Below are 144179 nucleotides of genomic sequence, written 5' to 3' on the forward strand. Positions count from 1 at the left end.
AATGACTATTGAATGCATACTTAAACTATAAGCTATTATAGGGTAAATATGTTCTGTTATTAAATACAAAGCCTTGGTATTTTACACTAAATAAAAGATTTAAAAAAAGTATATAACATAATATTTACAAAAAGGCAAGAACCTTGGTTCAAAGTTAAAAACAACTAGTCTATTGACATTTGTGAGATTAGAGTTCTACGAAAGCAAGGCACTGATGCTTTCTCCCGTACAGATAGGGGTAGATCATTCCAATAGCGTGTGCCTCTGAATGACATGGACAATTTACCCTGCGTTTTCCTTACTTTAGGCACACTCAACTTCTTACTTTATATTTTTCTAGTGATTAGTTTTCTTCACAATAATCCCATTCATTATATTCCATGTTGATTATATATTCCATACCGATTAGTGGATGTAATACATGGAAAGATAATAACTCAATCAGAGTTGCATTAGCGTCGGTTTTTAGGGAAGGTATTGTGTATTGCACCGATAATCATGTTTTTGCACTTTATAATTGTTTTCAATTTCACTGAAAGTTGATTTGATTCCTTCAATGTAAACATCGACTCTTGGTTTAAAATTGAACTCATCATTAATGTATAAAGCAGCCCACCTCCTCTTCCTAATGCACGATCTGCTCGAATCATTGCATAATGTTCTAAATTATTTAAGGGTGGGGAATTTGTATCAAGTCATGTTTCGGAGATAGTAATTACAGAGAAGGGAAGCAAGTTGAGTGTGTATAGGAGAGTCAAAAACAAATTCACTTTTTTATTGAGGCTTCTTGCATTACAGTGCAGGATACTGAGTGAGGTCTTTCTACTGGGATTGTCAATGAATTGCGATACAACATTTTCTGGAGTATGATATTGACAGTCCTGTTAATTACCAGGTAGCAGTATCTTAGTTTGATAAACGCTCGCGACGATAAAGGGAATTTCCTTTCATTTTGGTGAAAAGTATCTCCCTAAGGTTAATAGTATTGCAGAAGGAGATATAGCACTAAGGCACGTGTAGAAGTACATAGATGAAGATGAAGCGAATATGAAAAGTAAAAGACTAAAATTGTAAAGGAATTTTCTGGATGTTAACATATACATTGGTCTCCCCTTAAGTAGCCAAAGAGCAAGATATAAATGTAAATCGCTTTTTAGAAATATGGGACGGCGAGTGGTGTTTCCTGATCTAATAGTAAGCATAAAAAGAAAAGTGCATATTTTGAAGCGAAACGAAGACGGAGGAGGAAAATAACTTGATTAGTCAAGTTCACATCTTATTTACCACTCACACATTCATAGTGTCGAGATAGTTATACAGAAATGGCGAATCTGATTACAAGCGAGTTTTACCAATATGTTCTATATTTAAAAAGCATTTATCACTTATGCAGAGGCGTCGCTCCGCGGGGGGTTTGCTGGGGAAGTTAATTGTAGTGTAATTGTGACACTATAATATGTTGCAATACAAAGGTGTTTCCCCTATTAATCACCGTACAAGTATTGTCAGTATCAGTTTAAAAGTTGAATAAGTATAGTTGTCATGAGAACAAAACAGGAGGTCCTACATCAACACTTCTAATTGTCCTCTTTGCGGAAATTTCTACATACAGGCTTTCTGAATAACTTTGCATCTACCCAGGGGCTAAACAGCCAAATGACAATGTTAGCCATGGTGGGAGCTTTTGACTACATAAATCTGCCTAAACTTAGAAAAGTATTATGCACACATTTGAATATAAATACTGAAGCATTTATATCATATTACTCTTTTAAAAAATATATATATATTAGTAAAAAAATAAAAATAAAAAAAATATGCATGATGGCTAAGGAACGTGCAACAACTCTTCATGGAATGTAAAGGATATGTACGTGACAATAGTGAACATTTAGAAATAGATCAATGGACGCCATCACGCCATGTATAACCAATGTTAAACGATTTTATTTTTGTTTGTAGTTGACTTTTTGTTAAATTAATTTTTAACAGCAGTTCAATTTACTAAGTTATGAGGTGACGTATGAACAAAATGTTAAACTTCCAGCCAGATAATGAATTGTATTCAAAACTTTGAGGGATGATTTCTTTCCAATTTTTTGAGTCAAAATTGTAATTTGTTACCATACATTCAAAAAATTCGATTTTCGCTAAAAATTTGTTTTATCAAAAGGAATGATCACTAATGCAGAGGGGTAGCTCCGCCTGGGAGGGGGGTAGCTGGGCTGGTAGTTGTAGTGTAATTGTTGAACGATATTATGTTGCAATAAAAAGGGATTATTTTTTTCCCTATAAATCACCGCATACAAGTATTGTCATTTTCAGTTTCAAAGTTGAATAAGGATAGTTGTCATGAGAACAAAACACCAGGTACTACTGTACATCAATTTTTCTATTATTTGTATAGAGAAAACAATATGTGGGGGTCGATGGTGTCGAATCTGATTATATGGATGTAAATAATGGAGTTCCGCAAGGATTGGTTATCGGACTACTTTTGTTTATCATATGAATGATATTATTAGCTCATCCAAATTACTTTGGTTTTCATTATTTGCTGATGATACATTTGTTTATTTTCTCATTCCCAGGTAACATGCTTAGTTTCTATTTTTAATGAAGAGTTAATCAAATTGAATGATTGGTTTAAATGTAATTTTTAAAAAATGAATTAATAATCCAAAAACTAAATATGTAGGCCTAATTTTTCACACAAAGAAAAAGAAAGTTCCAAATTTCACCAATCCTGTTTTTTTCTTCTCTCTCTCTCTGTCTTTCTACACTTTCACTGCCATGCATACTAAAAATCATTTTAGATTGAACACCTTATAGATGTTGAGTTATGGATGGTTAAAATATTAGTATCTTACTCATATTTTTATTAAATCAAACTAAATAAATCATTTTGTACATGTTTTAAAGAAAAGTGTTTAAAACTTTATTTGCATGTTATCTCAAGACTTGACAGATGGCACACGGAAGCATTGACATCCATAGTGCGTCAAAACGCTATCCAAATGGTAGATCTTTCTTTCCAATACGGCACGGTCAATAAGCTGCATGCATGGAACTTAGTTTAGATATAGTCCTTATTAGTCATAATCATCTCTAATGACGTCATTGTTGCGAATGTAGAGCGTCGAAATATTAGTTCAATGATTTTTTAAATATATTTCTACAATCAGGCGAAAATTTGACCTTGTTTAGTAAGTTAACAATTATCATAATATTATAACAATCCTCTATCGAATACCTGAAGGGGGCGCTATACCACTTTTAATCATGGTCACCATCAGCATTATCATCAATATCGTCATTATCGTACTCATGCAAGTTATCATTATATCATCATCGACATAGGCACACTTTCATGATCGTAATTTAAGAGCCTAATTATGCTAGAAATAGTGAAGGCATCTCCCCCCCCCCCCCTGTCTCTTGCTCTGTTTTCCTACACCTCGTCCGTTCTGCCCCTCTCCTTCTCTTGGTCTCTCTCTCTCTGCATCTCTCTTTTTCGATCTCTTTTTACATTTTTACCCTCTTCCTCTCTCTGTGTTTCCCTCTCCCTCTCTTGCTCTGTCTCCCTTTGTCTTTCTGTCTCTTTTTCTACTCTTTCCTCTTTCTCACTGCATCATCTCAGCTTGTCTCATTTATTAGTTTACTTCATGTATAACCATTAAATCAAAACAAAGTTGAGGCAATTTCCATCGTTTAGCCATTCACTGCCATGCAAACTAACTATCAGTTATAGATTTAACATCTTATAGATTTTGGGTTATGGATGGGTACAATATTAGTATCTTACTCATATTATATTTTAAATTAGAACTAAATGAATCACTTCGTACATTTTGTAATATTTATTAAAAAGTGTTTTGAGCTTGTTTAGTATAAGTAAACAGTTTAATCCTCGATCGAAAACCTGAAGGGGGCGCTGTGCCACTTTCAATCATGGTCAACATTCTAATATCGTCATCATCGTATTCATGAACATAATCGTTTTTTGATTATCGGCAACAATTTCATGATCAGTATTCAAAACAGCTTATTTGTGCTAGAAATATGGAAGGCATTGTTCTCAATTGCATATCTCTCTCTCCTCTGTCTTGCTCTGTTTCCTTTCTCCTATCATGTTATGCTCCTCTCCTTCTCTTGGTCTGTCTCTGCATCTCTCTCTCTACTCTTTCACCCTCTCCATCTCTCTCTCTCTCTCTTGCCTTGCCTCCCTCTTATTCTCTTGCTCTGTCTCCTTCTGCTCTACACAGTTGAAATTTGACTCATGGATAAACCATAATGGGAGTAGTATTTTATAACATAAGATGAAATCGTGAAAATGCGTTCTTCATTATGTTACACATGAGCATACGTATCACCTAATTTGAATTTTTTTGAATATGAAGGAAGTCCCTTCGTTTATTGACCATTTAAAACAACAAAATATACAAAACAACAATACAATAGAGGATTGATATCAGATAACAACAACAAACAAAAGTAATAATGGTCAGGGTCCCTGAGAAGCAAGACTGCTTGTAGTCGGGACCCTATATACAAGTACATTATAACATTAATATAAATTTAAATGCACACGCACGCATAACAAGCAAGCACACACACACACACACACACACACAAACAAACACACGACAGAATGGAGCAAAGATATAAGAGGAAGGAAAAATACAAGATAAAGAGCTACGAAGAGAGATCGAGATTATTTAAAGAACTGAATAAACGTAACTTACACAATACTTTAAATCTGGATAGTGTTGTGCTATTTGTAATGTTACTACTTAACAAATTCCATTCATACACCCCTGTGAATCTAATTGAATTGCGAACATAATTGAATCTAGAGAAGGGTTTATGTAAATCTTGATGTTGTCTAGTTAAATGAGTGTGGAATTTTGAGTTTGTTTGAAACATGTTAGAAAAAACTTCTGGAAGGGCGCCTTTATTATATTTATACATAAAAATCCAGGTATTAAATCTTATCAGTTCGAAAAGAGGCATAATTTTATATTTAACAAAAAGTGGCGCGCTTGGAGTCATATAATGAGAGTTGGTCAACAGACGAACTGCTTTCTTTTGTAAAATAAACAATTTTGATAAGTTTGATTTGAAAGTATTGCCCCAAATTATAGTACAATAGTTCAGATGAGGAAGTAATATAGCATAATAAATATTAAATAATATTCTGAGGGGTAAAAAATCCTTAAGTCTATAAAATACACCAATACATTTGAGCAATTTATTACAGACACGATCAATATGTTTTTTCCAATTTAAATTTTCTTGGATGGTTACTCCTAAGAAGTCAATGCAATATTTTCTTTCAATAGCAATATCATCAATTTTTACAACTTCAATGTCACTTAATACTTTCCTCTTCCTAGGATGGAAAATTACATATTTAGTTTTTTCAAAATTAAGTTGCAATTTATTACATTTGAACCAATTATTTAAAATACACAATTCTGAATTCACAGTGAAAATCAATTGAGATATATTAGCATGGGGGAACACAACAGCAGTGTCATCCGCAAAGAGAGAAAACTTCAATAATTTTGATGAATTAACAATGTCATTTACATATAAAATAAACAAAAGTGGCCCCAAAACTGAACCCTGAGGGACACCGATATCAATATTCATGAGATTGGATTCGACACCATCGACCACCACATACTGTTTACGACTTAATAAATAACTTTGAAACCATTGAAGCGGTATACCACGAATACCATAGTAATTCCATTTTTTCAAGAGAATGTGGTGATCGATGGTATCAAAAGCCTTGGATAAATCCATAAATACACCACAACAAAAATTACCACTGTTTAATTCTTGTAAAATGTAATCAGTAAGATTCAATATACTAAGTGAAGTACTGAAATCTTTACGAAAACCAAATTGGTCATTAATAAGGATTTTGGATTTATTTAAAAAATCATACAGTCTTCTGTGCATTATTTTTTCTAAAATTTTACAAAATATGGATAACAAAGCTACTGGTCTATAATTTTCAATGTTATTTATGTCATTCTTTTTATATATTGGTATTATCTTTGCAATTTTTAAACTATCTGGCATAATACCACTCATAAAAGATTTATTAAATACATCGCACAATGGCTGTACAAAATAATAGATACACTGTTTAACAACTTTTGGCGAAATACCATCTGGTCCACAGGCTTTATTACTTTTTAAAGTTGATGCTATTTCTATAATTTCATTGACACAAGTTGGTTTAATATAAAATGAGTTGAACGATTTGTCTGGTAAAAATTCCTGAAATGAGTGGGATGAAGAAATTGAACTCGAAAGTTTTTTACCTATATTGACAAAAAATGAATTAAAATATTGAGCAACATCTATCCTCGAACTTATTTTTATATTTTCATGATACATTGTTTTGGGAAATGCATTTTCTTTTTTGTTGCCCAAAATCAAATTTATTTGTCTCCAAGTTTTCTTAAGATCCCCTTTGACATTATCAAATAAATTCTTGTAATAATTTCTTTTTGAAGATCTACTAATGTTTGTTAATTTATTTTTATACAACAAATATTTCCTCTTATGCTGGTCACTTGGTTTTTTTTTAAATGTTTCATATAATCTATGTTTTCGTTTGACTGATTTCAAGATTCCCTTTGTAATCCAGGGCTTTATAGAATTATGTTGATTACTTACACAGTTCAATTGTAAAGGAGAGCAATTATCATAAACTTTGTAAAATTTTCCAAAAAATATATTATAACTGTCATTAACATTGTCACATTTGACTCCATCTGACCAATTAACAGATACCAACTTTTCTTTAAACATATTCATATGTGAATCGTTTATCAACCGACTCTTTTTACGGTTATTAACAACATGACGATTACAAGAAGATTAAAGGGAAGAGATGCAAAAAATGGGAAAATGATCAGAGAAGTCACTATATAAAATACCAACATTTCTTTCACCATGCACTGTATTAGTAAAGATGTTATCTATCAAAGAAACTGAGCTATGAGTGACCCTTGTGGGTTTAGTAATTAACGGGTACATATTATATGAAAACATAGTGTCCAAAAAATCGTTTGTTGTGTTATGAACATCATAATTAATCAGGTTTATATTATAATCACCCATTACATATATGTCCTTCTTGTCACATTCTAAAATATCAAAAATTGCTTTTATCTTCTCACTAAAGGGTGTAATATTGGTGTCAGGAGGACGATAAATGCATCCTATTACAACAGATTTATTATTTTGAATAGTTTCAATGAACAAAGTGTCATAGTTTGCAGTGGATGAAGATAGGTCTGCAAGAACTGTATATTCTATATTACATTTTACATATAATGCTACACCTCCACCTTTTTGTGATGGTCTACACACTTAAACTAATTTGTAACCATTTATATTGAACATACCAAAATGAGTAGAAGGCTTAAACCATGTTTCTGAGATTGCAATAAAACTGAAGTCATAGTCAATAGATGACAGGAGAACTTGAAATTCATTAAAATTCCTTGGTAGGCTTCTTGCATTTAAATGCAACATGGAAATATTTGATTTCTTATCTTTATATTGTGTATTAAAATTGTCACAAAAAGTATATTTACAGTTATTTACATACAATGTGTTACAATCGTCATCAGATAAGATATTCTCAACATTGAAGTTCTGATTTGGCGAGTTCATGTTAAATGGATTAACTTTTAATTTTAACAGTTTATCTACATTAATATCTTTATCCAAATGAAAGAATGTATACATAGACCAGAGGAATTCACAGTCATGTTCATAATAATTGAATGGAAAAATCTCGGATAAACATTGAATACATAGAGAGGAAGATGAAGCACAAGAACAGTACACACTCACACCCATTCACAACACTCACTCACTTAGCAATAAATTTAAAAGTAAACAGTAAACAAAAGACTAAACAAAAAAGAACAAATAAAAATGTATTTAAAATCGTACATAAAAATGGACATAAAAATGGAATATGTAAAATTAAATGAAATGCCTATATAGGTATGGGAGGAAATGGATTGGTATATTTTAGTAGTCTGCTTTATAAAAAAAGCTGCATAAGTTGTAGGAGTGAGACATTCCAACAAGGTGTTAAACAGTATATCATGAATGTGTTTTAATGTTTTTCAGATCTCCTTCACTTGCAATAAGTTTGGTGATGCTCTTACCTCCGGTTGCGTTGATAAGAGCAATGATTCGACCGTCGGAAGACCATGCAGCTGTGACACCTGACGTCTTACGTGTTACAGACAGAAGTTTCTGATTCTCAACTGTCAAGTCTTCAACAATTACTATCCCTGTTCCTTTCAATTTCTTTCTATTGTAGATGACCTCTCTCCTCTTCCTGTAGGTTGTCAACTTGACAATTATGGGACGTGATCGGGCCTTCCTAGCTGATGAAGCATCAGTCGACGATGTACCTGGTGCTGATGGCTCACTGTTATCATGCAGCCTTCCTGTACGGTGAGTGCGATCTAGGTCTCTCACTGGATCCAAGGTTACACCAAGCTTGCGAGTGATGACGTCAGCTACAAGGGCATCTGTGTTTTCCCCTTTCTTTTCTTGCAGACCAAATATCCGGATATTTGATCGTCTAGAGTACTGTTCCATTGAGTTGATGGCAGATTCCATTCGGTTGATATCATGCTGTTGATGAACAATTGTTTCTTTCAGGTGTTTAACTTCATTCTCTTTCTCCTCAAGGTTCTTCAGGACATCAAACATATCTCCCTGGATTTTCTCAATTGAAGTAAGAAATTCACCCATTTTCTTATCAATAGCTTTACTAACAATGGCATCCAGGAGGTTAGTGAATTCATCATTCTTGACTAAGTCTCTTATTACCTGACTAGTTATAGCAGCTTGTTGTCTTGTATTAAGTGATGCAGCCATTGTGATGATAACGAAGTCCAATGTGCATTCAACTGATACAGGTGTGTAGAATGAAAAGAATTCACCTATTCCTTTGAATAGACCATCGGAATTTCAGTGTACATGTTTCAGTGTAGCTCTAATTCCAATGAGAACTGCACTCTCAGTTAAAAAAAACAACCCTATAAAAACCAGCACATGGGACCAGAAGATAAAAAGGAAGATCAGTTTGAAGATGTCTCACTTTTCAATCCAATATTCTCCAAGCTCAATCAAAGTTCTATACATCCTACATTCCAGCAGATATCTTCTATAAGAAGTTGTAGACAAAGATATGATAAAGAGCAGGATGACAGTCCAACATTTAGCTCTATATTTAGCAATTTTTCACTCCTATTTTCACTCCTAGATTTCCGAGCAGTATACCTCTTCCTTTTGTGAATGAAGTGACGAATTAAAGTCTAGTATTATTATTATCATTATTTTATCAGGCCTCCATCTCACTTCGCATACATAACTCGATTCACCAGTCCTTCTCGGGACTTCTCTCACGAAAGAAGAACTCTCTCATACATTTATCTACCTCTATCCGTACAATACCAATAATTCTCCACATGACAAAACAAAAATAATAACTCACTCTCACTCTCTTTCTTGTCTATCCCTTTTCAAACCCAAACAGTTCTATCAGGACTATCCGTATTGATGATAAATAATTATTCTAACAATACCGGTAAGTTACGAAGCAAAATGGTCGTTTCGTATAACCCTTGACTCTTGGCTGTAATTTATATCTTATGCAACATAATTAATTTCTTCACAGATCTGCTTGATACCAGTATCTGCGGGACACGCCCTGCCTATGCACCCGACCAATCCAGGATTGTTGGTGGTATCAATGCACTCCCAGGGGAATTCCCTTGGATTGGATCTTTGAGGGTCGATGATGGCTCCGATAGGGGTAGATTCTTCTGCGGCACTACTTTGATTACCTCACAATGGGTGCTCACGGCAGCCCATTGCGCGTAAGTATTACACAAGAATGTCCCTCTGTTCTAACACCCATATTTTTCAACATCCCTATATCCTATACCCCTTTAACCTAAAATCCATAAACATTAATACTTCATGAAAGTTCACCTTTATTGGTGATCAGGGGTGGCCGAGCGACTTCCAAAGTGGGGGGGCACCTAGAAAAAAGGGCACTTTCTGGAAAAAAGGGCACCTACAAAGGGAAATCTCAAAGCGAAAATATACAATTTGTTAGACATTGGTAAAAACCCCTACATTGTGATTACAATTATCAGGGATGATTTCAATATTTGTTCACTTTGTACACCAAAAAAGATACGGCTTATGCATCATGTTTTGCAGTTGGGTTTGATTGTCTAAAAATTTGCGAGCGAGGACAAATTTAAAGATGTGTGCTGTCGTAGTGCGAACAATGACACCTTATCAAGAGGAAAAACCCAATCCTATAGGGGTTAAAAGCACATTCTAATAACGGAAGACTGAAAAGACCTTTGATAAGTAACGCAAGTATATCATCTATACAGGCGTGTACGCAGGGGGGGGGTTGGGGTTAACCCCCCCCCCCCTTTTGATTTTTTTTTTGTTGTGTTGGTTATATTTAAACAATTTAAAAAAATGACTTTAAAAAAGATGACCTCTCCACCCCCCCCCCCCCTCCCCCCTCCCCAACGGAACAGAATGTCGATCCGTCAAATTTTTGGGGCCGAAAAGAATAACATTATTTACATAATAAATTACCGTCCGTGTCTTGGAAATACACCTGTATCTTTTTTTTTAATTAACCGTGTCTTAAATACCAGATTGGGTTAAAGTTGAATTTACACGGTAAATCATGAAATTAGAATTAGTACATCAGTAATTTCCTGAATTCACAAATAAATTGAGAAATCGTCACTACAGACTCACCAATCGGAAACTACAACCAAACTAGCCTATGTCCGAATTTCTGTTTGGACTCGGAGGAAACTTTGTCTGTCATCTTTAGTTATAAAAAACGAATTTGTTACTATCATTTGTGACAAGTTTACAAGCAAAAATCGGTGCCTTCAATTTCGCCTCGCCTCGTAGCGAAATAAAAGTTTTCTAACGTACTACCGTGTCTGCTAAAAAGCAAACAAAAGCAAAGCGGAGATTTACGGTATGTCATGTAAATATGTTTGAGTTGTTGCTTTCGTGTTTGATTGAATAAAATAAGTTTGTCATTGAAAGAAAGAAAAAAAATCATTTTAGTAATTGGCGTATGGGCTAAGTGCCTTCACACGTTCAATTACCGCAGGAATGACGCTGTCGAAGTGACGCATCGTGTGCATCGGTTATACCGTTAAAAATTGCTTTTTTATTAGGTTTGATTATAATATAACAACGAGGTGACAATGGCGCCTCGCGTGCAACGCGCATTATGGTTTAATCGCAATTATGCCACATTTTTTATATTTTCCTCCCAGAGGATCCTACATTGATCGGGTGATCTTCGGAGGCCTTCGGCTGTCAAATGAGTCCGAGTACGAAGTGAATGCCGAAGTGGCCGATATCATCATCCATCCCGACTACGACGCCGAGTCCAACGATAAGGACATCGCTCTACTGCGCCTGACTGAACCGGTGTCTTTCAGTGATTACGTCAGGCCAGCAATGTTAGCCTCATCGTCAAATGAATCGAGTGATTATCGTCGATGCCTCGTCGCTGGTTGGGGGGATACCTCTGAAGGGGGAGGTACGGCATTTTAATATTTGATTTTTTTTAACGTTGATGAGCCTATGTTCTAAAAAAGCCTACGTTCCAGCAATATGTATGTGACTGCATGCATTGATAAGTTTTGCGTAGACTGACCCATAGAGGAATTGGTTAATTTAGCAAGTGCTTGCGCGGCCTGTGTTGTACGCAGGGCGACACATGGGGTCGTCGGAACAGATGGATGTCGTGTGCCATATGTAATAGGAGCGCGGTCGGCAGGCGCGGATCCAGGGGGGCCGAGCGGGCCTCGCCCCCCTCCCTCCCCCCCCCCCCCCCCGCACAAAAAAGGAGAGAGAGAAGGAAAAGGAGGGAAAGGGAAAACAAAAGAAGAGGAAGAAGAAAAGAAAAGAGGGAAGAAGGAGATCGGGGGGCAAAAGGACTTGCCTTCCAGGCTCTGCCCCCTGGACCCCAGGCCAAATAGTGTCCTGCCAGTGTTACAAATAATAAGGTATCAAAAATGCTCATCTGACCGTAATTAAACGCCTAAAAGCCCTGAGCTTCCGGGGGCTCTGCCCCCTGGACCCAACCAAGAGCCCTTAGGCGGGCCCCTTGATACTCATCTGACCGTAATTGAGTGCCTAAATCCCTTGAGATTCCGGGGCTCCGCCCCCTGAACCCCAAGCCAATTAGTGACCTGCCACCGTAACAATTAGGTATCAAAATAATGCTCATCTGACCGTAATTAAATGCCTAAAACTCCTGAACTTCCGGGGCTCTGCCCACCTGGACACCGCCTAGGGCCCTAAGGCGGACCCCTGAATGCTAATCTGACCGTAAATTAAAACCTTAAACCCCTGAGCTTCCGGGGCGGACAAGGTATCAACATATGTTCATCTGACCGCAGGCGCGTAGCCAGGGGGGCGGTGGGGTGGTCCCCCCATAAACGCCGGCCCAAAATAGAGAGGAGTGAAAAGGAAGAGAAAATAGGAAGAAAAGGGAATAGACAAAGAACATTTTTGAAATTCAGACAAGGATTAATTTTCGCGAACGGTACAACGAATCGTCTTCTTTCTATAATAATTTAATGAAACGTTGAAGCTTCCGCGCTTCGCGCGGAAGGGGGGTGGGAATTAATTTAGACAAGGATTAAGAGTCGAGAACTGTACAACGAATCGTCTTCTTTCTCTAATGATTTAATGAAAAGTAAAAGCTTCCGCGCTTCGCGCGGTGAGGGGGGGGGGAACTGAATTTAGACGAGGATTAAAAGTCATAACGGTACAACGAATCGTCTTCTTTCTCTAATATTTTAATGAAACGTCGAAGCTTTCGCGTTTCGCGCGGGAGTCGGGGGGAACTGAATTTAGACAAGGATTAAGAGTCGAGAACGGTACAACGAATCGTCTTCTTTCTCTAATGATTAAATGAAACGTAAAAGCCTGGGGAAACTGAATTTAGACAATGATTAAGAGTCGATAACGACACAACGAATCGTCTTCTTTCTCTAATAATTTAATGAAACGTCGAAGCTTCCGCGCGGTAAGGGGGGGGGGGTGGGGAGGGGGAAACTGAATTTAGACAAGGATTAAGAGTCGAGAACGGTACACCGAATCGTCTTTTTTCTCTAATGATTTAATGAAACGTAAAAGCTCTCGCGCTTCTCGCGGGATGGGGGAAACATCATTCAGACGAGGATTATTTTTGGGAATGGTACAACGAATCGTCTTCTTTCTCTAATAATTTATTTAAATGTCAAAGCTTCCGCGCTTCGCGGAGGAGGGAGGGGGAAAACTCGCCCCTCCCTGCACCCACCCACCCCTAATTACGTCACTGCTGGTCACCATTACGTACCAATATTTGGCTCGCATAATTTCAAATTTGGGCCTCCCCCCCCCCCCCCCCTAAGAAATCCTGGATCCGCGCCTGGCGGTCGGAACGTATGGGGTAAAAGAGGACCGCATGGGTAAACCCATACCAGAGGAAGGGGAAGGGGAGTAAACTGAAACATAGGGATGGAAAAACATAGGGATGACGAAGAATAGGGGTATCAAAACGGGGGTTACGTAACTTAGGAATTTCAAACATAGGGTTGTCGAAACGTAGGGATGTCGAAATATAGGGTTGTCGAAACATACACTATGAACATGACTGACAAAGAAGGCGGACAAAATATACAGTTCCTCAGGTAGACAAAGGATCATCCCTTCACTGCTATTATGTACAAATATGTAAAACAGGTGTCACATGCATATTCACCTTTTTACATAATAGCAGTGAAGGGATGTTCCTTTGTCTACCTGAGGAACTGTATATTTTGTCCGCTTTCTTTGTCGTCATGTTCATAGTGATAGGGATGTTGAAACTTAATGTTGTCGAAACATAGCGGTTACGAAACATAGGAATGTCTGAACGTCGGGATTGCGAAAGATAGGGTTGTCGAAAAGTAAGGATGTCGAAACATAGGGATGATGAAACTTGAGGTGTCGAAACATAATGGTGACGAAACTTAGACATGTCGAAACATAGGGGCGTAGAATCATAGTTGTTATTGTAACCGACCTTTTTTTGAGTGGTAATGCAACATAAATACAAACAGTATCGTAATATGGAAACATGGATCATTTTATTTACTCATCAGAATGATCAAGAAGGCTAAGTTTATGAATTTTGTATACAGATATTTCGGAGACTTTACAAAAAGCGGTGGTAAACCTTCTGGACCAAGAATGGTGCAATTCCAACGTTTCTTACAACGGTACACTGACGGATAACATGATATGTGCTGGGTACGAACGAGGAATAATTGATACCTGTCAGGTAAAATAAATCGCAAATTACTATAATTCGTAAAAAAAAAGAGGGATAATTTTTCGCAGTCTCCTATGATATACATGAATAGCCGAGATCTAAGAACGAGGAGGTGACGGGAGATGTTGAAGAATGAAGAGTACGATGAGGAGGGAGTGGAGAGGAGGATAACAGTCAGCAACAACTTACATACACTCCAATTCAGTGAGAGACGAATGCACACATGACAAATTTCTATGTATGTTCAAAGTGACAAGGCGGAAGGAAGAGGATTGGGGAAAGTGAGGGGTAGAGGAGGGAAAGTGAGGGGTAGAGGAGGAAGAGAACGAGGAAGAAGTGGGTGGCAAAGAGAATAAATGTGACGAGGAAGAAGTGGATGAGGAGGGGACGAGGAGGAATGGGAGGAGAAGGAGTAGAGTAGAAAGAGGGGAGGAGGAAAACATTCTTTAATTCCAATAACATTGTTTACCATATGTCGCCAGGGCGACAGCGGTGGACCTTTGACCTGTGAAGGTGATGATGGTCGATGGCATCTGGTCGGAGCAACAAGCTTTGGAGTTGGATGTGCAAGACCACTCTTCCCGGGTGTCTATACCCGAATCTCACAGTTCCAAGATTTTATTACAGCTGTGGTTTTGGATGGTAAGTATATAGTCGGGGCTGTTAAAGGTATTACAAAGTTTTGGGAAATTTTGAAAAATGGGTGAATAGTGATTCTTTACAATTTTGATATATTTGGATGCCCCTGTAGATGTATTAAAATCACCAGAAATTTTAGCCCCTAAAACACTTCTGCTTTCGAGAAAAAATGAATATAAAGATTTACCGGTGCTCCCGGTAAATTTTGATAAATTTCAAATAGCTCCTACGGCCGTACAATAGTAGCTGCGACCATGAAAATCTCAGAGTATGTAGTTGTGGTATAAAATTTCCGAACGAGAATAGCTAATCGGTCGGTTTTAGTCAATAAACATTGTTTTATAGCTTAATTAATATCTTGACCTTGAGAGGGAGCTATTCAACATAAAGTGTTTATTATTTACAATTGCATAACTTTAGAGTCGATTTCGACCGCGAAAACGATCACTGCATATTGTAGGATCGTATTTGCTTCCAATATGTTCGTTTGTACCAAATTCATGACCCAATACCAAAACTTTGTATTACCTTTAAGGTTATATAGGGGATGTTTGGTGCAGATTCTTCTAAAAGCACCAAATTTGGCACAGAGGTAGCTTATCCCATACTATTATGATTTCTGCGGGCGCCAAAAAAGGCGTCCTCTGGGGCCGCCATATTGTGCAAATCCAAAATGGCCGCCATCTGAGTTACAGGTCAAGCGTAGTTCCAAAAGGAAAAAGGCTTGTATGATAATAGTTTATATATTTATGTAGTTTTCGGGGTCAGAGAAACTGATTATGATGTTCTTTTATCGATATGAGGTCTCCTTGGGGCTGCCATACTGGCCATACTGGTCAAATCCAAAATAGCCGCCATCATTATACAGGTCAAGTGTAGTTCCAAAAGGAAAAGAGCTAGAATGATAACAGTTTATATATTTATGGGGTTTTCGAGGTCAGAGAATCTGATTATGATGTGCTTCTATCAATTACAGGTCTCCTTGGGGCTGTCATGCTGATCAATTTGGTCAAATCCAAACTGGCCGCCACCTCTGAGTAAAAGGTCAAGTGTAGTTCCAAAAGGAAAAGGGCTAGTATTATAAAAGTATATATATATTAAGGGGGTTTTCGGGGTCAGAGAATCTGATTATGATGTGCTTCTATCAATTACAGGTCTCCTTGGGGCTGTCATGCTGATCAAATTGGTCAAATCCAAACTGGCCGCCATCCGGGATAAAGGTCAAGCGTAGTTCCAAAAGGAAAAGGGCTAGTATTATAAAAGTTGATAAATTCATGGGGTTTCCGGGGTCGGATAATCTGATTATCATGTTCTTTATCGATTTTATCCCACCAATCCTGCTCTATATAAGGCTACAATGAAGTCCATTTCCTGATTGAAGAAGATGAGGGAAGATGCGCCAAATTCTCACTTGAGTGGGTAAATTGAGCAACATCAGTCATAAATGAGGAAATGACAATGATTTGATCCTAAATTTATTCTTCCATCAGCATACTCACCGGGGATCTACGAAGTCGACCTTGACAACGGCGTTCCCACATCCATCGCGTCGCCGAACTACCCGATGAACTACGACACCAATGACGTCATCGTCTGGAAGATATCGGCCCCGGTCGGCCGCAGCGTAAGACTGGACGTCGTTGAACTTCTCCTAGAGACCAACTACGATTATCTGTACGTGGGCGATGGACTGTTTCCACAAAGTTCTACCGAGTTGGTGAGAATGACGAGTTATGTCGTCAGCAGGTCTGTGACTTCACATGGACGTCACATGTGGATGAGGTTTGTCAGTGATAAAACAATTACTTACGCTGGGTTTGAGGCTCAAGTGAACTCCGTGGATCCAAGAGGTAATTCTGTTACCCCCTGCAGAATATTTTTTTTCTTTACTCTCAAAGCTTGTCGGGAGATTTCATCATCTAACTTTGTATGGTTTTCTTCTAAATCGTAGGTAAAAAGGATGTATACTCATGATGATTTAAAAAGAAATATAACCTCGGTAGTCATAAAAGATATACCATCATAATATTTTTAATCGAAAATGTAAGGCATCATTTGCGTCTGGCTGACAGCTTATTAGGTGATACGTACGAAGTCTACGTATCACCTATTGATTTCGTCAAGATTTGTATTATTAGGTGATACGTACGAAGTATACGTATCACCTATTGATTTCGTCAAGAGTTTTTTATTTTTATTTCGTGATACCTACGAAGTCTACGTATCACGTATTGATTTCGTAAAGATTTTTATTTATTAGGTGATACGTAAGTAGACGTATCATCTTTTGATTTCGTCAAGATTTGTCTTATTATTATTCCTCGAATTTGTTCGCAAGATATCTCAAGACTGAATAGAGCCATTATCATGAAACTTGCCTTGATGATAGATCTTAGTCAAACTCGGCCGTCAGAGTGTAAAACGGTCTAACTCGAAAATTTGACTTTTTGAGGTAAATTCACTCTCCGGGTAATGTGAGGGTGCTCTTTCCAATGGTGCTATCGATAAAATCCAATCATGTCTTCTTTTAGAGATAATTTCAGCTATCTTGGTACTTTTTTTGTATTTTTCCTTAAGATTTGATGATAAAACGGTCTATCTTTGAGTTAGCCCATCGTCGGTAATATCGTTTGGAGGTAAAACGAGATATCTTTTACATAAACCTTTTAACCTTATTAACTGAGATTTTTTAATCATCGCTGTCAGATGGTTAAATGGTCTATCTTCGAGTTAGACCAGTTTACCTAAGTTAGCTCATTGTCGGTAATATCTTTTGGAGGTAAAACTAGCTATCTCTTACCATAGTATGGCAATAGTGTTTATGGATATACCATTTTACCATTTTATGATGTGTAGTGGGAGTGTATTCATGTGCTGTGGTTAAACGGTCTATCTGCACAAAATTCTCATCTATTTTATAATTAAAACCCCAAATAAGCACAAAATTCTTCAGTTATCAGTGTTTAATATGCTTCTTCTTGTCCCATTGCTAAAAATGGATTATACCCATCTCCTAAAAAAGCTCAAACCTCTAAACTTCAAAGTCATTTTTCTCAGAACAGCGATTTTCGAGATAGACCATTTTACCATCTGACGGCCGAACTTAGAACTACGTGACTTTTCATTTAGGCGCCATTTTGTGAAAATCAACTCATGATCATATCTTCATAACGGAAAGGAATTTCTCATTCATAATTAAAATGATTAAGGTCAATATCCGTCCAATCAATTTCAGGTCAATAAATGCGCGCAAACATGCGCGTACGCGTTTTTCCGCGCGTCAATGTGCGCGCAAAATGTTAAATTGCTCCAAATCATCTCAAATTAATTTTGTATACGTTTCATGCCATTATAAGCATTCTATAAAAAATCGCGCAAACGCGCATTTTCTTACCCTTCAATTTTTTAAAAAGGATATTCCTCATATTTTTTCGAACAATTTGATACCATGTTTATCTCTTTATTACTATTAATAACGGAATGAGCGTCTGTTCAATATAACTGTCCGTATGCGCGAGTTTTGTAATACATAGCATATACTCGCAAAAAATGCCTATAAAAAGTCCATTATAGCTCTTTTGGTGGAAAGGAACCCTAATTTTGTTTTCTTCATATTTAGATAGAGTATAAGTCGGAAATATGATTTCATGTCTCATTTCGCCATTAAGTATATTTCGACATTATCATATTGACCTTGGAACTCAAAATACGAATTTGCATATTATGACGTCAGCCTATTTACGGGAAATGATTGTATCTTTGCAAATATTGATAAATTTTCTTCTAAATGTTGATATGTTGTAGCCAAGAAAATTATCTACAAGATCAACGTACATTATTTATCATTTTAATGACATCATCATAGCAAAAATTTAAATTAAAGGCGACATGTCAGAATTTTCTTAGTTTGCGTGTTAGGCGTATTGGGGTGACTTTTTCTGATATCGTAATTTTACAATTCTCTATCGAATACTTGAAGGGGGCGTTATACCACTTTTAATCATGGTCATCGTCATTTAAAACCAAAAAAATCATCATCAATATCTTCATTATCGGCACACTTTCATGATACAAAAATAGCATACGTATCACCTAATTCGTCAAAGTGACGAATTAAAGTCTAGTTCTCCTTAGAACTATAAGCTCAATAAATATTAGCAACAGTCTTTTTCAAGACTACCAACAGTCCTTTTCAGGACTACACGCACACTCAAGAAAGAAGGATTACCGACAGTCCTTTTCAGGACTCCCCAACCCCCCCCCCCCCTCTCCCTCTCTCTTCTACTTGTGTGGATAGGGAATTCATTCTAAGACTGGTTTCTTTACAATATCGAAGTTGTTGACTTCGTGCCACCTCTCCCTCGCTCACCCTTAAACTTGAACGTAATAAATTAATTAATCGATTGATTGATTGGTCCGATCGGTTGGATGGTCGGTAGATTGATTGATTGATTATTTAGTTGATCGGTTCATTAATTGATTGATTGGTTGATTGATTGGGTGATTGATTGATTAAGTGTATGATTGATTGATCGATTGGTTGATTGAGGTTATTTTTTAAAGATACACTGTCGCTCATATAGTTGGATTTTTTTTTTTACCCCAATTTATGGAATTATTTTGACAATGATTTATTCCTAACAGATCTAATAATAGTATACATTCTCAGATTGTATTGAATAATAATTTGCCAGTGTTTATTTTGCGTGACTGCCAAAGGATGTGTATGATACTATGCTTATCAACTAAGGGACCTACGCTCCTAAGCCATAAATGACAGTAATGAGGATTAATGCCCCACAAAAGGGCACTAATATGGCACATCGACATGGTTTTTATCCTAGGGCCTCATAGTTACGAGGCCATTGCTTTGCCACTGAATCATGACTGTAAGCAACGGGGGCTAGGGTAGGGGACAGTTCACACAAACAAAAAATAAAAAATAAAATGCAATAAGTTATCAATAATTCATTGCATTTTACCCCGGTCCCCGACATAAAAAATCCTCTGTAAGTCCATGCATTGTGGCTCAAGGCATGGGCATATTATTTTGTTCTTATATGTGATTATGCACTTACAGTACCAGTGATGCTCTCGAGAAGCTGAAGCGCCTGAAAGGAGATGAAATCATTTACAAACTCCACACACTCTTACAGGAGCTAAAGACTTTTTAAAATGTACAGGCGAGGAGGCAAGCAGATCGGCTATTAAAGTAAATGTGCAAGGGAGCACACACACACACGCATGCACACGCACACACACACACACAAATATTTGGGTATTAAATCTTACTCAAATAGGGAAATAAACTTTGACACGAATGCATTAACTCATTTAATTGAGATTGATAACGCACAGTAATGAGTTTTGTTAATTTGACATTATAGTGACATGAGTATTTTAAATATCGTTTGTAAATATCTTAATTTGTCATTAATTTCTTTTGTAACACAGCATTTGTATTTTGGGGGAAAGTTTGTACATGTTATGATTTGTTTTCTTAATAAACACATAAATAAAAAAAATTAAAAAAATAAAAAAATTAGTATTTTGAAATAGTGAGTCTAATGTTGTGAGTAAATCGCTCCAACTCAACTAGTGTCTAATGCTTCAATTGCTCGGTCAGTCAGGTTATTATGCTCATCACATGTGATTAAATGGCAAATGAGTAATCTAAATTAGTGAGATATTTAACCAAATGTTGTGAGTGAATTGCGATTTGAAATACAAATAAATATAGCCTTGCTTATGGGCCTCGCGATTGCAGGACTTCGCTCGCGCGCTGCCTCGCCATGCACTCCATACACTTCGGTCGTGAACAAGAAGAGCTTCAAAATTTCAGCACTAGATCTAGATTCTTTATCTAATCAGTAGCCTTAACTTGTTTCAGAAAAAGTCTGAATAAAATTTAAGGGATCCACTTCAGTAATATTACTACTAACTGATTCAAAATTTAAAAAAATCAAATATACTTACACTTATTCTGTGGCTCGTCGGCCGCTAAAAGTGTGACGATCGGGTACCTACGTGTGAAAATTGAGTGTATATTCAACAATAATGTGTACTCGTCCATGATCTAACATCGTTTATCCATTAATGAATGAACCTGCATTCAATCAGCAGATGTATGAGATTTATTGTATTATAACCAAAGCTCCTTCTCTCCTCTTTCCTTTTTTTATCTGCAAGTCACTCTTTTTTTCTTTTTCTTTTTATTGTTGTATCTAAGTTGAGGGCTGCGGGCACGTCAGGTTATTTTGCTTATTTCTGTAGCCCTCCTGCATCTAATGTATGTTAATTATGCATTCAATATATTTGTTTTTTTTTCGTTTATTATCTGAATAAAATCATATACACTTCAAATATTGTATCAAACCATATATTATGTTCATGAAAATGTATAATGAAAAAAAGAAAAAAGATGTAGAAACCAATAAATCAAATCAAATCGAATAAAATCACGAACGCGTACGAATATTCATCAGCGAAATATTTAAGCGCATGATACACAAAGAGTAAGATAGCTCCTATGACGAGTACAGCTTCGAAGAGACTTAGGTTGTTGTTGTTGTTTTTTTACTCATCCAACGAAGAACGAGTCTGTGACATATTAGGGAGCAAAAAGCCAATCTACACAATTGTGAATATTTTTACTCATTCGGTCACTAAAGTTGGAGAATACTCATCCAATATTAACTTACATGTACTTTAATGAGTAAAAATACTCATCGAGAAGATAATCGGGTCACATAGTCGTTTTAAATATCATGTGTGTAAAATTTCACTAAGAGAAAAGTGGTGTATTCACCAAATGTGTAAAATAATGCATTTATTAGATATATTCTCTCGACTGAATGAGTGGGCTACGATTTTTACTCACCATACTTAGTTCCGTTTTTGTGTGTGCAGCAATGGAGCGGTAGACCCATGTAGAGTTTCGCATTTTGAAAATTGATAAATGGTTTGATATTAATTTCTTCTTTATGTAATGAAAACAATTAACGAAAACTTGGGAGAAATATGGTAGAGGAATTAAGCGAGGGAACCCAAATATTATATTTCTTTTCCAAAAATCGAAGTATTTTAAATAAGTATGCCCTGATTGGAGAACTTTAGATCAATCATACAAACACTGCCCTCAGCTCATGATACTGTATGTTTACTATGATATAAATTATTATTGTTATTATTATTATTATTATTATTATTATACCTATTATTACTATATACTTCCCCAGATTGTTCAGGTCTGTTTTTTCCGTTTGGATTAAATGAAGGGGACGAATTCCTACCAGCCAACGATGATGGTTCAACAAACGAGCTACCGATTTCCGTCGCCTTCCCGTTCTTCGATCACGACCATACTAGTCTTTTTGTAAGTCCCTCGTTGCTTGAACCAAAATATTTTGTTTAAAAGAAATCTGTCGAACCCGTTACTTGATATCACATTTAGGAACACATATCATAGATAAGATTTACGTCACATTTTGGTACATAATCATCTGGACACAATCGATGTCCCATAAACATGATAAAGATATCGAAGGCTAACAATTCTTAAACTTATTTTAAATTTTAAAAGGAAATACAAGTTTTAAATAATCCCAGCGTATTTTACATCCGGGACTTGCTGCGATTGCTACCGCCTAGTGCAGTCAAAGGACTAAGGCATCGTCAACAACTCCTACGTTCGCCCCCCCCCCTCTCTCTCTCTCTCTCTCTATGTGTGTGTCTGCGTGCGAGTGCGTGTGTGTATATCAGTATGACCGGATTAATCTGTTTTCTTTTTAATTATTATATCACCGTTCGTCTTTTTCAACTTTCCAGATGAATTGGCCAGATTTATACTTACTACCGCCTTCACTATCTGTCTCCCCATTTCTTTGTTTTCGTTTATTTGCTTTCCTTCTCATTCTCTCTATGATATCCCATCGTTGTCACTAAAATTTACTACTAATCACTTTCATATACATGTTGATGCAGGTCAACAATAACGGTGTAATCTCGTTCTTGGAAAGAGTTCCTCAATATACCCCCGATCCGTTTCCACTCGCTGATGGCCGACGGCTTTTGACTCCATTCTGGGCTGATGTCGACACGACTAATGGTGGGACTCTATCCTATCGACAAGTCTTACGATTCGCCCAAAACGACGCCACATTCCTCGAAGCTGATGGAGTGATAAGAGCACAATTTGTTGACATGAGAGATTTTGTGTCGTCATGGATGTACATCGCGACCTGGGACAGAGTAGCTTTCTTCCTTGCTTCTGATACCTCTATCGTAAGTAATAATCTATTGATCGCCGCTGACCCTATTCATATTGATCATCTGTCGCCACTGCATTATAGATTTCTGGTACTGTGTCATGTTATGGCAATGTAATTAAAAAAAATACCCCGACGAATTTCCACGAGAATAAAACAAAATCGGTTTTTTCATGTCACATCTTGCATCAACTAGACGACATTCGCCTTTCGGAAGTCATGTCGGCCAATTTGCAAACACGATAAAAGGATTACAGCAGATATTAGACCCAAGTGCAAACCTCCTGGAAATCAAGCTGATCAAAAATGTGACAATGTGTAAAACACGTCTTTATCTTTCACTAAAATTAATAACAATTGATAGTCATTTTATTCACCATCCTATCGTGCTATCCGTTTTGGTTTAATGAAATATCATTTAATATTCATATCAAGATAATTTTGATATTTAACTTCAGAGGAATTCTTTTCAAGCTGTGATGGTGACAGATGGCCGATATTCCTTCGCCATCTTTAATTACGGTGATATCAACTGGACAACAGGAGCTGCCAGTGGTGGTGATAGTGATACTGGTCTTGGTGGTACCCCGGCTCAGGTAAATCATTAAATCGTTTGGTTTGTAGCTCCCTCTTTTTATAAAATGGATACACGCTTATAAATACGAGCTCATGTATTACAGTTGCCCCTCCCAATTCTATAAAATAACACATCAGTCAAACCGCCAAACCGACTCCAAGTCGAGTCCAGACCGAGTACTCCTCCAACATTTGGTGTAATGTCATTTTTTGGTCAGTTTGATGTTGGTCACGTCGGTTGTGACTTTGGTACTAGGGTCTTAATTTTGAAAGATCCTTTTCACAATTTTGGTTTTAGTTTAGTCAGGAAGGCAAGAGGCTGAAGTGAACTGTGATGACCGTGATGCTCGGGTGCAAGTTATGATGCACTGCTGGAACATAAAACCCGTTCAAATGCTATGCTGCATGTACAGTATCAATACAAGGGAATAGACATACATGTTATAATCGTTACCTTAAAAAAGAGAACAGGAGGAAAATCAAACCTAGTGTAGATCTCAATCGGTACTATTTAAACAAAAATCTGAATCTGTTTGGTGTATTTCCAACCAAAAAAAAGAAAAAACTTTGCAGTGGCTTAGAGTCAGAAGTATGTCAATTCAGTTTATCATCAAATAGAAACAATTAAAGATTTTCACTCTTTCTTTTGTATTTTCTTTTTTTGGTCGGGGGGGGGGGGTAATATGACATGAAATGAGACGAAATCAAACATGAATCGAACCCGTATCAAGTTACATTTGTTTGGAAGTATTGTTTCAAATTTTACATTCTTGACTCTAAGGTTGGATTCAACGCTGGTGACGGAAAGATCTCTTACAGCGTCCCTGGATCTCGGACAGCGGCCGTCGTCGATATCGAAACGACATCGAACATCGGTGTACCTGGAAGATGGGTGTTCAGAACGGACAACTCCAACATCGAAGGATTAGAATGTACAACCTCCGGTGTGTAAACAATCAACAACATTCTTGCTATTGCTGACGTAATAATCATCATCATCATCATAACTTTCCTTTTACTTTTACAAGGGGTTATTTACTTTCGGGTCATGATGACACCCCTTCTCTCCTTTTCTTCTTGTCTCGAGAAACTTCCCCATTTTAACTAACCTTACTGCTTTCTTTCTTCACCATTTCTTTCCAAGAAAATTTCCGTCTTCCTTTGCCCTTTGTGCCATCCACTTCCAGATCCCACGCTCTTTTCACACGTTCATCGTTCTCTTTCCTCAACTCATGATTCATTCATCTCAATCCATTCCTCTTTACCACTTCCACCTCAGTTTATCCCAGATCCAACCATTCCATGTACTCATTTGTGTTCTTGCTATCGGACAGCTTTACACTAAACATCAATAAAGTTAGATTTAGTTCCTTTGTTTCTTTTTTATATCAGCATGTCACATTTCCTTTGAAATACTTTTACGTTTATTCCCTATAAAAAAAAAAATTATCAGGATTTTATAACGTATCATAGATTCGGTCAATTAGAAGATATCTAAAATGATTATGTTTTAGTCATCTCTTGATTTGTAATTCAAAACCTGGTCAAATGACAAGGTTTTGTGTGGAGGTGCGTAGGCAAGTGAGTGTGTTTAGTGCGTGGGTGGGTGTGCGCGTGTGTGTCCTTCTCTCTCTCTCTATCTCTCTCTCTCTCTCTCTATCCGCGTGAACTTAAGTACACATAGGAGCGTACTATCAGTATGCCACGCCCTCGTTCATACCACTTCGTTAACCAGAGGTTGGTTTTCCTCATGACAGGAGACATTTCCTTGTTCCCATTGGTTGGTTCAATGCTTGGCGGAACTCAGGTTCTCATCAACGGACCGTGCTTCAATTCAAACAACCTGATTATCTGTGATTTCGACGGATTTGAGACTTCTGGAAGACTTCTGGAAGACGAGATCGCCCTCTGCGTTTCGCCGACTTTCTACAAGGTTGGACAGATTCCCCTGCGCGTGTCTCTAGATGACGGACGCACGTTCGATTTCACAGGATTGTTCACAATTAGTAAGTTCATATGAATAGCGTCTTGTGTACAAAGCTATAACATGTCCACCTCATGCTGTCATCACTCATCAGGTTAGAATCGCTGGCTTATCCTACAGCTATGCATTACAAGGAATCTTGCCGAAATTCTTAAAAATGATAGTTCATGAAGAAATAAATGATACGTTAATTCATGTTCTAAATCTTATTCCAAACAATAAACAACTGTTCACGGTTATTAATTTTGATTGCTTCTTCATTTGTTGGTATCAGTTCTAGGACACCTACCCCCTGGACATACACCCCCGGATATCCACCCCCAGTAAACTACCACCTAGGACAACTACCCCCTAGGGCAACCACCCTCTAAGACGACTACCCCCGGGAAAACTACCCCGCGGGCAACTACCCCCAGACAACTACCCCCTACGACAACCATCCTGTAGGACAACTAACCCCGGACAACTATCCTAGGGGTAGTTATCCGGGGGTAGTTGTCCGGGGGTAGTTGTCCAGGGGTAGTTGTCCTAAGGAGTAGTTGTCCGGGGTATTTGTCCGGGGATAGTTGTCCTAGGGGGAGTTGTCCTAGTGGGTAGTTTTCTGGGGGTAGTTTTCCCGGGGGTTAGTCCTCCTAGAAGGTGGTTGCCCTAGGGGAAGTTGTCCTAGCGGGTAATCCTAGGGGGTAGTTGACTGGAGGTGATTATCCGGGGATGGATGTCCAGGGGGTAGATGTCCGGATACGGTTGACATCATCTTGCTCGAATAATGCCTAGATATAACTTGAGTGATTTACAGTGCTTCGATTGGAGGTTGGTTCTAGAGAGTGACTTGAGCACAAGTCTGAAAGATTAAACAGATTGCCTCGGTATCATGTTTATGTACCTGGGCATCATTCACGAAATTGTCGTAAACACAACTTCGCCGACATCCCAATGAAACGTGAGTTGATTGTAATATAGACATTTCAATGGGATGTCGACGACTGACTTGTATTTATGACGATTTTGTGAAACGATGCCGAGATTATCTAGACAATTAATTGTTTCCCCTACAGTCAATGTCGAGGACGTTCCTGACAATGTATTTTCCTCGGTAACGGAAAGCAACCAAAGAGAGGCTTACTTCGAGATCACGTGGAACTTAAACCTTGAAGGCGTGGATGAGGTTGACATCGTTGTCTACGGCTACCGAGAGGAGTCAGAAGACAATTTCGTGGAGTTTAGTGGACCTTTGGTCATAGTCGCAGAGGGAGTTGACTATCATCTCGGTCACTACAGTGTTGCAGGGTTACCAGACCTTAACATACATTACGACGTCGGTGTTATTGGGGTCATGGAATCTGAAGGTCAAGGAGGAGAGTAAGAATCAAATCAAATTTGATATCTTTTCCTCAAAATGTAGTAGTATTTGTAATTGTCTTAATGACTCTTTAAAAATACATGTATGCAATTTATATTTTTTAATGTACAAGCATTTTCTTCAACTTCCTCTTTTACTTCTTTTCTTCATGTTTATCCTCTCCGTTTTCCTGACTTCATGTTATATTCTGTTTTCTAAATTTTGCTGCCCAAGCAATCTTATCATATTAACTATATATACTTCAATGTTGACAAATCAATTGTTACTGTATTTTATGTTTGAAATATTCAATGAGTGTTTTAATTGTACACATTACCAATTCAGCCATTAGGCTGCGACACATGTTTGTTTAATACACCTTGATTTGATTGAATGATAAGTTTATCTATCATTTCTTGGTAATTTATATAACGTGCATTGATTATTTGGAGCCTGGTGAACTATTGACCGAGATGTGATCTCGGCGCAGCAATTTTGTAGAGCTGAAGGCGAGGGAAGAATATATAGTATACAAATATACAATGACGCTCGAGGACCTAGGCCGAGGGGAAATAGTACTATTGATGTTCCTGAGTACGAATAGTTTTAGCTTGTTCCGAGTTATTTGTTTCATATCCCTTCCATCGGTGTCATTCCTTAGACACTACTGCGATAACATGTAATGTACTCACATTCACGTCACATTAAAACAAATAAAAGAAAAGAAAATAATAATTGCACTGCTCAAATGAATATTGAATGATGTAGTAGTGTATTGCAGTTACGGCACAGCGTAAATTACACGGCTGAGCGCCGTGACACCGCGGGAATTGCCAGTGCGGAGGCATTTGATATCCTGTATACGCTCGCTAAGTTTTGCCAGATCGGGAGGGGGGCGGGAAAACGAATAGTTCACTTTTTCCCTAGGGAAAGGGTGAACTATTCGTGACGTCAGCAATAAAAATGAACTATTGGGCAGGAAACGTCTTTCCTAGTAAAACTATTCTCTTTCTTGTTGTGTAAACTCCTAATGCAACAATCTTACGATAAGGGATATTATACCTAACATACCTGAGATCACTTAGGCGATGATAGTTTCCACCCGCACGAGAAAAGGGGGTTCATAATTTGTTTGTTTCCCATATAGATATAACGACTGCTTTGATATTTGAGGAATAGTTTCTTATATGCTCTCGGTGACGTTGCATCTCGCTATCACCCCTCGGTACGCCTTGGGTGATAGGAGGATGCAACGTCCCCTTGAGCCTATAAAACAACTATTCCTTTCATAGCAGTCATTCCTCTCATAGCAGTCAATATATTTATACTATCACGCCAAGAAAGAAAATAATAATATCACACCAAGAATAAAGCAATTCACCAGTTTCCATGTGACCTTGAATAGACCAATCGTGTTGCAGGATTCCTGGTAAGTGGGATAGAAATATGTATCTACTTTGTTCCCTTATCGTTATTTTCTCGGGTTCTTCTAGTTCTAACTGGGCTGCCCTCTGGAGCAAGGTCCATGTTCTACAGTGGCACAACGGCAATGACGTCACAAATTGGTGCAATGATTGGATTGAAAAAGAAGTTCTGTCTGATATTTCCTTTCTGTCCGTCACACACTCGTGCCCATGTACACTTGACCAGGCCCAGATCGACATAGGGAGGTTTAGTCCGCATCCGCTGTGCGATGTTGGCATCTCGTCGCCTAGCAACTGTATCCATAAACCTGGGGCGATACACTGCGTACGAGCAGACACACCGAGGTATTTAATTTTAATTATTAATGTGAAAGAGCTAGCTTCTCCATACTATATTGGCATGATTAATAATAACCATTACGAATCCACTTACAACTCTTATAAAGCACTTCACCAGTAACAACTTAGTTGACCGAAGCGCTTAAAGTATTATTAACCTGGAATCAATTACGATTCTACACACACACATGTACATTTCAACGTGCACACTCTCCACTCCACTTGGGTGCATTCCAGCCAAACTTCTTTTTTTAGGACGCCAACATGCTAATCCAAATCACATAATTATGACGTCCACATACTAGCGAGGAGCCATTTAACATCCGGCTGGAGAGTTAAAGTGCCTTTCTCGAGGTTTTAAGTACTCAAGGACGCCTCAACTATATTCGATATTAAACTGATTTCACTTGTTACATACGACAAAAATAGTTTTGTACAATTTTCGTTTTTATACAGTACAGTATGACCTGACCTTTTCAAAGTGTTAGAAATGAACAAGATATGTATATGTTTTAAGATGGATATCCTGCATGAGGGGGAAAGTAAACGTCAACTTCTGCTTTTTCAGCACACTAGGAGGGGGACAGGAGTGTTGCTATGGTGATGAAGGAATGATCATTAATGTAGTTGATAGTCTGGGAGGGGGCTACAGCCATCGTTACCACCATGGGGGCGTTACCCCATATGGAGAACCTAAAAAGGTATGTACCTTTTCGTATGATTATGTATTTGATGTGACTCTTTGTCAAACAATTAGAAGAAGAAAGGAAGAGGATTATACAAAGCGACGAAGAGAACAATTCAACCACACACACCCACCGACGCACACACGCACACACACACACACACACACACATACACACACACAGGCAATATTAGTTCTGCTCGGAGTTTGAGATAATAGGCGAAAATATAACAAATATTGATCTTCCGTGCAAGAAGAAATTGTTTTACAAGTTTTCGCCCTCAAGGAATGATTTTATTTGACTTTAAGGAACGTTATTCGTCAAAACATGTGCATCCTATCCCCATAAAATGTGGCGGTGCGCAAAGAGAGAGAGAGAGAGAGCAGGAGTAATTACGTCATATAGAGATAAGAAGGCAGAAATAAGGAAAAAGGTAATGCTACATTTACACTATGTTCCCGGCGGCCACGGCAACCCCGTTTGACCGAAACGTAGTACGCCGTGGTAATTTGGCCATTTTCCTCTCTGTATTCAAGTTTAGTTACGTCTTGCCAAGTTTTCTCACGGTCTACCACGGTATCCGTGACGGGCCGTTGGGGGAAGGGGATGCTGAGTCCCGGAGGCTCCAAGGCGCACTACTGTTCGGCCCGCGTTCTACCACGGATGACTGAACGTTTCCTCCCGGCCCGTCACGTTTTGATGGGGTCCCTCACGTTCTGTTGGGGTCCCTCACGTTTCTCACGTTCTGATCAAGTTCTGACACGTTTTTTACGTTCTGTCAAGGCTTTCTACGGATGAAACGTGGACGCCGGGCAGCTTTGGAGCACGGTTGTGCCCACGGTATAAAAAGTAGGCCTCCAAAGGCCTCTGTTGGGGTCCCTCACGTTTCTCACGTTCTGATCAAGTTCTGACACGTTTTTCACGTTCTGTCAAGGCTTTCTACGGATGAAACGTGGACGCCGGGCAGCTTTGGAGCACGGTTGTGCCCACGGTATAAAAAGTAGGCCTCCAAAGGCCTCTGTTGGGGTCCCTCACGTTTCTCACGTTCTGATCAAGTTCTGACACGTTTTTCACGTTCTGTCAAGGCTTTCTACGGATGAAACGTGGACGCCGGGCAGCTTTGGAGCACGGTTGTGCCCACGGTATAAAAAGTAGGCCTCCCAAGCACTACTGGTGGTGGTGGTGGTGCAGGACGGAGGGTTTTCGAACGACTTGGCTGTATCGGTGGCATAGCTTGACCTTCTTTCATCGTATTGTAGATGCAGTAATGTGTCGTCGATTGCTCAGACTCGAATGAAGCTCCTGCCGCGTCCGTCTTTTATATACTACCTCCCGACCGCGTGCGACATGTCAGAACGCAACGCGCCGCTTCTGTAAACCGTCAGACGCCGGGATGCGCCGTGATTAACGCAACAAAACGGCTACCATACACCCTGGTCTGCCGTGAGAACCTTGGCAAACCGTGGCAAACCGTGGCAAAACGTGGCAAAACGGGAGAAAATGCGCAGCAACCGTGAAGCAGCCGTGACAAAACGTGCACTAAACGTGGCAGACCGTGACAAAACTTGAACAGACCGTAAGATGCTGGGGAATGTGCGGGCCTCCCTTCCCACTACGGACCACCTCCAAGTTTTGTTACGGCCTATTACGGACTGTCATGTCTTGTTACGTTCACCCCGTTTCGTCCACGGTGGCCTGAAACGTGGTTGCCGTGGCCGCCGGGGACATAGTGTAAACGTAGCATAAGAAGTAATAATACGCCATAAAGAAAGCAAATGAAGAGAGAAAAGGAAAGCACAATACTGAGGACCTGAATTAACAGTTAAGTGAAGTGGAAAGAAAACATACATAGGGAGAGAGAACGAAAAAAAAAGAAGAGAGAGAAAAGGGAAAGACAGAAAAAGCGAAGATATAAGACAAAAGTTAAGAACTGGGAAATTAATGGAAAGTGACATTGAGTCCATCCGGCTGCAAGCAGCCCAGCCGATAATGATTTGTTCTTCCCGGAGCTTGCGATGAACATTTGTACTTAAATAGCATCTGACAACTCCATAAACGTTGATACACATACTTAACATATATTATACATAAGTATAAATAATATATAAATGTGTAGCGACTTGTACATTCGCCCTACTTTTATGGTACATTCATGTCTCCAGTATTTTTCCATCACGCTACTTAATTATATTCATTATTCGGACCACGTGTGTTCATTCCTTCAATCACGCATCGTGTTTCCGCGCATTCCTTCACCCGCGTGTTTTACTCCACTCCCGCTCTCACCTTGGTCGAGTCCACACGTCTCTGTGATCCTCTCTCTATACTCAAGATTTCTTCTGTGCCTTTCGCCTATTCTACGGCACATCTACATTTTCTCTGCCGTGTTCATCGGGCTACAGTCTCCCAGTGGAACGTTATAGTCAGCACCGACATGGCGCCTGACTCTCCGCTGGGAGCTGCCAATTTTCCTCGTTCCGGTAGCTCTTTCCACTCACGAGCTCATCAATTCACCGCAGCTCATCTAAACATTTCTTCATCAAAGTCCTGGTCATTCATCGAGCGACTCACTGCTCTTCTTAACTACCGGCTTTGCTTGTCTACATTTCTATTCTTCACCCCCACACGAGCACGACTCACATAGCTCGTCTGAACAGTTCATCAATGAGTTCGATTCACCGCAGCTCTGATAAACTTCACATCAATCAAAGTTCGGCTCATCCAACTCATCGAGCGACTCACTGCTTCGCATCGGCACCGACGTTGTTTTCATCATTTCTACTCTTCGCCTCCGACATCGAACGACCCACTGTTCCGTCGTCGAGCGCCACATCTCTTCTCTTCTCTTCTCGCCTGAGAGCTTCTTCACTATCTTCATCACGAGCGTCAGCGTCGAGATTCTTCACGGCTCTTCAGCCACGGCTACGAAGCTTCATCTCCACCTTCAAGCCTCCACAGCATTCATCGCGTGAGCCCCTTCCTTCGTTCTCAACTCTCTTCATCTTCATTGGACTTTCGACGTCATTTCATCTATGTCGTAAGCTCTATTCATTCATTATGTACATCGCATTTATTCATGTTCATTCTCATCTTTGATCATTATGTAATCTCCGTGCAATATTCACATTTACCATTTATGCATTTTTATTCTGAGTCATCGACTTCATCGACTTGTGCTTGGCTACGCTTTGCAAGTGTACGACCAGCCTCATCAGTACCCAATAAACATAACGAAAAGGGAATACTTTTATTCTTGTATTTTATTGTCAGTGCAACCTTGCTTCCTCGTAGCTAAAATAAAAATAAGAGTTATGTTGTGTGACGAGTGAACACGCCTTTACAATATTAATTCACAATACCCCCACACACACGTTTTACCACAAATGTAAAAAAAAAAAAAAAAAAAAAAGACCTATGTAACAGCTTTGGCAACTCCCGTGGAAATAAATACAATGCGAAAGGAAACTAGAGAACAATGGTTGCGTAGCTTGAAACATAGTTCGTTATTGTGTGCAAGTTATAAATAATATCATGTGACTCTTTAACTCTTCAGGTACCATATATGTCGCACTACCTCGTCGACATCTTGCCCTGGACCTACTGCTGTACTACTGGTGGACCATATGAGTGCACAAATTTTGGTCGCCAACGGCCTTCTCAAACTTGCAACAACTACGTACCGCCTCCTCCAGGTATTCTTTTTTTGCATCAGTTTTATCGATCTCCGCATAACCCTGATGACATTTTTCTATAATTCGACATATTTGGAAATATATGTGTGTAACCATAAAACCTTGTTCACATCAGACGAGGTAAAAAAAAAACCTGCAAACAAAAGGCTGATGTTATTCTATTTCACATTTTTTTCAAATAACAATATTTTCATGTCGACAAAGGAAAGATAATTAAGCGTTTTTGTAAGAAAAAGATATCTGGATGTCTCTGTGCACTTTACAAAACAGAATACAGAAGGAGTGGAAATGGTGCACTGGGTTCATAATCATTGTGAGATTTTACAAAGTGCTAAATAAATATGTTTTCAAATTACTTCTGAATAGTTTGTACGTTTCTTCATTTCTAAGGTATTCCGGCAAGTTATTTTATACAACAGTGGCTGCATTTGAAAATGACCTTTCCCTGTTAGATTTTGTTATAGTTTGTGGGTCATGAAATAAAGACTTTTTACTGGAACACAACGTTCTTTCTGGTTTATACTGTATTAACAATTCAATGAGATATGATGAAGCAAACTGACGGAAACATTGATAAGTTCATACAAGTACTTCATACCGGATGCGGGACTGGATAGGTAGCCAATGTATGTTTCTTAAGACTGGAATATTGATTGATGTTTTTGGTTTGTGTTACGAGTCTGGAGTGAAAATATATTAGAAGATCATCTCTGACACCCTCCTAAAACCATTTCCCCCTTCAATATCATTTACTAAACTTTTTCTTTTTCCCCTATTTATCCCCCCCCCCCCCCCCCCCCTCCCCCTCCATATATCTCTCCCTCCCTCTCTCTTTGTCACACCATAGCATTGGGCAATGGCGATCCACATATTTCAACTCTTGACTCGACCACGTACACCTTCAACGGTCACGGTGAATTTACTATGCTGAACGCACCGATTGACTCCTTCATCTTACAAGCAAGAACGGCTCCTCTCGTTGGTAAAATACTTTTTTTTCCATTTATTATTTTAGCTCAGTCTTCAGTTAAAATGTACTTGTCACGTCGATGTCAATCCGATTTTACATCCGTTTGCGGGTTTACCCAGATCAAGAAGGTTTAAGAGCTGGAGTCCCACCTGGAAACAAATTATTTCAAGCAGCTGCCATTTTCTAAGGTTGCACAATAAAATCTACGGGTGAGCTGTTACCTTTGATGTCCGAGGTTCGAAGCCGCCAACATCATTGGAAAGCTTGAGTAGTGATTTTTCTCACATTGAAATATCGTTAATATGTCATCGGGAAAAGTGAATAGATGATAAAATATGAATACAAAAGCCTAATTCTGTCGAGAAATTTGCTGACATTGTATAGTAGCAGTTTTAATTTGTGAAAATTAGTAAAATGTTACAATCCTAAAACCTGCAATCTAACAATTTTCCGATTACTTCCGGCTCACGAAAATAAAACGTGAATTTGTTCAAGTACAGTTCTTTATGATGTTATATGTCAGATTAGTGCCCACACATACCCAGTCGATTAATTTTGATTGAAATTCCAGGAGATTTTGCTCCATTTCCTTTCGCTTGCCTCCATTAAAGTTAAGCGCAGTGTACTGCTCGTAGTGTTAGACTAGTGATAGCGATAAGTAATAATTATTACAAAAGCATGTTTCCCTTTGTAGGTGACCCGTTACTTTGCAGCTGGGCAGACATCTTTTGTCTACATATCTGCATAAAGATCCAATTAAACACATGCCTGACATATTGTCGCCTAGCGGCATCGAAGATGGTATAAAGGGAATGAGCTAGATATGACACCATCTCTTAAAACTCCTTGCTCAGATACAATAAAATTTTAATTTCTGATAGACTTTTACGTATTTATTGACAGACATTTTTGTAACTAGCATTAAGTTATTATAATCTTCTTATCGTAAATAGGTTCTAAAAGAGTACTTGAAATTACCTGGAGCTTCTTAAAAGCTATTTTCAAGAAACCTACGTGAAAGGTGCATGTAAAAACCTTGGGACTTAAATGTTTTAACCTTTAGAGATTCTAAAATGAACACCATTCAAGAGATTCCTTAATAATCACGTACACAAGTTCCTCGAAACAACTATTTAGGTTTCTAAATATGGGACAAGATTAGGAACCCAACCGGTGCTATCATCTTTTTTTTGTTAGAAGGGAAACACCTCTGCCTATGCTCAATGATGAAACTAATGCCAGGATATTCATCATATTCATAATGAGTAAAGAAGTCAGAGGTCATCTTTCCGGAATGTCTGTACACTTCCACATCATTCTAAAGGAAAATATGATATTCATGTATTAGTTGAACAAATGTTCATAACAAAATGTATGTCTTACTGTGTCTTCCATTGCAGGAACGTCCGATGCAACGGTGTTTGTTGCCATGGCAGTACGATTTGGTGATAGTGATGTCATTCATGTTCAAACCAATGAACGCAGGGTTCTTGATGCCTATGTCCGACTAGCCGGAGATGGACAACACTTCACAAGGATTGAATTCGATCAAGCTTCTCGATGGTCATATTCAGGTATAAGAAATTATAAGGAATCTTATCGCACGCCGGGCGATATTAATAGTATACATTCATCAGTGACAGCGGGTGACAGCACGCGTGAGGGTGGCGTCTCTCTTGTGATGACCTTTTGCGGCATCTTGAGAGAAAACAACAACATGCCGACGCCCTTTGTGTCAGCACGGTATCTTTCATGTGCGCGTAGCTATAAACGGAAATAGTGCGCGGAATGTTTCGAATCTATATATGGAATTGTATTAGCCGAGATGTATTGGGTTCCCACGGTGCAAGCGTGGGATTCCTCATTCTACTTGCGGTTTTGGTAGACGATGTATGTAGACATTGATCGGTCGCAAATTAATTTACCCTCCACCACCCCAAATTTGTTTTTTCACCTCCTTACGTTTTTCAAGCGTATTCGATAGGGGGTCTATTCGCTATTCGTAAGGACCGCTATTCATAAGGTCCGCTATTCATAAGGACCGCTATTCATAACGTAGAAATTCCTGTACTTCCTGGTCCGCTATTCATAATGGTAAAAGAGGGTCACTTTTCATAAAGAAATAAGGTTCGTTGATCATAAGGACCGCTATTCATAATATGAAATCAGGGTCGCTATTCATAATACGAAGAGAGGGTCGCTATTCATAATACGAAATAAGGTTCATTACTTATAAGGGTCGCTATTCATAACACCGGAAGAGGATCGCTATTCATAATAGGAGAAGAGGGTCGCTATTCATAATAGGAGAAGAGGGTCGCTATTCATAATAGGAGAAGAGGGTCGCTATTCATAATACGAAATGAGGTTCGCTATTCATAATAGGAGAAGAGGGTCGCTATTCATAAAAGGAGAAGGGGGTCGCTATTCATAAAAGGAGAAGAGGGTCGCTATTCATAATAGGATAGTAGAAGACGGTCGCTATTCATAATAGGAGAAGAGGGTCGCTATTCATAATAGGAGAAGAGGGTCGCTATTCATAATACGAAATGAGGTTCGCTATTCATATTAGGACAAGAGGGTCGCTATTCATAATAGGAGAAGAGGGTCGCTATTCATAATAGGAGAAGAGGGTCGCTATTCATAATACGAAATGAGGTTCGCTATTCATAATAGGAGAAGAGGGTCGCTATTCATAAAAGGAGAAGAGGGTCGCTATTCATAAAAGGAGAAGAGGGTCGCTATTCATAATAGTAGAAGAGGGTCGCTATTCATAATAGGAGAAGAGGGTCGCTATTCATAATAGGAGAAGAGGTTCGCTATTTATAATAGGAGAAGAGAGTCGCTATTCATAATAGGAGGAGAGGGTCGCTATTCATAATACGAAATGAGGGTAGCTATTCATAATACGAAATGAGGGTTGCTATTCATAACAGGAGTAGAGAGTTGCCATAATACGAAATGAAGGTCGATATTCATAAAAAGAAATGAGGGTCGCTATTCATAATAGGAATAGAGTGTTGCTATTCATAATACGAAATGAAGGTCGATATTCATAATACGAAATTAGGGTCGCTATTCATAAAAGAAGTAGAGGGTCGCTATTCATAATACGAAGTGAGGTCGCTATTCACAATACGAAGTGAAGGTCGATTTTCATAATAGGAGTAGATGGTCGCTATTCATGATACGAAATGAGGTTCGCTATTCATCATAGGAGAAGAGGGTCGCTATTCATAATACCGAAAAAGTCAAAGTGACATAAGCAATAAACTAAATATTTATGAGAAAGCGACATGCTGGATAGAGGACACCCCATGGCTACAGCGTAGGCCGTGGCTGGGGCGTAGGCCGTGGGTGGGGTAGGCCACATGGTCCAAAACATTTGAAGAAAACATTTATTGAAAACTCACATTTCTGAAGAAAAAAAAGGCGTTCCCCAATATTGAACGTGTCCCATCATTCCGGTGACCAGCCCCCCCCCCCCCACAAGTAAGCCCGACCACGCTGCGCCATTCTGCCCACCCTCCCGGCAGTATTCCCTTGGTACATGTACATATTAGCGACAATTCTCGTCCAAGTAGTTCATAGATGGCGTAGCCTGTGTGTGTTTAAGGGTGTGGGGGGCGGTGGGGTTGTATCAGTGTTGCCTTCGAGCGACAGAGAGAGGGTTGTAGGAACTTAAGTTATATACCATATTCAAGCTTTTTGTAAATATAAAATGTCGCACGACATATTTTCCATATAAGTAAGGAAGTTGGATATTTAGAATCAGATAAAAAAAAATTACCGTAAGACATTATGCGAACGGTTCCATCCCCTGTCTTATGTATTTTGTTAAAATTATTTTACTTTTTAGCTTTGATAATTATAGACATCCCCATAATCTAGCTAATATATTTCCCCCGCTACAGCGGTGAGAACAAGAAGGAAAACACACATAATCCTATCGTCATTTGTCCCGCTTGTTGGAAATCTTGCCCCACCACCCTGCCCCCCCCCCGACTAAGCTTATCGTGGCTACGCCACTGGCACATTAAGTAGAACAAGCATGCTCATTATCATAGCCATTTAAGGACTTAGTTTGCTATTTTAAGAAACTAGTAATTGTTTATACGAAAATAATATTTGTGTAAAAAGTAACTTTTAGTAGGACTTATGGAACTACAAATTATATAGCCTTAGTCAGATCCAGGCACGCAAAAGCTCTTCAATTTCAGCCAATGAAGAGTTTCAAGATTTCAGTTTTCCATGAATTATCATGCCTCAGGATACTAATAATCATATTAATTAACCTAACTTGATTTATCCAAAAACTTGATCTCCTGAAACTTTCCTAACATCGAAAAAAAACGGAGTTTGACCGGACTATTAGCCTATACACTGTGAAAAAGTTGGGCAATATTGTTTAAATTGGCGTGGGGTCCAGGGGCAAAGCCCCGGTGAGGGTCAAGGAAGCTGTGGTGTTTTAAGCATTACAATAAGGTCAGATGAGCTTCCAGGGGCCCGCCTAAGGGCCTTTGGTGGGGTCTGCATGCCCCCGGAAGCTCGGGGGTTTTAGGCATTAAATTACGGTCAGATGAGCATATTTTGATACCTCATTTGTGAAACCGGCAGGTCACCTTTCTTTCTTTCTTTATATTTCCCCATTAACATACTTTTCCAAAAAGGTGTGAGTGTGTGGGGGGGGGGGTTCAAACTATGACACGTAAGCTCCTAAAGTAGCATTTTTTTGCCCGAGTATAAATTTTGGAATTAGTCACTTTTCAACAAACGCATACAAAAGTATGATATTAAAAAAAGTGAAAAAAATCTCGGAAACTTGGAAAATCGTTTTATTTCAGCAACATTTGTAAATCACTGGTATCGAATTAAAAATAAACCACGTTTCAAAATTTCAAGCCCCCCCCCCCCTCTCTCTCTCTCTCTCTCTCTATCTCTCTCTTACTCCCATCCTTCTTCTCTCAGGCTTTTCCCCCTCTCTCTCTCTCCTCTTTTTCATCCCCCCGTTTTTTTCTTTCCTTTTCCTCTTTTTGTCCTTTTCTCCTTTTCTTTATTTTCCTTTCTTTCCTCTCCTTCATCGTTTTCTTTTTTTCTTTTTCTCGGATTTCTCCCTTCTTTCTCTTTCCTTTCTTTCCTATCTTTTCCTTTTCTTGTTTTCTCTCTTTTCCTTTCCCTCTCATTTCCCCTCTCCCCCTTTTCTCATTTTCCCTCGATAGCAGCGCAATTTTACAGACAATATCCCGACAGTCATTTTTCGTACCGTTTACCGTCCGTACATCCAGGCGCGGATCCAGGGGGCGAGGTGGCAAATGCCCCCCCCCCCCCCATAAAAAAAGAGGAGAGAGAAAGTGAGAGAAGGAAAAGAAGGGAAAGGTAAAGAGGAGAGAAAGAAAAGAAAGAAGAGGAAGAAGAAAAGAAATGGGGGAAAAGAAGGTAATCGGGGGGGCCTTGCCTCCACCCCTTCCCCATACAAAAGAGGAGAAAAAGAGGAAAGAAAAAAGAGGAAGAAGAAAAGTAAAGAAACGGGATGTCAGTTGCGATTTTCCCGCCAACAAGGTTTGGATCGAAAGGCCCTTGCCTCCCCCTCCCCTCAGCAAAAAAAGAGAAAGGAAAAGAAAATAAATAGGGGAACATAATTTTTACGCCCCTCTCACCCACCCCCCCCCCCCAACGAGAACAAACGCCAGAAACGCCACTGGACACCACAGGCATACTCAGTGGCGGATCCAGGGGGCCGAAACGGCCGCGGCCCCCCCCCCCCCTCCTATTGGCGGTGCAAAAAAAAAGAGGATAAAAAGAAGAGAAAAAAAGGAGAAGACAAAAGACAGGAGAACAGAAAAGAAAAGAGAAGAGACAAGAAAGAAGAGAAAAGAAACACAGAGAGAGGAGAAAAGGTAAGCCCCCCACCCCTCCCCCCTGCGTACGCGTACCCTAGATAACACTGAGTGGGGGGGGGTCGGGTGAGAAAGGTGAAAAGACAAGGAAATGGCGCTTAGTGACAGTAACTTTTGAGCCACGGAATCAAAGTTAAACGTTAAAACAGCCCCTTGTAATTAACGGTAGGGGGGCCGCTTCACAACTCTTATTTTGCCCTTCATTTGGCTTTAGCTCATATAAACTCGCTTGAGCTTGTTTTTGAGCTCATGTTGGTAGTAATCATGGACAGGGCGGCAATTCTGGCCCGATAGGAGGACACGTCCCCCAGGAAATTTAGAAATATAGCTAGAAAGATATAATTATAGCGGAAAGAACGTACATATTGGGCCTAGGGATTTCCTAGAGTGCATAATGTCAGCATTCAACATTGCAAAATCTCGCTTGGTCGCTACGCTCCCTCGCCCAATAACACAAAACTATGATATGACACTCGGCCCACGCTCCCGGCCGTGATTTGTCCATGGTTGTTGCAATAATTGTTGTTCTTTTTCATTTCTACTAACAATATTGTGTGCTATCACAATCATGATTGATTCATTTTCCCTTTAAAGCCGGCGCGTAGCCAGAGTCGAGAATGGAACAACGAATCGTCTTTTTTCTCTAATAATTTCATTAAACTATGAAAGGTCAAAGCTTACGCGCTTTGCGCAAGAGGGGGGGGGTGGGAGCTGAATAATAATAAGGATTAATAATCGAGAATGGTACAACAAATCCTCTTCTTTCTCTAATAATTTAATGAAACATTAAAGCTTCCACGTTTCGCGCAGGAGGGGGGAAACTGAATTCAGACAAGGATTAATAGTCGAGAATGGTACAACAAATCCTCTTCTTTCTCTAATAATTAAATGAAACATCAAAGCTTCCGCGCTTCGCGCCGGAGGGGGAGGGGGAACCAAATTCAGACAAAATAAAAGGGTCGAGAATGGTACAACGAATCGTCTTCTTTCTCTAATAATTTCATTAAATTATGAAAGGTCAATTATGAATAGCGACCCTCATTTCGTATTATGAATATCGACCTTCGTTTCGTATTATGAATAGCAACCCTCCACTCCTATAATGAATAGCGACCCTCATTTCGTATTATGAATAGCTACCCTCATTTCATATTATGAATAGCGACCCTCTACTTCTATTATGAATAGCGACCCTCTCCTCCTATTATGAATAGCGACCCTCTTCTCCTATCATGAAAAGCGACCCTCATTTCGTATTATGAATAGCGACCCTCATTTCGTATTATGAATAGCGACCCTCATTTCGTATGATGAATAGCAACCATTTACTCCTATTTTGAATAACGACCTTCATTTCGTATTATGAATAGCAACCCTCCACTCCTATAATGAATAGCGAATCTCTTCTCCTATTATGAATAGCTACCCTCATTTCGTATTATGAATAGCGACCTTCTACTTCTATTATGAATAGCGACCCTTTCCTATTATGAATAGCCACCCTCTTCTCCTATTATGAATAGCGACCCTCATTTCGTATTATGAATAGCGACCCTCATTTCGTATTATGAATAGCAACCCTTTACTCCTATTATGAATAGCGACCCTCATTTCTTGTTATGAATAGCGACCCTCATTTCATGTTATGAATAGCGACCCACATTTTATATTATGAATAGCGACCCTCAACTCCTATTATGAATAGCGACCCTATACTCCTATTATGAATAGCGACCCTTTACTCCTATTATGAATAGCGACCCTCATTTCGTATTATGAATAGCGACCCTCATTTCGTATTATGAATAGCGACCCTCATTTCGTATTATGAAAAGCGACCCTCTCCTCCTATTATGAATAGCGACCCTCTTTTTCTATTATGAATAGCGACCCTCTACTCCTATTATGAATAGCGACCCTCTTCTCATATTATGAATAGCGACCCTCATTTCGTATAATGAATAGCGACCGTCATTTCCTGTTATGAATAGCGACCCTCATTTCGTGTTATGAATGGCGACCCTCCACTCGTATTATGAATAGCGACCCTTATTTCGTATTATGAATAGCGACCCCTTTTCTGTGTTACGAATACCGACCCTTTTGTCATAATATGAATAGGGACCCTTATGAATAACGAACCCGATTTCGTATTATGAATAGCGACCCTCTTTTAATATTATGAATACCGACCCTCTTCTTTGATTATAAATAGCGGTCCTTACGAACAATGACCCTCATGAATAATGACCCTTTCCTCCAAATTATAAAAAGCTGATCTTATGAATAGCGGTCCTTACGAATAGTAGACCTTATGAATAGCGAACCTTATGAATAGCGGTCCTTATGAATAGCGATATTGACCTTTCGATAGTATGTTTTACTAATTTTAAGTGGTCAGGAAAATTAATAGTGTGTTAAGTGATTAACATAACGGATTAATAATGATCGTTTATCCACCTCAGTCAAGTACATCTTGATGTCGAAGCAATGCTTGGCAGGTTGGGGCTTTTCTGCGAGATTTTTTCCATATATATATTTTATTATAAACATATAAAGGGTATTATATGTATTACACACTGCTGCAAGATACCTCATGAGAAGGTTGTGTTTTTGAGAATATGAATTGCATTATTTTAATTGGCCATTGTATCGTGCAGAGCTCAATGTATTGGTGGGGCCCCGATGAGTCCAGGCATTCCGTCCTGTCGTTTGTTTATAACTTGTACCCGCCTGTAAATTAGGCATCTGTTAGCCTGTCAAATGCAGGGACCTGTTTGCCTTCTTGTATGCAGAGGGGTGTTATACGTATATCCTGTACTCACAGTTCCAAATGAGAAGGTAAACTTTGTTCGTCAATTTAATGCAGGAAACAGTATCGACATTTTACGGGCTGTGGGGAGGTGTACACAATTTTTCGTCTTTTGGTGGCCTCGATGCAGTACTTTGTATTGGACATGGTAGCTCCATGCTCCAGTGTGTTCAGGTGCAGATACTTGTATAAATTGATCAAAAGATTCGAAAGTAATACCCGGGTCTTTTCCTGGGGCGGATTGGAGCAGTGTTACATTTAAAGTAAAAGTATTCTATATTCAGTTGGGAAAGCTTGTATCGTAGTTGTTGCTATTGTTTGTTACTGTGAATGTAAACAATTTTTTGTCCATATCGCTCCCGTTCTTGGAAAATATCACGTCTATCAAATTAACCTCGTTTGGGGGGTTTTCACGTCATGCGGTAAGATTTATATTAATTCAGTTATGTATCCTAGAAATGTTTTCCCTCTTCTTCCTATCAAGAAGAAGCTGGGAAAGCAGTTAATTTTCTTTAACAGTTGCAAGACTTTAATGTTTTGACAAAGTTGGTTTAGAGGAATATCGCATCACTCGAAAATATGATGTTACTTCGAGCCAAGAATGTCTAAGCTTTAGGAATACTGTTTTTTCACAAGCTACTGAGCTCTCTCAAAATGAGCAGAACCATAATGTTCTAGATCCTTTAATTATTTTTTTTCTCTCATATTTTGCTATTAATACCAATTGTTGTACGATAAGCTAGTCAATACCATGCATAGTTGAGTTCTTTAGTATCCATCTTTTTGCTTCTATTCGCTTTCTTAGGGGTCTCGGTAACCGGTCGCAACATTACCTCAGATGGAATTATTGTATCTTTCGACGGAGGGGTAGGACTGACGTTGAAGGCCTCAGAGGGGGCCATGAGCATTCTTCTTGTAGCTCCAGATTCCTTCCTAGGTCAGACGCAAGGCCTGATGGGAACGTGGAATGGTGATGCCAGTGACGATTTTCTTACTCCTCAGGGATCTTTTCTTTCCGCTGATCTGACTACTGAGGAGTTGCACTACCAGTTTGGACTATTATGTAAAATCAGATTTCTTGCTTTCAATCATGTTTCCTCTCACTGTATGTTAATATTGTTTATAATTGTCAAAACATTCTATAATCTTCTTTGCCTTTACTTATTTTCATTAATATTTTGCCCGTCATAGATAGGATTGTAAAAGAATGCAAGCAATGTGAGGGTATTTAGTTTATAGTTGAGTTCTGGTCTTGTAATTAAATTTTGAAGGAAATCATCTAGAAGTTACTTTAAGGTTTTCGATTATCAAAACTACATTGGATTGAATCACCTTGGCGACATCACATGCACTGCACCCCGAAATGGGCATTTGGGACTATATCTACATGTCAAATTTATGTTTGCTCGAAACTTCTCAGCCATTGCTCGTAATTTTTCCAGCGAGGACATTTGATAAGCAATGTACGAATTTACTTGTAAGAAATTCTTCCAAATTTAATTTTACCATTAAAACAAAGGCTAAGAAAGCTCACAAATTATTTCATCACCAAAACTTTGCCTTCTCCTTAAAGTGACTTGGTAACATTGTTGAAGGTTGATGAAAAAATTGCTTAATTTTTGTATAAAATGTTACTTACTATATTCCTTCTACTGTATTAACCCTCTGACATCCACACAATCCTGAACAAATTGTTAAACCACGAAGATATCTATGATTTTCTTTGAAGGCGTCGATGTATGACACCCTCTAAAAGTGATTAACAGTAAGTTCTCCCAACCATTTTTGAATTTTCCCGACCGTTTTTCCATGAAAAAAAAAACATAAAACAGGCTATAAAAAATCCGTCAACACTGAAATGTCTGGAATGGAATGCCATTTTATTGCTTGTGAAATTGTGATAATATAGTTGGGAGAATTAAGGAATCGATCAGATCAGTTTTTCCCAATTTGTACCATGAGCAATGGTCCATTTTCACTCAAATTTTCAGATTATCTTTAATTGTACATCTAGCATTGAAGTCACTACCTTAGCACCACTATCTCTATCCTGAACAATGTTACCAAGTCCCTTTAACCTCGGGGATGCAAGACCATCCCCTCCAAAATTGTATCATGATTCTTTGAATACCCTCCATAGCGTCTGTGTCTAAGGGTACGTTTTTGCTCAATTTTGAAGGCAGAATGAGCGATTTGAAACGCTCATCGTAAACGCTCATCGTAATCGCAGTTCCACGATGTACTGTTAATGCACACTTATCTGGCTCATCCAGGTATGATTCTGGCTCAGAGCCAGAATCATGCCTGGAGGAGCCAGAGAAGTGCAGTGCAGAGTCTGCAGCTCGATTCGCAAATGTTGACCCCATTTAAACGCGTTTACAAATGATTGTGCGTTTATGCTTCCCCAGAATCGCTGATTTTGCAGAATCGCCGATCCAAAATGCACCTTTTTGTGAGTTTACGATCGGCGATTACGATCGCCGTTTTTCTGTGATTCTACAAAAATGAGAAAGGACGCAACCGTATTTTAAACTAAACGCGTAACAAATGCCTCATTCTGGCCAGAAAAAGAGTAACCCTTAGAGTAATGATTGTCTGCATTCTTGGTCACTTCTTTTTACTTCAACACAGGGGAAATCGAAGCAGCAAAATCGTTGTTCTATTACGAACCGGGCAAGGACCACGAATTTCATACCGACCGTACTTACACCCCTGTCTTTGAGCCTGTCGCCAACCCTTTTGTAGACCAGAGCCTTGTGGTAGAAGTCTGCGGTACAAACCGGTTCTGTATCTTCGACTACCAGACAACGGGGTCGCAGAGTTTTGCCCGGAATTCCGTGGAGGCACTTGTGCAGTATCAACAGGCAGTCGACAACAGAGCATCGTTCGGTATATTTTAAAATGTCATACCGGTTACTCACAAAACCTCATTTTATTGCGCCAATATCATTCATCCATTTAATATAATATCAAAAGAACACGACAGAGCCTCTAGGTTCAGACGCATCTTCTTGACGCAAGGTAATGACAACCTAGCGCAAGATTTCGTCTTGTTATGCCCGCGTTGCGCTTGAGACAACGTTTCGTTTTCGTTATTACCTGCGCTAAAACCAAGTCTAACCAAGAAAGTAAACAGCCATTTACCGAAAATTAAAGGCAGTGTTTGAACTATTCATTTCGTATTAGTTCTGGTTATGATTTCACTCTCACAAGGCATGTCAAAGACAGCGCGAGTCAATGTTGCTGTCTTCCGTCAGCAATATAACATCTCGTGTGCAACGGGCTTTAAAAATATACCATTATTCCATACACTCTCGCTATAAAGCAAACCACTTGATACGGGTTTGATTCCTTATGTGCATCTCGTGTTATCTGTATTGCTCGTTGTATCTTTGTCAAAGATTATTCTGTTTGAAGGAATCTATTGGCGCACATGAATAACGCCTTGTATTGCTTGCTACACACGAAGTGTTAATTCCCTTGGGTCAATACAAGATAAATGCACAGGACAGACACGGACGCGGTTTGTTGGCACAGAGTTGGCACTCAGGGTTTGACTCGTTGTTGACGGAGCCCTACTTTTAAGGATATCATTGACTGTAAAACTTCATCTTCATCATATGCTGATTTCGCCGATATGCTTTTTTGAACCTGTATTTCCTTTGTTTATATTTTGTTCTAATCATCATTTCTTAAGTGAGTTGCCCAACTCTTCCCGCCCCTGCTAACGGAAGTGCCAACGCGACGACCAACATGACAGGGGGCGTGGCAAGATTCGTGTGCGATGCCGGCTTCGAACTGAGTCACCTGGTTAACTTAACCTGCCAATCAAATGGTAGATGGAGTGCTGGCGATATCCCGACATGCATCAGTGAGACTACGACGCCAGGTAAGCAATTTAGTCAGGTCAATGTTGAATGAGCCCTTACCTTTTTGTTTTAATCTGTTGTTGTTTTCGTCATAGAAACTAACCAATCAAAAGAAAATAACAAAAAGTTATAAAATATATAAACATAAACAGAATATAAATTTTACATAAGCAAGGAGAAAAAATCTTATGGCATAAGATTTGTTTTAAATATCAAGAACGAAATAAGGCACAATAAAATAAATAAAAAGAGAAAACGGAGAGCTGAATAGCCCATGGGTACCAGAAAGAAATAGAAGAAGGATAAGATGGAGAAAGAAAAAAAACAAGATGAACAATAGTATTTGAATAAATTATGTTAACGTCTGACGGTATTAATTAAATTAGTTGTAAAAGAGATCGTTTGAATAAAGGGAGAGATATACAATTGCTAACATAAATGGAAATGATATTTCGTATATCCTAGCCCCCACGTAGAGAAAAAGGACGTTTGCAGTTGTTTGTTCGGGATCTGGGAAGGGAAAGATTATTGTACCATAGCTGATAAGGTATTGGGGTATAAAATTTGTTTACAGTTAAATAATATGGTGCCATACTATTGAGGACTTTAAACACCAGTGCACTGATATAGAATTTTTGTGAGACTTCAAAGTCTCCCACCGCATTATTTCATGCATTGAAGTAACAGAAAAATGTAATTGAGGCTTTATTTTTCAGAATAGTCCTTCCTAATCTATTTTGTAGCTTTTGTAATTGATTTATATATTTTTCATAAGGAGATTGTCATATTATGTCCGCAAAATTTAAATAAGGTAGAATAACATTTTGATGTATGAGTTTTAACTTTTCTTTTTCTTCTGTTAAGATAATTAACAACATTTGTATAGCGCTTATCACAAAATATGTCTCTAAGCGCTTAAGAAAAATAGAAAGAGAAGGAATTACAGCCAAATATTAAGTTATACATAATAGATAGTGGACAATCGAGGGGGCTGCATATGCAAATAAAAAAGGCTATTTAACAAAAAAGTAGGTTTTTAACATGGATTTGAATTTGTCTGTTGAATCTGCTTGTTTTATACATTGAGGTAAATTGTTCCAGAGTTGAGGGGATGCTGCATAAAAAGTTCGGGAACCATAAGACTGGGTATTGGTGGCAGGAACTATTAAGAGTGATTTCTTGTTTGAGCGCAGGTTGCGGGAGGGTAAGTATTCTGATATCAGCCTTTGAAGGTAGACTGGAGCTGTTTTTGTCAAACATTGGAAAGTCAGCAAGAGGATCTTAAAATCAATTCGTTCCCGGACTCTTAGCATGTGAAGCTCCCTCAACAGTGGAGTGATGGACTCACGTGAACGACGCTTTGCAATAAGTCTAGCAGCTGAATTTTGTACTCTCTGCAATTTGTTAATTTGTGCATCAGGAAGACCATACAGAAGACTGTTGCAAAAGTCAATACGAGACATGACCAGTGACTGAACAAGTCTCTGGGTGGTCTTTTTAGTAAGAAACTGACGGATGCTACCGATTTTATGCAACGCAAATGAGGCAAATGAGGTATTCGATTCTGGATCCTGTATGAAATAACGTTTGTTTTTTTCCTTACCCCTTTTTGTATAAAACTAAATACCTAAAAACTGCAAAGTTATCCGAACAGATAAAATACAAATATCAGTAAATATATGAAGTTTTTAAGTCAAGAATAAAGTAAATCATTTCCTCTTTCCCTACAGTTCTGTCGACGCCCGCTATCATCGGAATATCTGTGGGATCGGTCATTCTGATCGTTTTGATCATGATTGTCATCATTTTGATCTGCCTACCAAAACAACGTCCACCGTCGAGCAGGTATGCTACATTTGTTTGTTGGCGCCAAAGAAATAAAAAAGCACTGTCATCATAATAGCAATGACCTTAACAAAAGCAACTGCCGACAATTTCTATACCCTATTGTACATCCAATATAAACCATGTTGGGATCACGTACTGTATTACGTGTAGTGTTCGCACGTGTTAATATTTCATTGACAGGGCTATTGACGTTGCCTTGACTTTCAAGAAGTCATTGCCATCATGGGATTTCAGGTAGACCTACATTTATGTGTCCTTGTACAGGGCCTTTTAAAGAGGGTGCTCCGATTTGTGGAGGTGTCATAGTATAGTGGTTCTGTCATTAACTTGTCATGTCTCTCAATCCAAGAGTTGAGGGCTCAAATCATTGTCAGGCACTAACGTCCTTTACAGCAAGAAATTAATCCACATTGTCTGTGTATTAAGCTCTTTATTAAACCATATATTAATTTTCCTTAAATTAGAGGGTAAGGGTTAGTGTTACAATTGGCTTGTAGGTTAGGTTTTGAATTAGCATTAAGTTTGGGTTATTGGAATGTAGGGTACCGTGTTAAGCCTAAAAATTCGTAGGAATTTACCGCAAAGGATACACATGGTCGACTAGAAAAGTGTCTAACAACTATCACGAGCTTCACCTAACACCATTACATAATTATTTAGCATTATCCCGTTTAATAATGCTAAATATATTACTTATTGCGGATGTAGCATCGAAAATAATATCTCTAGTGATATTCGTTTGTCTCGCAATGTCAACAAGGGATCTAAAAGATTACGACGTTTCGTGCGCCGCTGCAACACTTCGTCAGGTAATAACATATATTGTAAGCAAGTGTTTTTTATACTCTACGGGCGATCACCTGACAAAGTGTTGCAGCGGCGCACGAAACGTCGTGATATTTTAGATCCCTTGTTGACCAAGATTGCGAGACAAACGACGCCCACTAGCGATGTATTTTCGATATTATCCCGTTTGTTTGTATACTTCATTTTCATTATTATGATGACCTTTTCTTTCATCCTCAAACTTCTTATCGCTCTTTCCATTTTCATTGATTTGTTTATTTTATTAGGAGGGTCAACCCTTCAACATACCAGGCTGAAGTTCATGGAACCCCTACCTACGTCCAGTAAGTTCGTTTAGACATACAGCTGAGTACTGGTGTCAAGCAGTGGCATTGTGAAAGATTAATTATTTTATAATGGTAGTTATAGTTATGATGATAATGATAGTTACAGTAATAATGATAATAATAATAATGATAATAAAAATATAATTATTGTAACGATAATAATATTATTAATAAATACTTATAATGATAACAAAATAAAGATAGTCTTTTAAATTTCAAAATAGACTGGAAAGTCTCTTTATGCGCTTATCCCAGAAACAAAATACAATTTCATGCTAACATATTTATACAGATTAATTAAAAAGATTACTATTAATTCCTATTAATTCCTATTAATGTAGTAAAGAGGAGTAGATTCTGAAGTTTTTAAATGTTAAAAATGAAACGAAACTTGGCTCAATCTTGGCAAAGATCACACGATCTTGGTACAGAAAGGGGTATATGGAACTACACGCACATTCGTCATTGACTGTTGGATGCAAACACTTTAGCTAGTACTAGTCATCTGCCGAATATGTGGGTACTTCAACTCTTCAAAAGCAATCATGTTCATGGGGGCATTTCTACTTCCTTTTAAAATGAAAAACAGAGAGTGAGGAACTCAGCTATCTCATTAACTTCATATGAAAGTCAAAATGAACCGACTCTTCCATAAGATTAACTTTCAATGTTAAATTTTGTTTTGCAATTCAGCACTTGGCCGCTAATAAACAATTGTAAATTAATTTTCTTTTCAAGATTTAAATAATTGAGAAAACCAATGTCATGAAAATATTAATTATTTCATTTCAAATGGAAATGGAATCGTGTAGGATTTTGTCCTTGAGTGTATTAAACGTTACATCGGAGCTAAAGGCCGGGTAGTTATATCTTAAGTCCTTATGACGCACTTAGAAGTGTTATATCATAAGAATATGTGCTATTACATAATAATTTTTGTTATTTCTATTATTAATCGTCGATTTTCTTTGTCTCTCTTTCCCTTTCTTTCTCTGTAGTGCTTAGTCCTGGCAATAAACTTCAATACAACGAGTGGATCGACGTGTGAGGACATAGCTACTATGTTGATATCTCTGCAATGCATGCATGAGCTGATAACTATATAAACGCTTTTTCGTTGGCTCTTTTACTTTTCATAATGTTGTATTAATTTTATTTTTTTTTAATCACAGGAGCGTTTTTTTGCTATTACTCAGACTTAAATGGCTTTGATATATAGAGCATATAAAATGTACAATTATACTATGTGTGTAGCTTCGTCTTTTTTTCTTTTTTTTACATTTTTCGATTAAGATCAAATTTGGTTGTAAATATGAACTATATAGTTGGCACCGTGTTCGTCAACGTTTTCTGAATGATAACTATGATCTATAACTATTATTCATGTCACATCTTTTAATTGTGTAAAAATAACAAAAAATGGTGGTATCCAGATATCAATGTTATACCACTTTGGAAACAAAAATCATTCAAATGTAAAATATAATGGATTATACATGTATCATAGATGCTCACTTTCTCGTAGATTCATTGTTATGATATCTCTGAAATGCATGCATGAGCTGATAACTATATTGACGCTTTTTGTGGGCTCTTTACTTTCAATAAATTGTATCACTTTTTTTTAATCAAAGAAAACGTTTTGTTCCTATTACTCAGACATAAACGGCTTTGGTATAGAGCAAATAAAATGTACTATTATACTATATATGTGTAGCTTCGTCTTCTACATTTTCCGATTAAAATCAAATTCAATTGTCAATAGGAAATATTTAAGATGGCACCGTTTTCGTCAATATATTCTTAATGATAATCATTATCTATAGCCATTATTCATGTCATATCTTAATTGGGTGAAAATTTAAAAATGGTGATATCCAGATATCAATGTGATACCACTTTGGAAACGATAATCATTCAACATGGCAAACCTAATGGATCATATCATAGATGTTCACTTTCTCGTAGATCCATTTTGTAATTCTAGAATGAACGGACATATGTTTCCTGTTTAGCATATCTATCTTTGGCTTATAGATAGCAACTTCATTCAATAGGGGGAAATTCTTTGAATTTACCCATTATAAGAATTACATCGGTATTTTGGGGATAATAGTAATAAGTATGTTTTTAGTTGTTTTCTTTTTGTTGGTTTTGGTTTTACTTTTGCTGTACTGTTTCATCAGTTTGTTTGGGGGAGATTGGTTAAGTTTTGTAAGTTTTTTTGTTTTTAATCCATTTTTGGCAGACATATTTTTGAATAGGTTGATTAATCAGAGCGCGTTTCTATTTCTTTAAGAGCGCCATCTGCGAACAAAGAATGTGTAGTTTTTTCTCTTGCATCGAGAATGACGGAGAGGGAGGTAATCCAGAGTTCGTTAGCTCAAGCTTGATTTAAGATCAGTGTAATAAATTAAATTGGCTTTCATTTATAAATACAACAATACGAACGCTTTTACATGAAATGTTCTTGTCATTGAGCTTTCTTTGTGTAATAATAAACAAACTTAATGATTTACATAAATTATGAGTGCTAATTAATGTGTCTATAGAATTTCGAGGTGTGTTCACAATTTTACTGTTTACCATCTTCATTTTCAAAAAGCATGGTCGTTAATCACCACCATCAACAACAACATCACCAGAAACATCACAATCATATCCATTCTTAATATCATCATCCGTATCATTTCTATCAGTATTATAGTAACCATCATTATCAGCAGCAGCAGCATCCCCATCAACATCACCATTATCATCATCCCCATCACCATCACCATCATCATCACCACTACTACCACCATACTCATTATCATCACCACCATCATCATTATCATCACCACCATCATCATCATCATCACTACGGCCGCTAGTCATCGTTATCATCAACAGCAACATCATCTCCATCATCACTTAAATATCCACCATTACCACTATCCACATCATCATCATCATCATCATCATCATCTTCACCATCATTATCATCGTCATTATCATCATCATTCCTTTCGTATCGCCCGTCTTCGAAGGAATGGAACAAACAGCTGGTGACCTCTAGCGAATTAAGCAGAAGAGAATACGCTCGAACATGTCAAGGTGTTTTTCGCTTTTTATTACAAACGAATACCATGTACAAAGTATGTTGTGAGACATTTCCATGAAATATCACAACCATAATGCTTCACGAGTGAAGATAAGTGAATGATTGTATTCTTTACAAATTCATATAATATACGTTGATTTTTAGTATAAAACTAACCACAAAAGAAAAGAAAAAAGTCAATAAATCAAAACATAGTCAGCATCTGTGGAAGAGGTTATACAATATGTAAAACATCTCCTCTTTTATACAATAAATAATTAAGTAAGAATGTACTCTTTTGCAAGTCAAGTTGGATAATAAAGTCAAGATGAATTTGAAATCGAAATGTGTATATAAAAGACATGAAACTGTTTTAAAGAGGTTAGATAGGATAAAAGCGAGAGAGAGAGAGAGAAAGGGAGGGAGAGAGAGAGAGAGAGAAAGAAAGAAAGAATTACAATAGAAAGATAGAGAGAGATAGATGGGGGATAATGGAATGGGTATGATTTTCTAGGAAAGTAGCACCCTTACACACACAAAAGGACGATTATGACAGTGTCCCAGGGATGTACAATAAGTCTCATTAATTACAAAAACAAAAAAGGAATACCTGTTATCACTCATAATATGGAACAGTGTTGGTCGAAATGGGCTTATATATAAGGCATATCGAAAAATTAATATCAAAACAAGAGATGATCTTTAAATTTCTTCGAACTGTCAAACATAGAATTAGTAAAAAATCAATGCAATTCTACGTTATTGTGTAGAGCATAATCAAGATAACAATTTGTTACACATAGGGATATTTGTGATTTTTAAGTTTCTACAAAGGGTTCTTCATTAAATTTAGCCCCTCCCCCCCCCCCCCCCAAGAAAAAAACAAAAAACAAAACATAATATTAATATTAAAAATAATAATAATCACAATAAATATGATGACGATAATACTAACGATGATAATAAATAAAGGAATAACATTCATAATAATAAATAAAAAACAAATATGATAAAGTTTACACGAATATGGACACGTGTAAGGGATTATTATTCATAACATACTTAAATTTGACATTTCAGTTTTAACTGTAAATCCTTAACGTAATATTAAAGGGAAGAGCAAAAAATACAAGCTTACAAAATATTGAAAAAGTAACAATACACCGGTGCTACAAAACTAGTTTGAAATGTTGTTTATATGACCTGACTACACTTTCGATCAAACCTTGCTTTAATAATTTATCATTATTATCCTGATCAATACTATTATCCTCATTATTGTTTATTATTAATTTGTTCCCTTTTACCACGCTGTTGGTCGTAATCCACTATACATTACTGTTCATATTCAAAGGCATGTCTTTTAATATTTACATATCAAAAACTCTCATATCTTTATCACATATTTCATCGCGACACTATTCTTGAGAATGAAAGGCATTGTGCAAAATGAATAATGATAATTAACAATTCATAGAGAACTATATAGATAGGTTAGAAACTTGTGTATAAATACAATAAAAACATTGTGTGACTCAGTTTATTCTTTTCACCATACAAAATTGTGTTCAATTTGTTCAAAATGAAAATAAATAAGTAATCAAACTCCCAAAGTATTATACTTTGAAGGAAAATATAGGACCCGGTGAGGGAGGTTTGACGTGGTTGAATTTTTTTTTTATTTTCGAAAGAAGATAATGTTTTAACGAAATTACTAACATAAATAAATATGATATATTACAAGATATAAACAGTTATGGTCGATGGTGACAGTATCAAGAATGAAATAAGTTTATATTAAAGCATTCATTTTTGTTTCTTCCAAAGATAATCCAATAATCATAGTTCTTATAACTAAAAATCCAATTAAATCTGAAGATCTTCTTTAGAAAGACCAATCATGTTATGCTTTTTTATTTTTCCAGATAAACAAATGTTGAATTACAGCTTTTAGTCAGAATGCCCGGGATTTTTTCTTTACTATCAAGACAGGAGATGAATTTAATAATAAACTTTTTGTGACACAGAAATCTTAAAATACATGAGAAAAAGATTATCTAATTTGAAAATGTCTTAGAATGTGAATACTACAATCAAATTTGACGGACAAAATAATATGAATACTTGTGCATTCATTCATAACGCAATTATTATCAACATCTTTGCCTATTACATAATTCATTGAATTTCCTGAGGCGAATACCTTTATATAATGTGAATCATCTACTTCCATATCTAACCGTGACAAATACAAAATATCATCATGACCATTAACCATGTGAACGAAAACGACTGAATTCATGTGCATCCTTTTTTTTTATCACAAATTATCGCAAAGTATTTCAAAATGTCTGCTTGCACGATTGCGTAGGTTTCGCACAGAATTATGACAAATATATTAATATTTGTAGTTTGATAATGTAAAAAACAAAAACATCCATGTTTGTGACGATGGATTTAAATCCACTGTCATCCCAAAGTTCTAAGCTACTGCTAATAGATGGAAATCGAACTCACTAACTCTGAGTTAGTTTCCTAAAGAATAATCAAAATATATTTTAAAAATGAATAAAAACGACTAAAGTAATCCTATTGCACCAATACCTGCCCGAATACACTTGGAAATATATTTCAATGTTTTCTTCGCATAGCGTTGAAACGACATGTTCAGAATCGAGAGCAGTAAACAAGGAATGAATAACTTAATTCATCTATTTAGAAAACATCACCTCAACCAATTTCTTAAGAAACATCAAAGGTTCGAAAAACTTCTTTGTAGCCAAGTGAATAAATAAGATAAGATGCAGCAAAAGGCCGTACTGTGCATTTTGTTTGTGCGTTTATTATAGCCAAGAAAATAATATAATAGTACAAAGGGGAAAGGTTTTTAAGTAAACTTCGATCTGTGAACCTTCATGTTCAGCGTTCACGCCATCAAATCAACTATTCTACAAGTATAAAGCATTGCCTTGCCCATCACATAACAGAAGATACGCACGATGTTGGAATCGTCGTCGTATAAGGTATAAATACAAGACACACATTCACCAAAAAATATACACTACAAAAAAAACATGGAATAAATATATACAATATAAAGGAAACATTGAATATTTTTCTAAACATTTCAGAGAAAGGCCCTTTTTTCATAGAAAATAAATCTATTTACAATAAGAACTGTTTGATATACTTTGTACAGGAAAATCGCTACGAACAAAAACGGTGGTTTATAAAAAGGGGATATCCAAAGTTTTGATCCATCATTACGCTCGATTTCGGAGGACTATCCAACTCGAATGATTTGTATCTGGTGGGACATTCAACTTATGGTGGGAAATAGTTGGTTGCATAATTTGCACTTGATCATTCTATGTTTTCATCCTGAAATATAGCTTTTTTTTTCAATATAGTTTGTTCGACAGGCATTATAATGACGGAAAACCAGAAGTGTTTGTTTCAAGACATACATATAATTACGTATTGGAACCAGCATTCAGCATACTCAATGGAAGGGGATCATGAGCTAGTTGAATCGTTGTTATTGATTGTGGTGATGATGGTGGGTAGATTGGGGTTATTAAACGACAGGGGTGCCATTTGTTACCCCTGTACGTAGATCCAGAACGTTTGTACCCCTTGGTTCCCCAGCGGGACCGGTTGAGATGACAACTACACTGGTATCGGGCGACGCCGCCATTGTGGTGGCCGTAAGATCATGAGGACTGTGCCGCATCTGTTGTGGATGATGTTGCTGGGGTTGCGATCCTGGATGATGGTTGATGCTTGGGGTGCTGCTGTTGCCAGCGGGGGAGGTGGTGGTTGTGACGTTTTGTGGCGATACAACTCTGTTATGGGGGTCGCCGACCAACCCAGCTTGCGATGAGGGATGTAGATGTGCGTTGTGGCTTTGAGCTTGCAACAGGTATTGCTGATGCTGCTGGTGCTGTTGCTGATGTTGCTGGTGACTGGCCTGATTGTGGGTTGACATCTGGGCATGCGCCTGGGGGCTGCCTTGTTTGGCTATAGGGTCATAAAAAAGGTTGGGAAGAGTTACATTCATTGGCCCTCATTGGTAGCTATAATCTGCGCACGCGTATACAAGTTTGTGATAATGAATGAATGATTGGTTTGGATGGGATGGGTGGGTAGGTGGTTGGGTGGGTGGAAGGGTGTGTGGGTGAGAAAAGAAACAAAGAGACAAACAGAATACAACAGATTAGAACAAACTTGGGTTACACAAAGGGAGAGGTCATATGAAGGAAGATTTACACAAAAGACGAATGGTTGAAAGGAATACAAGAAAATGATCACATGAATCACAAACTACACATGCAAATTATGATGAATATAGTTATATTAACTTAAATTAATTTAAATGACTGCATGTAGAAATAAAGTATGCATGCTAATACGACGAAATGGCAATATCATGTTGTTCTGTTTACGCCAAATGATATTTTTGATCTTTAATCTTAAATTCATCATCATGAGTAAAGATTAAAGAATTCAATTTGGTAATGGAATCTACAATGCTCGTGGCCTAGTGTAAATTTTCACTTGGTCGGTAAATAATTTTGTGATAATAAGTAGTAAATCTGCATAAGTAATGAAAGTGTGGAAAACCAAAATACTAGATTCACATGAGTAAGCAGCCGTTTTTTCATCGAATTAACATCATTATTCTGGTCGTGGCAACAAAATGGTGAGATGGTTTTATAACTGTCCTGTTTAGTTTTTAACGTGATTCAAAAATACAAATTTTACAATAATATAGATGTTAGTGAATTCAAACATGATAGCTAGTCTCTTCACAAGCCGTATCCCGTCATTTTTGTGATTGATAATACTTACAGGTCTACTTACTTAGCAGGCTCTGGCTACCAGTATAGCGTTGCCAATCGTTGTAATGGCCTGAAACTGAGAATTGGGCGTGGGGATGGTTGTACTGTGAAAACTGGGAGGAATATTCACCTGGGAAAAGAGCGAAAACAATGAGAGGAAAAGGAAGAGTTAAATAACCTACAGTTTCACTATAGCACTGAAGATGCATCATCAAATGGTAATCGATTTCTTAGAAGGACAAGTTTATCATCGTTTTTTTCCATATTTGGGTTAGGTTAATCGGTACTTTTCCCTTCAAATTAAGACTATGCAACTCTAACAGCCATCATGACATGTGGTCCATCAGTTTGATAAAGAAAGAGGTCATGAGAGTGAGGAAGGGAGAGAGCGAGGAGAGAAAGGGAGAAACCAATAGTTAGATAATTTTATCATTTTTGTCTTCAGCAATTCATTTTGGGGTGGGTTAAAACGATTTAGTGATCAACATAAAGTTTGTCCACGTAGAAACAAATTCTTAAAATGACTGTAAGTCCACGCCAGAAAAAGCGTTGGTTGGTAAGCCGCCATTTTGTTAGAACTTAGTCTCCACTACGGTTGTTTTGAGCACTCACCTTCCCGTCCGCTATGGCTGTAAGAGCCACCGCCCGGTGGAAGCACTAGAGGAGGCACGATACTGGCCACCGAGCCGCTGGAATAACCGCCTTGAGATGAGGCTGGGTAGCCGTGAAGTGGGGTCATATCTCGACTCTGGCCTGAAATGTAAAGAAGGATGGATGGATTGAAAATCGAAATATTTTGAAGGTTTGACAACGTCTTGCATCTCAACAAAAATTCTCAATCTTGTCTGGAACAGCTAAATAAAGGCACAGTTGCATAAAAAAAAAGATGTTATTACCTGTTTGATGATAACCTGATGTCACCGCATGATGGCGCTGTGCTTCTAAACTCGCATGGTATTCTGAGGCGCTGGAGATAGGCATACCGACCTGATAACGAGAAATAAAAGTACAACAATCAAGCTTCAAATTTGAAGGGGAAAAAAGATGCATTGATATCTGAAGTGATTCTTAAATCTTTTGACCTGTTTTGAGGAGGACATTAATAACTGTAGTGTATGCACTGATCTGGATCTATGTCAAATCGTAAACTTTTTAGACAACATTTGATGAAATTCCTTTTACATTTGTTTGTGTAAGTGAAGTACATGTACAAACATGCAACGTATGCATGGAGTTCAATGAACATAAGTGAATTAGACTATGCTTGGTTTTTCTTTTGTGAAAAAAATGGACCAATTAGGCATCCAACGTTTAATCCCACTCCTGACACCAATAATGACATAGTAAGATATTTTCGAGTTGGTTGAAAGGCATAAAATAGTACCATCTTCCTGGTAATCACCTGACCACGGGCATCCTGGGCGATTTCCTTGCGGTAGACGTCGGGGTAGAGTGAGGGGTTACAAGCCTTCTCCATCGCTTCGATCTGGTGGGGAGAGAAAGCACCACTGTTCGTCTTCATCATCTTGCGGGCTTCTTCGGCCAAGACAGACTGGCCATCATGATGCCCTGGTGTACCATCTGTAAAGAAAAAGAAGAAAAAGAAAAAGATTCATTATAAATATTTGATCGTGTTTTCTATTATTTTTTTCCTATAATCCATGATGTCACAAAAAGTTTCTGGAACCCAAATTGTCAAACCTATATTAAGGTCGAGGGATATAACAGAAGATAGTGATGCTTATAATTATATGCACATGCATCTTGGTAAGATTCGAACCAACAACTTTCTGATTGGTGGTCAAGAATAATAACCACTTCACAAAAGTTATCGGAAATTCGCTAATTATCTTTTGAATATAGAGTTATTACATTTAACATAAATAACAGTATTATAAATATAATTTGCAGTTGTCACCGCCATGATCATACTCATCACCATTGCCACAATAATCATCATAGTATCAATTGCATTGTCATCATCGTCATCATGATCATCATTATTCCAATCATCACTATCATCACCATTATTGTCATCATAATTCCCACCATCACTATCATCACCATCAACATCATTGTTATCATTCTCATCACCATCACCATCATTGTTATCATTCTCATCATCATCCCCTATAATTCATATACATCTCAGCATCTCAAGACAAACATGTCCCAAACATTTGAAGAGACAGTTTCCATGACAACGACTTCATCGCGTCTCCATCCTTCTCGATCGATTCCAGCCCTTGTTAATATCAACGAAAGTAAAATGAATCGCTTAATCACCTAGCTGAGTGAAAAGCATCAGGACAACTTTATTCTTATCTATGTCGTTTCGTGGAGGATAATTCTTCTTTTTACAATATCCACACATACGGGGGGTACTACGAATACGGATAGCTTACACGTGTTTTGAGTTGTTTCTCTTTGCTTGTCTACTTCTTGTCTTTAACACCTCCCTGTATTTCTAGATGAGTTATGGATACACTAATTCTTTCCATGTATACAATCAGATATCGTAGAAGGTTGAACTACACAAACGAAACTAATGTGAACATAATCAGTATAATGATATCGTCATGCAGTAGACTATATATATTAGGTGAATGTGTAAAATGAATAAAAGTGTAATAGCATGCTTTAATATAAATGAACCTATTTTGGTCTTTGCTTTAAATTCTAGATAATATCAGGATGTCTGGTAACATGTTTATCATTGTTTCCCTTTAATGTTATGCTTATTATTTAAGCTTAATCAATTCACTTTCTACAACGTAAGATATCAACGTAAAGTTTTCAGTCAAGATATTCATATAATTATGTTCATCCTCATCCAGATATCAAATTTTCGTGTCAATCTCGTTTGACAATTCAAACCGCAATGGCATATTGTAGGGTCATAAACAAAATGCGTTTGTTCCTTTTTCACCTACTATAATTGATATATTAGTTTAGAGTTATCAGTCAACCCAAGGATCTCATCACCAACCACCCAGTCTGTCCTCTTTCATCATGTAGGTTTCGACTGGACAAAGCAAGATGTGTAACACAGGAGGGTGTAGAGTTTAATAGCGAGAATACTTCTGTTGGTTTGGTAACCAGAGTTATGATTTGTTTTCTTCGCGATATTTTTGTTATGTCCGTGATAATGTCAAACCGCATCTTTTCTTTCTCCATCTTCGTGTATAAATCCTCGGTCTGGGGTGTATACGAAACAAGGAGTTGAAATGGTCGGGGTGGAGAGCGGTGTAATGTTAGAGGATAAGAACCTTCGGTCGGCGTCGAGCGAACGCCGAGGTCGGGGAGAGCGACGATATCGGATCTAAACTGTCACTGAGTCGCAATCTCTGCTTACAAATTGACGAGTTGGAATATCAATATATCATGCTCCAACAGTAATGAATGGGCCGTCTGTTTGTGCCATGTCGTAATGGACAGTTCTGGCTTTTGTCACCGTGCTGGTGGTTTTGATGAACTTATCAGCAACTTCAAATTAAATTCCTCCAAAGTCAATGCTTCAAATACATGTCGATTTTCAGGGATATATTTTTTTTCTTTTCTGCTGTAAGGGGAAATATACATTCGTACTTAAGCTGACAAGATAGACAGATGAGGAAAACGTATCCAAATCTTCACAAAACATAGTACCTGTGGTCAATAACAATTATCAGAGAGAGGAGCACAAGAAATATGGAAATCAATGGAGCGGTTTAAGAAGGGGATAAGATAAGTTGAATTCAATTCTTATAACAACAAAAGGATGCTGGTGACGAAAGAAACATTTGACAAAGGAGAACACGGTTTATAAAGGAGAGAAAAGCATAGGCTTTGTGACTTCATTCTTTTGTTTGGTCAAATTTAGCTTGTGTCCAGCCATTCCATTCGTACTCAACGATGCACTGGAGGTACAGGTACAAATACCAGAGTCAGGGTCATCGTCTAGTGCCACGATGGCAGTCATCGTCCCGCCAGACGGCCCGGCTAGAGTTACCCCTGGTTGCCGTCTAGAAATCAGGAGGGTGAACCCGACACTAACACAACACTATGAAATGTAAACTTAGAACATGAAGCTTTCCAAACTTAGACCCGAGGTTTGGTCGATTGCTGGATTTTCAGAAAGCCTTTTCGCGGATTTTCAAAATTGAGGTGTATCTTTAAAAAGCAGAGGCACTTCATAGACTCTTTATTCTGTACCATTGCTCTGTGAGAGTTCAATGTACGCTTTCCATATTCCCGACGATTGCTTGAAAAGATCTTGCGAATTTTCTGCCATTCCTTTCATACCCCATATACTATTCTTCAGTCGAAGAAATAGATTTTGAGAGACGAATTTGCAACCTAAACATGAAACGTGATTTTGAAGCAGATCTGGGGACCTGAAACACGTAAAGTAATGCTTCATCAAAATAAGGTCATTTTTATGTCAGGAGTGGGATTTATATAGTGTTCTAATTCTTTGGCATTTTTTCTCAGATAGATACAAACTATTTATTCAGTCACGTGTAATTGTTTAAGTTCAGGAGCCTTAAAAGTAATACGGAGACGCAAAAGCTTTTTAGCAAAACTTTAGCTTCCGTCTTTCCCCTTTTTATTTTAACTTCTGATGGATGAAGGGGATGTTATAGCTATCAGTTTGGCGCGAGTGCACTTCAAGTCTTCAACATCCAAAAATAAAGGGAAAAAAGGTACAAGAAATCCCTTGGGATGACCCTCCGATCTATCAAGCTCCCTACATCTCAACTGACACTGCCCCTTAAAATACTTCTCCTCCAGTCATATTGCTTTTATCCCCTTCCTTTACCCCTCACCCTCTCTTATCCCCCGTTCAACATCTGTCGCGCAGTAGCAGCAGCAGTTCAACCCGGGTCCGTTTATTAAGTACGCGTGTCACCGTAATGCCCCCACCCTGGCGCGCACGCTTTTCTCGTTAGTAAAAGCAGCAGGCGTCGAAGAAATCCGATCCTTGCCGAGCGCCGTTCGGCTCACTTTCGACCGCGCGCGCTCTCGTAAGAAATGTACATCACAAAGTCAACTAGGCCTGACGTAGAACAAGAGAAGCCACTTTCCAGGTTGTCCAACTGTCTTCAAGCTTTAAGTACCGCCTAATTCAGAACCCATTTGTTGGTTTTTAGATTTCCTAATGCCTCGTGGCAGAAGGATCAGGTATTGCTAAAATTGTTTTCGAATCCTCCCCTTGCGTTCGGGGACCTATACCGACTGCTCGTACGTACATGTATATTCTTCAAGTAGCTGATGATATCACACGGTATTTCCAAACCCAAGAGAAACCTTCTATGCCAAAAGCAGATGAAATTTTGTGTCTAATTTTTTTCTCTCATTATTATCAATATCCAACGCATTGTATTTCCTAATTGCACAGTACGATGAAACGGGGGGAAAGAGAACAAATATATAATTTGAAATACAACAAAAATGGCTATTGAATATGAGACCCGACAACACTTAAACTGACGTTCACACACAAAAAAGACACTATGTAATTACCATGCTTATTATAGATAACGTAAACGTAATTAACGAGATTCATTTCAAACTAAACATACTAAAAAAAGGAGGCGTTCTGCAGTAATAATCACAACCCTTTAAAACAAAAATGTTAATTCTTACGATCAAAAGTTTTCAGTGCGGTCTCTCTTTCTGACCATATGTACATCATCTATACAGGGTACTAAATTTACGCCAATATTTGATTTGATGACCTGCAAAAAAGTACATTTCACGACCTCGCCCCATTCTCTTTCACCATGGACAAACAAAGCTGAAGTCCCATCTTCGATCATTTAGGAACACTTTAGATAATCCCATAATGATACCCTTTTTTTCATTTGAAAAGGGTTCAAGAGTCTGCAAGATAATAGGATGGGCAAGTGATACACTTTTGTAATTATGTTCTATATGGATAAGCAAGGAAGTATTACTTTCGTGTCGAAGAGAGGTTTTGACTTGAAAGACACTTAAGAAACGTGAATAGCATAGATAGGATGTCGTATTTATAATTCTAAAAACTTATCGGGTTTGTAAATCAACTGGAAATCTGTTGTTGTTGTTGTTGTTGTTGTGTTTTTGTAATCGTTATCTTTACACACTTGCAAAGGAGAAAACGGATGTCATTATGCAATTACAAGATTTTGGGTTTTCAACTTTGTATTCCAAGATGGCGCCTCCAGTTTCACGTTTATCAGTTAATTGAGATCATCGTGGTTGTGAATGTATCTCTTTCATGAGCTTACTCTCGTTTCAATTATCCAGCACTTGTCTCGTTTTTGGCAAACAAAGATTCAGGTTGACATATGGAGATTGAAATTTAAGGGGAAAAGTTGCACATAAAACTATCACTTTATTCAAATAAAGAATGCATTTCGATTAAGTATTTTACATCAAGAGGCCCTCAGATGAGTGTATTACCTTTAAAAAAAATACTTGACTTAATGTAATGACTTTGAATTTAATTACATAACTTTTTACCATGATCATTATGTAATATCTATATTAAAGAATATTCAGTTTGCATTGAGGGTATGGGACTCAGATTGGATTCAAATTGCATTACCTCCTTTAAAGGTTGCGGACATGTTTTGTCAACCAAACTCATTTATTTTCTGGTATTTAATCAACCCTGTCAAGACCTAAAATTAGCCTGAATAGCTTCTATTTCTGCCCCAATTTCAAACCTTTCTCTACTTGATTCTTTAGTCCTTATCGACAGGTAAGCATAAGCCTTAGATCGCTCGCTTTTGTTCTCTACCCCCTCACTACCCCCATCCATTGTTTAGAGGAAATTCGTCCCCCTCTTCTCCTCTTTATCATCCCCTCTGCCTTTAACTAATAGATCAATCCTGTGAAGAATAGAGCTTGGGTTTTAATCTCTCCTGGGTCCTTCTTGAGGTGGACTATCAATTTCCGTTCTCCGTTAATCCCAGGGCTTGATTCCTTTGAAGGGAAATGTACCCCATAGTCATCCAATTCTTCTCTTAAATCGCTACTTAACCGCGCTCTATTACTTACTTGAGAAGCCATTAAGTCGTAGGCTACGCCAAGAGTTCGCTCCAATTGAAAACATGTCGGTCAATCGAAGGTTTACCCTTATATGTGTATTTAAATCGGTATCTACATCATTAATCATCCCTCTCTTTTCCTTAATGTGTATCTCGTGTAACCTTAGACATCTCCTATAGTTATTTGATTGTCATGTTCTAGGTGTAGAGAAATATCAAGGTTTAGCACACTTAAAAGGCTTTTTTGCGACCTCTTTTTAAATTTGACGTTAAACTGGTCATTATTTCAGATTAAGAATTGAACTTATTTCTTTTTGGTTATTAGCAAAGTAATAACATATTGTCACGAAGAGAATCATACAAAGAATTGATATTTGCAGAAATTGTAGAATTAGCTTAGTTATGTAGCAGTTAAGAAAAATTATATTTAATTTAGTTGTTAATTTATGATACAAGTAAAACTAATGTTACAAGTGGATATGTACAATATTACACTGAATCTAAAATTATGGTAAAAATAAAAATGTTAGGATATCATAAGCAGTGATCATATTGGACGGCTTTACGCTCTCACGGGTAGCCGCATGCATTAATTTTGGACACGGGCTGTACGCTTTGGAGTATGAAATCATGACCAGTGTTATCAAATTTGATCTCCAAGTATAATTTCAATTTATCTTCGCTCAGCTGGACTTACAATCAACGAATGACCTCTAAAATGCACTCCTCCAGAAGCACTATGGATGCACACACGGTCAGTAGGCTTCACTTCCTTCTATACTTTCACTTCTCTGAACCAACGGTGAAGGGGTTCTCATTGGCGCCTTTTTCGCTTTACCGCGCATCGGTCTGTAATGACTACATAACATGCTTTTACATGTCCGTATTAGTACTGTACGTAATCTCTTCCCGAAACCTACCCGAAAGCGAAAATCGTGCACAAATCCATAGTTGTTGCTACTTTAGTTGGCTATGGGAACTTTCCCAGTGGAAATAGGGACTGATGGCGATGGAGGTAGCTGCTAACATGGAGAAGGGCGAGGAACATCTTAATTCGGCGGAAATAATTGGTCTTCAATTATTAACGCATACTATCATTATGTTGCACCCTACATGATGTTATGGCGAAAACGAAGAGGGTAGAATGAAGAGGGTAGAATGAATGGGACACACAGGATGAAAAAATGAGTTTGTGGATAACGTGATTTTACGCTTTATATCGTCTCAAGACTCAATTATCCATTTCTTAATACCCATAGGCAAATTGTTTTGATCAACAACTCTAACTGCCTTGTCAATAATGAGGTACACTGCTTATCATTTTGAAGGACAAAAAATGGCGTATAGCTCAAAGAGAGCATTTACACAAATAATAAATAGCCCTCTCCTTTATAACGATTTTCAGCGAATGCGCCAGTGAATGCGTCAGTGGTGCGTCAGTGAATACGTCAGTGAATGCGTCAGTGAATGCGTCGGTGAATACGTCTGTGAATGCGTCAGTGAAAACACGAAAAAGGGAAACTTGAGGCAAGTAAGAAGACAAGGTGTTTAGATTGAGGGTGGCAGATTTTCAGCACGTTCCTTCTGCAAAACTAAAACTTTAATCATTCCAGACTCTCATGCGCTCCATTACCGAGCGCATAGAACTGAAGATGACACTTACATACGAACATCATCCTCCCCGTCATCATGATATACAACCATCACCCACATCTCATACGCCCTCGAAGCGACAGCGCACCCATCTCTACCTTAAGAAAATACAAAAATCCTCAAGCAGCTGATTTTGTCATTTTCAAGCTGCGTAAGCGCTAAATATCCATGTCTAATTTCATGAAGGTTTTGCCGGCTGGAAAATCATTATTTTGAGGTGAAATTGAAGAATGAAAATGATGATGCGAGGGAAAGTGCTGTACCATATTTCCCCCTATCTCTCTCACTCATATATACGTTGGTTATGACAAGGAAAAAGAAAACCTAGTCCTTTGCGGTTATCGAAAATGGCGGAGTGCTTCAGAGTTGCGGATGCGTAAATATTCCTTTTTAAGTCTTTTTCAATTAACAATAACCTTTAAAAGAATATTCAGAATATTTGAATGATATTTTGAAATCTATTTTATGAGATTCCACGTAAAATTCTAAAAGATATCATTATCTATGTGTTGAAGTAATATTTAATCCCGAAGCTTGCTACCTTTTGTTACATTGGACTTTAAAAAGACATGATAAAGAGGGGAAATGAAAAAGTAAAGAAATACAAATGGGGAAGAGAGAACTAGCTAGAGGAGAATCAAATTGATATTAGCTTGATTTTTTTTTTATAAAGCTCATGGGAGGGGGGATGGGATGGATTACCCGCGATCATCGGTAGAAAAGAGGTCACGGGCAGTATGGAGACGGGACAGCTATAGCGTAGGTTTTAATGAGAACCCTCATAGGGTTACCGTCGATGACATTATTATCCCGTATTAGATGCTCATTGGATGGGAGTGGAGGGGATAGAAGGAGGGTTTGTGATTGTCTGCGGCGTAGCAAGGCATTGAAGGGGCAATGGAATGGGGGAGGGGCGCCAAGGTCTGTGTTAAAGGGTCATCGGATGGAAAGGGAAGAGATGGGCAATGGCGTAGCAAGAGGGCATGAATTGAGGGGCTCTGTATGACGTTGTGGGGTTGGCAAAAGCATCGACCTTATTGGGTGGGTGAAATGTGAAACAATAAGGTAAACGGATATAGGGCGGTGTGGGAGGGGTCCTTAGGTCCTACTCTCACATTGTTTTCACCCTCTCCCGTCCACCCGAAAATCATCCAACGACGATGGAAACGCCATTAATCTCAACCACAAAAACAACCCCGCCTCCCCCTTGCTCTCTCTCTCTCTCTCTCTCTCTCTCTGCTCTCTCCACCCCCCCCCCCCCCCCCCCCCCCTTTGGCATGTACCCATGTAGATGCAAGAAAAAGAAAAAGAAAGAAGCGGAAAGTTTCCTTTTGAAGGTAGGAGCAGATATGCATGAGGAGAGAGACGGGTAGACAATCAGGCAAACTGATAGACAAACTACCAAAAAGAAAAAAACATTCACGGGACACATATAATATAGTAAGGGTCTAGAGAATAAAAAGAAAGGATTTTAAAGCTAGCTAGCAGAGGCAGTATAGAATCAATGAACTGACGGCAACGTTCACGATCCGTGGCGCTCAAAAGCTAAGGGGAGACGAGTGCAGGGGAAGAAGATCATCATCATCAGGAACAGAAAAAAATGGAAGTAAGTCGTTAATTGAGATCGCAGTCTCGCTCCCTTCTCTCTCAGCCAGTCTGTCTTGGGAGGCGGGCTAGAAAGTGAGATGGTTTGAATCTCGATTCGTTGGGACATCCTTCATTCCGTTCTCCCATTTCGACGTCCATATCAAAAGATCGTAAGTCACAAATTTCACCCGAAAGAATCAAATGATCAACATTGCAGATCAAATGTATGTTCATTATGCATTCAGCCGCTAATCAATTAATCAAATCTAATCAAACCAAATGATCCATTTGCAGGCAAAGAATGTCGTCAATAACTTCTTCCGACCTCGCTACATTTAGATTATTCCTAAATTTACGATAGTGACATTTTTTTAAAATTGTTGATAAAATGTTGGCCCTCCCACAAAACTCTTTAGACATTTACAAAATAAAAATTATGGATTTGAACAAAATGAATGTTTACTCTCAACGTATAGGTCTACAAGCACAAAATTATGTCGTGCAAGAAGTGTTCGTAATTGGTGATAACTGCCTTCTTGCACTCGGCCTACTGGTTGATGGAGATGGAAAATAAGAAAACAGGTTTCCATCCTAAAAATAATTGTTCATCATCCGTATCACTGATGTATTTTCAAGACAAACCACCCCAAACGAGGACCCCATTCTTACGGATGCGCACCAGTAAAAAAAAATCTGTGAACCGATTTGCTATATTTTTATTCCTCATAACTCTATCTAAGGATTATACTTCCAAAATTGTAATCAGAATCGATGTGTACCTTTTTTTATGTTGTTCTGACGTTAACACAATTCTGACTTGTTATTGCTTCAATATGAGGCTTCTCATTTTGTTGAGCCTCATACAGATCGATCCCTTTATTGTTTTTTTGCTTGTTTTTTTTGGGGGGGGATAATTCTTCAATGTTCACGTTTATTTCTTTGAATTGCGAAATTGCATTTCTTTAGATAAATGAAAAGCATTGTCAACAAGTATTGATTCACTCTATTTTTGGAAACATTAACATGGTTAATCAAGTCAAATCAAATCGTCAATAATTTCTTCCTGACTGCGTTATATTAGGATTATTCCTAAATTTACGATAGTGATATTCTTGAAAAGTGTGGATAAAAACATGTTGGCCCTCCAACCAAACTCTTCATACATATTTTTTTTTAAAGCACTAACACTCAAATGGTCAATGTTCTCTCTATTGTCTTAAATAAATATAATTGTAATATGATAGTTAATTTCCTGCAGTCGAACTCTTACGCAAGATGTGGTCTTTCAGGCTAGTCCCATGTATACAAATTCCTATTTGGTCTTGGCTAATGCAACAAACTAACTTTTATACAGAGCTATTTTTTTTTTTTTTTTGTATCATGCCTTTATTCAAGAGATGATAAAAATATAATTCTTATCGGTAACTAGACATGATCATGAAGGAGATCTTTGGACCAGTTATACCGGGTCCCCAGTGGTTCCCAAACGAGCCAATAATATCATCAGTTCGCGTACTTTATTGCTAGCATTCGAGTCCCTTAGGGAGGGATTACTGAGCTCCTCGAGCGGAGCGGGCACTGATGCGCGTCGCCCAAGCTCCGGCGGGACGATAGAATGACGCTACGCTACACGATTTGATTTCTCCTGCAAAGAAAATGTGGGGTTACACGACTGTCGTGCAATAAGGATATGATGGTGAATCGGGTAGGATAAGGCCGAGGTAGATTTAGGCTTGGAAAGGTCCTATTTTCGAGAATGAAGGGGATGAAAATAATCGTTTCATACAAAAAGGAAATTAAGACATAAAAACTGTCTACATGCCTTGTGACTAAGGAATTACGATTATTTTCTTCCTAAATGAGGGATAATGCATAAGAATTTTTATTTATAATTAGCACATGCACGGTAGCACTGACTGTGAGAAACAGAGGTGTTTTCCTGACCCCAATTAATGCCAATGTGACTATTTTAGTTAACCGTTTTTTCATCAATATAATAATTCTGACCACTGATAGTGATACACTTTACACCAGACCAAGTCAAACGCTTCAATAACTAATATGGTATTTGAATCTTAACCAATCGAACTCCATAGACGGCCTTATAAACTTAAAGAAAATGCTCTGTCTTTATTAAGACCTGAGCAATTTATTAGCTGGCAACCCGAGGACGACCGAGGACAGACAGTAACTCCAGGCCGACCGTCACCCGATTGACGCTTCGTCATCCTCCGCTAGCTCGCTCATAACGTGCTAGACTCATCAGCGAGGCTGCGAAGCGTGGAAAGAAATTCGTTGCAGTGCGTCCCGAGACACCAATTTACCCAAATTCCCATTTTTAGCATACAGAGATTTTTCTTTCCCCAGAATTTCCCCCAAAGTTACAAAAATTGGAAATATGAATGCGATTCCATTTTTTATTTTCGTGAGGCATTTCTCATTTTCTTAAAATGGAGATCATTATGTTCAGGGTCGAGGAATGAGTTTACAAAATTGAGATATTAGAGGGGACCGGTGAAAAATTTAAACATAGATTGCAAGATAGGTAGAGAGCGATACCTATAAAGAGACGAGACTGATTGAGGTATAAAGGGAGAGAAGAAAAGATAGTGAGGGAGGAAATACATTTTGCATGATTTTCTAATACATAGATAGGAATTGAGCAATTGTCGATTATTGTAGCAAACCAAAATAATACGGTTCGCAAGGTTATATCACAGATCAATTCTCAAAGCTAAGAAAGGGATCCCACAACCCCCCCCCCCAAAAAAAAAAAAAAAACACCCCCCCCCCCCCCCTTCCCTCTCCTACTCCCTCTCCCTCTCTATCCCTCTCTCTCTCTCCCTCTCTCTCTCTATCCATCTATCTATCTATCTCTTCATTCAAGAATAGTTATGCTAATTATATCCTTCCTTATCGGTAAGAGAGCCGAAAACCCGCCCGCCAGGCCGTGATAATGCCCCCGGTTCTGATATAATATTCTTGTCTGATTTAAATTGGAAATATGATTTTCGCGTCGTCGATGATTAAGTGCGCATCGTACGTGACTCACTGTTCGCTTGTATCCAATACATGTGTTCGAATTACAACACGCTGTCGACGATCGCGTGGGACGCATTCGAAATGTCGCAATTACGCTAGCGAAGTCCTCCTCGTGGTTGTTAAGATGCTGTTGATGATGAGTGTCCCTTCGTTTTTTCAGAGGATGACAATGGTCGGTTGATAAATAAGGTCAAATGAGTTCTACGTTGATCGTGCTAAGTAACGAAATTTTTTTAGCATTTCTCACAATGTTTCTCCTTGATAATTTTTAGTAATTACGATTTTAATAGAATATTTTTTATAACTATTTTCAAATTACATCAACGAAGTAGAGGGGAAGGGAAAAAGAGGAGGATACTAAAAAAAAATGAAAGGATTAATAGAATAAGGATAAAAATGAGGGGGAAATAAAAGAATGAAAGAAAAATGAATGAGGAGAAAGAGGACAGAGAGAGACAGAGAGGGGCAAGAAAGTTAAAATATATGCTTGCTAGATTGATTTTTTTGATTTTTTATATCGCCGGTGTGTTTGATTTTTGTTCCCTTATGTTTGACTCTTCTGAAGACCTTGCTTCTCTATAAACATCCAAGATTCGTCTTACTCGACTTTCTTGAGTTAATAAACCGAAAGAGACTTAATTAAATCAATCCTCATGAGAAAGAGGGGTTGCGGGGGAAAAGGCAAGTCATGTAGACTTTAATACCCTTGACGTTAAAACCCAAACGCCAATAGTACCCTCGATAATGTTTCTCAGCCTTGCATAGAGGAATGTAGTGGCAGATGTTAGAGTAAGGAGTAAGCGCGTGTGGGAGACGCTCAAATGAACACGTCTTGGGGTAAGAGAGCGATGGCGGGTCCCTTTTCCTACCCCTTACACCGTTCATATAAGCCCCTCCTGGTATCCGAGAGGCGCCACGCGTTGCCCCTGACGTAAAGTTACCCCCATCCGTCTATACGATGCACCCATTTCGGGCAAGGGGAAGAGAACATGCCGCAAAGGTGCGGCCTCTTGTACGTCGAAAACCCTGGAGGTTTTGACTTTTAATAACATACTTTATCTCGCTTAAATGACAAAATTATAGCTTCGCGCTACTTCCAGAGGCTGATGAAGTGTAAATTACTGCCCAGGGCGACATTATTAGCTCCATCTATTGAGAGAGATGCGGGGAGAGAGAGGGAGATGGATGGAAAGGAGACAGCGAGGGGACAAAACGGAAGGGTTTGCGAGATAAGAATGAGTCTTTAAATACTTTTAAATCAAGCGTGGATAAGGCCCTTTGGTGAGGAATGGGAGTTGTAAAGTGTCAAGTCCGAATGAAATGGATGTAGATAGAGCGTAATAACAACACGGGTTCTGTTGACTTATGGTCTATGATTATGACACGCCATAATGCTTCTCTTATGGAGCCCTCCGCGCGTCTGGTCTATCCATACACCAAGCAATGAACCCTCTCCAGCTCAAGTCAAGTGTTTAAATATAATCTATACTACACATCTCAAGATCACCCTCTCTCCTCCCCCCCCCCCCCCCCCCCCCCCCACCCTCCTCTCAGGATCTTAAGTGGTAGCGCGCCGCGAGTCAAGAGAATTGTTTGCACTGCTATTGTTCTCCCCCACTTCACTCCCATTAAGATCCAACTTGAATCTCGATCACTTCCAGCCATCAATTAAATACGATTTGTTAAGAGAAAACACGTTTATCATTGGTGTTTTTAAAAAGTACCCCCCCCCCCCCCCAAATCTACTTGTTTGAAATGTGCCCAGCGGGTTTTTGTTATAATCCTTTCTGTTTCAAAACCACATTATCGACCAATATCTTTTTTGTTAATATATTTTGTTGTATTCCTATACCTTCTGCTCCTATATTTTGTCCCATTCTTTTTATTGTAAATTACATCCGAATTACTACCATCCAAACAAGGACTAAAGGTATACATACATCATATATTTCAGAGCTTTTCCTTTCAGGATACTAATTAAACCTTTGTTAAGACTTCGTTGTGTTTTTTTTACCAAATCTTGTACATCCCCAAAGACAAATTTGTTATGATTGAAGTCCCGTTATTGATTAAGCAATCGAGCGGCCTATCTCCCGAAGACCGAGAAGCCAAACAAAATAACTATCAGATGTCAGAGAGTATAATATAGGGCCAATCTGCCCCTTTCATAATAAAAAAAGGGACATAAATAAAAGGAAACAAAATTATCATGAAAAATTGGATCTCGCATAGGCTCTGCAAAATTGATGTCATTAAAGCACCGGCATTTTTATGGCCAACGCCGCCGAATGGAACTGGAAAGGGCCATTAGTGAGTCACGCTAATGAGGAATGGGGGCCAGAGACGGGTCAACGGGCATCTATGCAAATGAGCTCGAGATATGCAAATTAATAATGCATGGGAAATGAAGGTGAAGCGTTATCATGGTTATTGCGTGTATTTTGTTACCCAAAAAAGAGGAACTTGCATCGTGGGGAAGATGACATTAAGGAAAAAAGTTATTCATCTTCCCGTTCTTAGAATATCATAACTAGCCTATATCTATGGTTCGTGAATCACTCATAAAACATCAAATATAATGAAATTGAGCCCTATTCACAACCTCATCAGTACAATCATTATCACCAACATTACATTTTATTTTTCAGAAGTATCATGAAATACATCAGTACCACCACAATGACCAGCATCGATAATCCTTGGCAACACAATAAGCATCATCATCATTAGCATCATCATTATCATCATCATCGTCATCGTCATCGTCATCACTAATCCTTAGTAATTTCATCATCACCTAGGAACCATCATAACGACCGGAATATTCTGATTATTCTCATCATTAACACAATATTTTCAACAACACAAATCACGAAATTAGTTATCTAAAGTCTTCATCATCACAAAGCATCATCATCACCATCGCCACCACCACCACCACCACCACCACCACCACCACCACCACCACCACCATCATCATCATCATCATCACCACCATTCCCATCATCGTCATCACCATGGCAATCCAAATCCAACCTACCTGGGTAGAGTTCTCCCTTGATCCTCTTCTCCTGCTTGGGGATGCCCAGGATCCCGTTGATAGAGTAGGAGGAGCCGGTCCTTTCGGGGTCCCCTGGGTGGATGAGGGAGGATGGAGGGGAACCAGAGGTCGGAAGACAACCCGTTTGATGCTCATCGAGCTTCTTGTCTCCTAGCTTGTTCCTTACAATCCTGTCAATCCAAAAGACATGAAGCAAAAAAGAAAATCCAGTATATTATTTTTAATAATCACTCTCTGATTGATAATTTTTGAGCTTCTGTGTGCTGAGCTTGTCTTGTTTGTATAGAAAATTTATATATATATTAATTTAGTATATCGCAAAAGTTCCATGGTCTGTCGCATAATCCTGATATAGTTTCGACAGGCATTACAATCATGAAGATGGGGTACTAGAATTGCCGTTGTTTCTTGAAAGTCTTTGACATACGGCTTCAAATGTATAATCATCAAGTTGCTTAATTGAGGACCACTCTTTACTAAGAAAACGTTACATGAGGATCAATTAACGTATTCTGTGAAAGCAAGAATGTTTTCAACATAATCGAAGGCTTCCAATTGATATCCATTCGTTGTAAATTTACACACAATAACAACAGCCTTCAATTCTTACCTATGAAGTAAACAGATTTAGCATGACAATCATTTATGAACTTTGACCTCACCTGTTAATCGAGCTGACACTGGGAACGTTGTCTTTCTCGCACACGCCCTCGGCCAGCAGCCGATCCCGAATCTCCCAGGCGAACATGGTCGGATTTTGTCGTTTATAATCGGCAATCTTCGACACCACCTTTGGCGTCGCAACCTTGGGTTTGCTTCCTCCGATAACACCGGGTCGTATTGAACCGGTTTCATAATATCTGACAACAAAAATATGTCACGAAAATGTTTTTAATCATTGCCGTGACATGCATACTGTATGTGTTAAAATTACGGAATAGTTATGTTTGTAAACGATTTAATCGCCGTGGAGTTGAGGTTATGTATCTGGTTCATTTTATTTAGGTTTTAACACCTTTTCTGAGAGGTCAATCGGGTTTCACAAATCGGCATTCGGGTTTAAAATAAGATCACTTTTCTTGAATCGTTTTTATTTTAATCGCGCGATTGTCCCTTTTTCTGTGTGTTTTAGTGTGGTATCATCACTTTAGAAATTGTCACGCAGACGAAATTATGCCCCTTTCAGAAACCCATCAACCCACCATCTATTTTTCATTAAGATCTCAAGGTTGGCAAAACGGCAACAGTACAGACTTCATCGAAGCTTCATGACAGTTCATGAATTATTATTGCGCGTGAATCACGGTTGAAGCTAGTCGCCGAACTCGAGCGCGCATGGGAGCGATCACAGCCAATACAACCGTCGGCCTCCTCTCAAGCGGGATTCCATGTATACAGACAGTCGACGGGTGATGGGCGGGACAATTTATGAATGTTATTATTTCATAAACATGGACCGCTCGACGAAGCAGGAAAATTATGTGATTATTGCTTACCTACCAGAAAATGAAATACGATATGGCTTATGCAGGTGCAATTAAACTGATATTAAATCATAGTTGCAGGCTGAAGGGAATGGGGATATTGGGTTCTGCCAATAAAGGAGACGGCATGCTTGCTGTAATCAAAATGACAAATCTTCTTTCTTGCTCAAGTCGTCTGCAGGTCTTTCGTGTTCATAACGTATACACATTTTTCAAGTGACTGGGTATTTTAAGATTTGTTGATAAACTATGTACGAGAGACTGAGCAAATCAAACGTGATGAATAATGGTCAATTATTGAGATGTGATGAGATTGGAATTGTCTAAATTATGTTGAGAAATCAGATTATTTGGAACAATCATAGTATAATAGCTAACATTTTCAAAATATTGAATTTGGTTAGGTTAGCATAATGACTGTAACCAATAAATTCCAAGTCACAACCGCCATATTCAAATAATTTGGCAAATAATGTTTCCTCATTGTTTCGCAAATAACATGTGTCAGAAAAGAATTGTTGTTTGAACTGTTTATTCAAATTGATTATTCAAATAAAAATTGGTTTGTTTCCTCATTGTTCCGCAAATGACATGTGTCAGAAAATAATTAGTGTTAAAATTGTTTATTTAAACTGTTTATTCAAATTAATAGTGGTTTTGACAGCTATTACATGGAAATTTAGTTTTCATTATATCAGTGACCAAAAAGACTTCAATGAAAAACAACAGTCTGATGAGAGACAAAAACAAAAGAACAGAAATGTTGTTATTTTGTTTAGGTAATCATCAGCTAAACAAACATCATGTTTGAACTTAATAAAAAGGAGAATCTAAACTCTTAATGTAAAAAGTGTCCTTTGTAATATTTTCAAGCTGTCCTTTAATTTAGAACACAAAACACACTGCCATACAACCCTCCTTTGTTCATCCTTACTTTCCTTCACTTTCAATAATATTGTTGACGATATGACAGTTCGCGAACCGGACGAAAAAAAAAATATTGATGACACCCTAAAATTGAGCGAGATGGTATAAAAGGTGTACAGATGGTCGCCATGCCAAATTTAGAATGGGCGAATTAAATCGAGATGCGCCAGGGTCTATTATGATGTGATGCCGCGATCATACAGCCAATAGATTAACCCGAAATCCCGGCCACTGAGCTCAGAATAGTAACAACGCAGCTGGGTGGATAACATAATGACTCCATAGTTATTAAATCTTCATCCTTTTTCTTTCTTTTTTTCAACGAAGAATGAACGTTCGTGAAATGAATATTGGCGGATGTTGATGTTTTTCCTTATTGTTTTCTTCTTTGGGTTTTTTTTTAATTTAAAAAGATATTACATGTTCAGATGCAATATGTGTTTATCAATCGTTTTTAATCTACGTTAATGGGTAAGAATTTGAAGTCGTGATCTCATTACATTGACTCTTCTCCATTGGTATTAATGACTTAATTGATGGGCTTTTCTGTTTGTATGATATAAGCTCAATCACTGTTCCATTTAAGAGTAGCTATACAGGTTTCACATGGATATGTCTCAAAAGTTCTTGACAAGTGAGTTGATGTCTGATATAACACACATAGGCTATGATTATTATTAATAGTATTAGTATATTATTATTTGCAAATCGTGTTGAAATCCCTTGAAATCATTATACAAAAGGTGGAGATATCTATCGTGTAATATAACATGTTTCCGATTCACTAGTGAAATCATGTTTAATTCTGAATTATTGTATAAATGAACTATTGTTTATTCTAAATAATTTTGGAAAGTATTATTACCTAGTCCTATTCATTTTCTTAATTCTGACAATTTATAAGAACTATCTCAAGATGGTACAAACTTGTCAACGTTTAAAAATCACACATTGTCCCATAACGAGGCATCTTGTTTACTATTGACGCTCCCTACCCAGGTCTATATATCAGACATCAACTCACCGGCCGAGAATTTTGGAAACGCATCCATGTGAAACCCGTAGTTGTCTTGAGATATCGCACGGCCTGACGCCGCTGTGTGCGAGATCGACGATGCGTTGGCGAACGACATCAGGTAGCGGCCTTCCGTTGACGAACACACCTCCTAGTTGGTTCACGCCACCGTGACCTGAGCAAAGATGGAGGAAAACCGATGAAAATCGTTAAAATCAGGTAAAAACATGAAAAAGGGCGATTTCATAGATACTACACGTGATTCAATGATGGTAAACATACAAACTACACCGCGATTAAAATAAGAAATAAAGATAGGAATATAGTACTTAAGGTATTCTTTCAATAAATCAAAAGATAAAGTAGGGAAAATTATAAAATTAGGCAAAATTGTATCATAGTTAAATATCTATAAGTTAATGTCAGTATAGAAATAACAACAACAAAAGTATGTTCAAGTAAAATACATGCTATCAATCAATCACCCGAGTCACTATACAAAAAGCATTATGTATACACTGGGAGGGATAGCTAAACCACAGAAATATTTGTGTGGGTTTTTGTGTTTACTTGAGCCAATAAATTAATTTCCCCGGGGGCGATGTTAATTGCTTGATTTTTAATTGAGGATGTATGGGTATAGTGTGCGTGTGCGTGTGTATATTTCATTCCATATACATTCCGCTCAATGTTAACCACTTTTGATCAACTATATTGATTTTAACCCTCTCTATGCACCTAATGCACAAAACGGTGATGAATAAAGGCGGAAATAGCAAATATGCAAATATTACTCTTCTTATATCACACTATTCGATTAATTCTAGAGGTATTCAGAAGAGTGTTTGAATAACTCTCAAGATTCAACTTTCTGGATACAAAATTAAAAGTAACCTTAACAGTCAATAGTAAATAATACTCTGAAGTACATACTAATAGGAGTGACAGGAAACATAGAAATGAAGACGAAAAGACAGTACTTCAACGTGCGATTTCAAATGTTCCTCGAAACCAGTTGCAGCCTTGTGGCATTATTGTGAAGCTTTCCTCTTAATCATAATCGTGTTTTGTCCATAAATTGCCTGATATTGACTGTATGATTTTGACTTCATGTTTGGAGTTACTTTGTCTCGGCAACCCCCAATGTATTCCGTCTACAGTCGCAGGAGCAATACCACAAGAACGGAAACAACGTACCCTATCACTCACTCGGACTACGCTCGCCATGTTTGCTTAGGAATCCGATTACACGTTAGATGCCTAAATCCTCATTTTGGCGACATTTCATCCACATTTTGCCTTTTTCCCTCCTCCATACAATGCGAGAACGTGTCTGTCAATGCAAATCGGTGGCAACTTCACCCACAACGGTGCGTGTTGCGACACGAAACCCATAAGCAGAAGGTTGAATATAGTAACCTTTTTTTTTTTGCCTTTCTCTCTCTCTTTCGAGGTACGGCACCGGACAAATCCGGCGAGTAAACACGGCTCAGCCGAATAATTGTTTTTGTTTGCCGATAAATGTCTCAGCAGGAAGTTGTTTTGATACGGCAAAATTATATTGTGACTCTAGGAGCAAAATGTCATTACAAGAGCAACAATGTGTGCTAGAAAAGGGGTGAATTGTGCACTCCTGAACTAGGTTTTTCTCCGTAAGGTCGTCACGATTTAACACAGATCGTTCTTGGGTCAGTTAGAATATGGAGTGAAAATCAGGTAGTTGCCTATATTAGTTAAATATCCAAAGTGTAATAATAACTTGACAGAAAATCAATAAGAAAAACCAAACATTACCAATGTTGTTCACAAACGCGAAAAGGATGACAACTAACAATTGAATTCATAATTATGATAATAATGTGAGGGTCGACAAATTGGAATTAATACTGCTATTTCCGCGGGCCCTGCAATAACTATTATTACCCCAGCCATTGCCAGGTATACCCATTTACACCTGGATATATATAGTACAGTTGGACAAATGGGGACAAAACACCTTGTCGAAGGGTATAAGCACCGAGAAGGCCTCGAACCCGGGACCTATCGGAGAGCCGAGAGCCTTCAACATTATACCACAGAGCTCCCATTGCATTATCACTCATATACTCATATGACAGAAGACACATCAAGCTCTTCATTGATGCAAACCAAGGTAATTATATGCACACACACATAGAAAGGTGTCAACGTTAATTGGTTTAACATAGTCTATCCTCTTTGGTAACGCCTTCTCAAGACATCGACGGGGCTTATGAGGATACAACGTTGCTTTGTGAATCGTTTCTTATGAAGTAGATTACGCTATGGTTAAGGACCTCTAAAGTTACGCTTTCTAAAAATTAATGTTGGGCTTTAGAGCCTTAAATACTGAGAAACTGAAAGTATATTGAATGAATGAGGTATGTGTGCAAATACTGTCATTGCGCCAATTATGAACTGTTCTGTGTCGTCTATCCAGCCATATAATAAGCCCCTCAATACATGTAAGTAACTTTAGCAAAGCCAACCATGGAGACAAAAATCAATCTACATTTCTCTGTCACTGCCCATGCATATAGTATGGGGATTGTCGCTGCGTGTCCTTCTCACGAATAAAACAGGGGTGCCCCCCCCCCTCCCTCTTCTCAGGGTAAAGCATGCCCAAAGCATCAACCGTGAAAACTTTTGACAGCAAAGTTGGCTGCGTTGGCCACCGGTCCGTGCCGATGGTTTCGGCGCGAAAAACTCGTCACCCAAGACGATCACCGGGAATTCATGATAACGAGAGTTGTCTGAGACGCAGAAAGATATGGAGAAAAGGGGGGAGATGACAAAAGAGAGGAAAAGGACATTGACAGGCGAACTTTGATTTCTATGAATGATGTTTGATGTCCAAGCCACCGTACATGAACACACAAAGCGACAACGTACATGTTGCAAAAAAATAGAAAACAAAACTGGAACCACTGACACGATTGACGAGACGTGGCTTTGATAAGAGGCATCTACTTTACATTTCCAAAAGTAGGAATTGAGACCCAAACGGGCTATGGAAAAAACATGAAACTTAAAAATACATCGGAAATAATCAAAACAAACTGTTCATGATATATTGTTTGATGCTCTTTTGTAAAAGCCGGTTCATGGAACTACAACAAAAAAATACAAGGCCTTTTTTTAACACGCACATGCAGTTTTATATTTTGACAACTGTCAGGACTGTGAGATATTTTAATCGATTTGTTGATTTTCCCCTTCCAGTTTTGTTTCTGTGATTGTTATTGAAGAAAAGGATTAGTGCTTCTATTATGTATCGGTATTGGTATTTTGTTGATTTTCTAAGTTTCGGTACCCATTAATTGATACCAACTCAACCTTTAAAATATCCTAATTAAAAAGGAACTTGAAGAGTAATTCCATGAAACATCCTCTGAATGAGAAATATCAACCACGAAGAAAGCATGGAGGCATACATATAGATTTATAGATAGATAGATAGATGTATGGATGGATTGATCGATAGATATATAGATGGTATTAGAAAAGGGGAGATGTAATGGACGCGGAGAGTACTGAAGAGAAAGTGAGAAGAATGAAAGAAGGATTGACAGAATGTGGAAAGCTAAAAATGAATTAAGAAAAGACAAAGAGTTGGCATTTGAGGAAGCATGCACTGCAATAATATCAAGTAGAAAGTGAGTTAAAGAGGAAGGAGGGAGCAGAGGATAGAAAGGGGCGAGGTGGAGAGGGGGAGGAGAGACAATAGACATGGGAAAGAGAGGGAGAAGAGAAGGAAAAGAGAGGGAAGAAGAGAGGAAAGGGGACATGCAAGATAGAGAGGGAGGAGAGAGGGGAAGGGAAAGGGGAAAGAGCAAGGGAGAGGGAGTGATCGACGGATCGTGATGGAGAGCGGGGTGTGGGCTATGGGACGAAGGGGGTAGGGGTGAACGAGCGATTTGGGAGTACCCGCTCCGACGCCTTCCCCGCACGCGACCCCAGCACAAGACAGGAACAAATCTGGATAATATTTTTTCTGCTTTATCACCGGTCCTCAACCGTGAACCTGTTCGCACCTATGGTGTCCCTAAACACACAAGACATCCACAAACACTAGTTTCCAAAACCAGTCGTCGATCTATTCTAAACTTTGTAAATCTTGTCTCCCAACTTCCCAAGTGCGATTAAAAAGCTGCAAATGGTATGACCGCCCCGTTTGGACACTCGATAGCCGAAGAGAAATGGACATGGCGATTAAAGCCAATTCGTTTTCCTTTTTAAAGAAGTAACGCGCATCTCATTTTCAAATAAGAGTCTGGCAATAGTTCAAGTAAGACTAAAATTGGCTTTTCAATCAACCAAATCCCCTGGTATTGAGACTATCACAGTGTGTTCCCACGTGATCTAGTCAAGTTGAGAGGTTACATCAGCATTTAACTCGCTTCGTCGCGTTTACTTCGACGTCCACTCATCATCAGAAATAGGTATCTCCTTTTCTAACTTTGAAGACTATACCACGTTCAGAGCAAGGCCCTGCTTCATCAAACTTGATATATCAATAATAAGAATATATAATCATAATATAATATATAATAATAAGATTATACTTAATTCAAAATTATGTATGAAAGAAAAATCGCATGTATACACAATGTACAAGTCTCTATCATTTTCATATTAGTCAGGATGGTCAAACTCGTATTCTCTCGAGATATTAACACCAACAAGATGCTTAAACAACGTCACTTAATCACTAGAAAAGATCTCCCGCCCGTTTCCGTCAATTCTGCCTTCTTAAAACCTTTGCACAAACCGGATAAACACCTTTAATGCAGCAACGATCTTATCTAATTCAGGGACCAATTAGGGTTATAATACCGGGGCTTGATGCGGTTGGGGAGCGCGACAGGAAGAAACTACGAAGGGGAGGAGGATGGATGCAAAGGCGCCATTTTCTCCCCATCCGTCATCTTCCCCTGACGGTGAAGTGCGGGTAATAGGGGCTTGTCTAGGATTAGGAGGCCAATATGCTCGGCATAATTTGCGACATCCCAATAACATCAGAGTCTATTTACATTGGGGGTTTTGTTCAGTAGGCTGCTCTACATATTTAAGTATGTGGACTCATTTCGATTGAGCTACATGGATAGTCAGGATATGAGGAGAGAAAGTGGGAAAGCATGTTTGAATTACAATTACATAATCTGCATCTATTTTCATTCGGTGCAATTGTACACAAAATAACGGCCTAAATACTATAATAACATTTAGATATGTACACAAAATCGGCAATAAATTCCAGTAGGACCTAATTAAAACTTTTAGGAAAAATAACCATATGGGAATAGAGGTATAATCCTTTATTTTCTTAGATAACATTTAAATTTAAAAATAAAAACATTTTAGTGCGTCGTTCTTAAACAGGAGCAAATGGTGATTGGATTGAAAAATAAAATGATTACGCACTATTTACAGTTACACAAATGGGAAATAGTTTCATTATCAGAATGAGTTATTTATCCTTTCATTGTAAATTAAACTCGGCGAAACCAAACACAAGAAGGTGAGACTACAAATAAGCTTTGATCGTGTTATATCACGCAGAGATAAAAGCAGTACGCGACAGATTTAGACAAAAGACTCGCTCACTCGAATGCGAAAGTGAGTCTCCGCTGAGTGGAATTAGGACGAGCGGTCCACAGCGGGAAGATAAACCAGCAAGTTCGGCGAGGGTTAAGCCAGCACAAACACACGAACAATTGCGAGGGTGGATCGTAACACCGACGGTTAATGTGCCCGGAGAGTCGGGGCACGTGTCAGGCGCACGCTTGCTATCTGCGCGGGCTGAAAAATGATAACAGAAAGTCAGTCCTTGTTATGCCATTTACGTCGTATGATATATGCTAAAGTTATAATTGACAATATAAGTTCAGTTCATATGTTTATTTTTTATTTCTTTAAATATCATATTATAATTTCATCCGAATAATAATCATAACATAAATATAGCGAATCATCATCATCTTCTTCATGATCAATTGATAGTTTGGAGAGATTTAGAAGAAAGTTTTGTCAGACTTAATTATTACACTGACTCAGCGGGAATTGTTCTTCTTTTATTTGGATATTGTTTTCAGAGATGCTACCTTTTTTATTAAAAAAAGAAATGACATTTAAGGAAATCTTGGTGAAATAGTTAAGTACTTGTATTTCTATCAACTATACGTTCTTGAAGAAAAAACATGCGTAATCGGTGTAGATAAAGCATAATCTCTTCAGAATTAGTTATTCTCCACCTGTAAATAATGAACTTGGTATTATTCTGAATAAAGTATACGTTCAAGTAGAAATACTTAATTGGTCCTAGTCGACCTTTGTCGTTTACCTGGTGGTTGTATACATGGTTATGTATTAACATTTAATTACTTAACCTTGTCTAGAATTATGTATTCTAGTCACTGTGGCCCGAATTCACAAAGCAAGGTTTGAGCTCAGACCAAGGTTTGAGCTCAAACCTCCTTTTGTTTCGCCAAACCTCCTTTTGTTCTTTACAAACCAGGTTTGTAAAAAACGCGTAAAACGCGTCATATGACGTACGAAAACCAAGGTTTGTCGACAAACCTCCTTTGTGAATTCGGGCCTTACTGTTTGACGACACTGTTTTCTTTTACGACATAAATTATTGAAAATACGTGTGAACAGCTGGTGGCTAGACTGTATTTTTTATACAGACTCTACAGCATTTCATAGAATTAGGGGAAATTCTTTCATCAAGGCACCGTTGCATTATTATTCACTACTATGGTTCTGTACAGATCGTGAAAAGCGTTTTCATGTCTGAACAAAGCTGCCAAATTCAAGCCTTCACGTAGAGCATAATATCCAATTTGCTAGGTGTAATGGATTCTTTTATACCTAAACCCATGCGCATGTATTATGAATCGACCAATTATGCCTACCTATAACCAACTATTCTCCACCCGCGTGAAGAAACCGTGTTAATTAAAACTTGCTCTAAATAGAGTGGTTTTATTACCAGAATGTCAATTTCAAAGCAAGAATAGAATGGGTAATACCAATCATTTTCAAGAGTACTGACCCATTTTGGTATCAGTATACCTGTATGTATTGTGTTCTCATGCGTTCGTATGTTTAACTTAAGAAGTTCACATCGATTTTGATGGGTTTAGCGAAAGGCCAACGGGATTATGGAACCGTTAATCCTGATTATGGTATAAATGAAAAGACAAATGAAAAGACAAATCGTACAGACAATGAGCATGGACGGGATAAGGTTAAGATAAGGGAGGAAATGACTCAAAGATGCCGAAAAGGATTTGATAATTAGGTCGTTAACTGACTTTAAGGATACCAAATCGTCCGAACTAGTCAACTGATAGAAAAGACGGCTTCCTAAAGTTCACACACTTCTTATATACATCGTGTAATCCTTAACTAATTTCAACTTGAACTGCTAAAACGGCAATTGTTCAATTTCGTGTTTTCTTTGAACTTCCCCGCATGCATCGATCGACCTTTGTCAATTTGGGTATCGTTTTCTTGTTATTATCATGTTGGGAGTAGAGGGATGAGAGAAAGAAAGAAAGAAAAGAGAGAGAGAAACACAGAGAAAGAAAGAGAGAGTGAGAGAGACGGGAAGACAATAATGGGGATGAACGCAGCGGGATCTTTATCTCCGCCACGAAGTCTAGACTTAAAACCTAAGATGTATACAATAATAGGAGGTGTTTCTTTGGGGCTAATTTACTGTGCGGCAAGCCGCTATCTTATTCAATAATCGGTGTAGATTCTTCCTTTAGTATTTCAACGTTTCATTACAAGTTAGTTCTCAAAAGTATCGCTTGTTATTGTGGGATCCTAACACTGAATATCAAAGTGCAGTGCCATCAACGAGATCCATCTACATCTAACGCGGTCAGCTTAATACTTCATGTAATTGATACTATTATTGTTATGTGTTTGAAAAGTCAACTTCTTATTCATAGAAAACACAAATATCCCGGGGAGAGGGCGAGAGAGAGAGCGAGCAAATCCTTCTTTCTTATTTTTCTTGTTACAGCTAAGTCAATATATAACTATCGGTTGCTAATACAGTGGGCATAATAGCTAAACGCGTAACAATGGCCTCGCAATTGTAGCGAAAACCACTGTGTAGATTTATCGGAAGGGGCGCTTTTGTCCGAGCCAAAAGAAGACGTGAATTGCCGTACACATAGCAGACGACTCCCGCCTTTCAATAGCGCCAAAAAGTACAGGTAACCTCCGACGCCTGGGCGTCTCTGTAAAAAGGGTCGCGAAAAGAAGAAAAAGCCGTTTCCTTTTCTTTTCTTCTCAACTCGGATCAATTCCGCTCCAATCCTATAGTTGCTTTGCCCCTGTCATGAGTAGTGTACATAGGTTATCGATTTGTGACAGCAATCGCTTAGACACTTTCATTTTTTCCCCTCTCGCTCCAATTCGAAGATCGATGCGGGGCATTTAACCCTCACCTATTTTGTGAGTGTATAATATATACATGTTTTAGAGAAGTTTTCTGCATAGTCGAGTGTATGATAGTCCCAGGTATTCAAATTCTTGCCGGTCTGTCGCTTACAAAAGTTAGTGTTGCACTCAACCTTGTCACGTTACGGCTATAAGGGGCTGATATGACTGGGGGAATGACGGGTGAGAGTTCAGTCTGAGGCCACCCCATCCCTCAACTTTTAAACCCAACGCTGATGAAAGAAATATGCTTCACATGCAAATGCATTCGACTTCATTAACTGTAAAGAAAGAATTTGTTGACCATACATTGCGAGATAAACGAATATCACTAGAGATATTTTTCCGATAGGAAAGAATTCGTTTCGTTTTTTCTTTGACACACACGAGTAATTATAATATTGTTTGAACTGTTTTCTTCTTTTTTAATATTGGCCTATGATATTTTGTCCGGGAAAGTAAGGATAATTTACACGTTCTCTTCGTCAACATTGATATCTAGTCAATGAATGAAATATATGTCATTCTACAAAGTAACTTTGTAACATCAAATATCAGACATTACTAGGCACAACAAAATATACACGAACATGATGAAAAGGTAGACAGTTTCTATTAATGCGATATCAATCATAACTCTTTACTATCAAGTCCAAGTTTCCTTGTATTGCTTTTAGAAAATATGATTTGCGTTTGCCCAGCTTACTTTCTCAAACAATAATACTTCCATGAAAGGGTATATGATACATCTAGCATGTGGTATTTTACTTATTTTGGCATCAAAACAAATTGTAATTTCCATTAGCAGGTGCCCTTCACGCTTTATTGTAAGTTTATTTTCAAATAGGAGTTTCATAACCATTTTTACTTCCCATCGAACGAGGAAATGTAGATTATATTGCTCCAATGATATCCACTAAGCATTATTATGACCTCTCAAATATGAATTAAGAGTGAGAGAATTGACCACAAGGTTATTTTCATCTACCAACGATCTTTTAAAGAACAGCAATAACTATCATTCTTCAAGTTGATCAGCTTTATTAATCGACACAATGTAAGCACGTCAAAGCCACTCCGATTCGGTTGCTAATTTGATGAATTCCACTAGATCTGCTTTATTAACTAATTTACAGATGGGGAGCAGTTCATGTTTCCGAACGTTGGATTTTAATCATTATTGATTAGAATTTATGTTGAAGGTCTGTGTCACCTCAATGGGGGTGTTAATACAGGTATCAGTTCGGCTTGGTCGGTCCAGCGGAACTCGCTAAATATTAAGCGAAGTTGATTTGACAGGTTGATGGGGACGCTGTTATAAGAACATTTTCACCACATAGGCATTGCACGTAAAAGCGTGGCGCCTCGGCTATGGCGCCATTATTTACGTAGGCCTATATACGCTATATACACAATCTAATGGTGGTTTCTATTGTTTTAAATAGCGAAGGGTATTTTGCTGTACATTTATATGATACGGATTTAATTCAATAATATTCACACAACGTACGCGGAATATACGACGGTACACATCATAACTATAGTATCTGTTAGTAGTATGTAAATGCAACTCATGTAAATGCAATAATAGTTCGGAATACAATCTGATCAACCTACAGAAGATATTTTTTAGTTTAAATTGTTTAACATTGCTACTATATATATATATGTCCATAAGTATGCGAGTTTGATCTGATAATAAACATATCTGCTGGAGTTTACATTCCGATAATCAAATATAAATAAAATCATAATTCATCGCCATTATGACTAAAAGATTGAGCATAATGCTATTGAACTTTCTCTTTGCTTTGTTATAAGAAAAGTGCATTGCTATTTGTGTTCCCTATCGGGATAGTCATCATGAAAATTAACCCCAGGTGATCAAATTTTCTTACTGTCTGTGATCGACTTATTTTACGAATTCAGCTTGCAACACAAGTAACTCAACTGGGAGTACCCATTCTTCCATATATATAATTTGTATCGCGGTACTCTAAATCTGAAATAAGGTAAAACAAAAATTGCTTCTAATATTTTATTTCACCCATGCCGTATGGTGCTGCCTACCAAGTCCCTTCAAAATTGGCAATGTTTATAATCTCCGTTTGTATTTCATGCACACGCGGCCAAGACTCAGTTTACATTCTACGGGTTTCTCCGATTCTCTTTTTTTCTTCCACCGGCGTTTCTTTCTCTTTTTTTTTTACTGGGGTAACATTTCCGATGTTGACTTTAGGGCTTGAAAAGGAGTTTGGTTTTGTAAACGTCGGGTGAAAAAGCACGGCGCCTGGGGCAGCTTCAGCCAAGGACAGTTTGTTATTGTAACGGCGAGAGTAGCCGCTTACCTTTCCTATTTCCGAGCGATTATCGCATAAAAAAAAGTAATGAATGGAAATTGTCATAACTAGATTTTGATCTTGTGAATTATGTAAATATCCGGTCGATTATTGCACGTGCGGCGCTGACCTATTAAATGGCGTGTAAGACCTCAATGTATAGGCATTGCTGAAATAATTCATGAAACATGGTTTCATTTTGGCATCATTTAGCCAACAATTATTTATCCGGCTTGCCTTTCAAATTTATTTTATAATCTAATAGATTTTATCAAAATTATATCTTTATTCCCCTCACAATATTTTGTTGTACGGTTCTAAAAAACATTTAGACCTTCTATTATATTTCGCAATACAACAAATAATTGGTACACAAGTCAATACCTAATTCAGTTTATACATACAGTATGTCTAGATCATGAAAATATGAACTGTGCAGTCAAAGATATTCTATATCACAAACCGTATCTCTGTTGGGGTTAGGAATGCATATTTGCCTTAAAAATTAATTGGATTATGAAATATAAATGCCTTTTGGTTCCGCGAATGCGAGGGCCATTCGATACACAAACCACAAGCTGACATCACACAAACACAAATACGAAATATTGTATATCCCCCGACAAAAATAAGTGATTAAATGCTAATAAATTCCTGATCATATGCTTACTCTAACCACCGGAATAATTTGGAGGTTAATTTCTGTGAGTTGTAATAATTCAATTCAAACTTTAATATATTTATAAATATTCAGATCACAATATAATAAATAACACTCTAGTTGATTCAAAAGGGACATCGTCATAAAGATTAATGGTTGCTCCTCTTTGCCACCCCTTTTCAGCGGGAGTCGTGGTGTCATAATTATCCTTACCTTTGATTGCTGTTTATTTCGATTGAACGGTACGGCCTTTTGAAAATAAAGATTTCAAGAATTAAACCAAAAAAGCATGCTACCTTTTAATTTCTATTAATACCAACATCGATGATTATACCAAAGAGTTACTTTATGATTGTATATACTCCTTTGACTTCCTCAACTACTATTTTCCCCTGCTATTTTCCCCTGCTATGGTTACTTCTGTTACTTTGTGTAACATGTAAAAACAATTTTTGAAAATAATTTCATTTTATTATATATGCTAAACGTTACGGACAAGGGAAGAGTGTCAATTGAAGCATTGTGGCAACCCTAGCAAAGTAATCACAAATGAAATGTAATGCTCTTAAAAAATAATGATAACTAGTAAATAATAACGACATTGCCAATGATACATGATTTTAAGAAACATAACATCAACGAGTATGCATATCGGCATCATCACAGTCAAATATCAGATCGTGTCTTATCCGGCAAATTGGCAAACCACTGCGGATACCATTCAAAATTACGTGGCGCCTCTGCGTTTAGTGGTATCAACAAATTGGTATAAATTGGTATCAGTCGGGAATGAATGCCCCTAAATTCCTAGCTGATCACGTTTGGTAATGAGGGGGAAATGAAACTAATTCAGGTAGGAGAAGATTGGCATTTTTTCATTAGGGTATCTTGTTTCACAGATCAGTTGGTCAAAGTATAAGGGTTTGTTTTGGATTTGTTAAAACATGCATGATGAGGCAGGCATTAGCTAATTACGCGTTGTTTTTTATCCTCCATTACAACATTTCTAGCTTATGGAGTAAAACGTGTGTTTAACTTACTATTATTATTGACAGGTATTAAAGTAACACCCTCTTTAAGATAAATGTATTGTTAGAAAAAGCCGAATGTTACTTAACTACCAAGAGATCAAGATTTTATCCAGCAAAAAGTGACGTTACATTGTATTTATTAGGATTCAAGTTGTACAGCCATATATTGCCTTTTCAATAGACAGTCGCTCTTTTCACCTGGCAATGTAATCATTGTTCACCCTAATCAGTTCTGCACCACCATTCTTTTAATAAACATTACTTAATCTACCGTATACAGTCCCTTTACAAATGCCCCATTTATCTGTATACTATTTATCATAAAATTATAATGGGAGACAGCAATAATTCAATTAAAAACATCACAATCATTGAAGGCCTACTTATACACACGAAGTCAGCGGAAAAACCTCAATTGGTTTCACAGGTAGGAAAGAAAAAGACACAAACGTACAACATGTTGTATGATATACCAATGTATATCCGATGCCTCTTGCCATAGCTTGGAAGCTAGCCGCAGAAATTATCATAAATACATTATTAATTTTTCACCACATAAGTAAGCATCATTCATTATCAATGGCAGACTGCGCTTCTGCTGGCCGGCCCGCCCTAGAACAATCCTCCACTTTTTTTTTCAAGTGATTTTCCAATCATTATTTATTCTACCCGCATGTAAAATGCATTTTACAAATTGGATTCACAGACAATATAGCACAGAGGGAGATCTGTGGTGCTATTATAACACACTAACATTGACATAGCGTACGCTGGCTGCACGTATTTTCCCATCGTTTCCATAGACGTATAACATAACAGAACATAGCAATTCTGTGGTATCTTTTTATGCCATTGACGACTGGGGAATTTTTTTTTTAAAGATACGGCTAATGATATTTCACTAAATTCCTAATGATCATGCACGATTAAATTGTGTGATAACATAAACGGCTTAAGTCGAGTAAATGCAGAATTAGGTTATATCCTTATGAGTACGGCTTAAAGTTATAATTATGTGATCTGTTCAAACTGAATCACGCAGTAATTTCGAAGAATGTTTAATTCACAGCCCGACGAAGAATTAGACTTCAAAAGCAATCGAAAATACAGAAATTACACTATACAACGATCAAAAGTAGACTCATATATGACTGGTGTTACATTGTACTAGAATGCTATAAATATTCGTGGTCGTACTTTTACATCAATCGCATAATTGGATTCATTATTGTGCCACCGCCAGACGAGTGACTTCTCAAAATAAAGGTTTGTCGTCACAATTCGATGCAATGCCTATTTTATTTTGATCCCGAAATTCATGTTTCGAGAAATTGTAATTAAAGCGTATTGTCATGAAATAAGTTATCAGGAGTGATGTGCTCGTTCAAATAAAATGTCGAATTACAATAAACTAGATCATTAACTATCAGTTGTTCGTTTAAGTTAAATACATGGTTTGATTATTCGCATAGTGAACGAAGTCGCACGTGACGGAATATATAATGATGAAACATTGTAGCCTATATTTACTGATATGTTTTTATGAACCAACGTCATGATGAAGCAGTATACATGTACATGTATCTCTTATGATTATTAATATTATAATAAATAAGATGTACGACGGTACAAACGCTCTGGTGCAAACTCCTTGATCATGCCTTGTATTTGTTGCCATTCACTTAAATAAATTTAGTGATGATTGATCATAAATATTTAAATGAACAACTTCTTAGCCTGGCTGCTTTTCGGAGCAAAGCCTTGTACCGGAAATAATAAAACTTACTCTTACATGCACCGTGTGAGAGAGTGGCACGTCGGTGAAAATCCATGACCATCGACATGGTGACTGGGTTGTGAGGGGCACCTGGCGGCGTAGTTTGCCGTTGACATGACGCTGCTTGGCTCGGCAGGAAAGCCATGGTCGCTAAGTTATTCTCTCCAAACATATAGGCCACAAAACTCGGTCGAATTAACTCAGATGTACGGACAAGGTCCGTTGGTTAGAGTCCTTGTCGGGTAAATGTCCGTGGGACGGAAGAGGGCTGGAGAGTTCACGACTGGAGAATAAGCAGACGATGCCCTTGTTTGTCGTTTATCTTTCCGCTCTGTGCTTGAGCAGCGGAGTGAACTGACGGTGCGAAGCGATTAGCCGGAGCCACATTCACCGGCGATCTCACAGAGAAAATGGGTCTAGCGGTCGCTCTATACAACTCTATGGTCTAGAACTCAATAGCGTATCTGTGCCAATGGTCGGCGGCGTACGCATACCAAATAAAAGTTCTATCGTGCAGTGCAGGTCATCCAACAATTCACCTAATCGTTGGACCAGGTAAAAAATCGATTGAAAGTCAACTTATCAGGTCCTTAGGCACGACCCGTGGTTGGAAAAAGAATTGTTCGCAGAAATTTCGGCAATACAGACTCCACGATGAATATTGTATGAACTTGATAACACGTATAAACCGCATCAATCTTTTCACAGGTATGGCAAAACTGGACGAAAATTGTCCATCGATTGAGAGAAAGAAGAAGAGGTTGGAACGTCTTGAATGAGAGAAGATGCTTTGAATGACAAGTCTGTGTTTCTTGACACGCGTTTTTCTTAGATCCATCGAACGGGAAATTATTACAATACAATAAAGTGTCTCACAACTTATGAAGTTAGCCGTGCGTAGCCTCTCTGTGAGTCCTCTCGAGTGTGCTCCGCTTCGAGTATCACGCACACACGGGCACGAGTCACGGGCATTTCCGCACAAAGCGACTGTAGAATGAGGCTCTTAGTTTCGCTTAATCGACCTGACTACGACCATGCCTGATTGGTCAATGGCCAGTGCGCTTCGCCACAGGCGAGTGGCTGCGAAACGTGTGATAAGCCAATCAGAGGCTCTATTACATGAATAAGTTTCCACGTGTGGGAGTGTCCTCGCTTGAGTGGCGGTGGTTCGCACACACAACGCCGAGTGCTCCTGGCCTTACGCCATACGACCAAGAATTCATTGATACTTTTGCCCCCACTGGGCTCCCTTTGTCACCCTCTTTAGCCAATTCAGCCCACTATTAACCTCTACTCCAACATCAAAAACACACATCTCACACTCCACAAGACAATCTTTTCAAAGCACCAGCCACCAATTCTGTTGTTGCTTCTTTTACAAGACAAATTATATCCTTATTTCAATAAGACGGGCTTATTTTGGTGGTTGTGATAAATAATGCCCATAAACCGCAGTCGGTGGCCAGTCGAAAAATCATTCATCGATTTATCACTGATATTACAACGACTTCTGACTCTGTCCCCCACTTTACAAGAATTGTTACGTTAACAATGAGACGCCCAAAACTTCCGTTTTTGAACAATTCAGCGGTTGGAAGGGCCGTGTTTCTGATCGTTCCGACAATTATATGATTCGGCAGAAACTTTAGTAAACAACATTCCAGTCGTGTTGTATCGAAATGAAATAAATGGACATATAAAATGAAACTGACTAATCGTCAGTTTCTTGTCCAGGAAGACAACATTAAGGTGTACTTTCGTAAAAAGAACACACTCGACCAATTTGTCTATGCCGGGAAACAATAGTACTTGGTTGTTTATGAAATGTGTTGAAATAATTTGATATACAGTACATTATTTTCTCTGTTGTTGTAAAAACCATTAAAGTTTAAAGTTCTATGATGTAAAACCTTATCAACCGTGTTTAATATTGATATTATTTTTAGAAGGTATAGAAGGTAGAAAAACAAATGTATTAAACTTTCATCAACGGAAGTCTCCCTTGCAGAACTCATAAGTAATTCCTAGAACAAGAATTCACTGAATTCAAAATGAATATAGAATAGTTTCCAAAAATAAAATTGCTAGTTTAATGTTAAACCTATGACAATGTGCATGACTTTATTTTCCCCGTGTAAAAACCTTGACTAATATTATCCCTAAACCCGAAAGTGTAATTCTGGGAAAGGGCTATAAAAATAAAAGCATTACTATTCCATTGAATGATGTCTTGCTTATAGAGAAAAAAATTCCCTATTTTTGTCTACCTTTTAAAAAATATCCTATTGCGACTGATCACGGTTTTATGCAGAAGGATACTGTCTACACAAGCAAAAAGTTTACACAACTTTTGGTGGCGCCGTGGTCCCACCCTACACAAAATGAGAAGGTCTACCAACGGCAAGCTATGAAAGCAAAGCAATTTACTTTCTAAAAGACTTCATACCGCAGTTGATGATGATGATGACGATGTTTTTGTGTTTCACAAAAATGGGGCAAAGCGGGAAGAGTGCAAGTGTGATTATCCTCAAAAGAGAAATCATATTAAACAGATAAGAAGGCTCAGGCGATCAATATTGCTTTTGTTTTAATTACCGGCAGATCCCATCAGCTGCGCGTGTAAGCCGCCATCGAGATGATAGAGAAAGAGAGAGAGATAGAGAGAGAGAGAGAGAGAGAGAGAGAGAGAGATGGGACAGTCAGAAAATCCTCGGTCTTTTCGACATGACGGGCCGAAGCTTCCCCGCCGCGGTGTTCGGCTTGGGCTACCAAGCATGCTCGGCTCGCTGCTCTCTGTGATATCTAAAACCGTAATTATGTTCCTCCTCTTTTTTCCCCTTATCCGTTCCCTTTTTGTCTTAAATTTGCTTAAAGGTCCGGGAGTTATAAATCTATCATTAGCATATTTGGATAATCGGGTACGAAATGATGAGCCATGCAAGACAATATGTCAGAATTAGGATTGGAAAAGGGCGAACAAATGTTTGAACAAACGCCTAGGATGACAGTGATGTTGAGAAAAATATAATTTATTGCTCTCCGAATGATCATGAGTAAACCCATTTGCCATAACCACTAGCTTCCTTGTTTGTAATACGATTCTCCTTTGTTACTCCTATAAGTGGTTATGAAGTAATAATATTCCCAATAAACTACATTTATTTTCATAAAATTTAATGTTCAATTTAATACAGATATTTGAACGTTTTTTTTCAACAGAATATTAATTTAAAAATTCAATTTTATGTTGAATCTATGTCATCTTGATTGATATCAATGTGCAGAAAAAGTTAAGGACAGCTGCCGGATTTTAAGTAAGGGTGATAATGCCTGTGTATACAGACGTTGCATTGTGCATGAGAAGTCGACAGTTTTACTAACTTATGATTTTCATTTATGGAAACTAACCCGCCTTTCAAGAATGAATTATACTCATCGATAAGAAGATAATTGTATAAAGAAGCAATCAAAATACGAGAATAAAACAGAATAAAAGTAGCTGAATATATTCCATCAATAATTTATTCTAGGTTTCCATCTCTCCGGAAAAGAGTATACAAAACTCACATCAATTCCAACACTCAAATCGTTCAAGCTATTTATATAATAATATTTTCACATTATGTGATTGTGCTATATTTCTAATTGTGCCATATCACATACATTGTGAAATAATGAATACCGAATTATGAATTATGCTGTATTAATTTTTGTTTTTCAAATGATAAAAAGTTTTTTTTAAATTATGTTTCTGTTTGTATAAGCCAAGACTATATGAAAATGCTTTGCTTCTGTGTTATGTACGAAAAAGAATAGAAGTGTTGAAAAATAAAATCAATGAATACACACCCAAAAACATCGCTACCTGGAACAGTACAGGCAATGGGAGGAAAGTTTGTGAATGAAGAGGGTGGTTAATCTTTGTTAAAATATGTACAAGAGTACTGTTGAATAGTGATGATGCCCCCGAAAGGTCCCTACTTCACAACTAGGGTCATTCCAATCTCAAAATGAAGCGGCGGCGCCATTTTAACTGGTGGGGAAGGGCACATTACGCAGAGGTCGGTCGGAGGAAGGGGTAGGGTTCCCCCTCCTATCGAATCCGATTATATTTAAGAAGACGACCCGTTATATAGAATATGAGTAAATTTAATTATAAGTTGCATGGGTATCACGGCCTTCAGACGGAGATATGAAATGGGTGGTGATATAAAAGATATAAGAGGTAATGCTTTATTTCGTCTGTGCCTGAAATTCATTCATCAATACACATAACCCCAAACATGATCAGCATGGAAGTAGCAAAACAATTTAAGCATAAAAACCAACAAATGTTAAAATCACAGGTTTCTAAGAAGTTTTAAGGTTTAATATACCTCATCAGAAGAAAAACAATCTAAAAAAATATGAATAAACTGAAGTTTAAAATAATAGAGTATATATATATATATATATATATATAGTTCAGATCAGGGAACATAGAATCGTAATCTCTAATATAAAAAAATGTATCTTTTTCTGGCACAGGGTGATGGTTAATAACTGTATAACCATCAATATGATTAAGGTTAACCTATAGAGGAATGTGCCCTTTTGTGACATCGCGTTATATTCACCTAAGAGCAATTAGAGTGATATATTGTACGGAGAGCATATGGTTTACTGAGCCTATTAGGTTAAAAGGGTAAATGAGTGTTTCCCTGTGAAGACATCTCCCCCCCCCCCCTTATTTTAAACGTCTTCTACAGCTCCCATTAAGTGTTTATAGTGATGTTGCGAAGACCTATAGCTTAGATCATGGCATACTTGGGAGGGGGTTTAAATTGTTAAAAGCTAGCAACCCTACCCCTCCACCCCCCCCCCTGACGGAATGTGAATGGGTACGCCCCTGATCTAAGGAGTGTGGGGTGTAGGGAGCGGAATAAAATTGAACATTGGCGGGGACGAGCTAATAACGGCACGACAGGACCGGCCAGCTTGCCGCTTCGCCCCATCCCGCAGTCATCAAATATTAAAGCCAGCTCAGCCATGCAGAACTGTCATTTCGGAGCATCTAAAAGACTGATGAGATCCAGTGAGCAATGGAAGTGGATGATGGAGAGAAGGAAAGAAAGATAGAGATAGGGGAAGAGGGAGGCATCAGAAGAGTAATAAAAAGAGGTAGGGAAGCGGACTAATGACATAGTGATAGAATAAGAAATTTGACGAGTAGCTATTAAAGAAGGGAGATATTCAAAGTGGTTAGAGCAAGAGAGACAGAAAGAGGAAAATATAAAGAAATACATTGTTTAAAAGATATATAGACATTTAAAAAATAAAAAAAGGCACAGGGGGATAAAAACAAAAGTAATTGTTTTGGCAGGGACGTTAGATACATTATGCATAGGAATAAACCGAGAAAAGACAGGAGAGAGGGAGACAATAGACAGAAGGGACATGTAAACCAAAATCAGATAAACATGCAAAAATGGAGAATGAACGATCGATGTTTTTAAAGTTTATGAACACTATGCAACAAAGACCAAAAAGTACACTGATTTATATAAGACATCAACTAAAGACTGCTTTGAGAGAAATATATTCATTTACATGGGAATCGGAAATAAGTATCAAATGTAAAAACCAGGGTGAATTTAATTCGCTCATGCTGAAGAAAGAGTGAGAGATAAGAACAGAAAATGGATAACAGAAAAAAAAAGGGTAAAAAGGAAATTATGAAGAAACTAAAGAAGAGAAGAGCCAAAGAGGTTATATGGGAGAATAGGAAACAGAATTATCATATCAAAAGAACAGATAAGTGTAGGCCTACAGATGGGAAGAGGAAAGCGAAAAGTAGGCTTATATGCAGTGCGTGTGCGTATGTGTGTGAGTGTGTGTTAAGGAAAGAGAGAGAACAGAGACAAGATGAGGTATAGAACCGGAAAATATAGCTAATTCACATTTCCTGTTAAATATACGGTATTTACACGATAGGCACGCCCGTTCATGATGACGTTCTTTTCTCATCACGATTGAAATTAGTCATCATAACGACTGCAATTCCTCTAGAAAATTGTTTTTTCACATCTTTCTGGCTCTGTCACTGTTGTGCAAGGCAAATCTATTTCCAAAAAAAGTAATTAATTTTTAAACACTTCAAAATAGTACAGTAAAACACACACAAAAATATGTAATTATCTCCCTCTACAATTTTGTTTTAAATCTGGTGTAGTAGGGTAAGGATATTTTTTTGTATTGAATGAACAAGAGCAAAAAATTAAGTTTGTTTGAGATATTTTCGCGGAGGTGATTCCATTTGGAGGAGACCTGTCGATATATAACATTTAAAAATGAGTTTTCTTATTACTCTTAATCTATGTAAGATGTAGACATACCACTTCATTTTTGTTCTCCATACATCCTATTTCAAATATGTAAGCATTCTATACTATTCTTCATTTAGATTGAATAAATTACTAGTACTTTGATGACAAAAGCCAGTTTTGAAAGTAAATTACCAAGATCTAAGTAAGATGAAGAAATACCGCCATAGTAATGTTTTAATAACACTTTCAACAACACCAATACACCGCACTATGCGGTCATGATTAAACTATTTTTTTTTCTTTCTAATATTAGTTTTTTCCGAGAAAGCAGATTTTGAGAAGAGAAAAAAAGATAATCAGAATCATAATTATTTCAAAAGAAAACAAACAAAAGAATAAGTAGATGGTGGAAGCACAACGGTAAAAATAAAGTATTATTCCTACATGTACTCAGATCTTAATAACTTGTTTAGACAAAATGTGCTTTTCAAAGGAAGTCATTAGTTATTTATTCATTTTCTGAAGAAATATGTTACAAAAAAGTTGAAGGGGTAAGATTATGAACGCTTTAGAAAAATGGCAATGTTATGAATTAAATAGTAATAAGTATAGTGATATGAAATAAGAAATTAAGAAATGTATCGAACATGAAAGGGGGTAGATTTTGAAAAAAATACCAAGTCAATATTTTGCGATTAAATGGCGTGACAGGTAAGATGAAAGGAAAAAGCCTGACCAGTCAAGGATTAAATCTCCAATATCCTTCGCTCATTTCCCTCAGATAGTGTTTGACATCTGGTTTGAAGATCAGGCTTTGATTAGAAATTGATGAGAGATATCCGCATTATATGATACATCGTAATTACGGACACTCCGGCACATTTTCGGACAGTGTTAGGGTGGTTTTAACTACGTTTTTGTCATCATTGTGTTTATACAAGAATGATAATGTTTCCGAGTAACCTTTACAAAGGCATTTCTTTTTACAAAATGTGTCCATAACGATGATGTTCACATTCACACTATAGAAATAGTCGACTTGTAAAAAAGAATGGAGAAAATAAATTTTAATTAAGCACTGTTGAAAGAGTTGTGTCAAATTAGTTAAAATGTCATTTCATTACCCAAGAATGGGTCCCTATTTGACTTAACCCAATTTATTAACATCATATTTTTGAATTTACATGACTGATGGCAATGATTAAAATGTATTATCATCGAAGGCAACATTGTATTATGCAAAAGAAGTCTCAAAGAGAGTAACGGAATATTGCTTTTTTTAAATATATACAATGAGTTATATTTTTTTTAAGTCGTAGCAGCATGAGATCTCTTAAACTCGACTCTGGTGGACATTAATCGTAAGTAAATTTCAAATAGCATTAATCAGACGTGGACAAAATGTCAGTAAAAGAAGAAGAAGAAGAAAAGGAGGAGGAGTAAAACAAGGAGGAAGGAGAAGAAGAAACAGGAGATGGAGAAGAAAATAGACAGGGAAAAAACACGAAAAAGGGAAGACAAAGAAGAGGAAAGCCATGCAAAACCAATAAGGAAGGACAAACAAAAGAATACAGGAAAACGGAGGAAATGATAGAAGAAGACAGAGAATAAGAAGAAAAGGTGGAGGAGTAACACAAATCAAAAGAACAAGAAAATAAGAACGAGAACAAGAACAAGAAGAACCATATCAAGAATAAGAAGAAGATGGAGAAGAAATGAAAGAAGGACAGGATGTAAAAAAAGGGATAGAAGAAGAAGAAGAAGACGAAGGGTTGATAACTCTCCCTTTAAGAACCTGTCTCAAACCATGCATAGCGTCAGGGCTCGATGATCATGGAATTAAAAATCCAGCGAGACAGACCAAATCATCATCAACGTCAAAAATAACACGACTACCAGAGACACCTTACCAGGCAACCAGCCCAGCTAAAATGAGAGAAATGAATGGTAGGGGGAATACAACGTTAGCAGAGAGAGAAGGTAGAATGGAAAAGAGAGATAGAGAGAGGAAGAAGGGAAGGCAACCCACAGAAAGGGGCGATAAACATTTGTTTATATAATTATTGTTACCTATATACATAAAGTAAAGAGATGAGGTAAAGGAGTTAAAAGATGAAATCACCTAAATTAGAGAGGAGCGGAGTTGTGGTGTAAGATATTATTATTATTATTATTCATGATTTCTTTCAACAGGGTATTTTCATTCAGTTCCACCGAAAGCCAGTGGTCTTGCTTTTCAAGAAAGCCTTGCATAATACATTATATGTGTGTTGTGCGGAGGAGGAAGCACTGAATTAGGTTAGATTCATTTTTTAGTACAACAATGCAACAAGAAAGAAGGAAAAACAGAGAAAAACATACATAAACAGGATAAAGATGATAGAGGAAGGATGTCTGATGGAGAAAGGAATACTTTTAAATATGGAAGAAAATATAGGTGACGGATAAAAGAAATTACAGACCCTGAACATAACTATCATATTGGTTATATAAAGAGAGAGATACAGAAATATAAAGAGGTCGACTCACTGACATAGCCGTACTGAAACAAAAAGACCATAAAGGCACGAGAAAATAAAACGAGAAAAGGAGGTCAAAATAACTCGAATAGAGGTGTAGAGAATAGGGAGATGATTTGAATTATTGATTGGCATACACCGTTTTATATTTCTATAGTCTTGCATTTCATTGTACTTTGGGGGTCACCAAAAGTGCATGGTAACATTGTTTTTTTGAAAGTTTTTTTGTTAATTTATAGTGCATGAAAATTGAAAACTTTTCATATCATGCATTGGTTTATCTCCTCGTAGTTTAAAATAATTTGAAAAATGTTTGATAATATTTTGATCAAAAAACCATGTTTTTTCGGTTTTGGTGCTGTCATACTATAACAGAGTAGTATTATTATTATAAGTAGTAGTAGTAGTAGTAGTAGTAGTAGTAGTAGTATTAGTAGTAGTAGTAGCAGTAGTAGTAGTAGTAGTAGTAGTAGTAGTAGTAGTAGTAGTAGTAGTAGTAGTAGTGGTAGTAGTAGTAGTAGAAGTAGTAGTAGAAGAAGTCGTAGTAGTATTAATAATAGTAATACAACAAGAAGTTTGTTGTTTTGTTTTTGTTGTAGTTGTTGTTGTTTTTTATGTAGTTATTGTTGTTGTTGTTGTTGGCGTCGTCGTCGTCGTCTTGGTCGTCGTGTAGGTGTCAGTTTCAATAATCCGTTCCAAGAGATTGATTAACTTGCTGAGAAACCGTGACATCCCTGATAATCTACAGAGCATTGATAAATAGCATGAACCTCTCAATTAAACATTTATCAAAATGGTTGATCCTTACTAAGCCAAGACAAATATTTTGTATGCTTTTATATCTTGGATGAGCAAAACCCTTCATCCAATCCTATGCTATATCGTTCTACTACAGACATTCCCTTGGTGTTAACATGCAACGAAAAAGGGGAAGGGAGAAAAAAAGGCTACTCGCAAAACTCGCAATGAAATGATATGCGCCTCTATTACTACCGTCCTCGTTCGAGTTCATTCAAAATTGATAAGTCATTTAAATTCAATGTTCCCTCAACAAGCGCTCTCTAATTATGCAAATGAGCACCGCTCTCGATTCGACCCCGCGATGCGATAGTCTCTCGCCGAGGATTCTCGGTTACACAACGGGTCCCCAGCGGCTGCGTGATGGACATGCCGGTGCCACTGTAATCGGAGATAACTTCGTTCGTTTGCTCCCCCTTTTTCCTCTTCTTTCTCGTTCTGTTCTTCTTACTCCCTTTTCCTTTGCGCTATTCTTCTTATTTTCACAAAAACCTTACTTTCTACCCATCATCTTCTCAGTTTTATTTGTAGTTACCTCGCTTTCTTTTCTTTGTTTCTTCGTCGTCTCCTAAATCTTCTTTTAATGTCCATGTATTTTTTTCGGGGCTGCACAATTTTTATCTTCCGTACCCATTCCTTCAGTTTTACTCATATTATCTGTTTGTTTTCCTTTCATTCTTATATTTCTCATATCTTTTCTCCTCTTGTAACCTTCATTTTCCACAGGTTATTCACTCTTACGTGAACAAATAAGTGACATTTAATGATAAAATCATTTGTTATCTCTCTCTTTTCCGTCAATCTGTAACTGTTTCAATACTTAATAACATTTCGTCCGCATAATATGCACATAAAAATTATTATGTGTCATAAAGTCCGACCCAAGATCTCTATCGCAATTTCTGCTGTCCGAATTCCACGATAATGTCCATTTGGGGGGCTGTCAGATTAATATGTCTTCATAATCTATTCATAACGCCCATGTACTTTTAAACTTGCATGTATAATTGATAGGAATATTTATCCGTTAACACTTTTGAATTATATATGTGACGGTGCTACAGATGACCGCTTTGTGACACTAAGATAATTTTGAATGGCATTAGGATTCCCAGAGTCCCTATGAAGTACTTTAACAGGAATAAGTTAATATCGGTAAAATTAATATATTAGGAGAAGATTGAGTTTGATGATTTTTGTTTTTCATATTTCCCTGTATTTTCTGCAATTTTATTTCATCTTTATTTTCAAATTCCGTTGAAATTAAGATACTTAAAACAGGGACACGACTACGGGGTTCCACCCCCTCCCTCCACCATCTGATAGCCAAAAAATGAAACGGGGAAAGAGAGAGAGAGAAGGAGTGAAGAGAGGGGAGAGGGAAAAGGCAATGCGAAAAAGATATATGTTACCTACCCCTTCCAACACCCTCCTTGCACACCTTGGCCGTTTTCTGTTCCACTTTATCCATTTAATATTTCCGATGTGCCGCCCTCCCCCATGTGACTGAACCCACGCTACGCCAATGACTTATAAACAACTATGAATGCAAAAGCTCTTAATAATCAGCTTCTAATCATAGCTGATCATTAAGAAATGATCAATATTTGAATTTGAAGTCATGATATTTACTCAATGCCGCAAAATTCGATTGTGTATTTTTTTGTTACATTTATTTATTTAGTTTGTGATAATAATTTTTAAGAAAGACATGAGCTTTTTAAAGCTTATTAAGTTCTCTTTCTCTCATCTCGTTTGTACAGGTATAAGTGGATCCGATGATGAAAAACTCCGCACGAAAAACGAGTTGGCAGAACCCCTCTATAGCCACATCATGGGGACGACTCAACTCATTAGCATCATGAGCCGTCAACCACGAATAACATTGATTCGGGGGGCCCGTTTCACTTGCAAGATGCATGGGCAAACCGTGTTGTTCTCGAAGTCGGCTTGTAAAGATATGCCCTGCTCTGTTACGCTTGCCGAGCGGGTAAAAGGGGAGCAGGGGAGGTGCCAAAAGTAACAGGACAGGGGGTTCACATTTGGAATACGTGTACATGTACGCAAGACTGAATAATATTGATAGGATGGGGTCATCGTATAAGATCGTCGCCACGGTACGCCGATGACTGCGAGTGGGACTATTAGTTGAATTTTTAAATCGATGATAGAAGTAAAACCTGAAGTTCAGTATGACTTATTTGGTAACTTGATAATTATTGATGAATAGAATAAAAATCGTAATGAAAACAGATATGCAAGTTTGATGAGAATTGTAATACTATTTAATGAGATTTACAGTAAGATGTGGAGAAGAGGAATATGAGCACGATGAAAGAGGATGCGAGAGAAAGATAGAAAGATTCAATGGAAAGAGAAGGGAAAGGCTCATAAGTAATTAAACCATAGATCATTAATAACTTATTATCCAAATTACGAATTATCCCTATGTTATGTAAAGCATACAGATTTCTGTTTCACTATTTCTCTTTGGAAAGGGACGGCTTAACACTGTTCAACGGCTTGTGGACAAAATGGCGTCAAACTTGTCCGCCGATCTAAACGGATACCGAAGTGGGTTGACAAACATACGGCTACACCAGATAGAATGTTGATTGAGGGGGATGAACTTTAGCGATAACTTGAGCCCTTGGCGAGTGTGACGAGAAACAAAATGGGGGACATAAGAAATTCAGGGTTTAGGGGGCGGCTTGCTCTCAGTAGGACGCCATCGTCACCATCAGGCTCCACCTCCGACACTGCGCAATATGTCATTGGCATGCATTATACACGGCATCGCATATAAATATTGCAGTGACACAGTGCGCGCTTTGCCGCGGGAACACCCTCGTCATGCGTGGACCGGCCGAACCCTGTCAGGGAAAAGGGGGCTGCGCGTTGCGAGGAGGACACGAACCGCTAAGCGCGAAAATGTTCCCCACGCCTGGCGAGGCATCGAAATTCGCACCTCGCGACCATCCCTCGGTGACCCTCAGATACGAGAAAACAATCTTGAGCGCGCCAAAGCGAACAGAAAGAGAGAGAATGGACAAGAGGGTTGGAATGACAAAGCAAGAGTGAGAGGGAGCTAGAGAGTATGGACAAAAAACTGACGAAAGGAGGAGAGAGATGTAGGAGATGAGAGAAGGAAGAGAGAAAGATAGAAGACGGAGAACGATAAATGAAGAGGAAGAGAGAGAAAGAGAACTACGTAGGAAGATATAAAGCTATTAGGAAAGGGAAGAGGGTAGACAGCAAAAAGTACGATGGAATAGAAAGAAAGAGAGAGAGAGAGAGAGAGAGAGAGAGAGAGAAAGCGTTGTAGAGAAATAAAAGATGGAGGAAGAAATTATGTTTATGAGAAAGGCAGAGAGAAAGACAGAATTAAAATGGTGGACGGCAAAACGAAAAATTTAAGAGAGAAAAATACAGGTAGGAAGATTCTGGGAAGGAACGAAATCCATGTGAAAACAGAGACAGAGATAGAAAGGAGGGAATGACAAAAAGACTGAAACAGAGGAGAGGGACAATGATAGGGGCGAGGGGATGGAGAGGAGAAAGTGATGCGATCCTCTCCTCTGTGAGGACCCGGATTAAAGTGTATCTCTTACCCTTTGAATCTTTCAATATCTCGCACGCGCGAATGCCAAACGAGAACGGCCATCGTCTGAGCAGGTTGGACGAAATATTCATAAGATACATGATGTCATTAACGAATCCTTGCGTGTAAGGATAATGCAAGAGGTGAATTAATGATGGCTCTTCACAGCTTCTCCAATGTCCCCGTGACGAGAAACTTAAAATTCGAATGCGTACGTAAGAGACACAGGGATGTAACAATAACAGGCAGAGATTTGATCATGGGAATTTTATGTATCGTTTGGCTATATAGGGTCTACTTTCGCACCCACGGTGTCGTACATTTTACTAGGTTTGGCTTATTTGCCAATTTATGTTCATTTAACGGCAAAGTGTTTTCGTAAATTCAAATTACAAAGACACTGAGACGCCCAACGGATAATATAAAAAAAACGATTCATCAGTAAGAAGAAAATATTTTCATAACTTTTGAAATGTTTGATTTACTTCAGTATTTCCCGATGAGTAACAAAAAAAGGAGGACAAAAAAAAATTAAAAATTCAGATTTCAAATGTTAGAAGTGCATCAAACCTTTTCTTTTGAATAGCTATTTGTATGAATACAAACCAGACATAAATACATTCATAGATTGAATGCTAGTAATGAACTAGCATGTTTGTGTGCAGGGCTGTAATCAACAACCATTACATGTTTTAATAACTGACTAGGCAACTCAGTATGTTGTTTTTTTTAAAGATGGCATACACATAAATAGATGCGAAGATAAAATTCGAGTTTCATCCATCTAACATCCAATGCACATATCCCTTCTCCTTTAATGGAGCGCAGGCAATATGCACCACGTACATGATGAATTAAGTCTGGAGTCTAATTCTGGCTACTGTTATGGTTTCGTCATCTTAGAAGATGGAAGATGGTAATAACATTCCCTTTTTCACAGCCAGTGGATGGTGTAATATTGGCGTTACGACGTGGGTCGGTAATAACAGAGCAGAAAATGTGTCTCCTTCTTCTTTTTCTCCTTCTCGCCTGCACTCACTGGTGGCTAAAGAACTGGAAAAACGATCTCACAGACATGTAGGGTTTTCTTATGCATGATCAAGACGTCTTGTGTATAGCCCCCGAAATGATATTGCGATTTCAAAATAAGAATTTTATTCATTTGACGCAGCCTAAACCAATGATATTTATGCTTACAGCAGCCCCATCTAAAAATATTCAATGATAAATGAATGCACGAAATGCCAAGAATAACAATAAAGTAAATACATTATAGTATCAACAGTTTTAAACCCATTGACCATGTACTTTTCACCTCGTGAGAACCATAGCCCTATGTAGTTTGAGATTCAAAACATAGATTCATTACATTCCAAAATCAATTTGAAAAAAAGGTTTATTGCATTATAGATTGGTAAAGTATTGAAAATAAGAACGATCGCAATATAGATAAACTTGGCCGACATGGTTTAACTGAATGAATTATCATTCACAAATATACGATGATCTAAATTGATGGAAATGGGAAATGCCCAATTTACACAAGTCATAATATAGTATTCTCCCAACCCTAATCTTTGTATATTAAAATTCACGATGCAAAAACTTAAAACCATTTCATTCCTTTAAATCATACTGCTTTAAAGTTCAATTTCCCAACAAGGTTATCGCAGCTAATGTGTTCGTCACGGATGATACATAAGTATTTAACGATAAATTTAATTCGTTCACAGTTATCATACACTCAATAAAGTAAAGGTTCTTCGAAATAAAGGACGCAGTGATTTGGGTAGTGATCACGTGACCATGAACCAGCGGTGGCCCGTAATTAAACTGCATTAATTGGATGCGAATGGCAGCCTAATAAAGGATTGATATGCTGCTCGACTGGATTTTTTTTGTATAAAGTGAGTTCTTCTTATTCCTTTGTATTTTATTCTTTGAAATAAAGATGTCTCTGGATAAGTTCATAGGTCAATCCAAAGAAATGTCAATTATCATCGTGACACGTGATCAACAGTTACTGAAATAATGTCTCTGTAGAATTAACGCTTATTTGAAATAAGTTTCAATTAAGATGACGACTTCCCCAGTTGACTACAGCGTTTAACCCATTTGAAATTATCGAATCAAATATCATGTGTTAGTAGATGGAATATTGATTTGCGGTATCGATCGGGTTACGAATGTGTTTCTGGAATAATATATATTATAATAATATAATTGTTGCTGAGTTGAATAAATGAAAGCGGTGGATCAACAAAAAAACAATCAAACAAACAGACATGTGCAGATAACACCGGGAAAGGAAATGGTCAAACCGGTTGCTTAATGACGAAACAAATAAACAAACACAACTTTTGAATAAACCAAAGGAAATATTAGTGACCGACATATAGCCTTGATATCCCCCTATTTTTCCCAAATTAATATCTATTTGTTCCAAAAGTCACCACGAGTAATCTAAAAAGTAGCCGCACGCGTTAAAAGAATGAAAACAACAAGTCCACGTCACACACCGCTGGTGGCAAGCGCAGGCCTATATATTATCAAAGCATCCATATAAACTAATCGATGATTACCAGACCAATTGTTCCTTACCCCCTCTCAGCTAACCCCCACCTCACCCCCATCCCCCAACCGCTATCTCTGATGGCTATAGTAACCACTATACATCTGACCAAAAAAACGAACCTATCGCTATGGATGGGTAAAGATTATTTCCGTTGTTTTGTATTCTGCTTTTGATCCGTATTAATGGCGGCTTGCAGTAGACCTTGAACCCTTTTCATCAAAAAGTCAAGTTAAATTGTTTCAGAAAGGAACGAATGGTGGTAACGTTTCAAAGGGGTTTAAGCAATCCTTATTGCGCTGGGAAAAATAAAGCATTTAACTTTTATTTATCTCGTAAAAGTTGTTGTTGTGACAGCAATTTTTATGAAGAGAAATGATTGCATAATGAGGGGTGATAACAATATGGCTGCATTACAAGAGAAGCTCTCGAGTAGACTACAAAATGCAATCATGAACCCCCCCCCCCCTCCCCCTCTCCTTACAGCAATGCTCCGCTAACATCCTAGATCTCTATAGTATACTTAAAGTTAGACTGATACCATTAACTGGTCTGAACAAATCTGCAGAAATAACCATGTTCCCAATCTAGATGGAACAAAAAGGAAATAAAAACTGATTGAACGGATCTTACATAATGATGGTGTGCGTACATCTAAACAAAAAATATCTCTTAATTCTTCTCTGCATATTTCATATTGTGATATCCAGGGCTTCAAGGAAGGAGGGATTCCTAAGTATGCCCTTAAAAAGAGAAGTTTTGGACAACGACATATAACAATAAGTTTGGGAAGACTTTGAGAAAAACAATATTGAAATCTAAGGAAGATGTAGAATTTCTCCCAATAAATCAACAACAAAAAGTTTTTAACACAACCGTTGTTTTTTATCTGTTTGTATATTTTATTTTTATTTGAAATCCTACTTTTACAGACAATAAGGGAATAATAACATCATGTATAATGAGATCCCTCCGCTTTGATGAGCGAATCTAAACCATAATTTCCTTAGTCTGTCGTGTTCCGAATGGATTAATGGGCTATTAAACCGTGATGGATTTAAACAGGTGGCATCAGCTAGAACGGGTCGTATGCCTTCTGAGACCAAACGATGATGTGTCACATCGAATGGCGTCTATTTCATTCTCAAAATCTCGTTCAGCCTCCAGTGCGCGGTTTCAGAAAGTTTATTTTGTTCCTTTTCTTTCTTTCTCTATCCCTTTTTCCGGGGGATCCGGCTAAAAAGCCTCCGTAATGAGCAAAACAGAAGGCCGTCTTAATTACCTTTTTTGCTGGAGCTGTTTCGCGGCGCGACGTATCAAAATAATACTCCCAGTACGTCATATGATCGGGGCATTAGCCGGGCTCCTACGGCCCCCTCGCATGGGGGGTAAGAGGAGACACCGGCGGGGGCCTTTGGGGAGTTGTGGGGTGTACGCCATCCCCCGCGCGATGGAGGAAAGACAAATCCGGGGATTTCGTGCGGGGTTTTGCGGATTTTTGTTCGGTAAAAGGAGATAAGCTGGGGGATGAACGAGAAAGAAACAGAGTGAATTGAATTGAAGAATGTTTGGTTTTGTGTAATGGATCAACGTCTTGTTGTGAAAGTGCATGGTGATGTGAGAGAGGATGAGAATTGAGACAAAGATTGGGAGAAAAGTGCCCAAACTATATATACAATAGAAGAAAAAAGCAGGCTATCAACGATGAATCTAATCAACAAACTAAAAGAAGAAAAATGCAAAGATTTGTTTTATATGGACAATAACAAGATAGTACTGATCTTTAAAAACAATTAAGAACACAAAGAAGTGAAAGGGAAAGGAAAAAGAAAAGAAGTGGTTAAAAAAATTAAAAAAGGGAAGAATTCGAATTTTGATTTTAGTATAATTTTATAGAATGCATAAATGTTACTGAAAAGTGTCAAATGGAGTTACGATGAAATGGTGACGAAAAGAAGTGGGAGATATATAGAATGATAGAGAGAGGGGAAAGGAGAAAAAATAAAATTCGAAGGACTATTTTTGGTTTCAACAAACACGTGACATGTGCATCCTCTCACCTGTAAATAAGCATACCAATATAAAAAGTATGAAGTTTTTGTGCAACTTACTACAAAGGTAAACTAAAATGTGTTAACCTTAAACTAAAACAAAATAGAGCGAATAAATCAGCTATTCAATTCAATTCAAAGTAGCATAGAAATACAAGGAAAACGGCGTTTAAAACAATCTTGTGACGGACCCGCCTGAGGACCCACTTTTGTCAACAATGTGTCTGATCAAACAAAGATGTCCTTTTGGATTGATTCCCAACATCAAATGTTACAGGATTGATAAAAAGATCTTTTATAGATTGATTGCTTTGATCATTCATTGTGGTGGGTTCGATCATTGTGGACTTTATTGCATGCCATAGAAGCCGCGTAAAGGATGTGCTGATTTTGGCGTCTCCCAAAACCCAGTCTCTGAGACACGTATGGTTGTGAGTATGGTAGCGTGGAAGGAAAGGAGACATCCAAGAAGGAGATAATAACGAGATAATATGATTCTCATGCGTCCCACGGGGAGTCTCGCATAACACGATACTTTCTCTCTCCACGCTAGCCGTCGAAACAGAACAGGTTGTCTTATTAGACGGAAGGGCAAGAAGGAGAGAGGGGGTAGAGAGAGGGGGTAGAGAGAGGGGGGAAGAAAGGGGGCAATGGACATTTTGCTAATTTGAACTTTGAATCATCTTAAATCTTATTCATTAAATGATATTGAAGAAAAGAATACTGGAAAGGGCTTTAACTATAGACATCAGAAGTTAATGTATTATTAACATTAAAAAAGTCGTTTCAATGGATGTGTCTGTGCTCCATTTGTCTGGCTATGCCCCCCCCCCTCTCTCTCTCTCTCTCTCTCTGTCTCTCTCTCTTTCTCTCTCACTCTCTCTCTCTCTCTCTCTCTCTCTCTCTCTCTCTTCTTCTTCTTCTTCTTCTTCTAGCATTGGAACACAGAGTCAAAAGTTTCATGTATACAAGAATTAAAATGTTATAGCCATGATGATCAGATGATATTGAAAAATGGGAAATAATAGATTGAGATATTGATAACAATCTTTCCTGAGTCATGTTAGTATCAATTGGCCTATTTTGTTAGTCTATCCTTTATCCTCCTCCACTGTATAATTAGACAATCGGAGAGGGGTTTTCATAGAATCTCTGGAAACTCTCTAAATAAAACAAATATGGGATGGATTTTGATTTATATCCAAATCTACAAAACCCGCTTTATTTTTGTTAATAACATAAAGACGTGTTGGGGTTGAACGCAACTTGAGTTATTAGCCCATTCCGGGGAGCACAGCGCCTCGCGAGGATCCCCGTGGTTTTATTCACCATATTCCCTACACGATACTTGTTCTTCCTTCCCTCACCAATTTGCTGCTTCATCGTGTCATACCACTGTGAAAGTCTGAAAGATGTCAATGTGAACGGAGTTGCGCCGCAGCGAAAATGTAAAAGTTAAAGCGCTCGTCATTTTGATTTCGCTGCATCCGAGTGGCGTCTCCGTGCCGCGAACGCTGCCGCTGAGCTGCCATGACAGCTGCAGAGTCAGCGAAACGAATTAGCGGGATCCGAAGACGCTATCAGACAACTTCTATCCCAATCAACGTCAAATGCAGCCCTGCTTCACGTCAACAAAAGAGTAATTAAGTTTTCATTCAGGACATACTCAAGATGAGATAAACACATGCCAAGATATGTCATATCAATGTACCTCATTTTCCTCCTAATTTCCCCTAATTTTACGGCCTTATCTTCACGTCAAACCGGAGCATATTGGACACTAGGTATAAATGGGATGTATTGATGAGAAAGAGGTGATTAAACAGACGTAGTCAGACCCAATGCTCATCATCAAGGGAACTTTGAGCTCTGGTATTGAGGTGAAGAATAATTTGTGAGCTTTCAACACCCTCATATTCAAATAATGACAAGAAATATCTGAACCTTTAAACAAAACAAAACTCCACATATGTTTGTAATCCATCAAAGCAATTACACTACCCATGTATGCAAGTTGCATGTGATGTCCAGAAAGATTTAGTTGTTTTCATCACATTGATAAATTCCAAACGTCAAAATACGTACTTTTATGTATTGCATAAGATACTTTCTAAATGGTTCTTTTTATATTGCGATCACACGAGCAGAAATACATGAAAATTCCAGCCTTGTTTAAAATACCTCTCTTAAACACGCTAGACATTCGATCTGTATCATTGCAAATAATTATTGGTTTGTATTTTATTTTAGTATGTCATTATCAACTTTTCCTCACGACCAATATACGTACAGGGTGGATCATTATGAAAATCATCATTTTACAATAGGCGTCATAAATACAATAAAAAGCTCAACTCTGTTTTGATAAGGCCCAACTTTCTGGTTATTTTTTACATACAAATTTCAGCCTGATTAACTCCTCACAATTTGAATCTGTGTTGATTAGATGGCCATTTGTTTGGTTATAGAAACGTATTTATTCAAGAGAAGTATAAACAATAACTTGTCCTTGTAACAACTGGGTTTTCTAAAACGAAAGCAAGCAGCATGGAAATGACAGCAATGGATATTGTCAAAAATTTGGTTCTTTTGTTCTTGATACAAAGGACCTTTCAATGTATTAACCTGAAAAACGGTGAACCATGTCAACAAGTTATCTAAATTGCGTTACGTTTCAATTCCTAATCATTAATTTAACTCCCACTCGTACTCTATACATCTGTTTCAAAAAGATATTAAAGAAACAAAGTTTTGCATGTTTAAAGGTACTATTGCACCTTTTGAAAATGAACGGGAATATGTCAAATAGATGCATTGTCTCTGAAGATGGCATAAAGTGTGTGATACAACATAATCGAAACTTTTAGAAGAAACTAATTGTCACTATCCTAATCTTACTTCTACTAAAACATGTATTTTCAAAAGTTGAAAAGTAGCTTCAAATTACAATTATTTATCAGTCCTTGTCAGTGGTGAATATAGTATGGGCGATACTATTTTAACAGACAGCACATTTCAGTTACGCAGTCCCTCGGATGGTGCCTAAGCCTTCGGGTCCCATGTATGCATACCTGCTTGGTTAAACATGCTTTCTGATTTGTTATCAGAAAATGTTTAAATCAAACAATAAATAGGTCATCTTTAGAGATACTTGAAATATATATTCTGTATATACAACGTTTTCTGCAGGGGGAAATTGAGTATATATTCTTTTTTTATTATTTATTCGCTTGCATGTTCACCACTTCTAGCTGTGCTCTCTCCTTTCATAAAATGGGTGTAGTGAAATGTAAAACATGTACATTAAAATGATTTGCAATGATTGTGTTTCCTTAATCGTTTGCAGACCTACGATACCTACGATGTACTTGTATACAGTTGCCTCGTCGTAATGCTCGTCACGATTTTTGGCTATTAATCGTTAACATTGCGATGCATGGTAAAATGAGCTACAAGGGTTTTAACTCTGGATTGAATGATATAAGCTTACATCCTTCTGGTTCCAATGAATCGTTAATCTATACCCTACTCACGTACTCTGGTGAGTAATCAACGACTGGGCTTAGAAAGCTCTGTCAAGTCTCGACAATCATACAACAAAAAAACAGCAACATCCTGACACTTGCGTGGTTGGGTTTTCGAATGCTTTAATTATTACCCCAAAAAACAGTAAGCCTTAGGGCTGAATGATTTTAGAATAGCATGATGATTTTGATCACAACTAGATGTTATACTTTTTAAGTTTATAAAAGGAAAGAGCTCAGCAGTGCTGGTTATGTTCTATGTATTAACTTGTTGATATGATGTAAATACTACAGTAAACCCAATATTGTTCGTCCATATCAAGTAGCAATCCATGGTCCGATTAGGGGCGTGTATTTTAAATGGATATGAATTAATGTTCTTATGGTAATCCATAACCATTACCCGACATGCCCGATGGTATATATTATAGCACCATCGTGTTCAATTGTGTAAATCAAAAGATTTACACTACCATGACTATAATGTCGGTAATCTGTGGCATTTGTATATGTTTCAACTTATTATTGTATATTTTGTATATGTTTCTTTTTATATGTTCAATACTTCTGCTTCTTTTTACTTTTTAGTGCATTCTTTTCTAACATTTCTCGTTTTCATTTCTATTAAAACTCCGTTTACGTGTTTGTACAAGTTTTAGACCAAATATTTTTCCCTTGTGGAGAGGTGGGCAAGATAAAAACAAATGTAAAGTATATTATATTAACGAGGAGTACTTAAGTTCAAAATATAAGATTATTAGGAAAACTACAAACTTTTTTGTAAGATAAAATCATAGATGAAGTTCTGATCAATATCTTGACAAATACATTATTAAAATATATATAAATACACGAATTACCACCCACAAACAAATAAAAAGCATAAACGAAAAGGAGGGTAGCCAGTCGAACAGAAGGAAAGAAACTATTACAAACAAACAAGGTAGCAAACATACCAACAAAGCGCAAGTTCATGCACACGGTCTTTTGAAAAGAAGTATTTCTATACCTCATAAAAGAGTCGGAAATTCATCACAACTACTTTATAGCCTTTAATAAATATTTTATAGCATAATTGCCATTTTAGTTTATTAATTTCCTTTCGGAATTATACTTGGAACATAATGCAGTCAGAATTAATGATGAGTCCTTTGACAAGAAGTGTTTTCATTTTAAAGGGATTGATCTCCCAGTGGTATAGGAAATCGGTGTTTTCAAAGATATTTAAATGAATACTTCACCCCTATTGCTCACTGTTTCTTTATATCAAACTTTAGAAATAAATTTGCCTCCGAGCTAGCTTTTCTGTCATTTAAAATTTGTTTATTTCAAAGATTTTTTGTGTGTGTACAAGGATGACAACAAGATTTCAATGAAGTCGAAAATGAATTCGATTTCGACATCTGAAGTGGAATCGAAATATATAGGTCATGGATTTGAGATGGATTACCACACACTATGCGCCTTTTCAACTAATCATGCCCGGTTGAGAACGTCTGGCTTACGGGAGATAAGACAACATGGGCATGCAAATGAAATTGATAGATAGATAGAGACGGCATTGAAATCCAGAATCAGAGATCAAGAAACATTTATACAAACATTAGGGCCATTTGAAAACCGTTCTTACACTGTTAAGAAAAGTCATCGTGAACATTTAATGGGTAATACTCGCATTGAAATGACTGGGGGAACGATAATCGGACCGAGGTAGAAAGAAAACTTCGGGTTCACCCCGCCTCTTGCACTTTCAAGTGACGTTTCATATTTCTATTTTTCTCTCAGGAGCTCGGCAACAATTTAGCCTCATTGCATTGCTTTACAGTCTATAAATGGCCTATGAAATTACGATAATTATTGTCATTGTAAACGTTGCTTTCTGTTTAGGGTCGAGGAAATATTTGATACTAACAAAAGACGGGATTTATTTTTACGATGGGAATAATAAAGTTGCTTCTTTCACAAAACACTCGTGCGGTTTCAGAGAGCAATTCATTAAAACCTGTGTCCTCATTTTATTCTTTTCCTCCTACACGCATCCCGCCTAGAAACGTGTGATCTTATCAAAGGTAATAGGTCTATTTTCATGGATTCGGAACCAAATTTAATTCCGTCTATTCTCAATGGTTCCCAATTTTCTTTCATACGGGACAAGATAATGAGGATGGTTCATAAACCCTGTAGTCTGCGCTTCTCGAGTAAGCGTTTTGTTTATTCCGGTTACTGAAAGTCGAGTGGCGACTGTGTTTTACCGAATCGCTCAAAGGGACAATGGACGATGCATTTTTACCAACGCGCCGAACACCCGATGCACTAAAAGTTAAGAATGCGCCAATTTCCGATTTAATGTGCCTCGAGGAAGTTACAAAGAGCCCTAGTATCTCCAAAGTATTGTCATTTTTAGCGGCTAAATACCTTTTGTCGTTGTTTATTTATGAAATACATTTTGGCTCGCACTTCAAACAGACCGCCCATCAATAAACGGCGCTGCCTCCATTGCCAGCACGGTAATACACGGCTTTACCCTAGATTCTTAGAACAAGAAACAGATAGAGGGAGAGATAGAGAAAGAGAGGGGATAGAAGCGGTGACAAATCAAAAGAAAGCAAGGGGGACAGCAACAGAGGGATAGAGGAAGAGGCAAAATTGATAATATAAAATGATGAACGGAAGGAGATTGGGAGAATGAGAGAGAAAGAGAGATCGAAAAAGAATGGGAGATAGTAACTGGCAAAAGGAAAAGGCCAGAAAACGGAGGTTTATTACGTTTCGATTTATCGCCCCCTAAAGACTCGGCCTAATGGCTCCCCAACGGAACTCGCTTGAAAAAAATTATTTATTTTGTACATCTCCTTCCTCGATGCGATTGGTAAACCTCTTTCTTCCCACACTCATATTTTACGTCCAATATATTCAGCTAATTGACGCGACTTGCTCGCTGCGTAATTTATAAAAATGCAGCATTTCGAGACTCATAAGATATGCAATTTCGCCAGGTCGAGGTGGTGTTGGACAGCGAGAGGGTTTAGAGGGAGAGAAAGAGAGAGGGGAAGAGCGGGAAGATAGAAAGGTTGAGGTACAGGTAGAGATATATAGAGTAATAGATAATAGGGCAGATATAATTCATATAGTAAGAGAAAGAGTAAAGGGAAAAGGGAGAAAGAAAGAAAGAAAGAAAGATAGAGAGGAAGAAAGAACAGAGAGAGGTTGCGGTGAGAGAAAAAAGGGAGAGAGAGAAAAGAGAAAAAGAAAGCGCAGAGAAAGAGATGAAGGAGAGAGATTGAAAATGGGCATGATGAGGGTGTAAGGAGCATAACTTGATTCAACCGAGAGGAAGAGAAAGATAGAGTTGGGAGACAGAAAGGAAGAGAGAGAGAGAGAGAGAGAGAGAGAGGGGGGGGGGTGGAGAGACGAAGAAAGATAAATGAATGGATGAGGAAAGAAAAGATATTATAGCTTTTATTCATCAAGACTTGTAACTTGAATGTGCGAATATTTATTCAGAAAGAATAGGGAGAGAGGGGGTATAGAAAGAAAGCAAAAACAGAGAAAAACAGAAAAAGAAAGAGAGACAGAGGAAAAGCTGTGGAAAATGAAAATGGGATAGGGAAAAGAGCAAGAGAGTGAAGAGAGAGAGAGAGAGAGAGAGAGAGAGAGAGAGAGAGAGAGAGAGAGAGAGGAGGGGGCTCAGACAGACAGATAGAAAGAGACAGCAAAATGGGATGGGCGAAGAAAAGAGATCATAGCTTTTATTCCAGCAAACTTACTGCAAGTTGAATCTGCAGTTCAAATGGCATATTCAGGGCTAATGATGATTGCTGTAGGAAAATGTGATTTTGTGAAAGACATTTGTAGTCTTTTCAAAATACAAAGGTCGGCAAAGAAGTTTTTCGTTTGATGCCAGTTGGTGATGACAAGGCCAAGAAGTTGAGAGAAAGAAAACATATAGAAACCAGAATAATGGATGAAAGTTCAGCGGGACTTTGAAGAGTATGGAGAGATACAGATTAAAAGATGCGAGGTTTAATCGAAAGGGGGACATGAAAAATATCGATTGAGAAAAACAGGGACTAGAATTGGAAAAACAAGATGAGAGAGAGAGAGAGAGAGAGAGAGAATGAATGAACGAAAATAGTCATGATGATAGAGATTTGCATGTATTTAGCCTTAGACAAAGAAAATGTGAGCACTGACAAAGGGAGACACAGGCAGATGGATGACAGAGAGAGAGTCAGACAGACAGACTGTGAGACAGAGAGGGGATAGAATATGATATGGAGATAAAGAGAGAAAGAAAGGGGAGAGAGCGAGAGGAATAGATAGAGAGAGATATATATAGGAGAAAGAGAGAGAGGGGAAAAATGTGTAGAGGATATGGGAGAGAGCGAGACTGACAGAGCGAGCGAGAGAGAGAGAAAGTTATATAGATTACAAACTATAATTATATAATGAACTACAAACAGCTAAATGCTAAAAATGAAGTAATCCTGAAAATTAATGAGGCAAATGTGAAAATATACCCACAGCAATCCATGACATCGTTGGTTAGACATAATGTCATGTAGTATGAAAAGACTATATTTTTGTCAAGTCAACCATTAATTTCCGCATGGCAATGTTCAAACAAACGTGTTTCATCATTTTGCTCGTTGAATGCATAACATTGTTGATTTGAGCACGTTCGTTGGTAATTATTCGATTCACAACCAATTACGATTAGGGAAATTTTTAATAGAAAGGAAAAATCTAAGTTAAAGTTTCATGACAGATAGAGAACTCGTTTGTTTTAAGTCGAATTCTTAAGTTAACTACATGTAAACATCTTCATTCGATCGATCGATTGATTGATTGATTTCATTTATACCTCGTCCGACTCGTTTTACGTATTATTTTCAAATTCAGATTCAGATACCTACGAGTGCTAAGAACAATTGTGCCAGTATACATGCTTGAAGTTGAATAAGCAGGGGATCAACGGCTTTAAGTCCTCTCCGAGGGACTTGGTAATGAGAATTAATGCCTTACCAACAGTAACCAGTGCACCGACTTGGTGAATTCGAACCCGGGACCTCATGTTTACGAGACCATTGTTCTACCACTGAGCCGTCGTCTATGTGCTAAAATTACACTTCTATAGCCACAATTCATACAATGATCAGTATTTCAACAAGCAAAGATGTCTTGATAGTTAGGGGCTATTGTGTTGCAGTATCATATGTCGCGATTATATTTTAGAAAAGTGACAGACTACTCTTAATATAACTAACATTTATTGTTTTTACATCATACAACAATGGTGCCAAAGTTTAATAAAAGAAAGCATTGCAACCAAATTCGTCCAACAAACATTTAAAACACCCCCCCCCCCCCCGAAGAAAAACAATAAGATACACAAATATAAAAAGTGACGATAGATACTGACAATATAGTTTACGTATAGAGTGAATGCTTTTTTCGAGAAAAAAAAGACAAAGCGAATTATGAATAAGCAAAACAAGCAAACTTTCTTTGCTCTTTTATATTCACACCACGCCATAAAGGTAATTATTACTTTTATGGCGACTTCGTTTCCACGTACATGACTTTGTATTATACCAGTCTGTAAGCGCATTGGGCGATGACAACTCTAATTATTACACAATTTTGCGAAGGCTGGGTCGGGTTTTAATCAACGCCATACATGGATATATTCCATGCTTAATACGGAACAGATGTAGCAGCTTAAACCCCAATGGGGACATCTATTTCTCTCCCCATCTTCATTCGAGAGATGATAACTGTTTTCATCACCTAAGCTACCAAAAAGGGAACCAGGGCTAAAAATATGAGAGAAAATGAGTTAGACTGTGGATGAGTGTATCGTTTATTTTTGAGAGATAAGTCATCGCTCTGATTCGCGTTTTGTTTCTTAGTAAAAAGTATCTGCCGTTCGAAATATGTATTTCTTATGTTTCCTCGCTTGACAAAGCAAATCAGGCCCTGGGCTAGGGGGTATCAATCAACAGAGATGCTCCGAAAGTGAGGGGGACAAAAAAGAAAGAAATAACGGGGACGAAAAGGGATAAAGAGTGGCTAATGGGGGCATAATTGGCTTATAACGACGTACAAGTTTGATGCGACGAGACACGCTGTGGAGTGGGGTTACCGACAGCGAAACAGGTTGTTCGCGGGCTGTTAAATCCATTTACGCCCGTCCGCGCGTTTTATTTTTTTCCTTCTCTCTCTCAAAATGCGTATCAAGTCTCCAAGCGCTCGGTGTTTGTACGGAGTGGTAATAGAATCCGCGGCCACTGGCTCAGGCCCGGCGTGCCACCACCATCCCGCTGAGTCAGCGGTTAGCGCTCCACAACTATACATTGCTCGCTATCAATGCATATTATTTCTAGCTCCTAATGCATTGTGACAGTGCCCGATGAGAGATGGGCGATGGGAAAAAAGAGACTCCAGATTTTATTTTTAAAACAAAGACGAGGACGGGTGTCATAAAAATATATTGGATCAAAGCGCTGAGTGAGAAAGGATGGGCGATTATTTAAATTAACGGTAATAAAAGGAAAGAACACAAAAGATATATAATAGACATGCACAAATGTCATTGTGAGGATTAGAGAGAGAGAGAGAGGGGGGCGGGGAAGGGGCAGACTGACACAAATGTTGACGATATTGAATATTTCGTTTCATTTGATAGTTCGAGTCGAAAGGTGGAATTACACTTTAAAAGAGGAAGTAAAAAGAAGTAGACATCAATAATCGTGATTCTCCTTTTATTCTGTTTTGTTTGTAAGCGAATAGTTTTCTATATTCAAAATGACGATGACTACAATGTAGTAACACTTACTTCCCCTCCCCCCCCCCCCCCCCCCACTCCTCTACATACACACACTCACACGCACACGCATATATCGTCACATTAAAATTGAATTGAATTGAATTGATATCTTTATTTATACACGGTTAAAAAAGCCAAAACAGTTAATACAAGACTGATTTCCATTGGGGCCGTGTGAAACAATGTAAATACATCGAATTAACATAAAATGAAAATATGGAAATACAAATAAATAAATGAGAAGAAGAAAAATGAGTAGAATTATGAATAACTTTCCATAAGATTATGCATTTGTAATAACCCACAATAACTATGCGTTAGATATATAGTGAATGGGAATTTTATTTTTTCGAATCATACCTCTCCCCCCCCCCCCCCCCCCCCCCCCTAAAAAGGCCAGCATAGGCCTAGATATCAGGATTTTTCGTCCGGACGGGCTACAAAAATTTGTGTTATTTTTCAAATAATAACAAAAGGCAGCACTCAGTAGATGTCGTCCTGTCATCCAAACCGTTTCTGTACATAAATAAATTTTCCTATTTTCCTACACAACGCCGCTTTCGACTTTCACTGTAATTTATTCAAAATTCAAAGAGCCGTATCTAAATGCTAATTCCCATTGTAAAGATTCCCCTTCTCATTGTCACTGCCTAGCACACAAAAGATTGCAGGACAAACAGCAATCTATAATCATGATAATATCTGGATATGCGTTGCACATTTCTCCATGCAAGGCGGTAATATTATGATGATAAGGTGTTAATAGAAATTACTATTGCCTGTATTATCTGCCGGTTATATAGTACAAAGACGTTATTGATAATCATTCATATATTTCATACAAACGAGATCGTTTGGAGTCAGCATGTATTTTTAATATCTCTTTTGAACTTGATTCGATCTCCTTTGCAATATTACAAGGTGTAAATGGTTATTAAGTGGTGTGAAAAGCCGACAAGCGATTCGGCTACATTTTCAGATATTGCGTCTTTGAGCATTGTTAAGTGCCGACAACGTGAAGCGATTCCCTGCTGTATTATTACAATGGGGAAATGACAACATAGACCAGCCTAAGAATCATGATTTGAATGATTGTGTTCATTCATGTATTAGTGACAGCTAATTTACTTCAAATTTCTTCACTTAATTATAAGTTTATGAATGGATCTTTTCATTGATATGCAGATATGCCGGTGGCGTGTACGTAAAAAAATCGAGGATTGAGTCCCTTGCGTTGTTATCACTTTCGAACAGTAGATGTTTATCTAAAGTCATTGCAATTAAAGAACAAAGGCTCAATAACATTTGTTGAAACTTTTTCTTCTTCCTTCCAGCTTCCTCTTCATTCTTATTATGCTCATTATTATTCTTCTATTTTTTTCCTTCTTCTTCTACTTCTTTTTCTTCTTCGTCTCCTTCTTTTTCTTCTTCTACTTAAACTTCTCCTTCTTCGATTTCTTTCTTTGTTTTTCTTCTTCTTCTTCTTCTTCTCCCTCCTCTTCTTCTTTAACTTCTTCTTCTCTCAATCCTCACTAATTTCCCCTCCTATAGTTGGTTAATATTTCATCCCCACTTTTCGTGTTTTGCTCATAAACTTTTTCTTTTTTTTCTTTTTCTTTCCTCTTCAATTTCTTTTTTTTTTTTCTTTTCTCGTCTTCTCAGTCCTTCGTTGCTGTTTTTCCTCTCCTCATTCTCTTTTTTCTATTTCTTTTCCAAATTATTTTTTTTTTTCTTGGTAATGCTGAAAAAGGAAGACTTGACCTTTTTTTCTTTCAACTCAATACCATTTTCACATTATTTTGTCCAAGACATTGTTCATGAATTACAGATATATTCATATTTCAATAATCCTTTCATGATTAACACAAAATCTGTTCTCCGTAAAATACACTCTTTGTAGCCAAAAGTATTTGCGGCTTACGACCGGACAATAATATACAATTGCTCTTTGCTACAAACAAGTCAGATAATCAAAAGGGAAAGAGAATAATTGCAATGATAGTCAGATGTGTGTCCGTCTGTTGCGATTTCACCCCAAATTACCCAACAATAGTGATGATGAGGGGCAAATAAAAGCATTTCTTAAAATTCAAGAGATAATATTCGCCATGTTGTGGTCTCATCACATGTGTCGTTTCTATCCCGAATCCGTTAGGGTAATTTCCTGTCGATGAGCTATCTGAAGCCACCGACTGTCCGTTCCTTTTGTTCCTTAATTTCCATGATTTAGCAGAAAATGAGCGAGGGAGAGAGGGAGAGAAAGAAATGCGAGTCTTTTTTGCCGCACGGGAGTTAAAGCGTTCGCTGTTCGAACAGACGATCGAGCCAGTCGAAATTTATGGATATTTTTTCGCGCCCATCTGTTGACATATTTATCCGATTACAGGGGATTTGGGGGAGATATCTGAACTTTCAGAGCCCTTTTTTCGGCTGCTCCTCCTTCTTGTTTCAGTAATTATTTATACCTATTCAATTATGAAATTTCTGCGAGTGTATCAATTTGTTTAAATTTTGAATTAAGATAGTTACTTTAATGTTTGGATTTGCGTTTATCATTATCCATGTAGAGAAGTGACATACCAACCGTCTTCGTGTTTGAATAAGGGCACTACCTAAACAAACACAGATCGCTTCCAATATGTTTATTTGATCAATCATATATATTTACAGATTGTTATTATCACGGATCATATATTTTGATCACTTTTATTCTCAGAAAATAGATTTAAGTGAATATTGAAATAAAATATCTCAAGGGCATGTTGTTAGCAAATAAAAGCAATTTAGGTTTTTTTTTTCTTTCCTGTTTTTTAACTTCGCATTTATTATTTATTTGATACTAACGTATTATAAATTAATGATGTATTTCAACTTGAATATACAGGCTAACAACTTGATCTATTTTGTTTTATTAATGTATATATCCCCTTTTCAAACATACATATTGATATGCATTAATGTGACTTCGATACAGTTATTTTCAATAAAGTACATATCTAGTATATAAAGGTGAAAATTACAATCCAAGATTAATGTATAATCAATATCAATTTGATTACAATTGATATAAGAGAACTACGGCACATATATGATAGCTTTAGCAGGAATGTTACTAGTAGAAGTACGATAAAATTAGGTTCACCTACTTGAAGAAGCAAACATTAGGCCAGAATTTTCATGATTGTGACTCAATACTAATTATTCTTTTTGTCTGAGACTGAACCGATTCCCTCGAAATCCTACATTTCGAATGCCACACAAGCGCCGAAAATAAATGACCATTGCTCGAAAGTCGAAGAGCTAAAACGGCATTACAAAGGATGACATGGGATTCTCTACGGAATCCTTCTGCTAACTTCAACCGTTCATACGCGGTCTTTATCATGTATGCCTTCCAGCGAAGTGTCAAAAAAGACACGAAAGATGGTTCATCAATAGTCGAAATCCAATTCCACCCGACGAAAAGTTGGCTTTTTTTCTCCATCCATCCCACTTATTCTCTCTTTTTCTCATTTTACTCTCTCTCTCTCTCTCTCTCTCTCTCTCTGCCTCTCTTTCCACATAAAGCCTTTTTTATGAAGAGACAAAATGCATATAAATGTACATCATTTCGCTGAGGCCCGAAGGAGATTGCTGTTTCACGCAAGACAGTGTTATCCATCATCGGACGCCTCGGAGCTACGTGTAAACGGGTGACAAGCGAAATGGGTGGAAGTATGTCGGGGAATTGTGACTTGACTGCTAAATCATCCACATTTATTCCTCCTCTCTCTGTTCGTATTCTAGCTATTTTTTTCTATTTTTTTGTTTTTATCGTGTAGATTTTTTAGATGTAACAAGAAACCATTGCGATTAGCTTCGCAAAATTCCATGGCCTCTTTTCTGCAGTAGAAGTTCATAGCGAAAGGTGTTATAGATATAGCCTAACGATTTGAAGACCGGGCAGTATGAATATGTAGGGTAGGAATTTCTCATCCCGCTTTGGGAAAGTGTCTTTGTTGGGTATTCTAAAGACAAAGATAATTTCCAGATGACAAAGAGGAAATTGGTAACAACAAGAGTTGGGATGACCTGGTGGAAAACGGGCGCAGCTGGTAGTATAGAGAGGATGTTCAGAGAGAGAGAGAGAAAGAGACGGGGAGGGACATACAGTATAGAAATGGGTAGAATGATGAAGATATAGGGTTGAATACTGGAAAAGATATTGCTAGAGAATAAAAGAAGAGAGATTGTGAGAGGGTGGAAGACGATATGTTATGAGCAATAGTTTATTGGAGGCTCAAATTTTTAAAAAGGCTGGTTCGATTTTAGAGAATATGTTGGGAGTTTTGTATGAGAGAGAGAGGGAGAGAGAGTGAGAGAGAGGGAGGAAGACAGAAAAACGAAGAGAGAGACTATGAGAATGCGAGGGAAGGAGAGAGAGGGTGGAGAAAGGTTAAAAAACGAGAAATGGAGAGAGGGGATACAGATGCAAAATGTATCATGGGACTTGTCTAACAATAAAAGAAGAATAATAATTTTATTGTGCAAAAAAATCTATGTCTAAATGCAGAATCATCATACATTATTATCTCACTCTAAAATAATAATCTTGAAGCAATATGGAAGTATTATTTGTTCACTTCTATAGCCCACTCGATAAAATAGACAAATTATGGAATTTATCTGATAGGCCTATGTCGTTCTAATTTTTCTTTTCGAAATTGTGGATTTTATTGTTATTTTTTTTACATAAAGTAATGACGACCCTTAAAAATGCTTATAAAAATATAAATGAACAAAATATTAATGCCTATTTATGGATTAATCTTTTTTTTCTTTCAACCACCATTTCATCAGCTACTGGCGTATATTTATATCGTTTTATAGTATCATATAGTTTATCCATACATAAGGCAATTATTCTGTAACTTAAAAACATGTAAACTGTATTCCTAACTAATCGCCACAAACTTTACAACGTAGTGGAGAAAAAAAATCAATCCTTTTGTTGCGTTCAAAAAAGGAACATTTCATAAATCTAAGTCAGCGTATTAGACCGAGAGTAAAGGGCACTGTGCGTTTGATAAATGACAAGAGAAGCTGTCAGGTCTTATTACAATCACAAAACTTGACTTTTCTTTTGATTTCCCTTTAAAAAAAACCTTTGTGAGCCTTTAATTGAAATCCAGTTGTGGGATAAACACCGTGTGTCTATATCTTTTCTGTTTCTTTTCTTTTCATCCCTCAATTTTCGTTTTTGTTCCAAGCGTTTGTTTCCCTCCCATTTTTGACAGTTTTCATTGATTTATCTCCGGGCTTTTCAAGGTTTGCAGAATAGAACAAATTACCTCCTTTGTGGGGGGAAATGTTAGAGGAGAAAGGGCAAACAATGGTCCAGAATGAAACCGTAATTTTGTTTTCGTAGAGTCCAATATGAAAGAGTTTGATCACCAAAAAAACACATAGTTTTTAGTGTTCTGAATAAAGTGATCAAGATTCTCCACGTCGCTGTTTTCATCTTTGGAATAACATCGACTATCAGAACAACAACAAATGGAATAACAGTGACAACAACACCTATACAATTAAATCGTTAGATGAATCTTATTTTTTCATTCAGTTTTGACATATAGTGTAATATTTAAAGCTTGTTTTTTATCCTTGAGAATAAATTGATTTTATCAGGTGAAGTGGGATTATCGAAATATTTTGGCTTTTCTTTTTTCCCATGTGCCAATAACAATTCCATGTTATATTTGATATGTTAAAGGCACAATTTCATACTATTTAGTATTAGTGGAAGTCGTTATGTTTTCCATTATCTAGTTCAAAGTGTGAAAGAAGGTTTGAAAAATTATACCCCCAAAATATATATAAGCATGTGTTTCAACAGATACAGATAGTTTACTCCATGTGTATTTCTCTTTTTGTGTGAACATGCTTCCAAAAAATTTAAAGGTAATACAAAGTTTTGGTATGGGGTCATGAATTTGGTTCAAATGAACATATTGTAACTTTGGAAGCATATGCGATCCTATAATATTCGGTGATCGTTGTCGTGGTTGAAATCGAGTCTAAAGTTATGAAATTGTAAATAATAAACTCTTTATGTTGTATAGCTCCCTCTCAAGGTCAATATATTAATTAAGCTACAAAACAATGTTTCTTGACTTAAATCGACCGATTAGCCATTTCCGTTTGGGAATTATACATCACAACTACATATTCTGAGATTTCCATGGTCGCAGCTACCATTGTACAGCCGTAGGTGCTGTTTGAAATTTATCAAAATTTATCGGGAGCACCGGTAAATTTTTATATTCAATTTTTCTCGAAAGCAGAAGTGTTTTAGGGGCTAAATTTTCTAGTGCTTATAATACATCCACATGGGTATCTAATTATATTAAATTTGTAAAGAATCATTATCCACTCAATTTCGAAATTTCCCGAAACTTTGTATTACCTTTAAGGGAAAATTTCAAATTTGTCTGTAAATGTCTTTTTTAACGTTTCTATCAAACCATGAGCAAAAACATATTACAAAGTACCTTTAATCTTGCTGTATGGTATATGGAAACAGTATGGAATCTATTTTTAATTCCTGATGGGTTCCTCTTTTTCCTCATTTTCCTATTCGCTGATAATTTTTCACTTCACTTCGTGTGAATTATAGAAAGAGAAGACTCATTAACTAAAACGGAATTTAAAAGCCATCCTGATCCAATTTCATCAACGTTTAAATCCCTAATATACTACTAAAGAAAACCAATTTAATCATCATTGATTTCAGCGATAAAATAGATTACTGGTTAAATATATGTCAGGTCTGTCGTTACAGGCCCCTTTTCCTATAGAACTATGAATGCACAACAAGCAAAATGTCCCATAAAGCATAAAGACAAATTTGTCGCTCATCAGTTTTGCGACGGTGACTGTATATATACTCGGGTTGACTGGCTGAAAAACGACAGTAAAAAAAAATAGCCTCACTGAAATAGCGGGGTGGATCGCGGCTCATTTGCTAATTAATTGATTAAATATTTATAGATACATTGGCTGGCTGACGTCCCGACAACTTTGTCTATTTTGCGATAAGTCTTCCCCGGACAATTTAATCCAATTTTGTGATCAATATTTTAGCAATAGCTAGGAGCAAACACCTACTGCCCTCAGCTCGCCCCGCGTACTGTTATCCCTTCTCGACATAATTTTCTGTCGTCTGCTGTCAAAGGATGTCGGCTATGAAACAGTCGTCCGTTGATGATGTTCTCCTACTAGCGAGCAAGTCTTCTTTCTTAGGTGATGTTGTCAAGATGACATGAGCTTGTGGATCCTCCCTTTTCTCCTCCTCATTTTATAATGTTACTTCTCATCCGCCCCCCCCACTTTCTCTCTCCATATCTTCCCTTTCATTCTCATCGTTATCATTCTACATATCCCTCCCTTCTTCTTCTCTCTCTTTCTCTCCCTCTCTCTCTTCTTATTCTCTTTTCTCCTCTTTTACTCTCTCATAATTATTCCTCTTTCTCGTCTCCTTTTCTCTGTATCTTTCTCTCTTTCCCCTCTTCCTCTCTCCCTCTCTCTCTCTCTCTCTCTCCCCCCCCCCTCTCTCTCTCTCTCTCTCTCTCTCTGTATCTTCCCCCTTCATCTCAATCTCCTCCTATGTCCCCCTATCGTCTCTCCCCTCAGGAGAGAGAGAGAGAGAGAGAGAGAGAGAGAGAGAGAGAGAGAGAGAGAGAGAGAGAGAGAGAGAGAGAGGGGGGAGATGGGGCAGAAATAAATATGAGATTCATAAAAGAGAGAGGAAGGGAGAAAGAAAAAGGAAATGAGAGGGAGACGAAAGAGAGGGGAGAGAGAGGAGGAAGGGGAGTGGGGAAGAGGGAACTGGTATTCGTTTTGTATCTTCTATTTAGCGGTGATGTTGAGTGTAATTGCACATGAATTATGTAACAACTATTACATGGCAGAGGGAGAAATGAGAATAGCAAAGTTGCCATCGCAACAACCAAGCGATGACAAAGTACCGTCCCGGGCTATTAGTAACAATGTATAGAGCTTTGGGCATAAATAAAACAGTAGTTTATGTGCTTCATATTTAATAAGAAAAGGCTATTTTGATACTGGCGATCCTAACTGAGCTGTTTATATCATCACAGATGCACAAATTGCTATAGATATAGACGTTGAATACTCCACAAATACTACTATCCAATGCGGCTATAAATCTTATGAATAATTCAGCGGTTTTGTTTGTTAGCTTTTTCTTTTTGTGATTCATAACAAATTCAAAAGATTCATTTTTCTTCTAAATAGATTTTACGAACCGGATGGAACAATCTGAAAGATGGAAAGTGGTCCACATTGAACATTTTAACATTTTTAAAGAAAGTAAAAGAAATATCATTGCATATTTTGTTCTATCATAATTCATTTTTATTTATTTCATTTATCAATCGATCATCAACTTTAATGTCCTTTGGCAAGACGTTGATCTACATTTGCCACACTCAACCCAGGTGATGTACGTGGGTACTTGGCAGGAATTAATTCTTTGGAATGCTAGAGCGCCGCAATGGCACAGCTAAAGCCGAGGTAATAATCTCCAAGATTAGAAAACGCTTAGTGATTCTAATAAGCGCTATATAAAAACTGAGTATTATTATTATTATTATTGACTCAATGAATTCATAACGATATATGACAATTGGACATTTTATATTTATACACAGTATCCCCCCCCCCCCCCCCCATGGGCATATGGCCAGATTTTTGCAACATGAGAGGCTTGCATCTCTCCCCGGAGTGTAAAATGTCCATGTTCTAAATTAAATTCCCACAAATATCGTACTTTTCCCGATACTAATGCTTTTGTATTTTTGCAAAGCAGGAAGTAATTTAAAGATTCTCGACAGCCTACTCATTAACATAACCGGTTGCCTTGAGATATATGAATGCAAACAAGCTTTGATATTATGACTTTCCAGTTTTAATTATCACATTATGAAATTAGAATACCTTAGTATAAATCCGTTTAAAATCAGCAAGAATTTTACCAAAATAATAATACAAAAAATAAGGTTGTACTGATAAATAGGAGAGAGCCACATTTATAGTATATGTTTGTATTTATATTTTCTTTTTCTAAATAGATAGATACATAAATAGGGTTATTGAAAAATTTACCTTAGACAGTGCATTTTTAGAAATACCGGGTAAATTTTGATAAAAAGGGGACCTAGGTTTTTGACCACCATTTTCACTGAGACTTCTTTGCTCAAATTTGTTGATCATAAAAATGCTCAAATGTTGGATAAAAGTGCCCATCGGGCGCACATTTTTCTCTTTCTTTCTTTTACGATGTGGTTATCAATTTGCTTACCTTTCCTTAGCCGCCTTGTGCCAAACTCTTGTGGTAAAAGAAATTGCGTGTTAAATTCTTCCATGATTTGTTGCGGTTAAAAATCCAAACAACAACTTTGGTGACTATTCCTTTGCTCACTTTATTATGATGACACTCAAAAGAAATCAAGCAATGATTACACAAATATGCTAATGGGTATCCTTATAAGAGCTATTTCCCAACTCACTTTTGAAATTAACAATATCGTCCAAACTTTTTAACGGATAATGTCCGTTTCGCTTTTGTCTCAAGCGTTAACAAAACAACGACATACGATGACCTTCAGTATTGTAAAGATATATGTTAAACAATTGTCTTCGTGTGTGTTATTATCATAGATCATTTCTCTCTTTGTTACATGTAATGGAAGATGTATACTTTGGGACGGTTACAAAAGTAATGAGATTTTGCAAAATGGAGGGGGTTGGGATTTCAAATCATGCTGAACAGATGCAAATAGAAGCGTTTGACGAACAAGCAGTCCGGAGCGGGCTCTGTTTGCTGATCAGTCGAGCTTGTTTGACACTCTCTTATGGGCTAGCCAACCATGGCCGTAAATTAAGCCTAATTTATGTCAATCTCTAGTCCAAAATACGGGATCTAGAAAGAATTTTCCTCTCATCTGTACTGGAATGATGATGATTTCTTTGAATTATTCTCCATCCACATCCCCCGACCCCCGAATACAGGACTTACATAATTTCATATGCGACGGAAAATGTGAGGGCGTACGTGAACGAAACGATAAGCGTTTCTTGAGTTGCGCCTGAAAAGAGAGAATTGCTATATTTCAAGAGATTTCGAGTACAGAGGGTAGCTGGTTGTAGCGAGGAAAAGGCGTTAAAAAGTGCAAGAGACCCCGAATTCGCGATTTGTGTTTACCATAAAAACCACTGCTGTATGTGGTTAGGACAGGTCTTTTGTAAGAGCCCCTGACTTTATAGCCGTCACGGCCCTTTGCTTTGTATTCACCCGGAGCTGCGGGGCGGAACCTGCACAAGCTCTAGCCCGGAAACGGGTACAGTCGAAAAGAAGTATAGAAGAAACAACAGCATGTAAATCTAGGTAGAGCGAGAGAGACAAAAACAGACAGAGAGAGAGAGGGGGAGCGGAGGAGCGAGGGAGGAGAAGGGGGAATAGATGAGAGAGGGGGAACAGAGAGGACAGTAGAAGATGGAGAAAGGTAAAGACAGAGAGAGAGGGGGAGAGACATCAGAGAGGGAATACAGTTGTAAGTAAGGAGACCAGAAGAGAAGATGGAGAGAGGGAACGATCGAGAGAGTGAGATTTGAGAGAGGAATATAGAGGGAGGAGAAGGAAAGAGAGAGAGGGAGAGAATGAGAGAGATGGGTGTATAACTCGACCCCAAACGGTGCGAACTATTAACAGTTGGAACCCCCTCGAAAGGAAGCCCGCTTCTATAAAAATGAGGACAATTGTGATTTTTGTTTGAAACAGAAGGGAGAAATATGCGGACTTACTCAAGGCCGTCAGCCAAACAAAAGCGGGGAAGAGAAATTATATTAATCTTTCCGCTTTAAACAATTCTGAATAGAGTCAATCATAAACGCTCCTAACTATATGAAACTATTTTTTATCTCTCTTTTGGACATGCTATCATTAACTTGTCAATCTTCATGATCAAAAGATGAGCTCGAAAAGGAACAATCAAAATTTATCGTTTTATTTTTAGTTTGTTTTACATGCATGACGATTGTTAAAAGAGAAAAAGGGCTGAATGGAGATTTGATAGATTCCAAATTAAATAATTCAAGCTATTAGTTAGGAATTGCATAGACTGTTGTAAAAGTAGTAAATCTTTTGAGGGTATATTTATCAAAGTTTCTTGTGGAGCGTTAAAAATGTTTGCACAGTTGTGTTTATGAATATAGGTTTGATACACTTTGGTAATTGATTATAGCTTTTCACCCCAATCTTCTACTTTGAGGTAAATTTCATGTCATTACAAAAGAAACTTATCTATTATCCATCAAAATGATTCGAGAATTATTATTTAAAATTAGAAGGTAAACGCACTCTTGCTCCCACGCGTGTCAAAAAAATGTAAAGTTCACATACGTCCTCAAAGAATTGATGTCTACATACAAGTATTAGGTATAAATCAAAATTAGATACGTGTGATGATAACAATTCGAATTTTGTAAGGAACAGTTAATCACGTTCAAAGAGATTATAATTTGTATGAGCTGATACGTGAAGGAAACCTTATAAATTTGGTATGAATTAAGGCAAGATTTATATTGTAAGAAAAATAATTACATCAACAATATGGAATTGCTAAAAACAAAAAGTACTCTTGACGTTTTTGCATAATCCGCATTAGAGATTTTGTTTGCGGTTGTGTACCTTGTTACATTTTAGTGTTTTTAGTGCATCCCACTGTGTTTTTATTTGTTTGTTTGTTGTTAGTTGTTGTCGCACGAAAAATTAACAATGTGTTATTATAACCGTCACAGAATTTAACAAGAAACAGAAACGGGTACCTAATTTATGCCCATTTTTTGAAAATATTCAAAAATAAGGAAGGAGAATTAAAAAGATAATGCATGACTAAAAGGTCTCGAAATTATAATCTTTGGGTGAAATGTTTCCTGTCTTTTAAAAAGGATGTTAGTTATAGTTGTTGTATTTGTTTTCTTCATTTCATTCAAGTAATCTATGAATCAACTGAAAGAGAAATGAAGATGGTCCTATTCACCGGTTAGCTCATAACCCCCCCCCCCCCTCCCCTCCCCCGCCCCTCTTCGCCTTGAGTAAAAGTGGTTTCGTTTGGCGCCCCCGATATGGAAAACTCATAAGGGATCTCCAAATGCCGCGCCGAAATCAGACACCCCAAAACGCGCCTCAGACAACTAATTAAGCTTCTTTTCATTAAAAAAACGCAAAGAAGCGTTAACTCTGGGCGAATCTGATACAGGGTTTTGGTACCTAATTACGAGGGGAAGAATGGGCAGTTAATGACATAAATGGTTTACCATACAGACACGCAGGCTTTTATATTGGGCCATATAGGTCGGCGAGATTCTTTATGAGGATATAAAGCTGAAACAATGGTAGACAACGCATCCGCGAGGTAAATGAACGATCATCGAGAGGGGAAAAAGCTAAGAAATAAAAGAAAGAGATATTTGAAAAATAAGAAGGGGAATATGGAATATGAATAATAAGTTCAAATTAGAAAAAAAGTTGGCTTTATTTTAGTATTCTTTGAATTCTGTCAAGTTTGCTAAGCTTAAAATGTGATATTTTGTTTAAATATAAATTAAACCAGATCCTCACTCTCCTCGGTCTTCCAAATGTTTTCGTCGTCAGAAGTTATTAATAATTGTCCATCTCTGATAATTCTATAATGTGAATAGGCCTACTTCGAATATGTATTGGGATGAATATATTTTATTACAAATGAACATTCATGGCGTGTGTTTGATAACTGAAGTAGTTGATGGAAACAAAATAATAAGATTACCTAAAGATTCCGAATGTCGTTTACCCTGACATGGTGTGTCATTGTCCAAACAGTATCTGACTCGGTATGATTTTATTCAGGCACATCACAGGTGATATATGTAATGTTTGGGTTAATTTTTCTAATAAGTTCTTTCAAGAACAAAACGACATTGTTGGGGAAAATATGGTAAGCTATAGAGCATTAAGAAAAAAGAACATTTCTTATTTTCAATCTGTATCTATAGAATACAAGTTCGGATACCAATGATAACTAAAATACAGAATTAAAAGAATTAATAGGAATTACAAATAATATTTTGTTTTATTATAACTTTCTTTAAATCGCATTTTATGATAAAATATAAACAAATATTCAGAAATATAAAGTTGTAACGGATAAAGAGAGTGTAGAATTTTGTTTTTTCTTTTGTTATAACTTTGCCAATTCTTTTCGAAAAAGATGCAGATGAACATGATAAAAATACAGAGAAAATACTAATTCTTCTTTCACAATTTATATTACATTTTTGGGGGCCATTTTAATCTTCAAAACTTTCATTCATTCATTTTCAGATCGGAAGGAGAGCAAATTGCCTGCGGGATCTCCCCCCATAGTAAACTAGAAGACAGACGCATAAGAACCCGCCATCGCACTCCAATAGCCCGAAAACAGATTGCATGCTTTTTACACGCACCCTTGCAATTACCAGGCATCGACGGAAGAGCACCGCCCAACTCTCGGGTTTAACGATCGAGCCGATCCGATGCTTCTTACATGCAATGCGCTGCGGATCTGAAGCCGAATTTTGCGACAAGAACAACAACAACCGTGATTAAAGTTTTTTTTTTTCTCTCTCTCTCTCTCTCTCTTTCGATACAATAACATACTCCCCCGCCGCACGAAAGGAGCAAAAAGTACAGTTACCCCGAGTTCGCTCAGGCCTTTTTTCCGGCTCTTTTCACTGGAAAAGTTTGTAAAGACTGGGGACGAAAATAAGCACGCGAAGTTACAATTACAATAGTCACGGTACTTATCTGTCTGTCTGTTAAGAAACGGAGAAAGAGAGAGAGAGAAAGAGAGGGATAGCGAAAGAGAGAGAAAAAGAGAGAGGGAGAGAAAGAGAGGGGGTAGCGGTGTGATTGTATCATATCATCAGCAACTGTAACTAAAAGGTGTCTCGTAATAAGAACGGAAGAAATAACAATTCCTGCATATTTTTGGCCGGGTAATTTTCCATCGCTATTCTTCTCTATCTCTCTCTCTCTCTCTCTCTCTCTCTCTCTCTATTCGTCAGATCCTCACGTTCTATCTGTACCGAGCATAGATTGATTCCTGCCTCTTATTAAATCACTGAAACAATCGAGAATATGAAATGTCGAAAAAGATGCATAACTGAATATGATGCTTCAGTATTTGTGATTGGTCACGCTGAAAACGTGTCTACCCCTCACCCCTCCCTCTCTCTTTCTCATTTCTACCTGTACTATCCTCTCCTCCTTACTCTCCCTGCCGTTTTAAAATACATCCCCGGTCATTACTGTCTCGCTATATCAGTGCAGTTTGTTGGGACTCAATTTGTAGCCCCATTCTACATATATATTTCTCTCTCTCTCTCTCTCTTTCTTTCTCCCTCTCTCTCTCTCTCTCTCTCTCTCTCTCTCTCTCTCTCTCTCTCTCTCCCTTCTGTTCGAACGTATAACCCCCTGACATAATTGTCACGCTATGCCGGTGAGGTGGGACTCCATTAGTATTGCCATTTCGTTTACTTTTCTGTTCGGTTTCTGATTTAGGCAACGACTTGGAAACGCGCTGACAATTTATCAGAGAATTGATTTAATATCCTTCTCACAAGGTCATCGAACACATTCAGAAATGATTGGTTTTGGTTCTCAGAATGCGAAGTATAATAACACAACACTTCTGAATGCCCTGGTTATTATAAAAACACGATTTTCTCTTCAAATTGTTTTTCTTCTTCCAATTAACACGCAAACATGACTGTGTGACATAACGATTTTAATTATGCAACATTATGTGGGCTAGACCGAGGGAAAATAAAAGGGAGATTCCTGGATTTATGCTACCGTTTTGATTATGCATGGGAGAAATATTTTTGTCCTGATTGCAATTGTGATACTCTCGCTGTGGGCAGGGATGTGGCTTTCATCAAACTTCGATTGTGCTGCTGATTATTAAAAGGAAATGCGTTTGACAAGAGTCGGAAATATCATAAGTCACGCCCCATTAATCCTTACTCATACTTGGTCACGGAGACAGAGTATACCATTTCCTATTCCATTCCAGTAACATGCGACTTGTTTTTCGTTTAAAGGATCAACGTTTCATAGAGTTATCAAAATCAGTCTTTATCGTTCATTATGTCTGTAGGCAAATATATAATTTTAGTACCCTCCCAAGTTTCTGAGCCCAGTAATCATGGTAATACTAAAAATTACAATTAATTGTATATCCTCAAAATTGATCACATTTCCTTTGAATCATTGTTAATTTGCGGTGATTAGTAACTTGCGATTAATTTCATATTGCAGATTGGTGAAAAACACGTTAAAATACTTATTATTGCAGCTAGATGAGAGATTCAATAGATTTTTACGATTGATGGTAATTTTTCATGTTACAGGGCCTAGGTCAAATAGATGATATTCACCTCAAGAATCTGCTTTTTGAGCATAATTATAATCAGTGACGTTACAAAGAGTAATTTTAGGCACATTACAACAGAATAAAATATGCTCCACCTCATTATAAACGAGATTTCCAAGGCCTGTGTTTTGATGGATCAAACTAAACTACTCCTAGTTTGAACTTAAACTTCCTTATGGCGCCCTCATTGCCTCGTTCAGAAACAGAAACTGATGCAAAACCTTGAAAATGTGCATGACATAACAACAAAGGCATATAAATAACATTCTGATCAATAAAAAGCTCTGTGTCGGCTGACTGCTTGGCTACATCCCACCGACTCTCCTCGGCCTTGACCGGTAGCCATCGCAGGGGGTGATTATAGAGGGCCAACCAGCGGGAAAAACGGGCCTTTTCAACGCGAGATCCCACTTTAGTGATGCAAGGTTGCACCCCATCGATGGTGCGGTAAGGCAAACGCGGCGGTGCGCAGTGCACGCCTTCGCAAGTGTCACGTGGTATCTCCTGTACCAGAGTGGTATAACGCGGCGCCACGGCTCTGATGTGGGCAGTGCGTTGCGTGCTGTATATTGATAATGGATAATGATAAAGCGATAAAGCCCTTTAGTTGTGGTTGATGAAAAGATTAAACAAAAGGGACCAAATGATACTCAGTATTTATTCAATTTAAAAACGCAATATTGACTGAAACAATATTGATTTTTCTCACAAGGTCGCCCGCATATGTTTATGTTTTCTTTCTACCATGACGATTAAACATTTACATTATTTACATTTACATTATTATCCTACAAAATGTTTCCGCTTACTAAATAACGGGGAAAATTTGAACCATTATTTCAAGTATTTGTGTTTTAATGATAAGTCTTGTCCATTCCTTTAACGTTAAATGTGTTAATATGGTTTTCTCACAACAAAATGTGATATTCCTTTCATCTTCAACGCAGGAAGGTGGTAGAAAGGGAAACAGATAGATGCAAATCAAACCTAACAACTTTATAAACACTAAAGTTTCACAAACACCATCGTTATTGAAATGACAATAATATATCTACCAAAAGGTATCTTTAGTAATTAGATCGATGACATTGTTGTCAAAATATGTTGATTGACATATGAAATCAATTATAGAAACGGAAGACACCTTCAGTTTGTGTCTAATCAATACTTTCGTCGTTATAGAGCAAAAATAATCAGTGTTATAGATCGTTTGCTTTATTATTCCTGCATTGAAAATCACTCTAATGAGACAGTGGGATTGGTTACCGGGACGCACGCCATTATTGTGATTCACCTCGGTAAAGTTTTTGTTTTCATCAGGGCTGTATTTATAAGCATGTTAAACACTTTGCCACCTGATAAATCTGACTAAAAAATAATTATCGGTATGTTCTAACTTTCACTTTCCCAATTACAGAGAGACCTAATATAGGAATATTGCAGTTTAAATTTTGAAAATGATATGGGTTAGTCTGTATGCATCGTCATAAATCAATTTCCATATATTAAACCCTTCCGTTTAATGCTTTTCTTAAGAAAAACAAATTACTTTCATACTCTTTAAGATATAAACATCGAATATTTATACAAAACTGTCACGAAAAGGATAGCACCGGTATAGAATTTAGGCATACTTATTATGGAAAAATCGAACACTGTAAATGTGAAGAAATCTATCCAATTCCTTCTTTTCTTATAACGATGGAAGTTATATATTACTTATTTGCATGCAGATGCTACATCAAAAGCATTGGACTTAATTTAGTGTGACTTAGCAGGCTTAAAATCAACCAAAATGTTATCATTATTCAACGACATAATGTCAGTATAAGCAACGTAGATATTGTCTCTCGTAATGGGTAATAAGTTGTTAGGTCAAGTGGTGCATTAGTTTACGTACAACAGAATGCACAATTGACCAAGCTTACAATGAGGCGAGCAAGTGACGTCATACTTCTGAAGATTGCTCAACCAAGCCCTAAGACTAATATTTACGTCATCGTACGCGCGTGTGCGCCTAGACGGGTCTTTACTCATTATATTTGGATGTCGTCTGCTAGCTCAAAGCATGAAGTAATTATCACCTGTTTGAATCAAACAATTTAACGAATCGATGCTAACTGGCTGTGCATCGTCCTGTGCTGTTGCACAACGCTTCCCATGCATTCGATTGTGTTCATGCATCGCGAAGGGTATCAGCGAGCGAGCGAGCGCCGAGGTTACGCGCGGTAGTTTACGAAAGTCCTTCCCTCTCATTATGTACACCACTGGTGATGCATTGGAATTCTCAATGGATTAGCAAAATATCTCGAGTTATTGCATGTTGGGAAAATCATGACGCAATACAAAACTACAGTAAATATAGTCCTTAGTATGGTGCCCTTTAAGTGGGAAATATTGTTTTTTTTGTCGATAAATGTTTAATGAAAGGAATTCCACGCCGGTAATCATGTTAAAACAAACACAAATTAACATATCGTTTTGAAATGCTTTGATCAATGTCATTTGGGCCATATAATTAATATGAAGAATATTATTGGTTCTTCTGATAGTAGGGCTGTAACACAATTTGCAGGGACGGAAACAACAACATTTAAATTACTCTTCGCGGCGTCAACAAGTCACGATTACAACGCTGCGTGAGAATCACCAACAAAAGACTTGCACTTAGACCAAGGACGGGCTTTTGTCGTGGCGGGAAACATTAACAACGAAAATTGGTGTTGTTTGGTCGTCTGCTTATGTTAGGGGTCGTATTTTATACGTCGGTTTGGGAGAAAACTTTGATTGGAATCGTACCGCCCACGTATCCAGGCGAGAACGGAAACGAGAGTTCACGGTTGGGGAGGTCCGCTCCGATTGTATCTTGGACTTGGCCTTAGTTGGAAACAGATCGATACCAACCAGACAGAAGGGGGTGTGGAGGGGGTTTGAGATGGGGGTGGAGCCACACGCCAAGGGGACAGAGGGGTGGGGTCATCTACAAGCGGATGTGGTATGTAGTTAAGACGAAACGAGGCCATGACTGTACTCTTGCAGGTGTTTTAATTCGTATTGATAACAAATATATTTTCCAATAATTGTAATTAAAATATTTACGTATTTATAGGTGTCTCGTATGTTCTAAATTTAAAATATAAATTACAAGTGACGTTGGCAGTTCCCGATAAAATAAATATAATAAATAATTTATTACGAGAGAAATAGAAATGAAGTAATCATTATCAAGTTCCTCAATCTAAATCTCCACGATATAGGCCTTACATAACATATCACTTATACCATATAGTGTTGAAATTCGTGTAATTTCTTTTTCTCATGTCGTTAATTTTTAGAAGTTGTCTTTACTCAATAAATAATGTAAGTTGTAGTACTATCTACTGTACTCATGATTATTATTTTCATATCCTACAATTTCCTCTAGGCAATCAAGTAATTCAACTCTTACTCTCTTTCTTACAATATAATCTGAATTGAAGTTCTAAGAGGAAGTTCTGATATAATTATTTTCAACAGTTTTGAGCAGTTTCTAATTGCTATCATCATTTACCAATAGTTTCTAAATTATTGTTCGAAGACAAAATTGATTACCATCAAACTATCACCACATGATACATAAAATTAGGCAATATTTTATTCAGTTCCTGACGATTTCAAATTAAATGTGGCTAATTTCACCTGAAAACTACTGGTAGCTACTATTTTGATTGATCAGACGAAAGATCCTTTAATGTTCTCGCGGCCCTGTTTCATGAAACATGTTATCAATAACAAGTGCCACAAATCTATGAGAAATCTGCTCATAGCCAATCAAAATATGTAAGGATTTCAGTAGCTTATAACAATTATGATATCTTGTTATTGAAAACACGTTTTGTGAAACCGGGCCCAGATATTTCCTGCCCCTTTTTAATTCGTAGATGCTTCAGAATCATCATCCCTTTTTTCATAATCTTTCAATTTTGGTTCTTTTTCATACGATACATTTTCTTACTTTTTGTTCTGGTTGTTTTTCTCACTTTTCAATTATATTTCATGGCTTTCAACCGCGAATATTAAGCATCACAAAATGAAATATCGTGTAAATAATGACCGGTAAAAGATATATTGTCGTGCAAATCACGAAATTATAAGACGAATTATCGTGCATGTAATGAAGTTTATCGGAAATGAATTACCTGACACAGAACAGCTGGTAGGTGCGTACGATACAATGCAAGCGTGAACAGATTTGATTCCACTTCAAAATCAATCACTTCAACAATTTTCACTTTAATAATAATTCCCCCTCCCCTCCCACCCCTCCCCCCCCCCCCCTCAAATAAAAATGTGAAAACAATTGTGAAATCAAAATAAAGCAAACGTTTTGCTCCCTTTCCTGTCTTTTAAAACATAAACCGGGCATTACACATAATTATAAACAAAGCAAATTGAAATTAATAGATATGAATGAAAGATTGTGGAAACTAATTATTTTAGCTGTCAGCTTGATAAAGATACAAATTCTTTGATGCAATCATGTAATGCGGGTGACAGCTTAAAAGGCAGAAGAGGAGGAGAAAGAGAGAAATCGTGATTCGCCGAAATCGTGCAAAGTTTGACAAGGGCATGGAAAACACAGTTGTTGACTGGACGGCAGTGGATATCAAGTCCCTTAGCTTTCGTCTTCTCCTTTAATCAGACATCAATGACGATGAACTATCAAGTTCCCCTCGCGTCAAGGGAATATTATTCTTCAAATTTGTAAACGAAGCGAGAGAGAATACATCGTTAGTCTCTCGTTATCCAGCTGTTGAGACGTTTGGAGTCATAATAACCCGGTATAACCATGGTATACATGAACCCAGAGCGCCGCGGCGCACTAGCCCCTGATAGCGCTGCATCGTGGAGTGGTGCCGCGCACACCGGATGCGATCGGGGATGTTTACCCGTCCCCAGCCGGCCAGCGAGAGGGTCGGCTGATGGGGGATGAGCGCGGTGGTTGGGAAGGCTAATTATTGACACTCGAGAGTCAAGTGTATATCGGATATCCGTGATTGTAGAATATAAATAATGCGCGATGGGCGGAGTGAAAGATTGAGAATGAAACGAAAGAGGGAGAGAGAGATATATATATATATAGAGAGAGAGAGAGAGAGATAGAGATAGAGAGAGAGAGAGAGAGAGAGAATGAGGGAGAGAGGAGATACGCAGTGACAAAGATCGACAGGGAGAAACAGAAGCAAAAAGTGACTTTAGAATAGAGTTAATGGGAGAGGGGAAGATTAGACAAATGCTATCAATAAAATATTCATATAAAAGGGGGAGAATGAGAGAGAGAGAGAGAGAGAGAGAGAGAGAGAGAGAGAGAGAGAAGAGAGAGAGAGGGGGGGGAGTACAAACAGAAGGCGGATGAGAAACACATCAAATTACACAAGAATTTGTGTTTTTGGAATAAGCCAATCTCCTGGTAATTTTTAATTTTCTTCCTTTCTTTAATTACGAATCTTAAATTCATAAATGGCCAACCAAACACAAAAACCAAGTTTCATCCCATGAACAAGCAAATCTTGGCAATCGAAATAATGCATCAAACTTTTACACTTTAAAGCTTGACAAGATCAAGAGAGGGGGAGAGAGAGAGAGAGAGGAGGGGGAATAGTAAATTAAATGAAAATAATAATGTTCATAATTAAAAGGGAAGAAAGGGAATTGAAAAGAGAATTAACGAGATAAGGCAGAGAGCTGATGAGAAAATGAGCGGGAGAATTGAACAGGAAAGGGTAGTCAGTGAAAAGAGTGAGAGGGATTTTCAAATGGATTAATCCTGCAAATAATATACATAAACATAATGCATAGGCTACAGAAGGGTAATTGAACACGTTTTTACCCTCTAAATGCAATTCTTAATTGGACGAAATCGTTTCAAATTCTATTTTTTTTTATATATACCGATCTCCTATTTGTTTTTATTACTAATCTAAAATTGATAAATGGCGAATAAATACCCTTACTTCCCGATCACAAAAACAATATTTTTCCTATTCACAAGTAACTCTGGGCAATCTAAGAATTGCATCAAACCTTTACACATTAAAGCTTGACAAGATCGATATAGACAGAGAAAAAGCAGGAGAGAATGAGAGAGAGAGAGAGAGAGAGAGAGAGAGAGGGGGAGGGGAGAGGTAGACTGAAGAAGTCAATAGTGTAAGAATAATTATTTCAATTCTTCGCCTTTGTTGACGTTAAATCGAGCATGGCATTTTATTTCGTCCTGTCTGTGTTGTGCACAGAATGAGAAGGGTAATATTATTTTGCGGTTATTCCTACTGAACATTGCCGTAATGACTTTACACTTGCCGGAGTTTTTAACCAACTGGAAAATAGGAAATCGGATTTCAATGGGACAGAGGTGAAAGGTTAAAGGTCAAGGGGCATGAATTGTCCGTGAACATGATCCTATTTGCGGAGGTTAGGCATGACTATTAAAAAAGGAACCCGCTTCGGTATTAAACGCTAATTTTTATAATTTGCAAATGTATCATTACCTCTTTTACATGCATTCGTAGAAGGTAATGGTACTTTTGTAGGAACATAATGATATCATAATATATTACAAGTAAAACAGAACGTGAGAAAGGAGTATATATTTGAGATGTTTGGCCAATCACTATTAAATACCAAATCGGCAACAGTACTTAAGTCTATTCATGTTTACTAAATGATAATGTTCAATAGCTTATTATGATATTTTGTACGTAGACCAAAATAGATTTTCTTTAATTAAATAGTTTTATATTATACGCAATCGTCTTCTTTCAACGAAAATATTTAAAGCCCTAATTTTTAATCTTCATTTTTTTACAAACCCCGAGGTTTTTTAAAGGTGTCTTTTCATGTATTAGTTTGCCAATCTATGTAGGACTGTTATATGTTTTTACTTTGTCAAGAGCAGAAGAATGATGGATATGAAAAATATAAACTTCTTTAAAAAAAGAAATCAACATGAAAAAATAAAACGGAGAAGAAGAAAATGAAAAGTAAAGGACCAGAACAAATATGCCTCTTAAGTGATTGAATAACGATTTAAAAAATACAATTAAATTGAACCTATATTGGACGTGGAGATTGGAAAAGAGGTCGTTATTGGAATAAATAGTACGGGAAAACCAGTCGATACAAAAAGTAGGTAAATGAAAATATATCGAGATGGGGGTCGCCCAGGGACGCATAATAGGGAGACGAAGCAAATCATAAATGGCGCCAAAATATTAAAAGCAGAAATTATGTCGCCTGCCACCAGTAAAGATACGCAGCTCATTAATTTGCTGCATATGAATAATCTATTTCTCAATTAATTTTCTTGTTACTTTGAAATTGATATTCAATATTTGTTTATTTTCATTGTTTAAATCTTTTAAAATCTAATCTAAATATGGCGGTAATCAATTAACATCTATTCTTACATAACACGTGAAGCATCGGTGGTTCAGTGGTAGAATTCTCGCCTGCCACGCGGGTGACCCGGGTTCGATTCCCGGCCGATGCAAGTTTTTTGTGCGCCTTTGAATGTTTGGAAAAGATAAATGGTGCCATACTCGTGCTCTGGGTCATCATAGTCCATTTTCAAGGTACTGTTGAAGACTGCATGTTTGATTATCATAGAAAGTACCAAAACTAAATTGTCTTTTGTTTTTCTCTTCTATAATTTCTTAATCCTTAAAGATAAACTTGAGTTCTGGTAAAAAAAAGAAAATGAATTCTCACAGAATGGAACGAAACTTACACTGAATGTTCAAGATTACAAATAAATATCATGTGCCAAACAATTTTGGAAGAAAATGTATACTGGCTGAGTAATGAGCATAGAAAGATAAGGAAATCAAGGTAGTACTAGCCCTGACACCATGTGTGTTGTCCCATATACATCTTTCTGGTAAGTGATTGTTACTTTACCAAGACTCTGCCAAATTTATGATGATTTAGATGACTACAGAACCTTGCATTACACACCATTACTTACATGCTACATGATCAACTGTTTCTGATCTTTCCACACCTTTCCTTTCAAAATGCAATCGCATTACCAGTACTAAAGTTTATCTTTAAGTGTTGCAGTTTAATTTTCACTGCATTTTTGTGGTCATGTACATTTGATCATTCCAAAGAGTTACTAACTAAAATTTTGGCATATTTTATAGCATAGAAAGGCTAACCATATAGAATAGCCGGGTTATCAGAAAAGTCAATATCTCAAACTATTTTTGTAAAAACTTTGGTTTAGTTGTCTTTTGTTTTAATTTTTCTTCCCTTAGGCGTATATTTCTATTTTAAATTTTATAAAATTGATTTTTCTTATCGTCATGCGTGATGTTCTATATTATTACTAATTAAGATTTCTCCTCATCTTAATTTTTTACGTTATCTCTAAATTTGTTTAATTTTATTTGTTTCATAAACACCTTCACTTAAAGGTCACACTCTTTAATTTCTCTCAGCGGATATCTCCTTTTTACTAAGATCTAATTCATATGCATTTCATTAATATTCTGTCTGATGTTACTTCTAAATCATCATCACAATCACATTTCCCTA

The 144179-nt window shown here is 37.6% G+C and overlaps 3 protein-coding genes and 1 non-coding gene across 7 annotated transcripts; 3 read left to right on the plus strand and 1 right to left on the minus strand.

Annotated features, from left to right (window-relative positions):
• Window positions 1-9108: 9108 nt before the first annotated feature.
• On the plus strand, window positions 9109-11583 carry LOC115921566 (transmembrane protease serine 2-like; the record flags this gene model as incomplete). The annotated part of the gene is made up of 3 exons (XM_030979125.1): window positions 9109-9187; window positions 9734-9935; window positions 11388-11583. Coding segments are annotated over exons 1-3 (477 nt in total), but the record flags the coding sequence as incomplete, so codon positions are not given.
• An 18-nt stretch (window positions 11584-11601) lies between these two features.
• On the plus strand, window positions 11602-49002 carry LOC105443819 (sushi domain-containing protein 2-like). Its single transcript, XM_030979126.1, has 21 exons — window positions 11602-11656; window positions 14292-14431; window positions 14905-15064; window positions 16552-16911; window positions 22300-22436; window positions 23045-23344; window positions 23787-23924; window positions 24686-24848; window positions 25662-25910; window positions 26944-27247; window positions 28721-28996; window positions 29559-29691; window positions 32537-32644; window positions 33230-33368; window positions 34216-34350; window positions 35739-35912; window positions 43853-44110; window positions 45679-45936; window positions 46745-46936; window positions 48647-48761; window positions 48945-49002. The coding sequence occupies exons 2-21, from the start codon at window positions 14387-14389 to the stop codon at window positions 49000-49002; spliced, it is 3702 nt and encodes a 1233-aa protein (XP_030834986.1). The 5' UTR covers window positions 11602-11656; window positions 14292-14386.
• Window positions 49003-54651: 5649 nt separating this feature from the next.
• Window positions 54652-92811, minus strand: LOC115918459 (paired box protein Pax-2a-like). 4 transcript variants are annotated; one of them, XM_030979663.1, is made up of 9 exons: window positions 91907-92809; window positions 77615-77780; window positions 74842-75039; window positions 74159-74349; window positions 59205-59401; window positions 58717-58807; window positions 58433-58573; window positions 57843-57950; window positions 54652-56999 (listed from the first exon to the last, which is right to left on the minus strand). In XM_030979663.1, the coding sequence occupies exons 1-9, from the start codon at window positions 92061-92063 to the stop codon at window positions 56557-56559; spliced, it is 1692 nt and encodes a 563-aa protein (XP_030835523.1). In that variant the 5' UTR covers window positions 92064-92809; the 3' UTR covers window positions 54652-56556. The 4 variants fall into 4 exon arrangements, with proteins under 4 accessions (XP_030835523.1, XP_030835522.1, XP_030835524.1 ...); XM_030979662.1 differs by having other exon boundaries at window positions 91901-92809; XM_030979664.1 differs by having other exon boundaries at window positions 59223-59401; window positions 91901-92807.
• Window positions 92812-143062: 50251 nt separating this feature from the next.
• Window positions 143063-143133, plus strand: TRNAG-GCC. Its single transcript has one exon. It is a non-coding gene; the product is annotated as a tRNA-Gly (tRNA).
• Window positions 143134-144179: the final 1046 nt, after the last annotated feature.

Source organism: Strongylocentrotus purpuratus, unplaced genomic scaffold (genome assembly GCF_000002235.5).
Source record: "Strongylocentrotus purpuratus isolate Spur 01 unplaced genomic scaffold, Spur_5.0 spur5_scaffold_10, whole genome shotgun sequence".
In the NCBI taxonomy this organism is placed as follows: Eukaryota; Metazoa; Echinodermata; class Echinoidea; order Camarodonta; family Strongylocentrotidae; genus Strongylocentrotus; species Strongylocentrotus purpuratus.

Excerpts from the sequence above, each read along its gene's own strand:
- LOC105443819 (XM_030979126.1), top strand. The coding sequence starts at position 14,387 with ATGATATGTGCTGGGTACGAACGAGGAATAATTGATACCTGTCAG. Across the intron at positions 14,432-14,904 it reads GAATAATTGATACCTGTCAG|GGCGACAGCGGTGGACCTTT; the intron begins GTAAAATAAATC and ends ATATGTCGCCAG. Across the intron at positions 25,911-26,943 it reads CACAGGATTGTTCACAATTA|TCAATGTCGAGGACGTTCCT; the intron begins GTAAGTTCATAT and ends TTTCCCCTACAG.
- LOC115918459 (XM_030979662.1), bottom strand. The coding sequence starts at position 92,063 with ATGTTTGGAGAGAATAACTTAGCGACCATGGCTTTCCTGCCGAGCCAA. Across the intron at positions 77,781-91,900 it reads CTCACACGGTGCATGTAAGA|GTCACGGTGGCGTGAACCAA; the intron begins GTAAGTTTTATT and ends ATCTTTGCTCAG. Across the intron at positions 59,402-74,158 it reads CAAGGGAGAACTCTACCCAG|ATGGTACACCAGGGCATCAT; the intron begins GTAGGTTGGATT and ends TTTTCTTTACAG.